This window comes from Astatotilapia calliptera, chromosome 9 (genome assembly GCF_900246225.1).
Source record: "Astatotilapia calliptera chromosome 9, fAstCal1.2, whole genome shotgun sequence".
In the NCBI taxonomy this organism is placed as follows: domain Eukaryota; kingdom Metazoa; phylum Chordata; class Actinopteri; order Cichliformes; family Cichlidae; genus Astatotilapia; species Astatotilapia calliptera.
The window spans coordinates 598,624-740,000 of record NC_039310.1 but is presented as its reverse complement, the minus strand read 5'-3'; the positions used below and the strand labels follow the sequence as shown (position 1 = coordinate 740,000).

The 141,377-nt window shown below is 42.4% G+C and overlaps 2 protein-coding genes, 1 long non-coding RNA gene and 1 pseudogene across 4 annotated transcripts; 2 read left to right on the top strand and 2 right to left on the bottom strand.

The window, feature by feature from the left end:
* The first annotated feature begins 20,511 nt into the window (after positions 1-20,511).
* LOC113028706 (zinc finger protein 665-like) lies at positions 20,512-22,224 on the top strand (annotated as a pseudogene).
* A 49,899-nt stretch (positions 22,225-72,123) lies between these two features.
* On the bottom strand, positions 72,124-126,809 carry plppr4b (phospholipid phosphatase related 4b). The gene is made up of 7 exons (XM_026179590.1): positions 126,473-126,809; positions 97,847-98,032; positions 90,445-90,574; positions 88,605-88,800; positions 78,235-78,292; positions 76,884-77,057; positions 72,124-75,291 (listed from the first exon to the last, which is right to left on the bottom strand). The coding sequence occupies exons 1-7, from the start codon at positions 126,542-126,544 to the stop codon at positions 73,600-73,602; spliced, it is 2,508 nt and encodes an 835-aa protein (XP_026035375.1). The 5' UTR covers positions 126,545-126,809; the 3' UTR covers positions 72,124-73,599.
* A 6,074-nt stretch (positions 126,810-132,883) lies between these two features.
* Positions 132,884-136,002, top strand: LOC113028728 (plancitoxin-1-like). Its single transcript, XM_026179131.1, has 5 exons — positions 132,884-133,376; positions 133,901-133,979; positions 134,171-134,335; positions 134,426-134,608; positions 135,199-136,002. Exons 1-5 carry the CDS (start codon positions 133,152-133,154, stop codon positions 135,624-135,626), a joined length of 1,080 nt encoding a protein of 359 aa, XP_026034916.1. The 5' UTR covers positions 132,884-133,151; the 3' UTR covers positions 135,627-136,002.
* Positions 136,003-136,061: 59 nt separating this feature from the next.
* LOC113028729 (uncharacterized) lies at positions 136,062-139,731 on the bottom strand. Of its 2 annotated transcripts, XR_003273266.1 has the most exons (4): positions 139,715-139,731; positions 139,411-139,467; positions 139,109-139,183; positions 136,062-137,772 (listed from the first exon to the last, which is right to left on the bottom strand). It is a non-coding gene; the product is annotated as an uncharacterized LOC113028729 (long non-coding RNA). The 2 variants fall into 2 exon arrangements; XR_003273264.1 differs by having other exon boundaries at positions 136,062-139,183.
* Positions 139,732-141,377: the final 1,646 nt, after the last annotated feature.

Genomic DNA, 141,377 nt, shown 5'->3' with positions numbered 1-141,377 from the left:
GCGGATCGATGCAGATATTTATCCAGACGTTGGTAGTGGTTTTTGATCGGTACGTTAGTTTGTTTCTCTCCTGTAGATTCACTTCTTTACTCGCTGTGGATGAAAAAGCAGCTCTGTCTGGGTGAACACCTCTTCTTATGCGGCAGACGCACTTTGCTCCGCCCCCTTCTTCCTGCCCTGCTGGGATTTGTTACTGTGCCGTCACGTGACTCAGATGCGCTCAGAAGACGCATTTGGACTGCAGAGAGTGAGAAAGAGGAGCAACATGTGGAGATATTTTATGACTGTAATTGAAAATGCTGGAGAACAGATGGAAGGCGTGTCAAGCCACAGGAGACCACAACAAGCTGTAGAGTTCAGCTTATTTTACCTCAGTTAAATGCTTTGACTGAAGTCTCACTGCACACACTCAAACTTAGTGTTTGTGTACACCTTGGTCATTATAACCTGACACTGATCAGTGCTGCTCTGACGATCACACTCACATCCATGTAATCATTTAACTGGGCTGATCTGGAGTTACTGCACAATGCTGAATGTGTCCTTACAGTACAGGGAATAACTCTCTGTGTTCCTGTAGAGAAACTCTGGGTTTGTGTGCTGACGAGCATCACTCACAGTAAGATACAAAGAGTCACTCATACCTTTCCACACGTGTGACAAATTCAAAAAGCTGCTGAAACCTTTAGAACATCATAAACTACACATTGTTGTCCTCTTTTAGGATGGAACAGCTTTCAGATTTATTTACTCTTAAAAGGATAAAAGATCTTTTTAAGAATTTTGCATTCAAGACGAGAATGTTTAAATAAGTCATGTAAATGAGAATTTCAAAGTTGGTGGCTGCAGTATATACAAATTGGTGTATCTCAAAAATAAAACTATGAAGACACTCAAAATTAATTTGGAAACTGTTTTATGCAACTTTTTTACATTTACAATTTTGAGGGATGAACCTCTGAAATTTCTTTAACTAGAAATTTGTGTAAAAATACTTCTGTAAACATTTGGGATATAATGGTTGTATTGCTGTATAGCAACTTGAAATACTCCCAGAAATGGCACTACAACATGTAAAAATATAACGATAAGCTCAGGCAGACTTGGTTCTGTGGTAGGTCTAAAGGGTTAAACTGCTTCCTCACATCTGCTTCAAGATTATGAAGGGTTGTAGTAGGAGAAGGTGGTGTGAAATCCTCATAGCTGTGGAGTGAGGGGGGAGCTCCTGTGGGTGAAGTCTTTGATGGTGGTGATGGCTTTTCAGTGTTCCAAGTGACTTCTCAGTAAACAGTACATTTGCACACTGACGGAAAACAGCCCACGGAATGAACAATGGGCTGTAAGGTCAGTTTCTTCATCATTAATATGCAAATCATGACCATTGATCAAATTCCACGAGTACCCTTCACAGAGAGTTGGGGAATGGCTGCAATCCCAGCATTGTAAGATGGTGAAAGATGTACCCTTAGGGTTAGGGGCTCCAGATTGGACCCCCTGCCCTGCAATAATACATACAAAACCCAACAATCCCTTTGGTGACAATGGGAAGGAAAATCTCGCTTTTAACAGGAAGAAATCAGAAATCTCCGACAGAACCAGGTTCAGGTTCTTCTTTCACCCCACAGACGGTTGGGGTGAAAGAAGGAAGACAGGATAAAGACATGCTGTGGAAGACAGACAGAGATTAAGTATGATTGAATGCAGAGAGGTCTGTTAATACATAGTGAGTGAGAAAGGTGACTGGAAAGGAAAAACTCAACACATCATGGGAATCCCCCGGCAGCCTACACCTATTGCAGCATAAATAAGGGAGAATTCAGGGTCACCTGGTCCAGCCCTAACTATATGTTTTAGTAAAAGGGAAAGTTTGAAGCCTAATCTTCAAAGTAGAGAAGTGTAGAGTAGAGAGTGTCTGCCTCACCAATCCCAACTGGAAGCTGGTTCCACAGAAGAGGGGCCTGAAAACTCAAGGCTCTGCCTCCCATTCTACTTTTAAATACTCAAGGAACAACAACTAAGCCCTGTCAGTACTGCAGCATTTTGGATTAACTGGAGGCTTCTCGGGGAGCCAAGACCAAAACCCAAACCCAAAGTGGGTTTTGGTCAGTGATTGTTGATCAATGGTCATGAGAATTTGCATAATTATGATTGTCTGTGAAGGTTCTCAGTCATCCAGGTCATCGTAGTCAAAGGAGCTTGCAAAGAAAAGTGTCTGGACTTCACAAGTTAAAGAAGTCCAGACGCTTTTCTTTGCAAGCTCCTTTGACCATAATTAAGATTAAGGAACTGACCTTCCAGCCCATCGTTCCTTCAGTGGGCTGGTTTCAGTCATTATGCAAATGTCCTGTTTATAAGATTGAAACCTGCAGTCAGCTGAGACTGAAGAAGTCACCTGGATGAGTGACGACGTTCTCCCACAAAACGCTACGTCCAGATGAACACAATCAACTTTTGGAGATTTACTTACCTGGATGATTGAGAATGCATCAAGACGATATATTGTGGTGGTTAATGTGCACCTCTTGGTGATTTGGGAGAATCATGTTTTTAATCATGTTGTGGATTGAATGTTGGGTTTTATTTTATTTTGTCTACAGACGTTTTTCTCACCTGTGATCTTTCAGATTGATTTGTTGAGTTGACTTGAATCACGTGAAGGTTTAAAGCTGCTCCTCCCCCAAAAATAATAAAGTATAATCATGAAGAATGTAATAATGTCTTCCTGTGTCAAACACAGCTGCAGTCAAAGCAGGAAGGAAAGCTGGTTCAAACTGTTGAGAGGCCCCATCATTAAAGCACAGGTAGATCTGGCTGAAATGAATGTTTAGCATCGAGGGAATTCAGATGTTCTGTTCAGTTTTCTTTCTATAGGTAAAGTTCACAGCAACAGTCGTCTTAAACTGATGTTGTGATCCACTGTATGGTTTATGATGGAGACACAGTCTGGTTCAGCTGCTTTGTTGGATTCTGTATGTTAAAGAGTCTGTTTACATGGTGGAGGGGGTGGGGGCTGAAGGTGTTGAAGTGGGTGCGGTAGGGCAGATTATTTATCTCCTTGTGGCAGAAGCCAGTTTGTCTCGTTCGCTACAAAGAATCGGCTTTTGGAGCAAACTTGTTCATGAACTTCACATCACCAGCCTGGGGTTTACAACTAGTGTTAATGGAGGACGTTTGAAGGTTCAGTTTGTTCCACGACTGCATTTCACTCACTGCCTGTTTGTATCTCTGTCACTGCAGGACCAACGTGGACTGAGAAGTCAGCGCTCAAAGCTTGGGAAAGTCAGTCTTTTACGCAGACTTCAAACTTAAAAACACACCAGCTCATCCACAGTTAAAGCGTACACTTGTGATCAGTGTGGCAGAGCTTTTACTCACAGTAAGAGCTTACAGAGTCATCTAGTTACCCACTCTGGAATAAAAGCATACAGCTGTGTGGAAAAACTTTCAGCCGGATAGAAAGCCGGTAGTAATATAGCTGTACTTTTTTTTTTTAATTGTTCTCATTTTTCAGAGGGAGACATGCAACATGGGACCTCTCAGACTCGCCAGACTCCCCACCACCATGGTTGCTAATCCAGACCCCCCCCCCCCACAGTTGTGCAGGATCCTACAGGATAAGGTCTGTGTGAGGAAACCATTATCGACATCAAGCTTGCAACCAACCACCTGGTGATGTTGGCGCTAAACGCCTTTCTACAGGAAACATGCTACGGATGTCAAACAGCTCATCCCAGTCAACTGCAACACAGCTGCTTGCTCGAATTGCCCGAGTATTACTTTGACACACACTATGATGATGTGATGCTAAGGCTCAAGACATTCCGATTCATCCCCGCCAGACGCCTGTTTGTACGCTCATACACAGTCAATGGGACTGGAACAATTCAGCAGGACTGCAGAACACACCATGACTGAACTGAGATCATCACAACATATAGTATGCACAATTAACGACAACATTGCGCTGCTGTTAGAAGCAAGTAGTTATGCCCGTCAGGTTAAACCAGGCATGCTTCGCATGATTGGTAACTACTGGGCTGGGAGACCCCTGGTTTAATGTATGTTGTTCAGTATTCATTGTCTGTGTGAATGAAATAAAAAGACATGTTAACACCAACATCTTAGTCATTTGTGGCCAACTTTGCTTCCCACACAGAGCGTTTCTGACACTCGGGCGCTGCTTATACAATAGAGAAAAGCAACAATACAGAGTGTTTCTCTGCTCCAAGACATCAGCGGGCCTTTCACACGGTAAGCGTGTCTGTTATACCCAGCGCATAAATGTCTGTATGTCAGTGCTGATTATTCAAACCCCGTTTAAAATGTGACACACATGTTGTCCGAAAACAATTCCTCTAAATTTGCAAAGTTACTGATTTAAAAACATATTTTTGAATTTTTAGTTGCATGTCAAACATATGATAGACTCTTGAGCATGTTTCTATAGCTACATTCACAATGGTATAACCGTGCTAAATAAAAGATGCCCAAGCACCAATGCACTCTAATGCCAGCCTCTGAACTGTATGTTGATAAGTACATGAAGCGTACCTCTACAGCTGAAAACAGTTTGTATCTGCACTCTGAGGGTCTGCTGAATTGTTTTTACAGTTTTTCTCGATTGCTAAAACACATTTCTTGAAACTACGCCTCATATCCTCACAACAGTAAACACAAATCCATAACATCTCACTCAATTTCCCAAACATCCTATTTCCAGGTCAAAATGAAGCTCTACACCCAAAACTATTCACTCCTGCTGAAAAACCAAACTTTGCCCTCAGACATCAAACACAAGCCCTCAAAAACACACACACTACAACAGAGTTTTGCACACTGGTACAATTAATTCAAAACAATAGTTCCAAAACAATTAGGTTGCCTATGGTTCTCCCCTTCAAAACCCTTGTCACACGATAAACACAAAAGCCTTAACCTGCCTCCACCAGGTGGTCGTCTCTGTGTCCTACAAAAATAGAAGCACTCATTACTGTAACTGTCACACATTCATTTTACAGGAAAATAATGGAAACATACAGCCGCTAGGACACATGTCTCAATACTTAGGTCACTTTTGCAAAACTCTTCACACAATTCTCCTAACTGACCCTCAGCTTGGCAAAGCAGTTCATTTCACATTCAAAATGCACTACAACTACCAAAACACTTTATTCAGGTCTCAAATAAACTCATTCTTCCAGAACACTAGCAAAGATTGACAGCCGACAAACACACTTTGTCACCCACAAAACAATGACCTAAAAAACACTAACAACATGTAGCATTACTGTGTTTTCTTGTGTAAAACAAGGACACATCTGTTTATAATTTCAATATATGTTACTGGAATGAATCAGACATCATGCAGAATTCGTTAATATTTGTTTATGTATTTTTATGTTTTTGCACTAAGTAATCCCAAAATACAAGAATTTGTATACACACCATCCACTGATACACATACAATAGTAATGCTAATCTACTTGGTCTTCTCCATTTGGCCACAGGTTCTCATCCACATCACATCTTATGTCATCCAGGGCAATACACCTAGGAAAGGATCTTCTGGCATGCCTGATCCATCCCTGGCAATCTTCTGCTGATATCTCCAGGCATCCAGCATTCGTTGCATCCAGGAGGGACATTTGATCATGTGGATCAGGGGTGCCCAATCCTGGTCCTCGAGAGCTACCGTCCTGCAGCTTTTAGATGCATCTCTACTGCAACACAGCTGAATCAAATGGTTTGATTACCTCTTCAGCGTGCCATCAAGTTTGGCAAAGGCCTGATAACAAGCCATCATTTGATTCAGGTGTGTCGAAACAAGGACGCATCTTAAAGCTACAGGACAGTAGCTCTCGAGGACCGGGATTGGGCACCCCTGATGTGGATGATTGTCGTAAACCTTCCACCGAGGAAAAGAATTCCTCTATGGGGTTGAGGAATGGAGAGTAAGGTGGGAGGAAAAGAGACTCCATTCTGGGATGGGCTGCAAACCACTCGGTGACTGCACGGGAGTGATGAAATGCCACATTGTCCCATACAGTTCTAAATGTTGGCTCATTCCTTTTCTCCGCATCCCTTTCCTCACCTAGCACAACCCGACCATAGAGATCATGCAGGAGCGCAAGGAGCCGTTCAGTGTTGTATGGCCCAATCAGTGGTCTGTGTAGCAGCAGTCCATCAGTGGATATTGCTGCGCACATTGTGATGTTGGCACCCCTCTGGCCCGGGACATTCACTGTGGCGCTCTTCCCAATCACATTCCTCCCTCGTCGCCGTGCTTTGGCCAAGTTGAAACCTGCCTCATCCACCAAGATGAAAATGTGGTGCGTTTGCCTGCCTTCAATCTCCATGACTCTCTAACATAAATCCACAAGGCAACATGAGCTGTTACAGTAGTAAATTTGTAAAAGTTGTCTTTGTGTGTGTTTGGTTTTGTTCAAAAACAGATCTGTATTTCATTCTGATCTTACCTGGACATACTGGTTCCTGAGTTGCTTGACATGTTCAGAGTTCCTCTCAAAAGGCACAGTGTGCAACTGCTTCATCCTGACCTGATGTTTTTCAGGACTCTAGAAATTGTTGTTACGCTTACACTGTGAATGTTTGCAAAAGTAACGTTGTCTGCCAAGACTCTGTGTCTAATTTCAGTGAGTTTTATCCCATGTTTCTGATGACCAGATCAACAATGGCAGTTTCCTGCACATCAGTGAACATCTGTCCTCTCCCTCCTGTGTGAGGTAACCGTTGAGTCCTAAGCAGAAATGGAACAACAATTACACAAAAGCTTATTTACTTCTGAAATGTGCAAATGCCCTGCAGAATACAAGTTACCTGTTGGTTTGCTGGAAAACTCTAACACTAGATGCCACTGTAGAGCGTTGCAGATTTGGCTGCACTCTCTGACCAGCCTCTCATTGAGTGACCATGATTTACTACATGATCAGTTACAGTAGCTCTGATCTCATCTGAGACTACAGCTCTTGATCTTCCTCTTATTCTTCTTCCACCATGCATATGTATTCCTCACCCCTTCCCAGCCACTCTTCTTCCTCTTTCAGCCACTTCTCCATTTCTGGCTGGGTCCATGTTTACGTCACACAACAAACCTATTCAGCAGTCGTCTCCTTTTGTAATGAAATTGAAGGAGTAACACCTGTGTAGATGTTCATCTACAATGAGAATCAGCTGTGGCTGGTTAAACTGCATTTTTAGATTTAAAATATGTTTCAATAAAATATTGCTGTTGGATTTTGCTGTCTTTTTAAGTTTTGCATTGTTTTGACCATAAGTTTAACAGTTTTGAAAACAGTATGTAAGCACATGCAAAATGTCCTGTACGTACAAAGGTTTTTGGCAGTTGTTGCGTCTGAGTGAGAAAATAATTCATGAAATTTGAGAGATGTAGTCATTGAATGCATTTTGTGCCAAAACAATGATAACTGGTCCTCAGTTTAGCCCACATAGACTTCTGTTGTGCTCACTGTGTGAGGAGTTTTGTGACCTAAGTATTGAGACATGTGTCCTAGCGTCTGTAAAAAACCTGTAATGATCTCTCTCTCTCTCTCTGTGTGTGTGTGTGTGTGTGTGTGTGTGTGTGTGTGTCCTCACAGCAGGAGCTTTTCTCAAATGCATTTCCAATCAGTTTTTTACAAGAAGTGCAGCTCATACAATGGTATAAATGTATTCTTTGGGTTTCTTTATGAATATGAGACTCTAAAGATTTTGAGTTCGTGCATGTTGTGAAACAAGAATCTAAATATTTGTGTCACAATGATTTCTATAAAAGCGTGTTGTTTATGGGGATAATGCAACAAATCTTTTGTGCGTCCTATTAATGATCAATGGTGATTGAAGAGGAACCCATGCTCAGGACATTTTCATGACAAGTGTCAGCGCAGACAACTACTAACGAGAGAACATGTTTTATCATCATAAAGACTGTGATATGAAGCATCGTTAAAGTGTCACTTCAGTAATGTTGACTCATGTTTTTAATAATGACTTTAAAACACTAAACTCTAATTTCTGTGGTTTATTTTAAGTTTACAGAATATAACATGTGGTAAGACGACGAGTTTTACTTCTCACTGTCCGTGTTATGTGTATCTATTTATCATGTATGCTACTTTGCTCTGTGGACTGTAAAATGTTTCATTGTGTTCATGAAATAAACCAGACTTTCACTGTCTGCATCTTTTACTGTTTTTCTGCTTTTGTTCACTCCAAGTTTGACAAACCTGCAGATATCCAGAGTTAACTCACTAACAATGTGGAGCAGTCTCAGTGTATTTAGCTGCTTTTTCCCTGAACACAACCAACTGAGAGAAACGCCTGCAGGCCTCACTTTGGTCATTTGAGCGCTGAAGGAGATTTGTTCCATAGACACCTTATACTAGTGTTTCCTGCATTTAATCCATCACTACTATGTCCTATTTCAATCCAGATTCCTTTTATAGTTTGCAGTGAAATTTGTTAAACCACTGTTTAATGGGACAGAAGTACAAGTCACTCTTTACTAACACATTTGTAGATGAGTTTATTGCTGAACAACACAGCTAGAAGCCTCACACACCGGTTTTTGAAGTTTTGTGTGTAATGGTTGAGTCTATCAAACCCTACCCTTTTCTCCCCAGTATCACAACAGTATGACTCCCAAAGTACACCTTCAGCCCCCACCCCCTCCACCATGTAAACAGACTCTTTAACATACAGAATCCAACAAAGCAGCTGAACCAGACTCAGTGTCTCCATCATAAACCATACAGTGGATCACAACATCAGTTTAAGACGACTGTTGCTGTGAACTTTACCTATAGAAAGAAAACTGAACAGAACATCTGAATTCCCTCGATGCTAAACATTCATTTCAGCCAGATCTACCTGTGCTTTAATGATGGGGCCTCTCAACAGTTTGAACCAGCTTTCCTTCCTGCTTTGACTGCAGCTGTGTTTGACACAGGAAGACATTATTACATTCTTCATGATTATACTTTATTATTTTTGGGGGAGGAGCAGCTTTAAACCTTCACGTGATTCAAGTCAACTCAACAAATCAATCTGAACGATCACAGGTGAGAAAAACGTCTGTAGACAAAATAAAATAAAACCCAACATTCAATCCACAACATGATTAAAAACATGATTCTCCCAAATCACCAAGAGGTGCACATTAACCACCACAATATATCGTCTTGATGCATTCTCAATCATCCAGGTAAGTAAATCTCCAAAAGTTGATTGTGTTCATCTGGACGTAGCGTTTTGTGGGAGAACGTCGTCACTCATCCAGGTGACTTCTTCAGTCTCAGCTGACTGCAGGTTTCAATCTTATAAACAGGACATTTGCATAATGACTGAAACCAGCCCACTGATGGAACAATGGGCTGGAAGGTCAGTTCCTTAATCTTAATTATGGTCAAAGGAGCTTGCAAAGAAAAGCGTCTGGACTTCTTTAACTTGTGAAGTCCAGACGCTTTTCTTTGCAAGCTCCTTTGACTACGATGACCTGGATGACTGAGAACCTTCACAGACAATCATAATTATGCAAATTCTCATGACCATTGATCAACAATCACTGACCAAAACCCACTTTGGGTTTGGGTTTTGGTCTTGGCTCCCCGAGAAGCCTCCAGTTAATCCAAAATGCTGCAGTACTGACAGGGCTTAGTTGTTGTTCCTAGAGTATTTAAAAGTAGAATGGGAGGCAGAGCCTTGAGTTTTCAGTGTCACGGCAGAAGACACTTGAGGCTGGCTGGGTTCTCCTAAACCCCCAGCAGAAGACACTTGAGGCTGGCTGGGTTCTCCTAAACCCCCAGCAGAAGACACTTGAGGCTGGCTGGGTTCTCCCGAACCCCCAGCAGACGAAACATGAGGCTGGACGGGCTCCTCGGGCCCTCCAGCTGAGATTGACGGCTGAATGGGTCCCTCTGGTCCTCCAGCAGAGGACAGGGGTAGAGGGGCGGACTCACTGGAGCTCTCAGCAGGGGATGACGGCTGAGACTGCTCAGTAAAGTCCTCTAATGAAGCCACTGGTGCTGGCATCTCGACCTCTAGGGGTCCAGAGGTGGCTGGTGACTGGCACCCAGCCTCTGGGGAGGCCCTAGAGGGAGCAACTGTCTCTGAGATGGCCAGTTTAACTGAACCAGTTAAAGTCTGTGTGAAGTGTGTTCCCTGCTTGTAATGAGGCTGTGAGGATAAAGGCTGGGTAAGTGAGTGGACAGGCTGCTGAACTGGTGGCAACTGAGCTACAGGTAGCAAAGTAGTAACAGGTGGTGGAGTGGCTGGCTGAACTGATAAGGCTGATGAATCTCTTGCCAACTGAGCTATTGACTGGGCTATGGACTGTAACATGGTGTCTACTGGGTCTGACTGTGACTGTAATGGAGGTGATGAGTGAGTGGCTGACTGAGTTAGCGACTGCTGGGCAGCTAACCGAGCTACCGGCTGAGCAGCTGACTCAACGAACACAGCCCCGGTATAAACAGTCATATGAACTGGTGAAACAGACAGAGCGTCTTTTCCACTCACCACAGCCGGCAGTTCTGAAGTCCTATTCTCCAGCTGTGGGGCGACGCGCCGACGGCGCGATCGTCGCTTCCTCCCGGGCAAAACCTCCGGCGGGCCGGGCAAAACCTCCGGCGGGCCGGGCAAAACCTCCGGCGTCCGGCTGAGTTGGGAAGCGGTAGCGGCTGGTGGGTGTAGGTGAAGTTCGTGAAGGATGAAGTCTTGCACGAGTGGGTGTAGTGAGTCCAATAGCCAGGGATAATCCGTGAGCAGCTGTTGCAGTCTGGCTTCCAGAACGTGGAGGAATGCTTCTCCCTCATGCTCTAGCCACAGGTTGATTATTTTTGAAGCGGAGTTCGTGATGAGGTCCCGAAGCTCCGTGGGTGGGGTGAATGCCGCTGGATCCATATCTGGCTGGTCCGTACTGTCACAGCGAGTGAGGTGAGCCGTGTGGAAAATAAAGGAGGATCCAAATGCAGGCAGTCGTGAAGGTGTGAAGGTGGTTTATTGAACATGAAAGTAAATACAAACGGCAAAAGGAGCTAGAACTAAACTATACTGGGATAAACTAAACTACAGAGCACAAACCTTAAGGAGAACGACCAGAGGAGAATGATGATGGACAGCAGGGAAACACACAGATGAAGCAGGGTGGAAACACAGACGGACCAGCAACAACAATGACGGAAGACATGACTTAAATACACAGAGAATCACAGGGGAATTACACACAGGTGGTGGACACAGCTGGGAATAATCAACAAGACGAGACAAAGGTAAAACTGAACACACTCACATGAGACCCAGACCTTCACAATAAAACAGGAAATGAGAACACCACACCAAGACGCAGACCTGACACTGAGAGACAGACAGGAAATGACATATGAAACTAAACCCACATCGTAAACCCAGATAAACAGAAACATGGAACTCTAATAATAGAAATCATAATCATCACCATAACATGACAAGAGAACAAGAACACAATCCCTGATGCAAACTTAAATCAAAACACAATAAACTCAAAATACTGGGTCCAACGGACCTAGAACCGTGACATTCAGGTCCCTCTTCTGTGGAACCAGCTTCCAGTTGGGATTGGTGAGGCAGACACTCTCTACTCTACACTTCTCTACTTTGAAGATTAGGCTTCAAACTTTCCCTTTTACTAAAGCATATAGTTAGGGCTGGACCAGGTGACCCTGAATCCTCCCTTATTTATGCTGCAATAGGTGTAGGCTGCCGGGGGATTCCCATGATGTGTTGAGTTTTTCCTTTCCAGTCACCTTTCTCACTCACTATGTATTAACAGACCTCTCTGCATTCAATCATACTTAATCTCTGTCTGTCTTCCACAGCATGTCTTTATCCTGTCTTCCTTCTTTCACCCCAACCGTCTGTGGGGTGAAAGAAGAACCTGAACCTGGTTCTGTCGGAGATTTCTGATTTCTTCCTGTTAAAAGCGAGATTTTCCTTCCCATTGTCACCAAAGGGATTGTTGGGTTTTGTATGTATTATTGCAGGGCAGGGGGTCCAATCTGGAGCCCCTAACCCTAAGGGTACATCTTTCACCATCTTACAATGCTGGGATTGCAGCCATTCCCCAACTCTCTGTGAAGGGTACTCGTGGAATTTGATCAATGGTCATGATTTGCATATTAATGATGAAGAAACTGACCTTACAGCCCATTGTTCATTCAGTGGGCTGTTTTCCGTCAGTGTGCAAATGTACTGTTTACTGAGAAGTCACTTGGAACACTGAAAACGCCACGTCCAGATGAACAGAATCAATTATGTTGGTACAAACAATTCACCACAAAAAAGACTCAATATTCAGGAAAATTCAGAAGTGCTTTAAACTGTGCAGTAAATATTTATGACAAACTCAAAACAATGTAACTTAAAACATACTGCAAAACAGTGCTGGCTCTCATTTCAGTGGGAGAAATTTTCATGGACATGTGCAGCTAGAATTTTACTTTGGAGGAAATGGGCTCAATGCAATTCTTAAGCATGTGTGCAAATGTCCGATGGATGGATGGACCTTTATTAATCCCTCGGCTCGGTTCCTCCGGGAAATTCAGTTTCCAGTAGCACAGCACCGACAGAAGTTGCATGTTGCAGATACGCTAAGGGAAATGAGAGTAAGGATATAAGCACAGGGCCCCACTCCACTGACGACCTGCTGCTGGCCAACACCCTCAACGACTTTTACTGCTGGTTTGATGAGACATCAAGCAGCCTTGACACCTCCACCTTCCCCAACAATAGAGACACTTTGGTCCATCATTCCCCCACCTCCCCACTCCCACCAGCACAGAGCCATCACCACCATCAAAGACTTCACCCACAGGAGCTCCCCCCTCACTCCACAGCTATGAGGATTTCACACCACCTTCTCCCACTACAACCCTTCATAATCTTGAAGCAGATGTGAGGAAGCAGTTTAACCCTTTAGACCTACCACAGAACCAAGTCTGCCTGAGCTTATCGTTATATTTTTACATGTTGTAGTGCCATTTCTGGGAGTATTTCAAGTTGCTATACAGCAATACAACCATTATATCCCAAATGTTTACAGAAGTATTTTTACACAAATTTCTAGTTAAAGAAATTTCAGAGGTTCATCCCTCAAAATTGTAAATGTAAAAAAGTTGCATAAAACAGTTTCCAAATTAATTTTGAGTGTCTTCATAGTTTTATTTTTGAGATACACCAATTTGTATATACTGCAGCCACCAACTTTGAAATTCTCATTTACATGACTTATTTAAACATTCTCGTCTTGAATGCAAAATTCTTAAAAAGATCTTTTATCCTTTTAAGAGTAAATAAATCTGAAAGCTTTTCCATCCTAAAAGAGGACAACAATGTGTAGTTTATGATGTTCTAAAGGTTTCAGCAGCTTTTTGAATTTGTCACACGTGTGGAAAGGTATGAGTGAGTCTTTGTATCTTACTGTTAGTGATGCTCGTCAGCACACAAACCCAGAGTTTCTCTACAGGAACACAGAGAGAGTTATTCCCTGTACTGTAAGGACACATTCAGCATTGTGCAGTAACTCCAGATCAGCCCAGTTAAATGATTACATGGATGTGAGTGTGATCGTCAGAGCAGCACTGATCAGTGTCAGGTTATAATGACCAAGGTGTACACAAACACTAAGTTTGAGTGTGTGCAGTGAGACTTCAGTCAAAGCATTTAACTGAGGTAAAATAAGCTGAACTCTACAGCTTGTTGTGGTCCCCTGTGGCTTGACACGCCTTCCATCTGTTCTCCAGCATTTTCAATTACAGTCATAAAATATCTCCACATGTTGCTCCTCTTTCTCACTCTCTGCAGTCCAAATGCGTCTTCTGAGCGCATCTGAGTCACGTGACGGCACAGTAACAAATCCCAGCAGGGCAGGAAGAAGGGGGCGGAGCAAAGTGCATCTGCCGCATAAGAAGAGGTGTTCACCCAGACAGAGCTGCTTTTTCATCCACAGCGAGTAAAGAAGTGAATCTACAGGAGAGAAACAAACTAACGTACCGATCAAAAACCACTACCAACGTCTGGATAAATATCTGCATCGATCCGCCCACCCTTGTCTCCTGGATCGTAGCTGAGAGAAAGAGTTGCAGCTTCATCACGGACTTTCTCTCGGTTTGTGGGCTCATCTAAAGGTAAGCACCGAGCTAACTTCAACACTTGATTTACTAACCCTGCGCAAATTTGCAGAAATCCCCTGAACCCAACACCTACTAGAATTTCTGACTTTTTTATTTTCTGGTGAAAGTCCCGAGGTGTTAATCACCCCTGCTGAGATTTGTACAGGTCATATGCTCGATTCACATCCTGCTTTTGTTGTGCAAAGCACCCATTGTCTTTGAGGCCTGGCACATTTGCTTTTGCACACACATACAAACGCTGCAAATCTGTGTTTATTTGACAGTGTAAGACAAAAGCAGCAAAAATAAAAACTGTTCCAAGAGTACAGTCTTAAAGGCTCACTATACAAACAATCTGGAGACATAAATATGGACACGTGTATTGAAAAATATTGATATATATATATTAGGGCTGCCACGATTAGTCAACTAGTCTCGATTACGTCAACAATCAAATTCGTCAACGACTAATTTAATAGTCCACACGTCGTTTGAAGCTGTATGTGTGTGTGTGTGTGTGTGTGTGTGTGTGTGTATATATATATATATATATATATATATATATATATATATATACATACCGTATTTTCACAACCATAAGGCGCACTTAAAAGTCTTAGATTTTCTTCAAAAAGTGCGGCGCGCATTGCGCCCTGTGTGTTGTAATGAGGACGTAGTAGAGAACACCATGAGAACGCTAAAGGGTGAAGTGTGTGCGTTGACTTTATCGCACATACCTGTATAAATGAACAGGTATGTGCGTTATGCAGGACATCGTTGTTTTAACATCCCTGAAAATGGCAAAGAGACACGCTTACGAAGCACAGTTTAAACTGAAGGCCATCAGCTACGCGGAGGAACATGGAAATCGAGCAGCGGCGAGAGAATTTAAGATTAACGAATCGATGGTTCGCAAATGGAGGAAGCTAGAAAACAAGCTCCGGCAGGTCAAGAAAACGCAGCTGAGTTTCCGCGGACATAAGGCGAGGTGTCCCGAGTTGGAGGAAAGACTCGAGCGGTGGATCATCGAGCAAAGAACGAGCGGGAGAAGCGTTTCGACGGTCACCATTCGGCTAAAAGCACTTTCACTAGCTGAAGAGATGAACATTGAACATTTCCAAGGAGGTCCGTCTTGGTGCTTTCGTTTTATGAAACGGTGTCATTTTTCCATCCGGACCAGGACTACGGTAGTGCAGCAACTTCCAGCGGATTATAAGGAAAAGCTCCTACTGCAGCAAACACATCGGCGACAAACACATCCAGCCCAGCCACATCACAAACATGGACGAGGTCCCGCTCACTTTTGACATCCCGGTGAGTCACACTGTGGAGAAGAAGGGGACCAGCACGGTAGCAATACGCACAACGGGCTATGAAAAGTCTTCTTTTACTGTTGTGCTTGGCTGCCATGCTAATGGACAGAAACTGCCGCCTATGGTGATTTTTAAGCGAAAGACTTTGCCTAAAGAGAAGTTTCCAGCAGGAATCATCATTAAGGCAAATGAAAAGGGCTGGATGGATGAGGAAATGATGAAAGAGTGGCTGAGGGAGGTGTATGTAAGGAGACCAGGTGGTTTTTTCCACGCATCGCTCTTAATCTGTGACTCTATGCGTGCCCATCTCACAGCCGATGTGAAAGAACTAGTGAAACGAATGAACTGTGAGCTTGCTGTCATTCCGGGAGGCCTGACAAAGGAACTCCAACCGCTGGACATCGGTGTGAATCGCCCGTTCAAAGTAAGGCTGCGAGCGGCCTGGGAGCGATGGATGACCGATGGAGACCACAGTTTCACCAAGAGTGGAAGGCAGCGCCGGGCGAGTTATGCCACAATTTGCCAATGGATTGTAGATGCTTGGGCTAACATGTCTGCTGGCACTGTTGTTCGAGCTTTCGCAAAAGCCGACATCATTTCCGAGGAGCCGCACGGCACGGAAAGTGACTCTGACAGTAAAGAAAGTGAACCTGGCATGTTTGATGGAGATTTATGTCCGGTTGGTTAGCCACCACCATTTTGTCAGTCTGTATCTGGAAGTCCCACAGGATCTTAGCTCGGTCATTCTCCACCACCCTTGGGGGCATCTCCCATTTTGACCTCGGGACTTCCAGGTTATACTCGGCACAGATGTTCCTGTACACTATGCCGGCCACCTGGTTATGGCGTTCCATGTATGCCTTGCCTGCTAGCATCTTGCACCCTGCTGTTATGTGCTGGATTGTCTCTGGGGCATCTTTACAGTGGTGCCTGGTCTTGCCTGGTGTGATAGACCCCAGCCTCTATGGATCTTGTACTCAGAGCTTGTTCTTGTGCTGCCATGATTAGTGCCTCTGTGCTGTCTTTCAGTCCAGCTTTGTCCAGCCACTGGTAAGATTTCTGGATATCAGCCACCTCCTCTATCTGCTGGTGGTACATACCGTGCAGGGGCCTGTCCTTCCATGATGGTTCCTCTTCTCCCTCCTCTTTCTTGGGTTTCTGCTGCCTGAGGTATTCACTGAGCACTCGGTCAGTTGGGGCCATCTTTCCAATGTATTCTTGGATGTTCGTTGTCTCATCCTGGACTGTGGTGCTGACACTCACCAGTCCTCGGCCCCCTTCCTTCTGCTTAGCGTACAGCCTCAGGGTGCTGGACTTGGGGTGAAACCCTCCATGCATGGTAAGGAGCTTTCTTGTCTTTATGCCAGTGGCTTCTATCTCCTCCTTTGGCCAGCCTATTACCCCAGCAGGGTACCTGATCACGTGTTGATGGCCCGGATCTTGTTCTTACCATTCAGCTGACTCCTCAGGACTTGCCTGACCCTCTGCAGGTACTTGGTGGTTGCAGCTTTTCTAGCGGCCTCTTCATGGTTCCCATTCGCCTGCGGGATCCCCAGGTACTTGTAACTGTCCTCTGTGTCTGCAATGTTGCCTTCTGGTAGTTCAATCCCCTCAGTTCTGACTACCTTCCCTCTCTTTGTTACCATCCGACTACACTTCTCCAGTCCGAACGACATTCCAATGTCATTGCTGTATAGCCTGGTAGTGTGGATCAGTGAATCGATGTCTCGTTCACTCTTGGCATACAGCTTGATGTCATCCATGTACAGGAGGTGGCTGACAACTGCTCCGTTCCGTAGTCGGTATCCGTAGCCAGTCTTGTTAATGATCTCACTGAGGGGGTTCAGGCCTATGCAGAACAGCAGTGGGGACAGAGCATTTCCTTGATAGATCCCGCACTTGATGGTGACTTGTGCTATGGGCTTGGAGTTGGTGTTGTACGCCACATCCCCATTGAGTTCCTGATGAAGGCTCTTAGGGTCCCATTGATCTTGTACAATTCTAGGCATTCCAGTATCCAGCTGTGGGGCATTGAGTCATAGGCCTTCTTGTAATCAATCCAGGCAGTGCACAGGTTGGTCAGTCTGGTCTTGCAGTCTCGGCTGACTGTTCTGTCTACCAGTAGCTGGTGTTTTGCGCCTCTGGTATTTTTGCCAATTCCTTTCTGTGTCCCACTCATGTATTGACCCATGTGCCTGTTCATCTTAGCCGATATGATGCCTGACAGGAGCTTCCATGTAGTACTGAGGCAGGTTATTAGTCGGTAGTTGGAGGGGACCGGTCCCTTCTTGGGGTCCTTGGGGATCAGGACCATCCGACCTTCGGTTAGCCATTCCGGGTGTCTCTCGTTAACTAGCAGCTGGTTCATTTGTGCTGCCAGACGCTTGTGGAGTGCAGTCAGCTTCTTTAGCCAGTAGGCGTGAACCATGTCGGGCCCTGGTGCTGTCCAACTCTTCATACTGGAGACCCTTTCTTGGATATCTGCCACTGTGATGGTTACTGGACCCTGTTCAGGGAGGTCGCTGTGGTCTGCCCTCAGATCCACTAGCCACTGAGCATTGCCGTTATGGGTTGCGTCCTTCTCCCATATGCTCTTCCAGTATTGCTCCGTCTCCAGCCTTGGTGGTGCTGTTCTCTTATTATTGTTCCCTTGCCACTGAGAGTTCTGTGGAGAACAGCTGGTTTATTCTCCTGCCTTCTATCTCTCTGGTGTACCTCCTCAAGCGGCTGGCCAAGGCTGTGAGTCTTTGCTCGGCAGTTTCCAAGGCCTCAGGTATGGACAGCTGGCTGTATTTCTTATGCACCTTCTTTGTCGCAACTTTCTGCAACTCTGTTAGTTGGCTAACCTCCCTCCGTGCTACTTTGATCTTGCCCTCTAGCCTCCTTCTCCATGGAGGGTACTGCCCCTTGTGGCTGTTCAACTTGTAGCCAAGCATCTCACTGATCACTGCTGCCGTATTGTAGATCAGCTTGTTAGTGTCGGTAATCGTGGTTGTAGGTATTGTCCGTAGTGCTGCATTAACATCATCTAGCAGACCTTCTGAGGTTACTTCATGTAATCTTGGTAACCGGCTACGGGGGATCCAGGTTTCAAGCTCCTATTTTTCAGGTCAGTTCCTCTCGCACTCAACGATCCTTCTCCTATCGCACTTGGGGCTAATCTCGGGTGGGGGTGATGATATCTCCCCCCTGACCTGGCGTCCTGACTCCTCCTTGCCATAGCATGTGTGTTCTGTTGTACCTCATCAATCTCTAGCTGTGATATCAGTCCCTTCTTTCGAATGTTGGAACACTGAGCTACTAGTTGTTTCGCCTTCATTGTGGATGTTGGGTATCGAAGAATCCATAGGTCCGTCATCCTATTCATGTAGCCCCTTCCGCCGGGGTTACTTGCGTAGTAGCATTCCATCAACGCCCTGTTTTCGTCTCTTGCCCACCGATGCCTTCTTGTTCCAGTAGCCCACTTTTCGTCAGGGTGCCCTGGTTCCTCAACACCTGATGCGGACCTTGTTGATCCGGGCGACGTCCGAGCCGGCATGCCTTCATATTTATCTGTCTCACTCATGTCTGCGGTAGGCTTGCTTAGCATAGGGGATCTAGCCTTAGGACCCTTACTGGATACAGACGCCCCAGGCAGGAATGGAACGTGCGATCCTGGGTTCCAAAGGCGTGTAGTCCACTACGCTATACACACACACTCACTCACTCACTCACTCACTCACTCACTCACTCACTCACTCACTCACTCACTCACTCACTCACTCACTCACTCATTCACTCACTCACTCACTCACTCACTCACACTTGGAATTAAGCACATTTATTTAAAATGAAAAGCATGTTGTATGCAACACATCACAGAATAAATAATTATGAGAAAAAAATGTAAACAGTGACAGTGCAACTCAAGTATTGTTTTCAGTTTATTGTAAACTCTGCCGCTTTGGACAACACAAGGGGCATTAATAAACATCTTTGCTATTTAGTGCACAATATTTGAATAAACTAACAACATCCACCGACATAGAACTGTGGCAGTCAGTGCAACTGAGGTAGGTATTAACATCAAGTCTAAGATGACTCACTTAATGGAGAGAAAAAGTGAGTGGCAGGTTTTTTTTTTTTTGGTTTTTTTTATAAGAAAAGTAGCTTTTCTGCATTATCAGCAGTCAGACTGTTTCTGTTTTCATCTATAATGTGTGACACTGAGCTAAAAAGACTTTCACTTTCCACACTGCTACATGGGGATGAGAGGTATTTACTTGTCTGTTTCTCTGTTTAGAAGTCTCACAAGCACAGTCACAGCTGGGATGACATCAGAGGCTAGTGCGTCGTAGCTGCTCACTTTTTTAGTTAGTTCCTCAAAGGGGGCGAGGATGGCAACAGTCGTCTCCGTAAGAGCCCATTGGTGAGCGGTGAGATAGTCAGGGAGTTCGTGCTCAGAAACGCCCAGAACTCGCTTTTGCTCAATGAGGGACTGGAGCATGTAATACGTGCTGTTCCAGCGCGTCTGTACGTCCTGCTGCAGTCTCTTTTTTTGGCTGGTTGACCTGTCCCTGAATGTCCTCGAGGCAGGAGTAGGCTAAGGCGGAATGTTTAAAATGCCCAACTATTTTCCGTTCCACTGCTATAGCATCAGCTATGCTCCTCTGTGCTAATAAGCGTGGGTAAATAAGCGTGGGTAAACTCTTTTACATCATGTGCTAATCTCACTGGGCAGGCGTACAGACACTTTGCAGGCCAAATGTCTCTCACCTTTGCCCTAGAAACAAGTCTAATATTTATCTGTGTCTGTACGTGTGTTTGCATTGACCCTCAAAAGACTGAATGCCAACTCTCATGAGCACATTTGCAATGTGTGTATGAAAAGAAGTATAACTACTTATTCAATAAAAGGTCACAAAATACCACTAATAAAAGGCCGGTTAGAATAATGAATTTCCCACAACTCACTGCCTCTGTTTGTATCTCTGTCACTGCAGGACCAACGTGGATCGAGAAGTCAACGCTCTCAGGAGCCCGACAAATTCGTTGAAGAAAGAAGTGGAAGAAAAAAATACAACTGTGACGAGTTTGGGAAAGATTTTACTGTGAAAGCTTCCCTAAAAATGCATCAGGTCATCCACACTGGAGAGAGACCGTTCAGCTGTGACGAGTGTGGAAAGTCTTTTACCCACTCTGGAAGCTTAAAAACACACCAACTCATCCACACTGGAGAGAGACTGTTCAGCTGTGACGAGTGTGGAAAGTCTTTTACCCACTCTCGAAACTTAAAAACACACCAACTGATCCACACTGGAGAGAGACCGTTCAGCTGTGACGAGTGTGGAAAGTCTTTTACCCACTCTCGAAACTTGAAAGCACACCAACTGATCCACACTGGAGAGAGACCGTTCAGCTGTGACGAGTGTGGAAAGTCTTTTACCCAATCTGGAAACTTGAAAGCACACCAACTCATCCACACTGGAGAGAGACCGTTCAGCTGTGACGAGTGTGGAAAGTCTTTTACCCGCTCTGGAAGCTTAAAAACACACCAACTCATCCACACTGGAGAGAGACTGTTCAGCTGTGAGCAGTGTGGAAAGTCTTTTACCCACGCTGGAAGCTTAAAAACACACCAACTGATCCACACTGGAGAGAGACCGTTCAGCTGTGACGAGTGTGGAAAGTCTTTTACCCACTCTGGAAGCTTAAAAATACACCAACTCATCCACACTGGAGAGAGACCGTTCAGCTGTGATGAGTGTGGAAAGTCTTTTACCCACTCTGGAAACTTAAAAACACACCAACTCATCCACACTGGAGAGAGACCGTTCAGCTGTGACGAGTGTGGAAAGTCTTTTACCCACTCTGGAAGCTTAAAAACACACCAACTCATCCACAGTGGAGTTAAAGCGTACAGCTGTGATCAGTGTGGCAGAGCTTTTACTCGCAGTAGCAGCTTACAGAGCCATCTAGTTACCCACTCTGGAATTAAGGCATACAGCTGTGACATTTGTGGAAAAACCTTCAGCCAGATAGGGAGCCGAAATACACACCTACGCATTCACACCAGACATGATGTGTACTGCTGTGAGCAGTGTGGCAAACAGTTTGCTACAAACACAGAGTTACGATGTCACATGTTTACCCACTCTGAGGAGAGACCTTATAAATGTGACCTGTGTGAGAAGACTTTTAAATCTCCACGTTACCTGAAAGCACACCAACAGATCCACACTAGAAAGACTCTACAAGTGCAGCTACTGTGAGGTATGTATTTTTGTTTTTATGTTGTCAGCCCGACTGTTTGAAACAACTCTGCTCATCAAATTGTGTTAGCATGTTAGCATGTTAGCATGGAAAGGCAGCTCTGAATGATTATTCAGACTCTGATCACAGGTTTTTAGGGATAGTGTTTGAGAATTGTATTACTGTTATTGTAGCATTAAACTATTAATTTAATGTTTTTACTCTTATGGTTTTTATAGCACATTAAATTGAGCTGAGTGTGACAATGTAAACAGTAAAATGTAATTGGACTTTGGCAGAGATGCTCTTTATCTCAGGCGACGTTCAGGATAAAAATGTTGACGGACTGACTTACACTGTCTTTGTGTCTTTGTTTAGAAGCAGAGCAACACAGATGGATCAAGTTCTCAACCCTGTCATCGCTGCGGGAAAGACTTTTGTTGTGACCTTTGTGGAAAAACTTGAAGTCATTGAAGGACTCTGAAAATATATCAACGTAGACACACTGGAGACGAAATGAACTACTGTAAAGAAAGCACTTCAAAGCACTTCAAACAATATGAAGTCATTCACAGTGGCGTTAAAAAGCATGTCTGCGATCAGTGTGGGTCATCCTTCATCAGTGCACGTCAGCTTGAAAAGCATAAACGAGTCCACACATGAGAGAAACCATACAAGTGCAGACACTGTGACAAAACCTTTTCCCAATCATGTGATCATACTAAGCATGAATGCAGACACATGAAAGAGAACTTCATCTGTGAAAGAGTTTGAGTAATCTCAGTTCATACTCCACTCACAAACGATTCCATGTTACAAATAAACTGTTACGTCTTGATTCCCGCTTTTACGTTAATCTTGTAAACAGTACATTTGCATAACGACTGAAACCGGCCCAATGAGTGAACAATGGGCTGTGAGGTCAGTTTCTTCATCATTAATATGCAAATTCTTATGGCCATTGATCAACAACCACTGATCAATGGCCATGAGTACCATTCACAGAGTAAAAATTTGCATAATGATTATGAAGGAACTGTTTTACTGTTACCAATGTTCAAAAACGTTTACTAAATTATCTCCTCTGTGCAAACATCAGCGTGATGCAGGACTGAAATCACTCCCATCTCTGGATCAAAGTGAATCTGCAGAGACAGAAAGATCCTCTTCTGGTTTCAGGGTCAGACTTAAACCCTTGAGATCAGGCTCCACAGAGTTCAGGTGGAGTCTTCTGTAAAGATCTGATGAGGCACCTATGAATGAAAATGTGCCTCTCGTTACATTTTAAGCTTTCTAAACTGTTCTACTGTAGTGTTTGTGTTGAGTGGTTAGCTTTGTTCCAGCAGTTTGATTAAGAAATCTGTTTCCTGTTAAATTTTTATTGAATGCATTGATCCAGGTGTTCTGCAGTTTTTTTTCAGCTTGTTTGTGTAATGAAATCTTGCAACAGTTAAACCAAAATTTTACATGTTAAATAAAGAAATGGTTTACTGACAAAGAGTTTGAGCCGTGATGTCATTTCCTGTATATCAGAGCAACACCTGAAGTGACCAGTGTTTAAAGTCAGTCAAATTTTGTGTCAGCATGACCTTGTGAAAACTGCTTGGCGATGCTTCACTATGTTATCTGCTCACTGTTGGGGCGTAGAAGGACGAAACTCCCAGGGTGACCAGTGCCAGGAGCTTCCTGATGCAGAGAGTTGAGTGTGGGGGATATAAAGGAGAAGCTGAGGCATCCCAAGGTTAAAGCTGGGATAACTGAACTTTAATGTTTGATGTGTGTTTTGGTTCTCCTGCGTACAGTAATTAATAGCTTGAACACAGCAGAGCTTGATATAAAGACCTTACAACTGAATTGAATTAAATTGGTTATTTAGTAGGTCTAAAGGGATAAACTGCGTCCTCACATCTGCTTCATGAATATGAAGGGTTGTAGTGGGAGAAGGTGGTGTGAAGTCCTCATAGGTGTGAAGTGAGAAGGGGGCTCCTGTGGGTGAAGTCTTTGATAGCGTCGATGGCTCTGTTGTGGGGGGAGTGGGGAAGGTGGGAGGATGAGTGACCAAAGTGTCTCGTTTGAGGTGTGAAAGCTGCTCGATGTCTCATCAAACCGGCAGTAAAAGTCATTGAGGGTGTTGGCCAACAGCAAGTCGTCAGTGGAGTGGGGCTGTGTGCTTCCTGAAGTGAAAATCTGGCATTTAAAGATGAATGGGGAAAACTCGCTCACAGCTGACTAATGAACATTTGCATGCATGCTTAAGAACTGCATTGACCACATTTCACCCAAGGTTTAAAATTCTGCCTGCAAATGTCAGAGGTCTGTGTCCATATTTTCTCCAGCATACGGGGGATTCCCATCATAATGAGTCTTTTGGTAAGAGGTGATAAAGAACCTAATCAAAATTTCCATCCAAATTCCCTCCATCTTTGTGAGCTAGTGCATTTCAATTGTTGTTTATGTTATGCACACTCCTCCCTCCTTCTCCCATCTTATTTGTAAAAAATGTATACAAACAGGAAATGTGTTTTTTGTTGACGTCACCACTATATGCCTTTTTGAGCATTGCTATCAAATCTACATTAGTGTCCGACACCACTCTAATTGTCCTCTTTATATAGTGTCTTATTAACAAGTATCGGCATAAATCCTGTCTTTCCAGATTGTATTTTTGTTTCAATGTATCAACACTAATTAAATTTCCATCTTTAATCAAGCTATCAAATGTAGGCAATCCTTTAGCAGACCAACTTTTGAGACATGAGTCCAATTTTTGGGGGGTAATGTCTGAGACATAAGCATACCATTTAAATAATACCAAGTCTTGTTCTAGTTTGAATCCAAATATATATATTGTTAATTAAATGTTAAATAAAAAATATAAAAAGTTGCATTTCCTGCGAAAATGCAGTGTAGTGGAATATGATGAAAACGGCAGGAAAATCTCCCTTTTAACAGGAAAGCAGAACTCTCAAATAACCAGGAAGGGGCGGCCATCTGTCACAACTGGTTGGGGTGAGAGAAGGAAGACAGGAGAAAAGACAGACAGAGATTAATAACAAGTATGATTCAATGCAGAGAGGTCTATTAACAGTGTTGGGAAGGTTACTTTTAAAATGTATTCCACTACAGATTACAGAACTTTGTTGTCTGGGTCAAGTTTGCTAGCCAGAGACAGAGAGAGGCGTTGAAAGGCTCCAACGGAGCTTATTGTTTGGGAGGAAAACACGAACACAGCGTACAGTCGAGTCTTAATAGCGTACTTACAACTGGGCTTTTGGCTGCAGTGATTATTATTGTATTTACATGCTTCCAGCTCGCGTTTCTGCTCTATGACAACTTGTACTTTTCTCCTTTTTCTCCCTCCTCGCTCACAGACACATCACGGGTATGGCAGTCCATTCTCCCTGCAGCACGGACTACACTGCCCATGAGGCTACATTCTTTAGAGCTATGCTTGTAACACTCTCTTATTGCCTTCATATTATTTTTAAAAATATTTCTTCACTTCATATGAGATGCGAGATTGAGACACGGGCATTGTATTTTTTCACAGCCCGGTTAAAGGCTTTGGCTGAATTTACACTTCACACATTTTAATATCAAACTTAGTGTTTGTGTACACCTTGGTCATTATAACCTGACACTGATCAGTGCTGCTCTGACGATCACACTCACATCCATGTAATCATTTAACTGGGCTGATCTGGAGTTACTGCACAATGCTGAATGTGTCCTTACAGTACAGGGAATAACTCTCTCTGTGTTCCTGTAGAGAAACTCTGGGTTTGTGTGCTGACGAGCATCACTCACAGTAAGATACAAAGACTCACTCATACATTTCCACACGTGTGACAAATTCAAAAAGCTGCTGAAACCTTTAGAACATCATAAACTACACATTGTTGTCCTCTTTTAGGATGGAAAAGCTTTCAGATTTATTTAGTCTTAAAAGGTAAACCTTGTTTTGCATTTAGGAGAATGTTTGAATAAGTCACACACACGGGAATTACAAAGTCTGAGGCACACCATTAACCTCAAATTTCACTAAACCTAACACTGAAACAATCTTCTGTATGTTGATGTGTGAATGTTATTGCAGTGTCAACTCCTCACGCTGAGTGTTCAGAGGCGAGTCCTCTCATTGTTCCTCAGTAATACAGTTTTCATCAAACAGAGCAGAAATGAACAGACATGAGCGTCTCTTTTCTCGGCTCTGTGTGCACAGCGAGGGACTTCTCTCTGCTGAATTTGTGACAAAATGTTAGTGTGTTTAGTTTTTCAGTTGGGTTTTATTTCAATCATAACAACAGTCTCCTTCAAGTGCTTTACATGGTAAGGTAGACCCTACAACAGGGATCCCCAATCCCCTGACTCTGGTCCAAATCTGGACCCCAAGAAGGTTTTGTCTGGACAGCCAAACATTTTTTCATTTAGTTTTTTAGTTGGAGATTTTACTTTCACTTCATCACTTAAATCACTTAAATCACTGCTGCTGTTATTGTGTATTGTGTATTTTGTTGTACAGTTATTTTATTTTCAATTTAATTTATATATTTTATCTTATTATTCAGTTGTCCAAGCATTTCACTACATATCGTACTGTGTATGACTGTGTACGTGACAAATAAAAATTTGAATTTGAATTTGAATTTATTCCTTCCTGTAATCTTGTTTTCTAATTCAAACGTGCTTTTACCATTAAAGACTGCCCCCCCTTTTTTTTAAAACCCGTGTGTATATTTATAGCATCCTCCTTATGCATTTCATGCATGTGTTATTTTCAGACATATGGGGGTTATGTCACCCCCCCCTCCTCCTCATCAGTAATGATCTAGTCCGATATTTACTTGGGCGTGAGCCAATTAACCAATACCTACCTATTATATGTCAGCTGACCTATCTATGAAGTTTTGACTGGTTAATTTGGAATCTTTTTTCTGTTTCCTGTCTTGTATTTAAGCAATTTTTACAATGTTTTACTATGACCCTGATGAAGGCCACAAGCCGAAACGCGTTGGTCAATTATTAAAGTTGTTCATCTTCCCTCAAGTGTTGCTGGAGTTCCTGCTTTTTGAATTCTTTCATCCTCTCCATGCACCTTGGAAACAGGTGAAGTTGTGCCAGAAAGGTTTTGCGGAGATTTTATTCCTGCCATCTGTTGTGGGCAACTCTTGAACAGGCGTGACGCAGCCTGTAAAATAAATAAATAAAAATAAACATTTAAAAAAGTGATAAGCAGATTGAAATATACATGAATGCAGGTGATGATCAGTGCATGGGACCGATGCAGTGAACACAGTATAGGTCATGCGTTTGTGGTGGGAACAGTCTTATGGTTATTGTTCATGTGTCCAACAGCAGAGGGGAAGAAACTGTTCTTATGGCGAGAGGTTCTGGTGCGAATGGACCGGAGCCTCCTGCCTGAGGGGAGCAGGTCAAACAGACTGTGTCCAGGGTGAGAAGGGTCAGCTGAGATCTGGAGGTGTACAGGTCCTGCAGAGATGGGAGTCTGCAGCCAATCACCTTCTCAGCAGAGCGCAAAACACGCTGCAGTCTCTGTTTGTCCCTGATAGTGGCTCCAGCGTACCACACGGTGATGGAGGAGGTGAGGATGGCCTCGATGATTGCAGTGTAGAACTGCATCATCGTCCGTGTTGGCAGGTTGAATTTCTTCAGCTGCCTCAGGAAGTACATCCTCTGCTGGGCTTTCTTAATGACGGAGGTGATGGTGGGCTCCCACTTCAGGTCCTGGGTGATGGTGGTATCCAGGAAGTGGAATGAGTCCACAGTGGTGATGAGGGTGTCAGTCAGGATGATGTGGGGGAGTGGGGCTGTGTGCTTCCTGAAGTCCACAATAATTTCCACTGTCATTGTTTAGCACCAGGTTGTTGTGGCTGCACCAGGACACCAGACGTTCAACCTCCATCTTGTAGGCAGACTCATCCCCATCCGAGATGAGTCCAATAACGGTGGTGTCATCTGCAAACTTCACTAGCTTGACAGACTGGTGGTTGGAGGTGCAGCAGTTGGTGTACAGCAGGGGTGGGCAACTCCAGGCCTCGAGGGCTGGTGTCCTGCAGATTGGAGATTTGTCCTTGATCCAACACAGCTGATTCAAATGGCTAAATTCCTTCCTCAATGTATTTTGTATTTCTCCAGAGGCCTGGTAATAAACGATTCAGGTGTTTTGACCCAGGGTGAGATGTAAAACCTGCAGGACACCGGCCCTCGAGGCCTGGAGTTGCCCACCCTGGAGTACAGGGAGAAGAGCAAAGGACAATTAGTGGATGACTATGGTGGAGGACTCATTTTCACAGGAAGTAAAGTTAATTTATTAAGTGCTTTTCATAGACAGGTAGTCACAAAGCGCTGTACACAAAGATTAAATTAAACAGTCCGATAAATAGCAAATTATATACACAATATAGAGGTTAAATGTAAATTAAAAATGTAAAAAGCATTGGTCAACAGAAAGCTTGTTTAAACAGTAAAGTTTTTAACTGCTTTTCAAAGGATTCCACAGAGTCAACCAAACGTAGTTGTGGAGGTAGACTGTTCCACAGTGTTGGTGCCACAGACTGAAAGGCTCTGCCCCCTTTCATCTTCAGTCATGTTCGGGGAGCAACCAACAAACTCTGAGCCTGTGAGCGGAGACAACGAGCAGCAGTGTATTTTGTGAGAAGCTTGGATAAATAATCTGGTGCCTGGCCATGTACTGCTCTGTACGTTAAAACAATAATTTTAAAGGGAATTCTAAAATCTATTGGGAGCCAATGTAAAGAACATAAAATAGGAGTGATGTGAGCTCGCTTGCAAGAGCGAGTTAGTAGTCTGGCTGCTGCATTTTGTACAGAGATGATTTATCCAAGCTGGTAAACAGGGAATTACAATAGTCTAAACGCAATGACACAAATGCATGGACAATTTTTTCCAGTTCAGCTAAGGAGACCATATGTCGCAGTTTAGAAATATTCCTTAAATGAAAGAAACAGGAACGAGACAGAGACTTTACGTGTGAGTCAAGGCCCAAAGAGGAGTCAAATATTACTCCAAGATTTCAAATATTTGGCTCAGCAGAAAAACAGAAAGGGGCAAGAACCTGACTGATTTTAGAATCAGAATCAGAATCAGAATCAGAATCAGAATACTTTATTGATCCCTGGGGGAAATTATTTTTTGTTACAGTGCTCCATTTTAAACCAACATTAAGACAAGACAGACAATACGCTAACTAAGAATAGTACAATATATACATATATATACATACATACATACATAAGTCACTTATAAATAAATATTTGGAAAAGAAACATGTGTAGTTGTAGCAGTAAACAGTGTGTTAAGTGGATGCGTTGTACAGGGAGATGGCCACAGGCAGGAAAGATTTCCTGTGTCGTTCAGTGGTGCTTTTCGGTAATCTCAGTCTCTCACTGAACGAGCTCCTGTGACTGACCAACATGTCATGGAGTGGGTGGGAGGTGTTATCCAACATTGTCTTTATCTTGGACAGCATCCGCCTCTCCGACACCACCTTGAGGGAGTCCAGCTCCATCCCCACAACATTGCTGGCCTTACGGATCAGTTTATTAAGTCTGTTGGCATCTGCGACCCTCAGCCTGCTCCCCCAGCATGCAACAGCATAGAGGATCGCACTGGCCACCACAGACTCATAGAAAATCCTCAGCATTTTCTGGCAGATGTTGAAGGACCTCAGTCGCCTCAAAAAATAGAGACGACTCTGGCCCTTCCTGTAAAGTGCTGTGGTGTTTTTAGCCCAGTCCAGTTTATTGTCAATGTGTACTCCAAGGTATTTATAGTCCTCCACAATGTCAACACTGACCCCCTGGATTGAAACAGGGGTCAAGTGTTTCCTGGTCTTCCTGAAGTCCACGATCAGTTCCTTGGTCTTTGCCACGTTGAGCTGCAGATGATTCTGCTCACACCACGTGACAAAGGAGTCGACCACAGCCCGGTACTCTGTCTCATCATCCAAGATGCACAAGAGTCCAAACACACAAGAAAACAGTCCAAGAACACAGGAAAACAGATCAAAAATCAAAAACAAAACCAAATCGGAGCCCAACAAGAGTCCATGAAAAGTTCAGGGGGCCGACCGTGCACACGGCAACAGCGGCGGAGGCAAAACCAATCAGGAGGCTAACCACTTGGAAGGTAGTGGCGGCCACTGAAGGTCGGCTGCGATGCCAGCGGCGGTGACGGGAAAACAGTTCTGGAGGCCGACCACTTGGAAGGCAGTGGCGGCCACTGAGCAGGTCCGGAGGGTGGCCGCGATGCCAGCGGCGGTGACAGACTCTTTCCGGAGGCCGTCCCCGAAGGTCATGACGCCACCTTAGAAGCCCGGAAAATGGCTGGCAGAGACGAGGCGGAACGGGTCGAGCTGGCTCTGACGGCGGCGTGGCAACCACAGGACCAGACGAGGCAAGACCAGACGAGGCAGGACCAGACGAAGGCGGAGCGGAGGCCGGAACAGGCGTGGATGAAGACACGGCTGCGGAACCTGACGGCAGCGGGACGGCTGCGACTGAGCCATGGATAACTGAACTTGAGGTGAAAGTAGTGGTGGTGGAGTTGGTGACTGGGCTACAGGTGGCTGCTGAGCAGGTGACACTGGAAACTGAGCTGAAGGTGGCTGCTGATCAGGTGACACTGGAAACTGAGCTGAAGGTGGCTGCTGATCAGAAAACTGAGGTGAAGGTGGCTGCTGATCAGAAAACTGAGCTGAAGGTGGCTGCTGTAAAGGTTGTAGTGATGGTGGTTGTGATGGTGACTGAGCTAATCCTCCTGAGCCTTGTGAACACGAGAAAAACTGCTGGAAGGGCTCACCTGAGCCTCCAGCTGACACAGGAACGGGTGCCAGCACCAGCTGAACACCAAACCCTTCCATCCGAGGAACTGAAACGGGTGGAGGGGAACGCTGGGCCCGAGCTACCCTAGGAGCAGAAACAGGAGGAGAGAGAAGCTCAGGAATGGTCTCAAAATGCCCAATATTGTGTTAAGGTTCATAAATATTGGGGATGGAGACAAGAGAAAAACCACAATAACAACACTGGTCTGGTCGGGTTGAGTCAAACAATGATTTTAATGATCACACACGTGGGAGATGGAAACTGTACGCAGACAGCATCAGATCTCAAAATGGTGGAGCATTGCTCAAACTTTTATAGCCTCTGGTGCCTCCACCTTATCATAAAAAGCCTAAACATTCACATGCTTTCTCTCACACAGCGCCTAAGATAAGATAAGATAACCTTTATTAGTCCCACACGTGGGAAATTAGTTTTGTCACAGCAGGAAGTGGACAGTGCAAAAGTTATGAAGCAAAAATTAGAATACGATAAGAATAAATACAGTACACAGCTGTACAGAATAGAATAAAATAATATACTATATACAGTAGAATAAAATAGAATAAAAATATACAATAAGATAAAAATAGAATACAAATGCTATATACAACTGAGTAAAAAAACAACGATGCCAGAAAAGATTATTGCACTTAGTGTTATTGCACATGTGTGGATGTGTGTGTTTGTTCAGTTAAAGTCTTTGTTGTGGAGTCTGACAGCAGTGGGGAGGAAAGACCTGCGAAATCTCTCCGTCCCACACCGTGGGTGCCGCAGTCTCCCACTGAAGGAGCTGCTCAGTGCTGTCACAGTCTGCTGCATGGGGTGGGAGATGTTGTCCATCAGGGATGACAGCTTAGCCGCCGTTCTCCTGTCACTCACCACCTCCACTGGGTCCAGAGGGCATCCTAGAACAGAGCTGGCCCTTCGGATCACCCTGTTCAGTCTCTTCCTGTCCCCAGCAGAGATGCTGCCGCCCCAGCAGACCACACCATAAAAGATAGCAGAAGCCACCACAGAGTCATAGAAGGTCTTCAGGAGTGGGCCCTCCACTCCAAATGACCTGAGTCTCCGCAGCAAGTACAGCCTGCTCTGCCCTTTCCTGTAGAGGGCGTCTGAGTTATGATTCCAGTTAAGTCTATTGTTCAGATGAACACCAAGGTACCTGTAGCTGTCCACAGCCTCAATGTCCATACCTTGGATGTTCAGTGGTTGCAGTGGAGAATGCTTGTGCCTGCGGAAGTCTACCACCAGTTCCTTGGTTTTACTGGCATTGATCTGGAGGTAGTTCAGCTGGCACCAGTCCACAAAGTCTTGAGTCAGTCCTCTGTACTCCTTGTCGTCCCCATCAGTGATGAGGCCGACTATTGCAGAGAACTTCTGCAGGAAGCACTGGGTGGAGTTGTGGGAGAAGTCTGCAGTGTAGATGGTGAAGAGGAACGGAGCCAGAACCGTTCCCTGTGGGGCCCCCGTACTGCAGACGACCCTGTCCGACACACAGCCCTGAGTCCTCACATACTGTGGTCGGTCGGTGAGGTAGTCCAAAATCCAGGTAGTGAGGTGATGGTCCACTCCAGAGTTCTCCAGCTTGTCCTTCAGAACCGAGGGAAGAATGGTGTTGAAGGCACTGGAGAAATCAAAGAACATGATTCTCACAGTGCTTCCAGCGGTCTCCAGGTGAGTGAGGGAACGATGTAGGAGGTGAATGATGGCATCATCCGCTCCAATGCCAGGCTGGTAGGCAAACTGAAGTGGGTCCAGTGATGAGCTTATTAGGCGCCGAAGCTGAGCCAGGACCAACCGCTCCAGGGTCTTCATCAGGTGGGATGTCAGAGCCACCGGCCTATAGCTGTTGAGGTCCTTGGGGCGTGAAGTCTTTGGCACTGGAACAACACAGGAGGTTTTCCAGAGCTGTGGGACTCTTCCCAACCTCAGGCTCAGGTTGAAGAGGTGCTCCATCACCCCACACAGTTGGTCCGCGCAGGACCTGACGACCCTCGAGCTGATGCCATCTGGGCCCGCTGCCTTCTTGCCATTAATCCTCCTCAGTTCCCTCCTAACCTGGGTGGTTGAGAGAGACAGGCTGGAGCCTTGTGTTGAGTGTGTATTGGATGCTGTTGTTGGGGGTGGGGGGGGTGAGCAGGGTGAGTAGAGGAGGTGTGAAGTGTCTGAGGTGGAGCAGCAGCAGTGGGGGTGGGTGAGTCTGCAGCCGATGTTGCAGACTGTCTCATGGTTGAATCAAATCTGTTGAAGAAATGATTCAGTTCATTTGCCCATCTCACATCCCTCCCAGGCAGAGAGTTCTGCTGTTTGTGGCCTGAGATGGTTCTGAGGCCTCTCCAGACTTCACCAACGTTGTTTTGCTGAAGCTGTTTCTCCATCTTCTGCCTGTAGCTCTCCTTCCCATTCCTTATCAGTCCCCTCAGCTCTCTCTGCACCCTTTTCAACTCCTCTTTGTCTTTGGATTTGAAGGCCCTCCTCTTCTGCTTGAGGACAGCTTTAATTTCTGGGGTAATCCAAGGTTTGTTGTTGGAGAAACACCGTACAGTCCTGGTAGGTACGGTGTTATCCACACAGAAATTAATATAGTCAGTAATGCATGTAGTAAGGCCGTCGATGTCCTCTCCGTGGTCGTCACAGATCACCTCCCACACAGTCGACTCAAAACAGTCCTTAAGAGCCTCCTCGCTCTCCTCTGACCATCTCTGCACTGTGCGGGTGGCTGGTGGCTCCCTGCGCACTAAGGGCTCATACACAGGGACAAGGTGCACCGGGTTGTGGTCAGATTTGCCCAGTGGAGGGAGAGGTGATGAACTGTATGCCTCTTCTGCATTGGCATACAGTAAGTCCAGTGTTTTATTGTCTCTGGTTGAGCAAGTAACATACTGGGTAAAGGTGGGCAGTGTGGAGTCCAGTGAGGCATGATTGAAGTCCCCTGATATTATGAGAAGGGCTCTCGGTGATTGTGTTTGCAGTCTGCTGACCACAGAGTGGAGAGAGTCACAGGCTGCATCCGCGTTGGCCGAGGGGGGGACATACGCTGTTATCGCGATAACATGCGAGAATTCCCGGGGCAGATAGTACAGACGCATGCTAACGGCTAACAGCTCAATGTCTCTGCTGCAGAGTTGTTCTTTCACAGTGATGTGCCCAGGGTTACACCATCTGTCGTTCACAAACACTGTCAGTCCCCCTCCTTTCCTCTTACCGCTCTCTCTCGTCCTGTCCGCTCGCAGCATCTGAAATCCCGGTAGTGTCACGCTCGTGTCCGGAGTTAGCGGTGTTAGCCACGACTCCGTAAGCATCATGATGCTACATTGCCGGTATTCCTTCTGTGACCAGGTTAGCGACGTGAGCTCATCCATCTTATTGGGTGAAGATCTTACGTTTCCAATGATTACAGAAGGAAGAGATGGTCGATAACGTCTCCTTCTCGGGCGACGGCGCTCCTTCCCAGCACGACACCCCCGTCTTTGCCTCCTCAGCTCGCTGGGAATGTCGGGTCTGTCCGCCGGCAGTACCGCTGCAGGACGCAGCGCTAACAGCTGATCCTTACTGTAAACAAAGGATCGCTGCTCTGGGTCCCCAGACACGGGTGAAAAAAGTAGAAATAAACTAAGAAAAACGACCAGAACTAGCACAAAACGGTAGAACATGGTTGCAGAGTCTAATTACTGATACGTTAGTTATAAAAAATTACGAGAAGAAAAAGATAAGAAAGAAAGAAACTCAGAATGAGCAGAGCTGCTGTAACAGGCTGCCGCACACGGGGGGCGCCGGAAGCATATAGTCTAAGCTACGACCTTGGCTCCCCGTCTATCTGCTCCTGCTGAGATGGGGCAGAAAACTCCAGCATGTTCTGTTCTCTTCTAATCAAACAAATAAGGCGATGACTTTCTGCAAACAGTATTTCTTATAACTCAGCAGTATAATGCATCATAAAACAATATCATTCATTCACAATAAGTCAGCAGTTTAATGTAATGCAATAGTTATCAGCTTCTTCTAATTCAGGAGAATAATGCAAACTAAAACTACATAATAATTCACAATCTTTAATTAGGGGTATAACATGGCATAAAATAATATTATAATCTAACAATTGCCAACTGGGTCTGGGCATATAGTCTTAGCAGAGTGGGCAACCTCAGAAACATTCAACCGGGACACAGAACAGTCCCTGGGAAGAGCCACGGTCTTAATAGATTGTAGAGAGGTGCAACTAGAGTCCTTAAATGTCCTTGGGGAACAGACAGCCCCTTCCTTCAGAGAGCCTGAGTTACAGCCTGCAATTTCTGTCCCTACCAACTGCCTGCGCCCTTGCTGAAAAGTACATGGCTGAAAGGCTGGCTTAGAAACATTAACCACCTCCCTTTCAGCTGACTTGAAAACAGAACATCAGGCCTAATGAGACATGGGGAACAAAGCTGCACACACCAACATAAGACAAAGACTTTCACAATAAAACAGGAAACATGAATCACAACTCAGAGACATGGACTAGACACAGAGACAGAAAATGACACATGGAACTGAACTATACATGAAACCACAATTCCTAAAACATGGATAACAGAAACATGAAATTCTAATAATAATAATAATAATAATAATAATAATCCCCACAACCACAAGAGAACAAGAAAACAATCCATGATGCAAAATAAAACCAAAACATAATAAACTCAAAATACTGGGTCCAACGGACCCAGAACCGTGACACATTCCCACAAAGGTCAGTCTTCTGTTGTAGTTATTACGTAATTTATCATAACATAATTGTTGATGTCTCACATTCTTCACCCAGCATTTCAGTGGCTCCCCTCTGAGCGACGCCTCCGCTGCATTTCCCGCAGGACTGAGAGGAGGAGAGCCACCTTCGTCCCCAAAGCCACTCTGCTTTTTAACTCATTTCCCACACCATAAACATAAACTACTCTACACTCTTTTATACTGCCGACACTTTATTTTTATTTATTTTTTGCATTGTTGATTTGTTTTTCACCGAAGCAGCTAATAAAGCATGATGGAATACAATTTTGCCTCTTTCTTGTAAGATTCTATAATAGAATGAAACAATAATGCGAGTTATAAATAAAGACAATAAATTGAATGAATTACGAAAAACTTATTTTATTTCTATTAGATCTGAAAATGTTGTGTAACACTACAACCTGAAACGACAAATAGATTGTGTTTATGCCTCTCCCTAGGGCCAGCTCCCCCGCTGACCCCAGTAGGCACCCCCGTCCTCCTGCACCCACCAAGGCAAGGGAGCCCAGGCCCATCCAGACCGGGGCCTACGGCAGCAGCATCGCCCAGCCCCTCAGGACCCGGGGCAGCCCACCCGATGACCCCACCGCAGAGGAAACTGTACCCACCCCGACATTCAATCATCTCCCAGACTACACAAGATAATAGACACCCGGGTTAAGTTTATTCTCCACCTCTCCTATGTCTCTCTTTAATTGTGAATACAAATTGATCAAGCCAAGTTCTCAGAGCGTTTCATTAGTCATCCACTCTGCTCCAGTAGTTGAACCTCAGCTATTGGCCCAACACACAGGTAACCATTTAAATCTGTATCCCAAGTGTTGAAAGGGGTGTTACACACAGCAAGAAGGTCCTGATTTCAATTCCAATATCAGGGTCTTTCTGTGTGGAGTTTGCATGTTCTCCCCGTGTTTGCGTGGGTTCCCTCCGGGCACTCCGGCTTCCTCCCACCGTCCAAAGACATGCAGCTTGTGGGGGTAGGTTAATTGGATAATCCAAATTGTCACTAGGTGTGAATGTGCAAATGAATGTGAGTGCAGTCTTGGCAGCCCCCAGACAACATAGCCCCTAGGATCCCTGGGACACACAAACCCCTCCACCACGATAAGGTAGCGATTCAAGGAGGAATATCTTCTATTAATAATTTATTTTCATTACTCTGCATCCTACTGTCTTTGCACATGCTCATTGTGCTTACTGCAAATACATGGCCTGCAAAGGTGATGACTCCGAGGCTGCTAGGCTGAGTTTAATATGCAGCACACATATTTTAAGGAGACCAGAAGGCTGACAGTTAAAACTCTATGAAGTGATGCCAAAAAACAGTTTCTCCAAATCTTCACAGTTAAAAGTATTTTGCGTATTTTAATGAATAAAGATGGCGGTTTATAAAATTCACAGTATGTTAGAGATGAGTGATGATACAACAAATTTTAGTGTCTGTCCAATACCAAGTAAATACAGGGCCAGTATTGCTGATACCAATGCCAGTGTAGATATGTCAAATCAAATCAAATCAAATCACTTTTATTGTCACATCGCATGTGCAGGCACACTGGCACAGCACATGTGAGTGAAATTCTTGTGTGCGAGCCCCACAAGCAACAGAGATGTGCAAACACAACAACACAAACGAGCAAAATACAAGAATGGCTAATCTGAAACTAATAAATATATGTACAATATATAATAGTGTATGCATTTCTGGATGTGTATACTAAATGTTTTTCTACGTGTGTGTGTGTGTGTGTGTGTGTGGATACACATTTTTACAAATTAAATAGTAAAAAATAATAAATACAGAGTTGAATATGTGCAAAACAGTGGCATTTATATACAGTGTGTGTAGTGCATAATGTTAAGTTTCAGTAGTGAAGCTGAGGTGTCTATGAAGTGTTCAGCAGTCTGATGGCCTGATGGAAGAAGCTGTCTCTCAGTCTGCTGGTACGGGACCGGATGCTGCAGAACCTCCTTCCTGATGGAAGCAGTCTGAACAGTTTATGGCTGGGGTGACTGGAGTCCTTGATGATCCTCCCCGCTTTCCTCAGGCAGCACTTCCTGTAGATGTCTTGGAGGGAGGGAAGCTCACCTCCAATTATCCGTTCAGAGCACCGCACTACTCGCTGGAGAGCTTTGCAGTTGTAGGCGGTGCTGTTGCCATACCAGGTGGTGATGCATCCAGTGAGGATGCTCTCAATGGCACAGTGATAGAAGGTCCTGAGGATGCGGGGGCTCATGCCGAATCTTTTCAGTCTCCTGAGAAAGAAGAGGCGCTGCTGCGCCTTCTTCACTGTTTTGTTTGTGTGTACTGACCACGTAAGATCCTCAGCCAGATGTACTCCGAGGAACCGGAAGCTGCTCACTCTCTCCACAGCAGCGCCGTTGATGGTGATGGGGGTGTGTACTTCTCTGCACCTCCGGAAGTCCACTATCAACTCCTTTGTCTTTGCGACGTTGAGGGTGAGATGGTTGTCTTGACACCAGTGGGTCAGGGCGCTGACCTCCTCCCTGTAAGCCGTCTCATCACCGTTGGTGATAAGACCCACCACTGTAGTGTCGTCCGCAAACTTCACAATGATGTTGGAGTTGTTAGTGGCTGTGCAGTCGTAGGTGTAGAGTGAGTACAGGAGAGGGCTCAGTACACACCCCTGTGGAGCACCAGTGTTCAGTGTGATGGGGGATGAGGTGATGCTGCCCAGTCTGACCACTTGGCGTCTGTCAGACAGGAAGCTAAGGATCCAGCCGCAGAGGGAGCTGCTCAGTCCTAGATCCTGCAGTTTCCTGTCCAGCTTCGAGGGAACGATGGTATTGAATGCTGAGCTGTAATCTACAAACAGCATTCTCACATACGTGTCTCTCTTCTCCAGGTGTGACAGGGCAGTATGTAGTGTCAGGGCTATGGCATCATCAGTGGACCTGTTGTGGCGGTATGCAAACTGTAGAGGGTCCAGTGAGTCGGGTAGTGCAGAGCGGATGAAGTCCCTGACCAGCTTCTCGAAGCATTTGCTCACGATGGGGGTCAGGGCTACAGGTCGCCAGTCGTTCAATGAGGAGATGGTGGAGGATTTGGGTACAGGGACGATGGTGGCCATTTTGAAGCAGGCTGGGACTACAGACAGAGAGAGGGAAAGGTTGAAGATGTGTGTGAACACTCCAGCCAGCTGAGCCGCGCATGACTTGAGGACGCGGCCGGGAATCCCGTCCGGACCAGTAGCTTTGCGCGCGTTCACCTTCCTGAAGCACTTCCGCACATCCTCCTCAGACACAGTGTGCGCACTGACGTCATCCGCGGTGCGCACACTGTCCGGTCTCATGGTGTTCGCTGTGTCGAATCTAGCGTAGAATACGTTTAGATCCTCACACAGAGAGGCCGTGGTCTGCGGTGTGCTGGGTTTCCCTCTAAAGTTTGTGATCGTGTTTAGTCCCTGCCACATACTCCGAGGGTTGTCAAACTGTTGCTCCACCCTGTCCCTGTACTCACGTTTGGCTGCTTTGATCGTCTTCCGGAGTTGGTAATGTGCGTGTTTGTAGTCCGATGTGTTCGCGGAGGCAAAGGCGGTGTTCCGTGCCGCCAGTGCCGCGCGAACATCTCCGTTAATCCAGGGTTTTTGATTTGGGAAGGATTTAACTGTTCTGGATGGGACGACATCTTCCACGCATTTCCTGATAAATCCACAGACTGAGTCTGTGTACTCACTAATGTCTCTAGCAGCCACGTGAAACATTTCCCAGTCCGTGTGATCAAAACAGTCCCGCAGCGCAGACTCCGATTGGTCCGTCCAACAGTGCACCGCCCTCCGGGTTGGAGCTTCCTGTTTCAGCTTCTGCCTGTAGGCGGGCAGGAGCAGGATGGAGCAGTGATTTGATTGGCCGAATGGGGCGCGGGGGAGGGCTTTGTACGCATCCCGGAAAGAGGTGTAGCAGTGGTCGAGTAGCCGTTCTCCACGTGTGTTAAAAGGAATGTGTTGATGGAGTTTTGGTGAGACTTTCTTCAGGTTTCCCTTATTAAAGTCTCCGGCTGTGATAAACGCCGCCTCTGGGTGTGCGGTTTCCTCACTGCTGATCGCGCTGTACAGTTCCCTGAGTGCTCGGTCAGTATCGGCTTGTGGGGGGATGTAAACAGCCGTAATAATCACTGCTGTAAATTCCCTCGGTAGCCAAAATGGCCGGCACTTAATCATCAGGTACTCCAGGTCCGGTGAGCAGAAGGATTTGACCGGGTGCACGTTCGCATAATCACACCAGCTGTTGTTGTTCATGAAACATACACCACCGCCTCTGCTTTTCCCAGTAAGATCCTGTGACCTGTCTGCGCGGTGCACAGAGAACCCCGGTAGTTGTATTGCGGAGTCGGGTACCTTGTCTGATAGCCAGGTTTCATGTTTAACCTATAAAGGCAGATGTGAGTGAAGTTGCCCCCCCCCCCCCCCCCTTCTTCAACTCCAACAAAAGTGGTATCAAACGTTTGTGCTGGTTTGTGCTGCAAAAATGTTCTTTTGTGCTGCTATCATTTTAAAGATATTAATAAAATTTCTAGAGGTCATCAAAGGTCAACCAGCCCCCCCATATTAACGGAATCAAACAAGATCGGTGTCAATCAGTTGTGCTATGTTTGTACTGGTTTGTGCTGCTAAAATTGTCATTTGTGCTGCTTCTGTTTTAAAGATTTTAATGAAAATGTAAAGGTCAAAAGGTCAACCTTTACCCAAATCAAACAAAATTTGATGTTAAACGTTTGTGCAGGTTTGTGCTGCAAAAATTTTCGTGTGTGCCGCTATCATTTTAAAAATATTAATAAAATAATGTCTTGATGCGTGCTTAATCATCCAGGTAAGTAAATCTCTAAAGGTTGATTCTGTTCATCTGTTCGTTTTCAGTGGGAGAAACATTTCAGGGAGTTTGTGTGTTCGCTCAGACACGTGAAAAATTAAAGGGAACATTGGTGGGGGGGCCAACTTCACTCACATTAAAGGCAGCTGTGGAGGAGAGCAGTGTGTAATGATATATGTGTCATGGTCCTGGGTCGGTGACCCAGCGCATTTAGTTTGTTATTATTTTCTAGATGATAAGGATGATTGTTTAGGTTCTATGTGTTATATTCGGTCTGCCTCTGAGTCTGCGTCTGTATCTGTCTGTCTGTGGTGTCACCCCATCTGTTTGTGAATCTGTCTGTTTAGTTCAATGTCTTGTCTGGTTCCATGTGTCTGAGTTTCCTGTTTTATTGTGAAGGTCTGTGTCATATGTGAGTGTGATCAGTTTATGTTTCCCCTGTCCCGTCAGCTCAGATTCCTCCCAGCTGTGTTGCCCTCCTGTCTCTCATCCCCTGATTACTGGTGTGTATTTAAACCCTGTGTGTTCTCCTGCCTGTTGCCGGTTCGTCTGTGGAACGCCGCGTCAGTCTGTGTTACTCTGTGTCCTGCTCGTCTCGCTGCCTCTCATCCCTTTTTGTTTCATCTCAGGTTTGTCATTTAGCTTTCCCAGTTCAGGTCTTTAGTTTTGTCTTCCCTCTTGCCTGTTTTGCCTTCTCACCACTGTGTAAATAAACTCACCAGCATCTCATCCACTGCCTGCATCTTGGGTCCTTCTTCTAACTCCACACGGCTCGCCTCGACAGCCGTGACAGTATGAGATGAATTCTTAACACATTTGAATGACTTTTACTTCCCACAATAATGAGTCAACACAATAAAAACACACATGAAATGTAAATGTACATGTCTCTAAAACTTTGACTCTGCTTCTGCTGTTTAATGTCTCATAGCCGAGGCTATAAATAAAATAGAGATAAAAATCAACATTAAAAGGTTAAGCCATTTTTCATGGAGCGTGTTTGAAGTATACTTTTCTTTTACATTTCCATAAAGAAAAAAATAGACATTTATACGATTCAGTGTTCAAATATCAATCTCGTCACAGTAGCATCGATCTAATAGCACATCCACTCTGTCTTTTTCTCAGCTGCAGCCATTCCCCAACTCTCTGTGAATGGTACTCATGGCCATCAGTGGTCTTTGATCAGTGGGTTTTGGTCAGTGGTTGTTGATCAATGGTCATGAGAATTTGCATAATTATGATTAACCCTCGTATGGTGTTCGGGTCTGTGAGACCCGTTTTCAGCTTTTTTCAAAAGAAAAATTAAACAGTTAATTATTTATTCAATTATTTATTCAACCTGAAATTCATTGGCTTTGGCTTATTTTCTGTGAAGAACATAAATCCGAACTAATTTTCAATGACCTCATACTGATTACATACAAGGTGTTCGGGTCCACTGGACCCAGGTCTAATAAAAGTGTTTAAAGTGCAGGTCCTGTGTTCCCACACTCTGTCTTCCTCCTTTCTGGTGCTGCTGATAGTGTTTTCTTCCCCTCCTGCTGGCACACAAAGTTGCAGCATTGTTGAAAATTAAACTATCAACACCATCTGCTCTGACATTCCCACACATTTTACCCTCTTTATTGAGGGATCCAAATTTTATTTTCTCATACCCTGTCCCACCTGCAAATTAGGGGCATAATACTATAAATAAGACTTTGCCAGTGTGGTTCTTTATCACAACTGATCAAGATGGCAAAAGATTATCTGCTGCGAGGGCCATCTGATTGATTTTGGAAGAGAGAGGAGCTTCGGATGATGATGTTGACAAAGAGGTTTCAGAATATTTCACATTTCTGAAAATTCAGAGTCTGACAGTGACTTTGAAGAAGAGGATGAGGTTGAGCACCATTTAGTAACAAAACGAAGACGAGTACCCCATCTGCAGCCAGCTCAGGACCAGAACAAGCCCACCAGACAGCAAGTGAAGAAATATGGATGTCAATAACTGGTGAAATTGAATGGTCTTCTTGCCCAAGAAATGAGCCACCCTACAGAGCTGCTACTGTGATAAGCCAGGGCCAACACGGCTGACAGTTACTCATGTGCAGGACATCAAGTCTTCATTTGAGCTTTTCATCCCAGATTCCATGCAGAAAATTGTTCTGGATTGCAGTAATCTAGAAGGACAGTGTGTTTTTGGAGAGAGATGGAAGGAGATGGACCAAATTCATCTAAGAACCCCAAAGGCCTACTTTGGGGTTCTTATCCTTGCAGGAGTTTTCAGGTCCAAAGGGGAATCCACAGAATCCCTGTGGGATGCAGAAACCGGCAAGAACCTTTCCGTGCATCAACGTCTCTGGAAAACTTCCACAAAATTTCCAGGATTATCCGTTTTGATAACCGAGACGACAGACCAGCTCGACGGCAGAGAGGCAAGCTAGCTGCCATCAGGACAGTGTGGGATAAGTGTGTGCACCACCTCCCCCTGTTTGACATCCCTGGACTAATGTCACCATTGATGAGCAGCTGATCCCATTTAGTTGTGAAACATATTGCTTCACGAGTAAATGTGTTGTGTCTTTCCACTCACTCCACTTGATTATAACTGATTTATTTTTATAACATTTTATAAAAAAACAAAACAAAAAAAACCGAGAAGCACATTGATTGATTGAGCATGCATCAAGAAGATTTTTCCTGCAGTTACCTGTGAAATAATATGGCATGCTGTATGGTAACTGTTATGATTCAGACATCAGTACTTAACTCTTACCTTCAGGCTCTCATTAATAATGAGATGAACACAAGCATTCATACATCGTTTCCTAGGGGCTTGTTTTGCTGATGACTGTTGCATCTATCCATGTCTAACCTCTAGTTTCTTCTCTCTCTCCATGAGCGCCTCCTTCTGGCTGCTGATGTATTCAGTGAGCATGCCGCTTGTCCTCCAGCACTGTGGACAGCTGATGTTCCTCTGGATAAGTTCTGTCTTAACATTTATTGGTCGGCTCTGAGTCTTTGGGGGGAAGACTTCTATAACATAGCAGAGATAATCCTCCTTAGGACCCGGCCTTTGCGGTCAACGTGGGCCGGGTCAGGGTGCACAATCAGAGTCTTGTCCATACATTCTGACTTTTTAACGGAAAAAATGTCACAATCAGTCAGAAAGTCTATTCTTTCTACTGAATGAATGTCCATAGAACGAACCGCTTTCACCTCACTTCTCTCAGCCGTGAGAGAAAAACAGTCCCCATTACTATTTACAGGTGAAGCAATAGGGGTAAAGTCAACATCACTCACCATTGCCTGCTGTTCTGACGAATGGGCTCGGGCTGTAGTGTGGAATGACGGCGGAGGCGCCGCTTCCTGCTGGATGGCACTGGTGACAATTGAGAAATGACGTCCTCGTCCTCATCTTGCGATGACATCTGGTGGCTTAGCTCACCCGCCAAGCAGGAGGCGGGTGAGCTAAGCGGCAAGTAGTGGAACTCTGTGGCCGCGGTGTGGAAACGCCTCCCGCGGCGATTGCTGCTGTGCAGCGGACGACTCCGCGGCGAGCTTCCTTCCACCATCCAAAGACATGCCCCACTATGTGTAAAACAACATTTGACACACATGTGATGCCATTACATATGTATATAACTAAGTAACACAGAGTTGAGATTGTTAAAATATGTAAACAATACTTAAAATTAGAAGAAATTTCCATCCCAGAACTGATGTAACTAAACAGAGATCCTAGTTTCAAATCCCAGCAGGGATTTTTTTTTGTTTTGCAATCTTTATGTGTTCAGCACGCTGAGGAGTGACAGAAAGGATGAGGAATCATCCTAAAAATCAGTTTTCATATCTGTGTAGGTGGAAATTATTGGAGGACAACTGGGTTATGGAACTACTGTGCTCAAATCTATCCGGTAAAACGTTTATGAGTAAATTTGATCTCTAACCACAAATCACCATCTAGAAGTTGATTAGATTTACTGGAGACCTGTTCAGTCCTTTATCATTAACTAGACATGTTTTGGATAGATTCAAAATTTAGCATTGGTTGAATCTTTAAATGGTCTCTTTTATTTTCAAACTAAGTCAGTTTTCAGTGGGTGACTTTGAGTTTCCAGTTGAGCTGCATGTTTTGGATAGCTGGAAAAGTAACTTTTACTTATAGAGCTCGTGCGAAATAAATAAATCAAGTCCAGTTTTACTCTCATATCGTCCAGCTTTCTGATTAGTTGTCTTCTTTCAATATCATACTTCTGACAATGCAATAAAACATATATTTCCTGTTCCCTACTGCAGTCACACTCCCCTGTACAGTTTTTTCCTATTGAACGTAATGTGCTATTAAAACCAGTGTGTCTGAATCTAAATCGAGATATAACCGTCTAATCTCCTGTTTCTTCCTGTACTTCATGTCTCCCACTTTCCTTTGGATTTTGTAAAACCATCGCCCTTTCCTCTCTTCCCTCCATTGCTTTTGCCACCTTTCCTTCATTTTGTGTTCTATTCTACTCTTAATCTCCGTCCTACTAGCACTAATAATCATATCTATTACTCCTCTTTCTCACTCTCTGCAGCTCTGTGCCTGCAGATGAGTCACGTGACTGCACAGTAACAAGTCACAGCAGGACAAGAAGAAGGGAAAAGTGAGTCTACCGCATAAGAAGAGGTGTTTGCGCAGGCAGAGCTGCTTTTCATCCACAGCGAGTAAAGTAGTGAACTCAGAGGAGCGAAACAAACTATTAGTGATGGCCAAATGAAGCTTTCTGAAGCTTGCATTGAAAAACGCTTTATTACTCGAAGCTTTTCAACACAGTCCTCTCTGGTGACATCTGGTGGCCAAAAATACGAAGAGCAGCTTGAATCCACACAATAAAACCAACTGCTTCATAATGATTGCCCACTCTACAGAGCGGTGTCCTGTCTGATACGGGCCGCCGTTGTGTTGCTTCTAACGTGTTAAAAACGTGTTAAAAAATGTGGTTTATTTGTTTAATAAATAATTTTGACCAGTAAACTCTCCTTGTTCAAACATGCACCATGGCGTGGTCTTTCTTTGCTTTTCACTTCTTGATGTTGGTAAATACAATAATTGGAAAACACCACGTTACATATAATATTCATATAATAATGTACAACACATTATGGAGTATGCTTCTGCTGTGAGGTCCTGCCTCCATGCAGGTATGCAATTAATCGCAAGATGGGTGTATTTATCAATAATATTACATTGGGGAAATTTTCCTATACATATTTCTGACCTGGGGGTAGAATTGATTGTGAAAAGGAAAATGCTTATGAACTTGCAAATTAAATACATGATGCTTTTAAGGTAACCCTTTTTTAATTTTTTTTTTAAGAAGCGAATTTGTTCCACTGTGCGATGGCCGAAACTGTTCCTTTTTGTGGAGATCATTTCTCCTGCATTAAGGGAAATCCCTTCACGTGGCACAGAGGAGGCTGGAGTGCAGACAAACTGGTAGAGATGCAGTTATACAGTCTACCAGGGCCCCACAAACTATCAGCTAAAGAGAATAAATACATTAAATTGCTGCACATTTGGCAGACTAACATTTTAACATTAATTAAACAATAAAATATATATTTTTTTAACATTAAATGTAACGAGTCAAATGGAAGTTTTTCTAAAGTTATTTGATGATATTTATGTTATGAAAAACAGATTTTTGACATTTTGAGTTTTTCCCATTTAATTCATCCTGATCAATCGGGTTTTATCCCCAATAGACTTTCTTTCTCAAATACTAGATGTCTCTTAAATGCAATGTACTCAACAACACTGCCCAATTCTGCTGTGATTTCACTTGATGCCCAGGTGGAGTTATTTGTTTGCTACTCTTGACAAATTTGGATTTGGGCCGAAATTTTTGAATATGGTTAAGTTGCTTTACGCTTGCCCTCGTTCCTCGGTCCTTACCAACCATGAGAGGTCGCTCCCGTTCCTCTTACACCGTGGGACCAAGCAGGGTTGTTGCCTCCCTGCAACGCTTTTTGCTTTAGCTCTTGAGCCATTGGCCATTGCCATATCTCTGGTATAAATTGTGGCACATCAGAGTACACCATAGGTGTTGGGTCTAAACTCAGACCCCGCTGTATCCAGGACTTATTCCCATGAACGAAAAACAAAGCAACAGTGTTCGATCGATTTCTTGCGCAAGGGAGGCCTCTCATCTGTGACCAGCACGTTGAAATGACCACAATGGTGGCCTCCTCTCGCTGCCTTTTATTGACAAACTTCAAACAATAGTTTACAAAACACCTCCCCTTGCAACCCCCCTTTGGTTACAAAGACAAGGCACTGTATATAAATGTATACACTGAGTGTGTGTGTGTGTGTGTGTTATGTGAGAATGTGTGTGTGTGTGTGTGTTATGTGAGAATGTGTGTGTGTGTGTGTGTGTGTGTTATGTGAGAATGTGAGAATGTGTGTGTGAGACCTCCTGCTGACCAAAGGGTCATAAACTCAGGAAGCTTACATCAAAAGAAACAGATCTTTCAGATAGGATGTATCTACAATAAAACCTCCCCCAGCACAGTGGCTGGAGAGGTGGTCAGGATCAAAGGAATGGCTTTGATCCTACTGCTTAAACTAAGACTATACAAATTTAAGAAACACAATGGCAACATTCAACAATTAGACTTAACAATAGGTCTTTATGCAGATGATATAATATTGGCTCTTTCAGACTTAAAGGTCTCCCTTCCACCACTTCTTAAACTGATTGACACCTTTGGCCACTTATCAGGGTTCACCATAAATTGGAAGAAGTTTCCTGTCTAGTTTGCCCTTTAAGGTCTCCCATGATTATATTTCATACCTGGGTATTAACATCCCTAGGAACTCAAAACTCCTCTTCAGGCTTAATTATTCGGTGCTAACTGATGAGCTCAAGTGTATGATAGATAAATGGAAACTTCTCCCACTTTCAGTGATTGGTGGTATCAATATAATTAAAATGATTGTGCACCCTAAATTCACGTACCTATTCCAGAACGTTCCCGTTTTTCTCAGGTATTTCTTTTTCAAAGGGCTGGATGCCATTATCATGCCTTTTATTTGGGCCTACAAGCCCCCCAACATCTCGAAGTCTCACTTGCAAAAGCCCACGGACGAGGGAGGTCTGGGCCTTCCAGTTTATAAACATTATTACTGGGCCTGTAACGCCAGAGCCTGGGTCTTCTGGAATCAGCCTATAGCTGATGATGCTGTGGAAGGCGGGCCCAGCCCTAAATGGCTCGAAATGGAGCCTAGCACCGCTATCGAGCACACTGGAGCATCCTTGCCAACCATCTTATTTTCAAAACCGGTTATTAAAAGTATACCATTATGTGATAACTTTATTCTTTGAAACTCTATAAAAATATTGAATCAAATCAAGAGAATCCTGAACCTCCCGAAAATGGCAACTTTTGTCCTGATCTGCCACAATCCTAGTTTTAAGCCTAGTACAATGGATTCTGCTTTCAAACAATGGCCTGTTAAAGGGTTAACTGCTATAAAGGATCTTTATATTGACAATCATTTTGCCTCTTTTGCTCAACTTCAGACCAAGTACAACCTCCCTACAAGTCATTTTTTTCGATACTTACAAATTAGGAATTATGTCAAGCAAGCATTCTCTAATTTAGGTAACATCCCCGTACAGCATGTCTTTCACAATTTAATGAACAAACCTCCCACCTCAAAGCACTTGATCTCTCGGCTTGTTAATCTTTTTTCTTCAGCAGCCCCCTTTCGCCACATTAAAGAGGCTTGGACAAGGGACACTTGTTTGGTTATCTCTGACCATGCATGGGCAAAAGTGTTAAGCCAGATAAAACTATGCTCTGTTAACGCCCGGCTTCAGTTAATTCAATTTAAGGTAGTCCATAGGCTGCACTATTCCAAAACCAAATTGAACATTGGACATTTCCCTCAAATGTGATAAATGCAAACTTGTGGACGGTACTCTTGGCCACCTTTTTTGGTCCTGCTCTACACTTACAGCCTCATGGACTAGTATTTTTAGTTTCTATAGCATTGTTTACAATCGGCAACTGTATCCTGACTGTCTTATGGTAATCCTGGGCTGCTCCAGCAACTCCTTGGCAGTTCCCTTTGCTGTGCAACAGGCCTTAATGTTTGGTATGGTTATTGCCAAATGTCTAATTCTAAAGGAGTGGAAATCGGCCTCCCCTCCCTGCTTCAAGAGGTGGCACGAGGAGATGGTCTCCTTTTTATACCTGGAAGAAATTTGGTTTTCTACATCTGATTCCATGGAGAAGTTCAGGAAGATATGAGGTCCCTTTATAGATCACATTAAGAAGGGCAGTCCACGCCCTGGGTCCTGACTACGTTGTTTTAACTATTATCATTCTGAGCTGTTGCCCATAACTGTTATGAATCAGCTCCTCCTAGTGATCTCTGGATTCAATCTTCAATGTGGATTGAACTTACTGGATTATTGTGTGACATGTATACCATTTGCTTTTTTCTTTTCCGCTGTTCTTAATAAGTGCTGGCCGCGTATCCTGTTGTTGGGTCTGTTGCCCTTTTTTTTCTTTTTTTGTCCTGTTTTTGGTTTTGATTTTCTTTTTGTTGTCTTTATTGTCTGGGTTCCTCTGTCCCGCTGTTTGTGACTGTGTTAATTTTTTTGTTTTTGGAAACTTAAAAAAATAAAAAAAATAAAAAATTATTCGTAGATGACTGTTAGATTAGTTTGACGCTGCCGACACTTTCATGTGACCCAATTAGGAAACTTTGGGTTAACTCAGAGAGCTGAGGATATCGTGGATATGCTGACCTCGCTCCGTGGTGTACAGTGCTGCTTACCCTCATGCTTAATATTCACAATGAAAATATTAGTCAAACATCGTGAAGTCTGTATGTGTTTCAAATACAGGCCCTTTACCATTTCACAGTGTCGAACAAACCTGGTACAGTTAAACCCAACAGTATGTGACGGAAACACCAACGTTATCTATCTTAATAAAGTTTATGAGTTTATACACAGGTCACGAAGATTATTGAACAAAAACCCAAAGATCAGATGTTAATCGGATTAATTTTCTCTCTCTCCTCCTTAAACATGTTTTTAATGTTAGTAATAATTCAGAATTGGCGACTGAAACACGTATGACACATACGAACATCAGGAAATAAAACCCCGATAAATATAACCTCAGGAAATGAAGTCAGTGACAGCGGGGGTTGTAGCTGTTCAGTACTGCGCTTTGTCAGTGGTAATAACAGGTCGAGCAGTTGCGAGGCGAACGGGTCTATCCTACGCTTTGCCGTGAGACTGGGCTGGACAGACGTCTCCGAACTCATCGAAGCACTTTTGCAAAGAGGCTCCATCTTTACAAACTGACCCGATAGCTGAAGATTAAACCGTTACATTCTTGGTTAAAAAAATATTAAAATTGTATTTGGTGACACACAAACAGGGTTTTTCCAAGTACAGTTCTGTTAGTTTCCACATGCCGGTTGTTAACGCCTTCTAAAAACAATGGCCACCAGGCCAAAGCAACGGTTATGACTCGATCAGCGTTAACCCCGCCCCGAGTTTGATGAGTGAGGCTGACAGATAAAATTATTTCATGTTGAGAGCTGAAGGAGTCAAGTCTGCCAAAATGAATTAGATAAATACACCATTAAATCATTAAAATGAGTCAATAATCAATTAATTAATTAAATGTGTCATAAATATTTAATACATTTATTATTTCTCAATTTAATTAACTATTTCCATATTATTATTTCTTTTTCTTTCTGTTAAACTAATCCTAAAGTAATAATGGTATTTCTATATATGATATTTATATAGAGATCCTCCAGCTTCAAACTATATTACCCTTCCAGGACCTAAAGCACCCCTCCAACAGCCAAACCCATCTCTTCTCTGATTGGATTGTTACATTTGTGATTGACATGACATTGACCAATCAGCTGAAAGGAAGAAAAATCGGGTCAAAATTTGTACTTGTAAGTTGAAATCCCCACACAGGCAGGAAACCTGAGCGCAGAGTTTTACACGAAGTTTTTTGCTCTGTACCTGTAAGCAGACCTTAACAAAAAAAATTGTAACTCATGTAAATATTTTTTGCAAACACACAAATTCTCATCTGTAGATGCACAAACATAAAACTTTAACATATTTTGGTTTACAAGGTTACACAACACGCATTTGATTTACAAGTATAAATTATCTATGATCACAATTTGAGCCCATAGAAGTGGTTCAGCTCCTCCACAAGCGCCACGTTACCCTCAGTCAGGGTTTCTAGTTGGTTAAGTGCTGAACGTCCTGCCATACTGGTCTTGAGTTGTTATTGCTGAAGTAGTCTTCCTCTTGTACGCTGCCTTGGCCTCTCTGATAACTGTTCTCAGCTCAGATCTGGCTGCACTGTACGGCATAACATCACTGGATCTGAAAGTGGGGTCACGCTGCTTCAGCAGGACCTGGACCTCTAGTCATCAAGGGTTTCTGGTTGGAATACACCCGGAGACGTTTGTCTAAGGTCTCCCCCGTGTTGCACATTTAATATGCTGTTTAAATCTGGGGAATACTGACCTTAAATCAGTGTGGTTGAAGTCCCCAGCTATGATGTGCACTGCGTCAGGATGGAGTTCTGCTGACTGCTTATTGTCTTGTGGAGCTCCTCCACGGCTGAGTTAGCATTAGCATCGGGTGGTACATACACGGCTGTTACCATGACAACAGTAAACTTGCGAGGTATGTAGAAGGGTCTGCACTTCACAGTCAAATATCTTTGTGTTTTTGCACCAGCTGTCATTGGTGTAGATGCATAAACCCCTCCTTTGTTCTTACCGGGGTGGCCGTTCCTGTCGTGACAGAGGACCGGAATTGATGGCTGCAGCCAAGTCTCTGTGAGTAGTACAACGCTGCTGTCCCGTACACACTTGTTGACTGCAATCTGTAACCTCAGTTCATCGGTTTTGTTGGTTATGAACCTGACGTTGGAGAGGAAGATATTCGGGAGCGGTGGCTAAATCGTTGTTTCTTTATCCGTGCGGGCGGCCCCGCCCTAAAGCCATGCTTTTGCCTCCTTTGTTTACGTTTCCTCTTTGGCTTGCCGCTGGGAAGGAGTTCTTATTATGTCCTCCGGAAGTGGTGATAGTCCGACGTAATATTCCTTGCACAGCGCAAGCCCAAACTCAGAAGGTCCTGACAACTGTAAGTGGAAAAGGTAAGTGTCCTCCAAAAAAGAAGTCAGCATTGACCATCGACCATTATTAATGATAATGTCGTGCTTGCAGCCCTGTGTTTTTATTCATTGACTCTGTTTCCTAACTGTGGCTTCCATTCTCTACTACTTTGCAAACACAAGATACAACCCCCCCCCCAAAAAAAAAAAACATATAAACTAGGATATCGTGGTTTTTGTGGACCCTGATGTAAACTGATGTTATTACACAGCTGTACTCTCACTACCTCTAAATTCATTCGTTTTGGGAGAATTTGGCAAGCACTCAAATGTCTACAGGAAACTTATAATGACATCTTGGTGTTCATATAACTTAGACCTTTTATTTAGGTCTGGCAGAGAGCGCTTGGAGCATGAAGCCATAGAAAAGCAATGGTGGACAAGAAAGGGGGGGCCGTTATGCATGATGGGCCGTCTCAAAAATTAAATGTTTTGCTTAAAACCATTTGGATATTTGTCTCCGACCCTGTTACCACCCCCTCTGCTAGGCGACAGGTGGGGGAGAAACATACACAAGCCCTCTAACGAAATCAGAGTAAATAAGGGGTTTTATTGCAAACGTTAAACTGAAAACCGACGGGGCTGTTCAACAGACCACCGGGCAAACAATTAATACACAAATACACAAAGAGAAGAACAGGCAAGAATAAAAGCTAAGGGTTAACTAAGGAGAACCAGCAAACACAAGACTCTAATATAACTAAGGTCAGTTGTATATTAGGGGTTACAAACACAGTTCAAATGGTAGGCAGACGAGGAGGACACTGCATGCTCACGTCAGAACAGTAGTTCCCCGTAGTGTGAGGGATCTTCAGCCTTTTATACCCACCAGGCAGCCAATCGTCCGCGTGGTCTGGCACACTTTAATCTGCATAAAAGAAGGCCGGCACAGGTCTCCCAGTAACCAATCACCCACGAGTCACTTGCATTTGCATGAACAAAAAAAGGCAGTCTCACTCCCTCCAAGGCCCAGGGCCGTAACAGACCCCACAGATGTTGCATTGCCACAAAGGCCTGTCTGGTGGTATGCATAACTTAATTTCATCTAGAAGTGACATGCATGTATGGCTTTAATGGGTACGTTATCATTCAAAAATCAGGTATAGGAAGCAAATGGGATAAATAGGGCTGTCCTGGTACCAACAACATTTCAACTGCTGAACAGAAGTCACGCAGCCGAGGCTCTTTGTTATCTTTTCCTCCTAGTCTCAGCAGACCTAATGTAGAAAACAACATATTCTATCTTTAAATTATTACACAGGCATTTTATCCTTTTGAGTGAAGCAGCTTTTGCATATCCTGTGTGTACTTTTAAATTATTGAGTTTACATTTTTTAATTATTCACCATTTACTTGACAGTTTGGTTTGAAACCCTTCTGCAGTACGTTAGATTTTATACAAATGAACTCTTCAAAAGCTTTAGTGCACAAAATGCATCCTTTTTTATCCAGTGAAATAGTAAATGGACTGGTACATTCAAAGTGCTTCTTACTGCAAAATCAGGTTCACCAAATTGCTTATTTATGCTTTCTGGTCTGACTGGTTTTATTCTGCTTTTCTTTCTCTCTTCTTCTACCCTTCTCTATTAATGATTTCTCAGGTGGAACCAGGAAGTATATCAAGAAGAAGTCTGCCAGACTGTATCTGTGAACATGGTGACAACCAGGCCACTTTGGGCTTAGGTCTGTTTAGAACATTTTGCTTACCTGTAATCTCTGTGGCCATGGCCATCTGACAATGCTGTGATTGCAGCCATTCCCCAACTCTCTGTGAATGGTACTCATGGCCATTGATCAGTGGTTGTTGATCAGTGGTTGTTGATCAATGGTCATGAGACAACATCTTCAACCTTTCCCTCTCTCTGTCTGTAGTCCCAGCCTGCTTCAAAATGGCCACCATCGTCCCTGTACCCAAATCCTCCACCATCTCCTCATTGAACGACTGGCGACCTGTAGCCCTGACCCCCATCATGAGCAAATGCTTCGAGAAGCTGGTCAGGGACTTCATCCGCTCTGCACTACCCGACTCACTGGCCCTCTACAGTTTGCATACCGCCACAACAGGTCCACTGATGATGCCATAGCCCTGACACTACATACTGCCCTGTCACACCTGGAGAAGAGAGACACGTATGTGAGAATGCTGTTTGTAGATTACAGCTCAGCATTCAATACCATCGTTCCCTCGAAGCTGGACAGGAAACTGCAGGATCTAGGACTGAGCAGCTCCCTCTGCGGCTGGATCCTTAGCTTCCTGTCTGACAGACGCCAAGTGGTCAGACTGGGCAGCATCACCTCATCCCCCATCACACTGAACACTGGTGCTCCACAGGGGTGTGTACTGAGCCCTCTCCTGTACTCACTCTACACCTACGACTGCACAGCCACTAACAACTCCAACATCATTGTGAAGTTTGCGGACGACACTACAGTGGTGGGTCTTATCACCAACGGTGATGAGACGGCTTACAGGGAGGAGGTCAGCGCCCTGACCCACTGGTGTCAAGACAACCATCTCACCCTCAACGTCGCAAAGACAAAGGAGTTGATAGTGGACTTCCGGAGGTGCAGAGAAGTACACACCCCCATCACCATCAACGGCGCTAGTGGAGAGAGTGAGCAGCTTCCGGTTCCTTGGAGTACATCTGGCTGAGGATCTTACGTGGTCAGTACACACAAACAAAACAGTGAAGAAGGCACAGCAGCGCCTCTTCTTTCTCAGGAGACTGAAAAGATTCGGCATGAGCCCCCGCATCCTCAGGACCTTCTATCACTGTGCCATTGAGAGCATCCTCACTGGATGCATCACCACCTGGTATGGCAACAGCACCGCCTACAACTGCAAAGCTCTCCAGCGAGTAGTGCGGTGCTCTGAACGGATAATTGGAGGTGAGCTTCCCTCCCTCCAAGACATCTACAGGAAGTGCTGCCTGAGGAAAGCGGGGAGGATCATCAAGGACTCCAGTCACCCCAGCCATAAACTGTTCAGACTGCTTCCATCAGGAAGGAGGTTCTGCAGCATCCGGTCCCGTACCAGCAGACTGAGAGACATCTTCTTCCACCAGGCCATCAGACTGCTGAACACGTCATAGACACCTCAGCTTCACTACTGGAACTTAACATTATGCACTACACACACTGTATATAAATGCCACTGTTTTGCACATATTCAACTCTGTATATTTTATATATTTTATTTATTATTTTTTACTATTTAATTTGTAAAAATGTGTATACACACACACACACACACACACACACACACACACGCAGAAAAACACATTTAGTATACACATCCAGAAATGCATATAGTGTATGCATATATATATATTGTACATATATTTATTAGTTTCAGATTTAGCCATTCTTGTATTTTGCTTGTTTTACATTATTGTATTCTGCACAACTCTGTTGCTTGTGAAGCTCGCACACAAGAATTTCACTCACATGTGCTGTACCAATGTACCTGCACATGTGATGTGACAATAAAAGTGATTTGATTTGGTTTGAATTTGCATAATTATGATGAAGGAACTGACCTCCCAGCCCATTGTTCCTTCAGTGGGCTGGTTTCAGACATTATGTAAATGTACTGTTTATAAGATTGGGGAAACCTGCAGTCAGCTGAGACTGAAGTCACCTGGATGAGTGACGAAACGTTTCTCCCACAAAACGCTACGTCCAGATGAACAGAATCAACTTTTGGAGATTTACTTTCCTGGATGATTGAGAATGCATCAAGATGTGGCCATTGTAGTTGTTTACATGGAAGACTTGCATGAAACTTGTCTGTTTAGAAGGTTTGTCACCTGTGCCATGTGGATTCTGGAGCTCAGCTACCCTCTGGCAGCACTGATGCAGCAAAACCACTCGCTTACCTTTTTATCCACCTATCCATCCGTCCGTCTTTATAAAACACTTTAAAACAACCACAGGTGATACGAAGTGCTGTATACTGGAACTAAATACAAATATATAAGACCTAAATAAAAAAACAAATTTTATAAAAAAAAAAGGTCAAATAATTAAAAGAAAAAGTAAAAAAAGTCTAAGCCAAAGAATAAAACTGGGTTTTAAGATGTGTATTAAAAGTGGACAGCAAAGATGCCTCTATAACGTGCAATGGCAAGTTATTCCATAATTTAGGAGCAATTATCTCCTCTGACCATTCTCCTAGATCTCGGCACTTCCAGGAGCAGCTGGCCAGCTAACCTGAGAGGGTGTGTAGGGCTGAAGAACCTCAGGAATTAAGGCGGTGTGATGATTCGGCTGTTCAGCAGGCAGGAAAAGGGACTTGCAGGAATATGACTTTAAATAAATAATAATTAAATATAAATAAATATACCCAGCCTCGGATAAAGCGGATGAAGATGGATGGATGGATGGATAAATATATTCACTTAAATATGATCATAAAACTCTTGGTCCCTTTCATTTTACACTGTTAGGGTAGAGTCAGTGCTTCGTTATCCAATCCGTTCCAGTCGTTCACAGTGATCGGCCACATTACTGAAAATCCACGTTTTCAGTGCTACTTTACGCTCTACTGCATCTACACCGGGGGACGCGCTAGCGTACATGCTGCACACAGAAAGACAAGAAAGTAAGCCTTCATCACTCCTGGTAGTAACAGTTAGTTAGCTCCAGCTAACAGCAGCAAGTCCCATGTAATTAATGAACCAAGTGCTTTATTTTGATAAACCTAGCTAGCACACTAAGTTAAATTGTTAGCATAATGTTGATTTGTGTCACTTGTTTTAGCTTTGAAAAATGGAGCTGAGCTCATTCAGGTATGGTTGTCATCAGTGGACATTATAATAATACACTAATAATAATAACTCGTCCATCCCTATGAACCTGTAGGAGTCAGGACAGAAGAGCACAGAGAGTTAGAGGGGAGAGAGTTAAGTAAGATAGTAATTTAGTCATTTTTTTCAGGGCTTTAAACTTAGAAGTACCTGACTCCGTGGTATAATTCTCAAACACGCACCCTAAAGCAGATGACTCGTAAGCTGGAGAGGAAATGGTGTGTCACAAATTTAGAGGATCATCATTTAGCCTGGAGAAATAGTTTGCTGCTTTATAAGAAAGCCCTCCGCAAAGCCAGAACATCTTACTATTCATCACTGATTGAAGAAAATAAGAACAACCCCAGGTTTCTCTTCAGCTCTGTAGCCAGGCTGACAAACAGTCAGAGCTCTGTTGAGCCAACCATCCCTTTAACCTTAACTAGTAATGACTTCATGAACTTCTTCACAAATAAAAATTTTATCATTAGAGAAAAAATTACCAATAATCATCCCACAGATGTAATATTATCTACAGCTACTCTTAGTACCATTGATGTTAAGTTAGACTCTTTTTCTCCAATTGATCTTTCTGAGTTAACTTCAATAATTACTTCCTCCAAACCATCAACGTGTCTTTTAGACCCCATTCCTACAAAACTGCTCAAAGAAGTCCTGCCATTAATTAATTCTTCAATCTTAAATATGATCGAATATGAATAAATATGAGTAACGTGTTACTTGTAATGCGTTACTGTAATCTGATTACTTTTTCAAGTAACGAGTAAAGTAAGGCTCCTCCTTGAATCGCTACCTTATCGTGGTGGAGGGGTTTGTGTGTCCCAGGGATCCTAGGGGCTATGTTGTCTGGGGGCTTTTGCCCCCTGGTAGGGTCTCCCATGGCAAATTGGTCTTGGGTGAGGGACCAGACAAAGAGCGATTCAGAAGACCCTTATGAAAAGGATATCGAGGGAACAGTTTACCCTGCTCGGGATAGGGTTACCGGGGCTGGAAGGTGCTACACCTGGAGACTCTGTTGTCCTGCTGGGAGACTTCAATGCTCATGTGGGTAACGACAGTGAGACCTGGAGGGGCGTGATTGGGAGGAACGGCCTCCCTGACCTGAACCCGAGCGGTGCTTTGTTATTGGACTTCTGTGCTAATCACAGTTTGGCCATAACGAACACCCTGTTCGAATATAAGAGTGTCCATAAGTGCACGTGGCACCAGGACGCTCTAGGCCGTAGGTCGATGATCGATTTTGTAATCGTATCACCAGACCTGCGACCATATGTTCTGGACACTCGGGTAAAGAGAGGGGCTGAGCTGTCAACTGATCACCACCTGGTGGTGAGTTGGATCAGGTGGCGGGGGAGGACGCTGGACAGACCTGGTGCACCTAAACGCGTAATGAGGGTGTGCTGGGAACGTCTAGCAGAGGCCCCAGTCCGCGAGATCTTCAACGCACACCTCCGGCAGAGCTTCAACAGCATTCCGAGGGAGACTGGGGACATTGAGTCCGAATGGACCACGTTCAGCGTCTCCATTGCCGAAGCTGCTGCATTGAGCTGCGGCCGCAAGGTGGTTGGTGCCTGCCGTGGTGGTAATCCCCGAACCAAATGGTGGACACCAGAGGTGAAGGGAGCCACCAGGCTGAAGAAGGAGTCTTATCGGGGTTGGTTAGCCTGTAGGACTCCGGAGGCAGCCGACAGGTATCGACAGGCCAAGCGGAATGCGGCTCGGGCAGTGGCTGAAGCAAAAACTCGGGTGTGGGAGGAGTTCGGAGAGGCCATGGAAAAAGACTTTCGGACTGCCTCGAAGACATTCTGGCAAACCGTCAGGCGTCTCAGGAGGGGAAAGCGGTGCTCTACCTGCACTGTGTTTAGTGCTGGCGGAGCGCTGCTGACGTCGACTGAGAAAATTGTCGGGCGGTGGAAGGAATACTTCGAGGACCTCCTTTATCCCACTGACACGTCTTCCGAGGAGGAAGCAGAGTCTGGGGATGAGGGGAATGACCCGCCAATTTTCGGGGGTGAGGTCACTGAGGCAGTTAAACAACTCCTTGATGGCAGAGCCCCTGGTGTTGATGAGGTCCGCTCCGAGTTCCTGAAGGCTCTGGACGTTGTAGGGCTGTCCTGGTTGGCTGCAATGTTGCGTGGAGATCAGGGGCAGTACCTGTGGACTGGCAGACCGGGGTGGTGGTCCCCATCTTTAAGAAGGGGGACCGGAGGGTGTGTTCCAACTACAGGGGGATCACACTCCTCAGCCTCCCGGGGAAAGTCTATGCCAGGGTGCTGGAAAGGAGAGTTCGTCCGCTAGTCGAACCTCGGATACAGGAGGAACAATGCGGTTTTCGTCCTGGTCGCGGAACACTAGACCAGCTCTTTATCCTCTTGAGGATACTTGAGGGTGCATGGGAGTTTGCCCAACCAGTCTACATGTGTTTTGTGGACTTGGAGAATGCATTCGACCGTGTCCCTCGGGGTGTCCTGTGGGAGGTGTTGTGGGAGTATGGGGTGTCTGGCCCATTGCTACGGGCCATTCGATCCCTATACAACCGTTGCAAGAGCTTGGTTCGCATTGCCTGCAATAAGTCGGACTCGTTCCCGGTGGGTGATGGGCTCCGCCAGGGCTGCCCTTTGTCGCCGGTTCTGTTCATAATTTTTATGGACAGGATTTCTAGGCGCAGCCAAGTGGCGGAGGGCTTTCGCTTTGGTGGCCTCAGAATCTCATCTCTGATTTTTGCGGATGATGTGGTTCTGTTGGCTTCATCGGGTGAGGGCCTCCAGCTCACACTGGAACGGTTCGCAGCTGAGTGTGAAGCAGCGGGAATGAGGATCAGCACCTCCAAATCTGAGGCCATGGTTCTCAGCCGGAAAAGGGTGGAGTGCCCACTCCGGGTCGGGGATGAGTTCCTGCCCCAAGTGGAGGAGTTCAAGTATCTTGGGGTCTTGTTCACGAGTGATGGGAGAAGGGAGCCGGAGATCGACAGACGGATTGGGGCTGCAGCTGCAGTAATGCGGACGCTGCACCGGTCCGTGGTGGTGAAAAGGGAGCTGAGTGTAAAAGCGAAGCTCTCAATTTACTGGTCAATCTACGTCCCTACCCTCACCTATGGCCACGAGCTGTGGGTAGTGACCGAAAGAACGAGATCGCGGATACAAGCGGCAGAAATGAGCTTCCTCCGAAGGGTGGCTGGCCTCTCCCTTAGAGATAGGGTGAGAAGTTCGGCCATCCGGGAGGGGCTCAGAGTAGAGCAGCTGCTGCTCCACATCGAAAGGAGCCAGCTGAGGTGGTTCGGGCATCTGACAAGGATGCTTCCTGGGCGCCTCCTGGGCGAGGTGTTCCAGGCATGTCCCACCGGGAGGAGGCCCCAGGGCAGACCCAGGACACGCTAGAGAGATTATATCTCTCGGCTGGCCTGGGAACGCCTTGGTATTCCCCCGGATAAGTTGGAGGAGGTGGTTGGGGAGAGGGAGGTCTGGGCCTCTTTGCTTAGGCTGCTGCCCCTGCGACCCGGCCTCGGATAAAGCGGATGAAGATGGATGGATGGAGTAAAGTAAGGGATTACTATTGCAAAAACGGTAATTAGATTACCGTTACTTTCCCGTAGGAACGCAGTTACTGCGTTACTAAAACTGTGATTTTTTGTGAGAATGTCTCATGACAGTGACGTAAGCGAGTGTGACGTTCGTGACAACAGCTGTGTGCAGATCAACAGTGGATCATATATCGAGTGCAGGAGAGAGTATCAGCGTGCAGCGTTTAAAGCGTGGAAGTACTGACCTTACTTTGAGTTTGATTCCATAAAAAGTGACAAAAACATTAGTGTCCATCGTGCGTGGGAAGAAAACTTCTTTTTACAGCAAAAAACCCCCTAAACTTCCAAGCAAGCACCGAGTAGCTACGACGTAATGGGAAATTCACAGAGAAACTCGCGGATTCTTCCACTGACCACTGCGGCACACCTGCACCAGGGTAAACCTCCGCGTACCCCCAGTCCTGCTTTACAGGTGAAAATAGAGCAACAGGACCACTGAGTCTTTGATTTTATTTATTTTCTGCTGTGTTTTACTTGCATCTATTTGAAAGACTGAGTGTAAACACAAAAAATATTTTTATTTTATGTGCTGGAATGTGCAGAAAGGTTCAAGGTTCTTTATTTGTCACATGCAAAATAGGTTTAAATGTTAAACAAATTTCTTCAAGTCAGAGAATGTTGCATAGAATTTCATTTTTGCTTGAGGCATAAAGTTAAAAGATTAAAACTGATAAAACAAGTTTAAAAAAAAGAAACTTTTCCATTTGATTACATTTTGTATGATGGATTATGTAGAAAAAGTAGAATTGGGCTAAAAGATCTATCGCTTTATCACCTATTCAGATTGTAAATCATGTTTTTAAAAAGTAACTAAGTAATTAACCCCAATTTGTCCAAAAAAAATGGTCACACTATTGGTCCTAAGGCCACAAAATGGTCCCGCCCTAAAAAGTGCAATAAAAACAATATATATACATATTTTTCTCCACTTTAAAGATGTCAGTCCTGTAAAACTACTTCTCCCTGAAACATTCATATAAAGTTTTAATTATATTTTCGTTGTTTAAACCCTTTAAATCCCAGTTTAATTACATGAGCGCGCTGTTTTTTTAGCCCTAAAAAACAAAAAAAAATTAATATTTTCAAAAAGAACATTTGAAGTAATATTTGATTGTTATTATAATTAGGCCTTTAGATGGTCCAAAGATTGGCACCAACATTCATTTTGACCTGCCATTATTTTTTTTGCAGGAGCACATTAAAAAAAATGCATCCTAAGGACAATTCCCCAAAAAGTGCTATAAAAACTTTATATATTCATATTTTCTTTCACTTTAAATTGGTCAGTCTTTTAAAACTACTTCTCCCTGAAATATTCATATAAAGTTTTAATTATATTTTCGTTGTTTTAACCCTTTAAATCCCAGTTTAATTACATGAGCGCGCTGTTTTTTTAGCCCTAAAAAACAAAAAAAAATTAATATTTTCAAAAAGAACATTTGAAGTAATATTTGATTGTTATTATAATTAGGCCTTTAGATGGTCCAAAGATTGGCACCAACATTCATTTTGACCTGCCATTATTTTTTTTGCAGGAGCACATTAAAAAAAATGCATCCTAAGGACAATTCCCCAAAAAGTGCTATAAAAACTTTATATATTCATATTTTCTTTCACTTTAAATTGGTCAGTCTTTTAAAACTACTTCTCCCTGAAATATTCATACAAAGTTTTAATTATATTTTCGTTGTTTTAACCCTTTAAATCTCAGTTGTATTACACAAGTGCCCTGTTTTTTTTAGCCCCAAAAGCACACAGCACACACGTCAGATACCACGTGACAACAAATATATAATTTTCTGTTGATTAAAAAAAAAAAGAACCCTCTAAAAGCCCTAAGGGCAGAAAATGGTCCCGCCCGAGCAGCGGGCCAAGCTGCTGCTGCACGCCGGGAATGAGTCTCCCTCTCCTGCGGGTCTGTCTCGAGCAGGCCGCTGGAAAGGGGTATTTCCGAGCAGGCGTCAAATGTGAAACAAGGGCGCCACTTGGTGGACAAATAAAAAATTTACAACTCTAAGGCCCCTAGTCCCAAACGAAACTGAAAGTGGAAACATGATGATTACATTAGCGGTAATTATTTTGCAGTGAAAAATAGCGTTTATAATGGGTTTCAATGGGGCACACATCGACCACTTGGCACAATAGTGTAAGTTTATCTGTAGCTTAGCCACTGAACCTAATTTAAGGAAGTCAGACTGAAATTTTAAAATTAAATGTAACCGAACTTTTTTTTGGAAAATCTGGCTATATTCCATTCAAGACAGTGCAAATGGCTTGGATACGAAGAACACAAAAGCCACAAAAAGGTCCCAAGACAATCTACGGGTTTTAATTACTTTTGAAAATAAGTAATCAGTAAAGTAACTGGATTACCTTTTGGGGGAAGTAATCAGTAATTAGTTACTGATTACTTTTTTCAAGTAACTTGACCAACACTGGTTGTGGGTGGCTGTAGCTCAGGTGGCAGAGCAGGTCAGCCACTATTCAGAAGGTCGGTGGTTTGATCCCAGGCTGCACCCTGGCTGCATGCCAAATATCCTTGGTCAGAGGGCCCGGTGGCGCCTGTGTCCGGCAGCCTCGCCTCTGTCACTGCGCCCCAGGGCAGCTGTGGCTATAATGTAGCTGCCATCGCCAGTGTGTGAATGTGTGTGTGAATGTGTGTGTGAATGGGTGAATGACTGAATGTAGTGTAAAGCGTCCTATATACAAATGCAGGCCATTTACAAATGCAGGCCATCAAACAGCTAACTGATCATCTGCAGAGGAATGGCTTATTTGAAGAGTTTCAGTCAGGTTTCAGAGCTCAGCACAGCACAGAAACAGCTTTAGTGAAGGTTACAAATGATCTTTTTATGGCCTCTGATAGTGGACTCATCTCTGTGCTTGTCCTACTAGACCTTAGTGCAGCATTCGATACTGTTGACCATAATATCCTATTAGAGCGATTAGAACATGCTGTAGGTATTACAGGTACTGCGCTGCAGTGGTTTGTATCATATCTATCTAATAGACTCCAGTTTGTGCATGTAAATGGAGAGTCCTCTTCACACACTGAGGTTAATTATGGAGTTCCACAGGGTTCAGTGCTAGGACCAATTCTGTTTACATTATACATTATACAGGCAGTATCATTAGAAGACATAGCATACATTTTCACTGCTATGCAGATGACACCCAGCTCTGTCTGTCCATGAAGCCAGATAACACACACCAATGAGTTAAACTGCCGGAATGTCTTAAAGACATAAAGACCTGGATGGCCGCTAACTTTCTGCTTCTTAATTCAGATAAAACTGAGGTTATTGTACTCGGCCCTGAAAAGCTTAGAAATATGGTATCTAACCAGATTCTTACTCTGGATGGCATTACCTTGGCCTCCAGTAACGCTGTGAGGAACCTTGGAGTCATTTTTGACCAGGACATGTCCTTCAACGCACATATTAAACAAATATGTAAGACTGCGTTCTTCCATTTGCGCAACATCTCTAAAATGAGAAATATCCTGTCTCAGAGTGACGCTGAAAAACTAGTTCATGCATTTATTACTTCCAGGCTGGACGACTGTAATTCATTATTATCAGGATGTCCAAAAAACTCCCTGAAAAGCCTTCAGCTGATCCAAAATGCTGCAGCAAGAGTCCTGACAGGGACTAGAAAGAGAGAGCAGATTTCTCCTGTTTTGGCTTCCTGTTAAATCCAGAATTCAAAATCCTGCTCCTCACATACAAGGTCTTAAATAATCAGGTCCCATCTTATCTTAATGACCTTGTAGTACCATATCACCCTATTAGAGCGCTCCGCTCTCGCTCTGCAGGCCTACTTGTTGTTCCTAGAGTATTTAAAAGTAGAATGGGAGGCAGAGCCTTCAGTTTTCAGGCCCCTCTTCTGTGGAACCAGCTTCCAGTTTGGATTCAGAAGACAGACACTATCTCTACTTTCAAGATTAGGCTTCAAACTTTGCTTTTTGCTAAAGCATATAGTTAGGTCAAAAACTGACCGTGTGCAACTTTCAAATACTTGCTGGGCATGTCAGTTGTGATCAATTAGTGCAGTTCTTGAGACACTGACTGCCATTTTGGAGTGCCTGCTACCTGCCATAGGATCCCCCATAGCTGTTGGTCTCAGAGCAAAGCTCTACAAGTTCTCAGCAGTCTTTGCACTACTGAGGTTTCACACTTCTGTCTGTAACCGAAGGACTCCACAAGTTCCTGTAGAAAGAGACTTTAGACCTGGCAGAAGCTTTTATCTGCAAACAAGCTGTGTGTGACACACTTAAGGACAAACACTCAGGTGCATTTGCCACAGAGCTGTATGTGAAAACCAAGGCCCTGTGCAACACCCACAGTATCCCTGAACCAGGTGCCAAGACGAGGCAAAAACAGAAGAAAAGGGAGGATTTTGTGCTGGAGGCAACTGTGGGTTCATGCACTGAATGGACAACTCAGTCACATCGGAAAGAGTGTTACTTTTCCCTTGTGTGGATCAGATGGTTTGCAAGCTTCATCAAAGATTTTCCAGTGTAGATGCAGGGCTACTAAAAGGCAACTCTTCTGTTTTCTTTTCATTAAAATTTAAAACATTTAAGGCCAAATAAACTCTAATGTCATCTAACATGCCAAGAGTGGGCATCCTTCTGCCTCAGGGGCAAATAACTTTGGCAGTCATCAGTGTAACGATGACATGAGATTGATGCCTTCTAAGGATGGAACCCAGAGGCAATAAATACTGCAAAAAAAGCAGTGGCCCTAAAATTAAGCCCTGTGGGCCTAAACCAATTAAGTGCAGTGCCACCAATGCCCACTAAATCACTTATCGAAATATTAAAATATTGTGGTCCAGTGTGTCAACGGCAGCAGTTAGGTCAAGCAACACCAGAACAACATGGTTACCAGAATCACATGTTGTTATGGATCTTTAATAATGCAGACTCTGTGCTATGAAGGGTTTTAAAACCTGATTGAAAAACCTCCAGGATGCTGTTATCATCTAGAAAATATTTCAGTTAACAAAATACAATTTTCTCTAAAATGCAGGAAAGAAAAGCAGTTTGGAAATAGCCCTATAATTAGCCAATAGAGTGTGATCGAGGCCAGGTTTCTTAAGCAATGGCTACAACTACTGCATGTTTGAAATTTGCAGGAACCACACAGCTAATAATGGCAAGAACAGAGTGCTCTGTACTAGGACAGGATCACGGTGGGGGGAGCTGGTGAACCACATCCTCTAAAAGGGAGAAAGTCACAAACTCAAACTGAGTAAAAACAGCAGAGTCAGGAGCCATGGTGATGACAATCTTTTCAAGATTACCTAGCGGTAGTCTTTTGTGTTTGAAATTTGAAATGACACCTTTTTCCATCTGCGTTCTGCTCAGCGACGTTCCCTCTTGGTAGAGCATACTGAGTCTACCCCGTCTTTAATACTCGAATCAATGCTGATCTGAAATCACAACAGGAAATATACTGGTTGGTTTCATTAACAAACATTTATTCAAATAGTTGAGACAGTGCACAGTTTGTCTTCTACCCTGATCATCGTCCTCTGGACACACAGAATCCAGTGGTTGATTTTGTGTGTGAGATGCTAGATCCAATGATTTATGCAATCAACACTTTGTAGTATTTGACTGTAGCACAATATCACAACAAGTGAACTATTATAACTCAGCTGACTGTAAATGCATTTTTCTGTGTAGAATTCATACAGCTGATCACATCAGAAAACATTTATTCACCCAGGGACAACACAAGAGTCTACACACGGAGAGAGTATTCATTCACAGTTCTACCCACTGGATTTACATTTCTACCCGTGTGCTACATTTACTTTACTTTGGATTTGACCTTTGGGACAGCTAAATCAGGAAATAAAGTAACTAAATTTTGTGTAAATATTCATGTCATTTTTCTTTATGGCAAACTTTTATTTTAATTCATTTAAGAGAGTGAGGATAGGATTGCTTTGACCTAAGCTTTACTCTAAAGAATATAATGTGTAATTCTCACCATCGCATCTTTTATATAAAATTTTGTAAATGTGGCAATGTTCAGGTGACATCACACAGGCTGGTTTAATAAATGTCATAGGGGGGGGGGGGGGGCAATTCTGATGTTTTCCTTTGAAGGTGTTAAGAGGCTAATGTAAAATTCATTGGTGCACATTCATTGCACAGCTCAGAAAGTGAGAAATGAAATCATTGTGGAAGTGCCACAAAATGTTGTTCTTCTTAAGGCTAATCCTGGCTGACTCAGAATTTAAAGTCCCCACAGACTCCCACATTAAAATGAGTAAGTGACCCACTCACTTCTGGTGCACTCCAAGGTCCAGCACATATATTATGAACAGAAGGTGTATTCTCTTTTCTTGGTACCATTTTCCCTAAATGTAATCTTTACTTTCACTGTTTTCTCAATGACACCCACTTATATGTCTCCTGCAGGCCTCATTCCTCCCCCCACCTTCTCTAATTTTCTTAAGCTCAAAGAGGATAAAACTGAAATCCTTCTCATCTGCACCAAATCCAACCTACTGAAGGCAAATCATTTCATTCTCCCTACTGACAGCTCCGCGATTTCCTGTTCACCTCAGGTAACAAGCCATGGTGTCATCCTAGATAGCTCACTATCCAATAAATCTCACAACAACGATCTCACCCATTCTGCCTACTTCCATCTACACCACATTAACCGATTACTTTCTTCTCTTTCCACCCAGTCTACGTCCATTCTTGTCCAAAGTCTCGCTACCTCCCGCATTGACTATTGTAATTTTCTCTTACATGGTTTCCCCCAAAAATCCCTCCATAAGCTGCAACTGGTTCAACTGCTTGCTTTATTACCAGAACCCCCTCCTACCAGCACATCAACCCCTTCCTTCAGGAACTTCACGGTAGTATTCAAACTTCTGCTCACCTTCAAGGCCCGTCATAACCTCGCTCCTCCTTTCTGACCTGTTAAGCACTACCTCTTCGCTCACTTTGATCTTCCTCTTTCCAAATTCCTGTGCCTTCTTTCCACCTCAGCACGATGGGAAGCAGAGCATTCAGCTGCTCTGCTCCCAGGCTGTGGAACTCTCTACCCCCTGATATAAGAAGCATTGGTTCTCTCCCCCAGTTTCAACTCAAACCTGCTGTCCAAGTCTGCATATTCACTGTGAACTTATTGTTTATTTTATCTTCTTTTTTATTGTTCTTCATTTTGTCATTGTTCTACTATGTGTTTTACCTCTTTTTTAAGCATCCTTGGGTGTCTTGAAAGGTGCTTTTAAATAAAATGTATTATTATCCATCCATCCATCCATCCATTCGCTTCCGCTTATCCTTTTCAGGGTCGCGGGGGGCGCTGGAGCCTATCCCAGCTGTCATAGGGCGAAAGGCGGGGTACACCCTGGACAGGTCGCCAGTCTGTTGCAGGGCCAACACACAGGGACAAACAACCATTCGCACTGACATTCACACTCACATTCACACCTAGTGGCAATTTAGATTATCCAGTTAACCCATCCCCACAAGCTGCATGTCTTTGGACGGTGGGAGGAAGCCGGAGTACCCGGAGAGAACCCACGCAAACACGGGGAGAACATGCAAACTCCACACAGAAAGACCTGATGGTGGAATTGAACTCAGGACCTTCTTGCTGTGCGGCAACAGTGCTACCCACCGTGCTGCCTGTATTATTATTATTATTATTATTATTATTATTATTATTATTATTACAGTCCATTTTTCCAAACTCGCAAAATACTCCTTGAGCAGGAGGAAGTCACAGGTTTTTCAGACCGTGGTTCAATTTTGGGAACTTAATCTTTTCTGTTGTACATGGTTCGGTTTAGGAAAGGTTTGTGTTCTTAAGTGTTGTACTTTACCGTAAATATGGAAAAAGATTTAAATGTCATTTTTATGTGGTGCCAATGGGTTCTGAAGATGTGTTCATGTGTTCATATGGGGTGGCTGTAGCTCAGGTGGTAAAGCAAGTCACCGTTAGGAGGGTTAGGTGGTTAAGTGGTTAGGTGGTTCAATCCTAGTCTGCTCCAGTCTGCATGCCAAATATTCAAGATACTAACCCCAGGTTGCTTTCCGATGCATCCATCAGAGTGTGAATGTTAGTTAGACAGCACTAAAAACGTAGAAAAGTGCTTGTATGAATGGGCGTGATTGGGTGAATGAATGAGTTGTACAATAGTGATGGGTCGTTCGCGAACGAAATGGCTCTTAGAGCCGGCTCTTTGACGTGAACGACGCGAGCCGGCTCCTTATTGCGAGCCGTCACGTGGGTTTTTTTTTTTTTTTTTTCTTTCTCTCAGCCTCTCTCTCGCACTTTTTTTCCGCTTCACTCGCACGCGAGCCTTGTGCTTTACTGGGCAGAGGGGGGAGGGGCGGTAGTTATACTCAGTAGCACAGGAACAGAGCCAGAGAGAGAGAAAGAGAGGCAGGGACAACAACATTAGAAAGGTATAGTAATCATCCACAACTATTTTCGGTTGCAGATGATAAAGGATTGAGAAAGTTTATTCATGCAGGCCCATATGACAGAGAATATGCATGTTCTTTTAGTTTTCATATTATAATTTATATTTAATTGTGTTGTGGTTTGCAGTGTTTTGTGTTCTTTTCACTTTAAATTTGTGAAAGGAAAAAGCTGAAAATTTAAATAGTTAAAACTTGAAATGTGAATAGTTGATTTTTGTATTATATGATTTATTTGTTACATTTTATGTGGAGTGAATAAATAAAAGTATATTTACGGTGGCTCCTAGAAACAAAGCACATACAAACTTGAAATCACGCACGAACTCTGAAGCATGTACAAACTCCAAAACACGTAAAAACACGTACAAACTCCAAAACACGTAAAAACACGTACAAACTCCAAAGCACGTAAAAACTCAGAAGCATATAAAAACTCAGAAGCACATAAAAACTCAAAACACGTACAAAAGACAACAGAAGTGCTCCAGGATGCTGGGCGCAATGTTGAGCCTTTGTTATCTTGTGGCTACACAAGCCAGCAAGTACCAACGACCGGATTTGGTGTGTGGTAATAACAGGTAAATGAACTTTTTTTAAAATTATTTGAATATATATATGAGTGCCTGTGTATAAATACACAAACAATACACACATGCTTTCAATTGTGTAATTTAAGTGATCTAGTAGCTCTGCTTTGGAAGTTCAGTTCATGCTAGAAATGTGTTTTGGAGTTTGTACGTGTTTTGTCTCTAGGGGCCACCGCATATATTTATATATAAACATATATAAATAAAACCACTTGTTTTTATGTTAGTAATTCCTTTTGTGCATAATTTTATATTATTGTTAATAATAAATTAATTAAAGCAACAAAACAACCTGAAGAGCCAGTTCGGAGCCAAAAGAGCCGGCTCTTTTTAGTGAGCCGAACCGAAAGAGCCGGATCTCTAAAAAGAGCCGGAAATCCCATCACTATTGTACAAAGCATTTTGAGTGCTCAGAGTAGAAAAGCGCTCTATAAAACCAGCCCATTTACCATATGTGATGTGCCTGAATGGCAATGGCTGGTGAGAACCAGTGAGGTTGAGGGTTTTGTCTTTTTGCAGGATTTGGTGCTAAGAAACAACAGGAAAAATATTTGCAAAAAGTGGCACTGCAGTTGTGCTTTTCACTGAAACCTTTCACCCTCATCACAGACTTGTAACCTGTCCAGAACGTACCATGGTTGTACAATGGTAACATTCAAACAGTGATAGCAAAGATAGAAATGCCCCTCCATGAACAGCAACCTTACCATGCTATAGGGATTTATTTGTCACAGTGATCCCAGTGTTGCTGGGATTTTTTTTCTGTGGCAAGGGAACAAAATCCCAGGTCCTGGGTGAGGGGCCAGACTAAGAGTGATTCAGCTGACTGCTGTGACAGGAAAAAAAAACAAGGCCAAGACCAACAAAGGCCCCAGTCCGGTAGATCTTCAACTCCACAGACCAGAACAGTATTCGAAGGGAAGCTGGAACACCAAGATTATGCAGACCATGTTCTGCATCTCATTTGCTGATTTGCAAGATAATTGGTGCCTGTCATGGTGATAATCCCTGAAGCAGATGGTAGAATGTCCACCAAAGTGGAAACTTCTAAGCAGATCTCTGTTTGTTTTTAATCAACAGTCACAATAACCGTGATAATGGGAGAGATTTCAGAATCACCATAAAATACAATTATTGAGAGAATGTGCATACACTGGCTTCTACACAGTATAGAGTATTAAAGAAAAGTACCTGGATTAGTTTTGATAGAAATAAATTGCTCAATGGCACAAAATAAATTTGCAGCGAACATGATGCTGCTCTTGCATTCGTGGAAAGATTGGTCCACACATTTTACACGCTTAGTCATGTAAAATCACATTTTTTATTTTCATCGTGATAATTATGCTGAGGTATTACAATTTTCTTTGAAATTTGTTACACATAGCACCTGTAAATGAGGGTTGGTTATATATATATATATATATATATATATATATATATATATATATATATATATATATATATATATATATATATATATATATAGGGCTGTTGGGCAATGCTACAAGTGAATCCTGACATCCTGAATGACATCCTGCTGTGGGGGCTCTATAAATTTGACATTTTATTCAATTTTCTTTGTAGTTTTGTTGTGTGTGTGTGTGTGTGTGTGAGAGTGTGTGTGTGTCTGTGTGTGTGTGTGTGTGTGTGTGTGTATACTGTTGTATATCTAATGTGACTAACTTGAAACGTTCCATGCTTTCATAGTAAATATTCCAGTTGTTGGTCACCAATATTTACAAAAAACCCAAAAATCACTAGTCTGGTACCAGGAAAAAAAAAAACATCTTCAAAAGTGATTGTCATTTAGCAAAACACAGATTGTCACCCATTTTATTCATCTATATCTGCTCTTATGTGGATCGAGCATTCATAACATAAAGTACATACAACTTTTACTTTGTGTGTTTCTTTGTTTCTCCAATATAATCCGGTCTTTTAAGTCTGACGTCATTAACCGTGCCTGGGCTCAAACTCTGCTTCAGGCCCCAACGTCAAACAAACACTGCAGCATCACTGAGAGTTAAAAACTGTTTAAATTCTTTCATCTGTAATAAAATGATCAGTGTTGCTGCTCTACCAGGTGTAACAATTAAGTTTAACATCCAGGCATCCATGAAAACAGAATTTATTAAATTTAACAGAGTTTGAAGTTAGCAGGAAGTTAGCTCGCTAACTTCCACCTAAACATAATATAGCATGTTCTGACTGAGAGATTTCTGAAACAATTCAAACCTGCAGCTCTGTTATCACTTCCAACATAAATGAAGACAGAAAACTAAACAGCAGTGACGTTTGTAGGGTTACTGAAAAATGTTTCCTCTAATGTTTCATGTGTCTGAGCGAACACACAAACTCCCAGAGCGTCCCTTGGACCACTGTGAGCAACAGCAGACGTGTGCACTGTGGTCACGCCAGCATCGAATCCATCCAAGGTTTATTAAAATAATCAAAGCACAGCATTTACATTTATGTTAGACTTTTGTTTTTGTTGTCTTTGCTCACAGGCTTTCGAGCGTTTTCCTTATAAAACGCTGTTTTTAACCTTTTTTCCCGCAGTAAATATAAACAACGACAGTATTCAGGAAGAAACTCTGGTTTTACGCGGCCGATCAACACAATTTAAAAACTGGTATAAAGTCCACACTTTGTCTGTCAGTTGTTCCGTCTGTCCTGCTCACATCTCCAATGGTTGTACACGTTGTCATTAACATGGCTTCACTCCACATCAGCTGCTTTGCTAAAACACCGGCACATAAGGACGCTGTCATAGCCTGTCAACCACGTTGATTAGCTGTGTATATACGAATGTGAATCGCATCATTGGCTGGACTGTGGGATAAGGCGGCATCGTTCTAATCCCATACGGGAGCAGCCAGTCACTGACTCACACTGCAAAACAGAATTGTTAAAGTATTAATTTTAATTTCAATTCAGGTTAGATTTTTTTTGTGTGCAACGCAGATTTTCTGTGCGCAGAGACATGCCAGCAGTGCGCAATTGCGCATGTGCGCAGCTTAGAGGAAACATTGTTATTGAAGTTGGGCTAGCTGGTATATAATGATGTGCTACATGATCACTAGCGACACAGCTACGTTAGCATAGCATAAACACAGTGAAGCTGGAGGATGAACGCTAACTTTTTTCCACTCGATAAAAGTTAACGTGTGTGTTCCTGATGGTTAGGAACAAATGTAATCACATGGCAGGATGCTGTAAACGGACCAAACTTCAGCCAGGAGAACAACTGAGATAATCCATCCACAATACGAGGTTAGTCATTAATATACTGCTGCATGGGCTGGGCTGTAGCTACATTGTAAGGTTTTAAAAACTGAGCTTTAAAAGGATTAGCAGTAATAAAAATTGAGAGAGGCCAACAGTGATCACTGACTGTTTTTAAGGGCTTGTTGAGATTAAATAGAACAAGATAGAAAGCATTAAAACATGTTAAAAACACAAGAGCCTTAATAAATTCAGAGTAGTTTGGGCCCAGAAGCAGGATTCATCACGTCATCACCTAAAGACCAGATTTGTAAGGTGTCTCTATCAGTTAACGAGACTGTAATTAAAATTACTTTTAGATGTGTTAAATGCAAAATAACCTCAGAAGTTATAATTCAAATTTTAACAAAGGGTACGTGACATTAAAATTATGGTGCAACACATGCTTTTACACTGCTATAGATCTGTGCCTGAAAATGCATAGGTTTTTTTCCCCTTGTTTTGCTAGGACATTATGGAGAAAGTGGACAGGAAAGCAAGTCGAGAGAAGGGACACGACATGCAGGGACCTGGAGCAGATTCAAACCCAGGCCTGTGCTGTAGCCTTTTAACATGTGGGCCACCTGCTGAAATGGGTGAGCAATTTAGGGACTGTAGACATGGTTTTTATATCCAAACTCTAGGTGCTGAATATTCTGTTACTTTATTGTGAACAAAAAGTTAAAAGTGTTTCACTAAAAGCTACAAAGACAATTTAAATCAACCTGCCACGTAGGGAAGGAGACTTGAGGTTAATTGCACTGCCTTTTTAAAAATTTACTAATTACCTCTCAGTATAAAGAAGAAGATTTCACCACTTTGCTGCCTTGTTGTGCTTAGATCTGGGACCCACGTGGAGGTCCAAATATAGGTAGAGGATATAAAGACAAAATTGGGGTTAACGATATACGTTGTACAGTAAACACTTATTTCAGTGCAAGTCACAGCATATTTGACGTCATAGCTACAGAAGGAATGCTAAGCACACTTATGGTTTAAACAGTGTTTTGTTGAATATGTGGAATTTGTACAGAAAAGAGACAGAATATAAAAGTTCTCTCTTTCACATGTCATTCTTTAACGCTTTATGAAATATTACATTTTGCATCTATTGGGATTTTACATTATGTCATGTAGTACGTGAACTGTTTTGGGGGGTGTAGCACCATACACAGTATTTACAGTTCAGAGAACGAAACATTGGTTTTACGGCTATGATACAAGTATTTTTAGTAGTCTGCTACACTTTCATTGTTTCTGCGCTACTTTTTTGTGGATGTTTTTATCCAAAACACTATAAAAAAGGTTCCACTGGCAGAGCATCTACATTACAATAGGGAGTGATCACAAAAGTACACAGTGATTTCTACAACACTTAAAAGGTTGTGCTTTAGTGTAAACACTTACAAAAATCATGCTGACTAAAACCCTTTCTTTTATTTTATTATCATATTTGGGGATTCCTTAAAAATATTGTTGCATCTCATCAGTGCTGAGTTTTTTATTATTTTAGTCCTTGTAAACAGGAGTAATAGATGTTCCCTTGTAGAAAATATTCCGAGCATTATCTGGGCTGTTGGCTCTCTCTGGAATCAGGATGATGTTATTGACTTTTCTTTGTAGTGTGGACTCTCGACTTGAGGTGACTGAAGGGGTTTCTGAAGCACTCTCTCCACCTTCGCCACCACCTCCTCCAGACCCAGAAGTGCTTCCATCACCTGGAGTTACCCTTATAGTAGAGAGGCCCTGTGGTTGAACCCTCTGCTCTGACTGCCCAGTTTTCTGCGTGTGAACTGTAATTATGGGTGGGGTGCTAATGGTGGCGGTGGTAGTAACAATGTGATTGGCACGCTTTCTGTCAATAGATCCTTCACGTATTGAGTCAGAGCTTTCTGAGTCTCTGTTCAGATCATTGAGCTCAAAAGACTGCCTCAAACACCCACTTGATGCTCCCCCTACACCAATCGTCTCTGTACCTCCACCAGCTCCAGTGCCGTGATCCAGGGATCGCCACCTCCATGTTCCGCTTCCATCTGTAGATGGAGCTTGGATCACTGGTCTGCTGTTTTCGGGGTGTGCCTCTACTCTGACAATTGCACCAGTGCTCCCTGAAATACTGCCTGATGTGCTGCCCAATGAGCTGGGCCCTGTGGTGTTGGTGGGGTCTTGATCAGTAAGTGCCCTGTAGTGAGCAGTGCCTTGGAAACTCCCTGTGTTGTTGCACGCCATGCTGCTTTCATCTAAGCTTTTGGAATGGGTCTGTAGAAGTCCTTGCTGTTTAGACATAGCAATCACTTGCATGATTCGAGGTTGGAGATTCTGCCCATTTTCATTAGTCCTGCAGGTTGCAGTCTTCTCTGCAGCTCTTTGCCAGGTAGCCTGGATAGTGCTGTTTGTTGTTGACATCCCCTCTTTTCCTCCTCTGCCTCCCACTGTCCTGTCAGAGATGGCATAACTTTCATGACCTTCCTCTGGTATGTGGACCAGTTGAGAAGACCCAGGTCGTGGCTGCATGTTTATCCTAGCTCCTCCAGTGATACCACTACAGTTAGTGGGTAAAGTGGTACTAGCACCTGTGGCCAGTTTGGCCATATATGCATGGGCATCAAAACCACCATTCAGACCCATTGCAGATGGCTCAGAGCTTGATCGGAGCTCCATGCTGCCATGATGGTGTGGATGCTGGGAGGGTGGCCCTGATGACGAGTCTACAGACGAGGAGAATGAATCTGGGACCTGAAGAGAACACTTATGAGTGTTGTTCTTACTTTTCCATTGAGACAAAAGCTGCTTTGAGCGGCTAGAGTCCATGGAGGCATGGTGGAGGGTGGCAGCATGGCGCCTAGCTGCCTCTTCATATGCTGCCATAGCCTGTGGGGTGTGGACCCGAGGGAGAGTGTGACTAAAGGTCATCATGGCATCTTTGCTGTGGGGGCTGTGTGGGGATATCACTTCCACATCTGCACTAGAGCGCTTCAGGCTTCCATCGGGCCTCTGCTGCTGAAGACCTCGGTGAAGCAGACCCTCAGAATGGGAGATGGGGATGGTAGGCTCCCCAGATATGCTAGCTTTCATTTGCAGGTGGTTGAGGACAGCTTCCTGGCTAATATGTGGCAAGGAGCAAGGTGGGCAGTGCACAAGTGCAGGAGGACTGCTGCTGGTCTCCTCACTAGACTGAAAATTTCCAACTGCATACAATCCCTGGCAACAGAGAAACAGAGAAACACTTCTAGGTTCTTTTACTTAAAACCTAATATGATATTAATATGATTTCATGCTTGATACCTGGATTCTGATTTTGGATAGGCTAGTGTAAATTAGGGCTGCCATTATTAGTCGACTAGTCACGATTACGTCGACTATCAAAATCGTCGACGACTGATTTGATAGTCGACGCGTCATTTGAAGCTTTGTAAGATCACAAAAGACGCAGGAATAAGTAGCAGGATTTAAGAGTGTAATAACGGACTGAAACAGAAGATGGCAGCACTGCATGTACAAGGATGCCAGCTGCCGTTAAACCCCGAAAAAGAAGAAGCTGTGTCCCAGAATTCATAGCGCAGCCCTGCTCAGTTTCCAACAATGGCGGCAGCTACTTAGTTTTAATATTACTCTTATTATTCTTTCTGGGTCACAAAATAAACGTTTAACATATTTTCAGGCGAGAATGTAGCTGTGTAAACCTCAAATATCTGCTCAGTTTATCAAGACACCACATATTTTCAAAAGCGCTCCGACGTTTTCGGAGACGTCTGTTACCCACTAGCTCGATAGCGAGCCGGGGGCGAGGCTAGCTAGAGCCGTGAGAACACCAGACTCCCGGCAAATCATTTTCAAACCCACCGCCGTCTTTCGCTACTCAGGTTAAATATATATGAGTCACTTAGATAACTTAAAAATGTTATTGTTTGGCTTTTTTCAGTATTTTATTTGTTCCTGAGTAAATCGGTTTGGCTGAGATTAAAGTTATAGTTTTTACACAGCTGAATAAACGTCAAGCAGACAGCTGATTAGCAGAAGTGTGAGATGCTGAGAATTTACTCCGGTGTCCTGTTATATTTTAGATAGCAAGAGTTTATTAAACTTCACCGAAACAATCTGCAGATTTCATTAAAATTGAATAAACTATCATCTTGTCTTTATTTTTAGTTAGCACAGACCTTAAACACTTAAAGCTGTAAGCTAATGATAGTTATATAAGAGCAGATGCTGCTGGTGCAATAAGCTGTACTTTTACGTTCAATGGATGATGATCTGATTAGTCGACTAATCGCAAAAATAATCGGTGACTAGTCGACTATCAAAATAATCGTTTGTGGCAGCCCTAGTGTAATTTGGGCAGGGCCTTGTAACTACAGTAATACTACCCTTTTTATTACAAGCGATTTCAAGTGTGTGTATAAATTAAGGAAAAACAGAAAATACTTCTCATGGGCCTTCAGGATGGGTCTATTGTTGAACTGGATGGATTCAGGTCCCTTAATCCCACCCATAACACTGTGAACAATTTAGTCGGTTCAATGCTTTATACTACATTGAAAGCCCCAGTCTTTCATGAGACTATTTGATCGAGTGCTTTGATGTGAGAAAAAATCCCACTGGCTTTGGTGATTGTCTAACTCAATTTGAATCCAATTAAATCTCATACATACCTGATAAAATATCTAACCTTGATTTAAATTAAGTTGGTTGAAAACTTAAAAGCAGCCAACACATGTGTCTCCAAACATAAACTTTTATTATGATGAGAACATCTGTACCCATAGTGGCAAAAACCACATCTAATTCCATACCAGATAGACAGCAACAGCACCTCCAAGTAGAAAGCCCAGGTAGACGTCCATTGCATGGTTCTTGTATTGAATAATCCTGGTCAAGCCACAAATGATGGCACTCATAATAAAAGAAAAGACGAGCAGGGGCTTAAGTAGCTTGGATGAGTCCGTCAGAGTGCTGTTGAAATACATCTGCAACATACAGCAAATACAATACTGGTTTTATTTATAGCCTTAAGCTTATTGGTTTTTGTCATATACGCTTAGGGAGGTAGCATACTGTGGGTCTGTCTCAAAATACTACCATTTCCCCCAAACAATAAAAACAAATTTATGGACTGCACAGCTAAGGAATGAGCTGAAGCTATGCTCAGCTGAAGCTGATACAATTGATTTTGAACAATTTCAGCACTTTGTACAATATGTCTCATTCACCAATATAAGTGCATTCTTCCTATGTCTAAATACAACAATTTTCACTTTTGCTGCTCAAAGCATCTTCCATGAGGAGTCTAAGGAGCTCGGAAAGAAAAGTGTCTGGACTTCTTTAAGTTTCCTTGAAGTTGTTTCATCCGAGAAGCTTCTTCAGTTCTAAGAGCAACTGGTGTAAAGGGTCCCAGATTTAAGGTCCATGGGAGTGTCCCCCCATGAACGTCATGGACCCCCTAATGATCCTCTCCCTAATCACATGAACCAAGGTGTGAAAACGGGTGTAGGTCACAATCAGCCAGGGTTTTGGGTGAGCTCATTGTGAAACCTAGCCCCACCCCATCTTGTGATTTCCTGAGGTCAAATGCTCTAGGATGTGTGCGGAGGGAAGGATCTCAAAACGGGATTATAGATGGCAGACAGTTGGTGTCGTAAGCCCCGCCTCTGTTCAAAGATGGTCGCTCACAGAGGACATAGATGGCTTCTTTCACCCTTCTTTCAAACCATTGGTCTTCTCTGTCCAAAATGTGAACAATGGCGTCCTCAAAAGAGTGACCTTTGTCCTTTAGATGGACAGCTGAGTCTTGTCCCGTCGAGATGGACTTGACTGTCCATCTGCATCTAAAGGACCAAGGTCACTCTTTGTCCAGATCCTTTTCTTTTCAAGCTCCTTAAACTACGATAACCTGGATGACTGAGAACCTTCACAGACATATTCCATAAGGAGAAAAACTCATTTTACATTTTAACTGAAAAGAAAGCCTGTTTGGTTCACAGAGGGTTGAGTTGTTTGTTATGTAACTGATAAAAAAATAAGAAGATAAGTTGAATTGAAGTTTTTTTGTTAAGTCAAATAAACAACGGTATCCTAAGAAGATGTGAGGGACTTCTGCTGTAACACTGGGGATCACCATTTGCACGAGCTCAAAACATCACTCACCGAAACATAGACGGCAGCAAAGGATGCCAGAGTAGCATGCTGTGATGGGAAGGATTTCCTGCAAGAGACAAAAGAACAAAAACAAATTCATCCAAGATTCACCTCAGCAGGAGAGCAGGAGGTAAAAAGAAACACAACTGGCCTGAGATATCAAAAACAAAATCCTACACACTATCTTAGGGACTAAATGACTGAACCAAAACTGAACCTCATTTCATGTGCTCTGCAGTGTTGGGAAGGTTACTTTTAAAATGTATTCCATTACAGATTACAGAATACATGCTCCAAAATGTATTCTGTAACGTATTCCGTTACGTTACTCAATGACAGTAACGTATTCTGAATACTTAGGATTACTTAATATATTATCATGCTTTTTACAACAACGTGAATGTACTATTGCTGTGTGATTTATTACTATTACTGAAGGTCCGCGACTCCGAACTGTAGTAAAGGGACCTCTTGTCATGGTTGGCTGTGTGGTAGTGATGTGACGTTCTGTATCGAGGCTTCGGAGCGTGTGTCGAGTAATGGAGGGGGCGTTTCCGCGAAGCGCGTATCGAGGCTTGCTTCATTTATGGGAGGAGCTGAAAATGATGACGTCCGAAGCCTCGCTGCCCGGCTGTACCACGTGACTGGTTCATGAAGTGGTTCGAACTTTGCCGCGAGCTATGACAGCGATATAAACCCCTCAGACTTCATTCAAAATGTGGGTGTTTGATGGAGAGTTGCGGTTAGTGAGAGTTTGGAGACCGTTTGGAGGTTTATGAGAGTGAGGAGAGAAAGTCAGGAGAGAATGGAGCCAGCTAAGAAGAGGAGGATGTCCTCCCCTGTGTGGGAACATTTTGATCTTATTCCTCCCAACAAGGTATGTAAATTTCTACAGAAGATGTATTTTCATAATACTGATGGTGCAATACAATTTATGTTGAGCTGTCTGTACTTTTGTACAAGGTGAAGTGTTTGCTATGTGCCAGGGAGCTGGGATATAACAACAACACCTCATCCATGCTTAGGCACTACAGAGCTTTGCATGAGAATAAGGGGAACACCGATTGTGGAGCAAGACCAGGTGAGCCATCAAATGCAATGATAATATAGCATGCTGTAATGTTACTAAATTATATAACAATATTATACAACTGTTATAAGTTACGTGTGTGATATTTATATTTGTGCTTTATCTTTATTGTCTTTCCTCAGGAGAACAATCTCAAATAGATGAAGACCTGGTCAGCATGGTGATTGAGGACTCACAGCTATTTAGCATTGTGGAGGACAAAGGATTCAAAAGATTTGTTAAATCATTAAATCCCAGCTATGTTCTCCCCACTAAAGGTTATAAAAGCAGTGAAAATTTAGTTTTTACAGAATAAAATGTGAACAGGCAGGACTGAGGCTCAAAGCCTCAGTGTGTAGCTGTCCATACCTCAACGTTACAAAAGCACAACTACTGTCCACACCCCAACCACACCTCACAGTAAATGATCATTTCCATTTCAAGCATTTCCAAATAATCATTTTCCATACTGCCACTATAAATATACACAGTATACTGCATCACTACAATATACATGTTTTACACACTCCTTTTGTTGTTGACATTTACAGGCTGTGTGCAAAATGCCACACTCTTCAAATTCATGCCAGCTATTATTTTTACGTCCAGTAGGTGTCCTGCTAGAGCAAATGAAGCTTCATGAAGCTTCGCATTGGGGTGAACCAATTGGATGAAAAGCTTCAGTGCTTCATGGGGCTTCATCTGCCCATCACTACTGTGTGGCAGGTGGGTAAGCAGGAGTGGTGGATCCAAAATGCAGGACTCAGACACAGAAGTTCAACTTAAAGTGCAGCGTTATTGCTGTAAAACCTCTTACTAACTAAACTCACCAAAAGACAAACAAAAACGCTGGTGGACTAAAACACTGAAGCAGAAATACTGAGCTGGAAACAAAACCACTGGTAACACGGAGGGAAAACACACACAGCTTGTTGAGGGTGCGACGCAACACTGACTCAGAGAAACACAGGGACTAAATACACTGGGAAGTAACGAGGAGAATGAGACACAGAAGGAGAGCACAGCTGGGGGAAATTAGAACTGACGAGACAAGCAAAGCAGGACACATTCACATAAGACACGGACCTTCAAAGTAAAACAGGAAGTATCACACAGAGACGCGAACTTGACACAGTGGAGACAGCAACTAAGAAATACAGAGACATAAACCACAAGGCAGAGGACTAAGAACCGAGAGACACAGAGGGGAACCCAAACATGCAGACACAGACTTACACAGAACAGAGGGGACATAGAGAAACATGAAGGGCAAGGGATCGAAACAAGAAACCATAGAAACTCACACCAAGTACAATAATACAAAAATCACAAAGAACTAAGACGCTGGGTCAGGAGACCCAGGACCGTGACACCTCTGACTAATACGGCGGGGTCCCTGTTGGCTCGTAGCCGAAAACTAGCTTTACTTTGTTGTGTGGGTCAACTTTTCTTGACAGAGAGACGCGTTGAAAGGCTGCTCCAACGGAACTTATTGTTTCGGAGGAAAACACGAACACGGTGTACAGTCGAGTCTTAATAGCTTACTTACAGCTGGGCTCGTCAGGCACTCTTCTTGGCTGCAGTGGTTATTATTATATTTACATGCTTCCAGCTCCCGTTTTTCCTCGATGACAGCTCGTACCTTTCCACTCCCCTTTTTCTCCCTCCTCGCGCTCACAGACCCATAACGTGTATGGCAGTCCATTCTCCCTGCAACACGGACTACACTGCCCATGATGCTACATTCTTTAGAGCTATGCTTGTAGCATTCTGCCTGTTAGCTTAGCACAACAACAACAACAACAACGACGAAAAGGCGCTCTCTCACCCAGGAAACACACAGTCACAGAGAGAGAGAGAGAGAGTGTCGCCCTGTAACCATGGCAACCGTAACGCTGCCTAGAACAACAGAACAACAGTCAAACAAACCCAAACAGTCCTGACCCGCGACAAAATGAAACAGGAAAGTACCGCAGTGTAATCCATTTATTTCAACAAAGTAACTGTATTCTGAATACCACCTTTTTAAACGGTAACTGTAACGGAATACAGTTACTCATATTTTGTCTCATATTTTGTATTTTAAATACGTAACAGCGGTACATGTATTCCGTTACTCCCCAACACTGGTGCTCTGCAACATTGCAGTCATATGTTTACTAATGAAACACATACAAGCATAGAGACAAGGCTTGCCTAAGGCTACTATTGTTGTAAACTGGCCTATATAAACAAAGCAGAACCAAATTAAGCTAGCGTTATAAACTGCAGAGTGCTACAGAAGGAAAGTGAATCTGTAGCTTTGTTTCTCACTCTGCTCCATCCATGACCTACTTATGACAGCTCCTGATATTAAAGCCTCATGCTAACTCCTGACTCTGCATATGTGCACATTGGTAAGTGTTGGTGCATTTATGGAAACATAGTTGCACAGTTGCAACATCTGTGGTGTCATGCAAATTGCATTAAGGGTTTGAAAACAGATAGCACAGCTTATGTCAGCACTAGAAGTGGGTCAACTCTAGTGCTGACATAACCATTATAATTATACCTGCAATAATCTCATTGTAACACAAGTGTTACAATGTATGTCAGTTTAAAACTGAGGTTTCAATACAAAACGTAATAAATAATACAAAAGACATGCATAATATTTAAAGCTGGAGTGCAATAATCATTTGAAGCCTCCTTTAAACCAGTCGTAGTAGTAGCGTCCAAAAAGCACCTCTTTGGCTCTTGGAACACATGCAGGAAGGAACAGACCACTGTCTCTCTCAGAGGGGGAGGAAGTCCAGTTGTAAACTTAGAACAACACATACAGCACATACACACAGTTGTGCTGCTTTAAAAGAAATTCTGTCAGATACAATCAGAATCAGAAAGGGTTTTATTGCCAAATGTTGAGCAGGTTTACAACATTAGGAAATTGCTGCGGTGCTTCAGTGCAAACATACTGTCATACAAATATAAAAATAAGAATAAGAATTAAAAGTGCTAAGTGGATAGATATATACATGATATATACATGAGTGCAGGTGGTGATCAATATTAGAGAGGTTAAATGTTTGTAATGTTCATTCTGTAAAATCTGTCTATTCACCATCTCTTCAGAGAAACTTGTCTCTTCTGCTTCAGCTTTTGTATTTTCTTTCTAATTAACAATCAGAAAATGATACTTCAGCCTTAGGGGACATATACGAAGAAAACCATGGCATCTGAAAATAAAGTACCCGTTGAAAACACATAACATCCTAGAAATTGTGTGGTTGTTTTTTTTGTACATCTTTTGTACAAACAAGTATTTGTTCAAGTTACTTGATTACTGGTAATTGTAATCATGTTGATGACAAATTGATTTTTCCAGTTGGTTTTCCAATTTAAATTGTTTTTTTTCCCTTCTTGTATAATGACTAGGATATCATTTTTCTTGTCATTACTGCTCAGGGCAGTTCTCATGACATAAATGCTGCATTTTGGGGGGAGTTATTCTCTTCTATACCAACTGGTCAGTAAGAAGTAGTGAGCCTGTTTTGAAAATGTAAGGAGTAGAAAATATATATTTATGTAAAATGTAGGGAGCAAAAGGAAAAACGTTTGTGTTTATTGTTCAGTTCTACAAAGCAGATGTGACGAGACTGTGCACCCTTGTAATGTGAGGCCTCCCACTGCTATGTGGTGTCTATAGCTCAGGAGGCAAAGCAGGTCGTCTGCCTTATTAGAAGGTTAGTGGTTGGTAGTTCAATCCCTGCATGCTCCAGTCTGCATACCAAATGTATTTGGCCAAGAAAATAACTACAAGTTGTTCTCTGGTGCTTGCATGAATGGGTGAATGAGGCAAAAAGTACTCAGGTGGAGTAGAAAAGCACTTTATAAGAACCAATCCATTTATGCAGTGATACCCCTCCTAACATCTAAAATACTTCTATTTTTTTATAGCTGCATCTTAAAGGACTATGGTTGTCACTAGAGATGGCACGATACCACTTTTTTATGTCCGATACCGATATCATAAATTTGGATATCTGCCGATACCGATATGAATCCGATATAGTGTTTTTTAATCAACAAAACTTTTTTTTTTAAATATCTTGCTGCATTTTGTATAACTTCATACTCAAGTTTAAAACAACAACTACACTAAAGCTATTCTGTTATACCTGTATGCAAAAAAAATAAATTTCATAGTTCAGCAATACTGATCAATCTAATAAACTTAGACCTACACCATCCTCCCTATTCTGGTATTTTAAAGAGTACTTAGCGTAAATATTAAGCAACCTAACTAATAGGGTTCCAACTCCCAGCAACAACAAAAATAAATAAATAAAAAATAGGGAACCACCCCTCACGCTCCACCTCATGATGCTTAATCGACGTAATCAACCTTAATTTGATGCAGTGTGACAAAAAAATGCACAGAAATCAATTATTTTTCAAGAAATATTAAATAGATTCAACATCTTTCTTCAACAAAATTGCAGACTGCACAGATGGTACCTTCCCAAAGGAAAAAGTACTATAGCTTACTAGGGTATATATATTAGACTTAATAGTCACTATATACAGTAATTGACTTCTATTCCTTTTACATCAAATTAAAACTTTGGGTGTCAGATAATTATTTATTAAAAGCTCGACATTTTAAATGAGAATAAGAAAGAAAAGTATGTCTTTGTGCCCCCTTTTCCCAGTTAATGCCCTATCGGCCCCCCTGGCTAAACTTTGCTAGATCCGCCCCTGCACAGTTACCAGCCGTCAGCTACGTAGAAAAAGATCCTCGAGTAGAAAGTAATAATAAATACATTCTAACAACAGCTGATCAAGCTTAAACGTGCTGCTGTTGTTCAGCCGCTGGTTTCCTCTTTCTGGTGCAAAGTGGACCAAAAACAAACAAGAGAGACGGACTCGCGACAGAAAAGCCGATCAGCTGATCATTGATCAGTTTCATGATTGAAGTAGCAGCCGGAGAGCGAGAGGCAGTCGCTCGTTAAGCTTAACGTGGGAATGCTTTACAAACATTCAGAGATGGACTTACACACTTGCTTTACTTCTCTCGGGGATAACTTTGTCGGAGATGAAATGCCAGGTTGCTAGCGAAGCTCCACATGCTATCCAGACCACCGACAGGTCCCGCATGCCACAGCCGCTCTATCACGTGATGCACACTGCTCCGACGTGCTAACGTTCTGAGGTGAGTTACGGCGTGTTGCAAGTTTTGCGAGGTGCTTTCGTGATATTTAATGGATCGGATTACATTTTTTATTTTTCTCCAATATCCGATCCAGTAATTTAGGTCAGTATCGGACCGATACCGATACGTAATATCGGATCGGTCCATCTCTAGTTGTCACATTACTAGATATTTAAACTTCATGCCAATGTCTAGGAAAATACTTGATACAGAATACCATTTTTGATACCACAGGGAAGATTATTACCACATCCTGCAACAACAGAAGTTATTATTAATTAGATTGAATTAAAAAGTATTTAATAAAAAAATATGTCAACAATTTCATTGCAGGTTGTGAAGGTGAAATATATTCTAGAACAAGTTGAAATTATTTATTGCAGAAGAAGCACATTATGCAAATGGTAATAATGAATTTGTGTGGTATTACTTATGTTACAGTAAAGAGTGCATTGTGCATTCTTAAAGTCGTACATGTTGAATTGAACTGAGTATGTCGTCTGTTCAAAGCCTCTCCCAGTCAGTGCTGTTCTCCATGCTTGTCTCACTGTACATGATGTTATTAGCACTTTAAAGGTGATCATTTAGGACTCTAACAAGTTGATTTGTTTACATTTGGCTATCTTAATTTTTAAGTGAGATGTGCGTTTTGACTTTATATACTTTATGCATATAAGGCAACTGTTTCCTTTTGCAATATTTTTGTGTGACGTGTTTTTCTGTGTTTTAATAAAAGGGGAACAAAGCACATTTAAGTCAGCCTAAGATGATATTTGTTCATTTTCACATCGCCTTACTGAGGTAATGCGAAGTGAAACATGCTTCTTTTACTCCAAAGCACCGGAGCACTCAAAGCTTTACAGAACTTGCCTCATTCACCTATTAACACAAGCACTTTTTCTATGGGTATGGATAAGTATGGTATCGGAAATCATGACCAGAAAAGTCCAGGTTCCATCCATTTTAAGCATGTGAATTACAATGTCTTGTCTTACTTATATTGGAATAAGCATGTACAGATTCCAAAAAGAGGAGGTTGTATCTAATCTAATTTTTTGTCTTGTAATGATTAAACACCGAGTCAATACAGTACAAGTGTAGACAGGGCAGTCACTTGAGACTGTGAGACCAGACTGGCCAACCTGCGCGCTGCATGAATAGACTACAACAAAGCCTATGACTCAGTGCCTCACACATGGATCCTGTAATGCCTTGAACTGTACAAGATCAACAGGAAGGGCCTTCATCAGGAGGATTGGGAAGTGGCGAACAAACTCAGCCAGATCATTACCAAGACTGGCTACGGATACCAAGTATGGAATGGTGGATTCTGTTGTAGCAAATGCACTTAGCCAAGAAAATGGACAGGAACAATAGTCATCATATGAGACTTCAAAAAAAGGGTGTACAACACAAAAACCTGACATCAGAGCAAGATATATAATGGCTTCCCAAAAACTTTTCATTTTCTAGCTAAACCTGAGTACATTCCATCTCTACTGCAAAGGATTCTGGGGAATGCAGTTTTCACAACCTTTCACTACCTCACTGACCGCTCACAGTATGTGAGAACTCAGGGCTGTGTGTCGGACAGGGTCGTCTGCAGTACGGGGCCCCACAGGGAACGGTTCTGGCTCCGTTCCTCTTCACCATCTACACTGCAGACTTCTCTCACAACTCCACCCAGTGCTTCCTGCAGAAGTTCTCTGATGACTCTGCAATAGTTGGCCTCATCACTGATGAAAACTGACCCATGGCCTTGTGGACTGGTGTCAGCAGAACTACCTCCAGATCAACACTAGAAAAACCAAGGAGCTGGTGGTAGACTTCCACAGGCACAAACATCCTCCACTGCAACCACTGAACATACAAGGTACATTGAGACTGTGGACAGCTACAGGTACCTTGGTGTTGATCTCACCTAAACTTACAAATTATCATACCATTTTTAAACAAAACAAAATTTTTTTTATTATTTTATCATCACTCATTCTTACAGACAAATATCGTCCAAAGCAACAATATTTTAAGGTCCATATCAGGTTAAAACTTTAATATTTCGGCATTACGTTCAGCCATCTTGGATGGACTTCCTCTATTTTTCTTTTTCCAAAGCACTTAAAACAATATTACACATCAGCCACAAGAGGGAGCTCTAGTGCAGTGTGCAAAACTGTATAATCCAGCGTAACTTCTAAAAGGCAGAACATGGTACATTGTTAAAAAAAAAGAATGCACCGGCCAACTCAGCAACACCAAAAGACCATGATGACCACACAACATGACCTACTCAGTCAAGAAAAATCTTTGGGTAGGGGAAATCAAGATTAACTTGTACTAGAAGGATGGTAAGAGAAAGGTATAGAGATGGAAAAGAACACTCATGATCTGAAGTATATCACAGCATTATTGCATGGGCATGTATGGTACAAGGTGGAACTGTTTCAGTAATGTTTCTTGCTGATGTGACTGCTGATAGAAGTAGCAGAATGAGTTGTGAAGTGTACAGGCTCGTACTTTCTTCTCAGTTTCAGTCTTATTCATATTGCAAAAACAGCTCAAGAGTTTCTTAAGGCAAAGAAAGTCATTCACCTGATCATAATTCAAACGAGCATGAAGATAAATCACAGGAAACACAGTATCGTGTGATATTTGTAGCTGGTCATTTAAGGTGGTCATTGGTGGGGCGATCGTGGCTCAAGTGTTGGGAGGTCGCCTTGTAATCGGAAGGTTGCCGGTTCGAGCCCCGGCTTGGACAGTCTCGGTCGTTGTGTCCTTGGGCAAGACACTTCACCCGGTGCCTACTGGTGGTGGTCAGCTACTACAATGTAGCTGCCATCACTGATGGGTGGATGACTGGATGTGTAAAGTGCCATGGGGTCCTTAGGGCTAGTAAAAGTGCTACACAAATACAGGCCATTGACTCTAAAGGTGTTTTATCCAGATCTAAAAAACAATCCATATTTAAAAGCTTTACTTTGAACATTTGATTTTGGAATATGTGACATGTATTGAAATGGCGATACATCTAAACAATTTGTGCAAAACTTGTGTTAAATCCTTTGATTTAAATCACAAGTCCACATTGTTGATGTAAAAGAGCAAAATGACAAAAGTCTTTCAGAGTGGTGACTTTGCCTGTGTTGCTATTAGCGCAGCAGAAATGAAATCCAAACTGAATTTTCATTTGACTTATCTGTGTTTTCCCCTTTGTTCTTTTTTCCTGTTTTCATTAATGTCATGTGTTTGAATTCACTTGTTTCATACACTCTCTCCCTCCCTGGTGTGTAATTAGGCTGTTTTCCTTCCCTCATTCTCTTTAACGAGAGAATGTCTCTTTCTGGCTCTTTCTGGCTCCCTGATCATCTTCCTCTCTCCAGTAGTTTGTTTCTTCTTCTAATGACCTACTTAGTTGCTTCGTGCTTTTCCTGGCATCATTGTCCAGCTTCTGAAGAAGCGTCATCATCCTTCCAGCATACTTTTGCAGAATTGATGATGCATGCAATTGAGTTATTCCCTATAATTTTCTTATAACGGTATTATTGTTGTAATTTGTTGTCATTATCTGTCTTGATGCATGCTCAGTCATCCAGGTAAGTAAGTCATTTTGGGATTGACACTGTTATTATTGTCATTGTTGGTCGTAGTTATTGATTGGGATTATTGGTGGTGATGTTTGGCTTGAACTATAATTATTATTATTGTCATAATTCTCTCCTAATTTGCATTAAACCTGGACTGAATAAAATTAACACCCTCACATTCACTGCACACATTCACAGTCCTGCTGGTATTATTTTTCTTACCAACTCTGTCTTGTCTGTAAGTTTTCCAATCTATCCCTGCTCTGTTCTTTATGTGATATACTTCATAATAATATTAAAAAGAAAAAGCCTTTTTTTCTCTGTTTTATAAGACAATTGTCTTATATTCCCCTCTAAGAGTGCTAATGTACTTTATAGCTAGTGATATAAAGCATCACAAAGAATCACGTTAAATGATTTTTCTTGACTACAAAACTGATCCACTCTTAATTTGTGTGTCGTTTGCGTGAAAGTGTTCAGAATCCAAGTCTTTCAGTGTAAAGTGGAGCATATCGAGTGTTTTTTCTTTCCTTACCTGCCCTGGTTGATTGCTGCAGGGTCACTCCCTGAGCAAATATCTTCCATTATGTATGGGTTCTGTTCACAGCTGACATTTAGGGTGGTGTAATTGGGTTTACACACAGTTAGGAAATATGGTGTTGGGTATCCAGTCATCAGTTGGAGGACGTCTGTGATGAGGGCCGTGGCACAAAGACCGAACGCATGAACTCCTGAGGATAGATGGTGAGATATGTGCTTACCAAGAGGAAAAAGAGTGAGAATATCAGATTTTACAATGTTTAGTTTAAATTGTATGGTTGTATTATTTAGACAAAATAATGTATCGCGGTATAGTCTGACGCTGGATCACTTCACAATCCAGTCCAGTTTAACTCAGCTCAGTTTTTCAATGGTTGCTCTCAACGCCGCACGAATTGTCCAACAATTAATAATAGCAAAAATGAAGGAGGGTAAAATGACGATGAATAATAAATTAACTACACAATTGAGGCTGCAGTCGACAAACAACTTTGCCATAAAATTACCGTGAAGTGTTGTATTATGTATTATATTTTCTTTGTGTGAGTGAGAGAGTATTTATGTGGCCGTGTCATGGATCGCTGTGTGGCAGGCACGAGGAGGACCCAAAATGCAAAACTCACAGACACGGGGATGAACTCAAAAATTACAGCTTTAATGCTGGAGAGGCAGAACGTAGGAAATACAAAACTAAACTGGGAAAACTAAATACAAAGCTCGCCAAGAAACACAGGGAAGAACACACACAACATGAGGGAAAACGCGACACAGAACTGAGGGAGACGCAGACATAAATACACAGAGGGTTAACGAGGGAAGTGGGAGCACACGGGGAACACAGGTGACACTGATAATAATCACGGGACATGGCAGGAGTGAACACAACACTGACGGTAGAGGTGAAACAGGAAGTACAGAGGTTCAGACAGGAGGAGAGAGAGCACGGGGAGAACACCAACATAACGGGCAGGGGAGACACGGAATAAACACGAAAGGGGACGAGGGCTCATGAATACACAGAGGGGCACACAGGGGGTGAGAGTCACAAAGGGAAAGCACTCAGGGAACAACACAACAGGGCAACTCAGGAAACAGAACCTAAACAGGGAACAAAATACAAACATACAAGAAAACTAAGAACACTGGGCCAACATGGCCCAGGACCATGACAGGCCGGATTTATTAAGTGAAGCAAATAGTGTGACACTGCAATGTGGATGATGTGCTAATTTATAAAGTGGATGCATTTGGATGATTTACCATTTGGATGATTTACCATGTAGTAATGACCAAACCAAAAATGGTTTAAAAACAAAGTTTGTGTTTGTTACTTTTGGGTAATGCTGGAATTATATGATTTTGGTTTAGCACTGTGGATGAATGCATCGTCTTTAGAGACTGAATCAGTTTTAATATCCAATGCTAATAAAGCAAAACCAAAACGAAAAGCATGAATCCATTGAGATAATAGTAATTTTACTGTTAGCAGATAAAATGCACACATAGAGGTGGCTGTGGCTCAGAGAGGGTAGAGCAGGTCTGCTAATCAGAGGTTTGATGGTTTGATTCCTTGCTGCTCCACTCGGAATGCCCAAGTACCCTTGGGCACCTCCCAATGTATCGAGAGTGTGCGTAAAATAATTATAAAGCACTTGATGGCATAGAATAAAAAAACGGCATGTATATGAATAAATTGGGGAGTCTTGTAAAATTCCCATTTTGAGCTCCCATAAGGAAAAAAGTGTCACCACAAAGGTACTAGAATTCTTAACTGGCTACCATGGACTGCCTTTATGTGACATGAGTAAGTGTGCAGTTTAAAAAAATCAACCTACCAACAAATCGGACGGCTCTGCGTATGAAGGAATTGAAGTTGCAGCCAGCTGCGTTGATGTTAGCCTCACCGCCACCGCCGAGCTTTCTCCGAGACAGACAGCAAAACAGGATGGCCTCTCCAATCATTATCTGTCAACACAACAACTCACCTGTTACGTCTGCTCACAGAGGAGGAGACACTCAGAAAATTCAGACTATAAATCTCTGCCAAAGTGGTTCTGACATAATCAGCCAGTTTGAGAACATGAACAGGAACTGGCTGCTTTATGTGAGCAATGTGCCACAGCTTGTTCTTTGGATTCCACTCAAAGCTCTCGGATAAACCCAGCCACGTAGCTAACACACAAATGCACTCTGCATGGGATTACACATCTTTGCAGAACCAGAAGGATGGAAAAAATAAATATTTAGAGATTATTTAGCATTGGACAGGTGCAAAAGGGAGAGGGAGAGGGGGGCTCCAGTGATGTGCATATTATCAAAACTGACCCTGGACACATGACCCACTCTAAACCAGAGAGAAATGTACACCACATTTTTCTCTTGCAAATTTTTCATACGGGAATTTATGTTTGCAAAGTTTAATTACTTTCCAAGGTGTTTTAAGTTTTATGCTTTTTACAGTGATGATATCTAAAAGTCTATAAAACTTACTGTGAAAGTAACCAACACGTCCAAAGACTCAGAGATGCATAGAAGTAAATTATCCAAATAGGGCTGGGCAAAATGATTATTTTCCTAATCGATGAATCTAGCGATTAATTTTTCGATGCATCGATTAATCTAACGATTCATTTTTCAATCCGATTCGATTTCGATTCGATTAACGATTTTTTCCCCCATTATTTGACTTGTATAGCAATTTCACATTTACTAATTTATGTATATAAATGAAAAACACAAATTTATTCATTTGAAGACCTTTTAATAAAAAAAAATTCAAAATAAAGTTGTAGAGGTCGTACAATCAATACAATAGAGATAGCATTTAACAAGAAATGAAATGTGCAAACATATATAAAATTAAGGAAAAGTTAACAAAACATTTCAAATAAATAGCAACAATGGTGTCTTTAAACAAACAAAATGTAACATTCACTTTGCTTTCTGCCAAAAAGTGCTCTTCATTCACAAAACAAAATCCACAATAACATTGTACTACAATCTTCTGTTTTAAACAAAAAATTAAATGTTTTGCAAAACAAATATAACAAAGGAAATCATAGCAAAAAATTAATAATATACAAACAGCAGAAATGGCGTCTTTGAACAAATAATGAAATTACCCCTAAGTAGGACTCTGTGACCAGACTTGTCCAAGCATCAGTGGTAAGGGAGATTTTGGATGTTTTGGAGGCTTTTTTTTTTAGTTCATTCCTTAGTTTCTCCACTGAAGTTTCATACTTTCTCTCCATCATGCTTGTAAAATGACGCTTAGACGGCAGAGTGTAACCTGGCTGGAAAGTGGTCAGCATTTCTTTCAATCCCTCACCCACAGCAAGTGGTCTCTTGTCTTTTAAAATCATAGCTAAGACGCTCTCAGTAAGTACAGCCACCCCCTGGGGGGTGCATGGTATACTTCTTCTCTGACAGTAGTCCTCCAGACTTTTCTGTTTATTCCTGAAATCATAAATCACACACAGCACACAGATGAATTCGAATAATTACAAAATAATCATATGGAAAGCATAATATCAAAATAATTTGATAAGGATCTGGTTGAGATAGATATATACACACATACTGTTATGCCATGTGCTTTCATAGCATAACAGTAAGAGGTTAATGATAATCCCCAATGTTGAACATATGATATGCAGTAATCATGATGGCTGGAAAAGATAACGTTTAAACACCCAGGGCTGATGGCACCTTTACTGGTGCACTGCTTTCTAGTCATTAGATGGCATAACTTTGACCTATAAGATCAAGCTGGAGAAGCATTATGTATAAAAACAGCGTTCAAATAGGATGAAACACATTAAATTTGACAAATCAAGAGTTCATTGTCATTTTGCTTTTGCAAGCACTTTAACAATGTTGTAACAGTGTCCACGACGGCTACGTTTAGCAGGTGGTGCATTATCCTTGTTAACATTTCTCCTGCAGCCAATTCGCTGTCTCACATTTTTGTCTTTCGCCGATTCTGATAATCAGCCTGCGTGCATTCAGACTCATTTCGCCAGCATGGGCCACAAACCAAAAAAACAATAACAACAGCAACTGCTATATGTTACTGCTCAGCAGCTTAAATGAGTTTTGCATTTACGGAGGTTGGGTGTTTATCTCTGTGTCTATGAGTGAGTGTACGTCTACGTGGGGGGGTCTGGATGAATTAACGGGTAAAAACTAGCGTTAGTAAAAAAGTTGAAAACTTACGGTGGTTTGTCCTTTGCAGAAGCTGCTCCTGGATGCAGTCGTTTGAGGTGCTGGTGCATAGCCGTCGTGCTTTTATGATAGGCTATTTCCACCTTACAAAGTCGGCAAATGACTGAATCACTTCCTTTTCTGTTAAAATATCCCCATACTGTAGAACTGCGTGTTCGGGTGGAGTGATTTAAGTTGACTGCAACTGCCTCACTCATGATTCCGCTACTCGCTGCCGCCATGTCTTTTTTTGAAAGTGACGACGCATCGACGCAGATTTTTTTACGTCGACGTATTTTTTGCGTCGACGTAATTGATTACGTCGACGCGTTGTCCCAGCCCTATATCCAAACCAGGTTTCTACATCAGATTTACACGACTGTGTCTAAATATTATGGCACTGATATTTATATACGGAACTTTTCTACACTTACTGGCAATTCAGTCATTTTACACTATAAGCTGCACTCACCCATTCAAACACATTCATTCAATACTTTATATTACACACTTTACACCACTTATTGTACCAATATTTATGTAAAAAAAGCATGTTGTATTTTTTTCACTCGATATGACAGCAGTTATTAGTGTCGAGTGTGAAGCAGCGGGAATGAGTATCAGCACCTCCAAATCTGAGGCCATGGTTCTCAGCCGGAAAAAGGTGGAGTGCCCACTCCGGGTTGGGGATGAGTTCCTGCCCCAAGTGGAGGAGTTCAAGTATCTTGGGGTCTTGTTCGCGAGTGATAGGAGAAGTGAGCTGGAGATCGACAGACGAACTGGTGCTGCGGCTGCAGTGATGTGGACGCTGCACCGGTCTGTCATGGTGAAGAAAGAGCTGAGTGTAAAAGCGAAGCTCTCAATTTACCGGTCGATCTACGTCCCTACCCTCACCTATGGCCACGAGCTGTGGGTAATGACGAGAACGAGATCGCGGAAACAAGCGGTGTAAATGAGCTTTCTTCGAAGGGTGGCTGGCCTCTCCCTTAGAGATAGGGTGAGAAGTTCAGCCATCCGGGAGGGGCTCAGAGTAGAGCCGCTGCTCCTCTACATCGAAAGGAGCCAGCTGAGGTGGTTCAGGCATCTGACAAGGATGCCTCCTGGGCGCCTCCTGGGTGAGGTGTTCCGGGCATGTCCCACTGGGAGGAGGCCCCAGGGCAGACCCAGGACACGCTGGAAAGCTTATATCTCTTGGCTGGCCTGGGAACGCCTTGGTGTTCCCCCGGATAAGCTGGAGGAGGTGGCTGGGAAGAGGGAAGTCTGGGCTTCCCTGCTAGGCTGCTGCCCCCGTGACCCGGCCCCGGATAAAGCGGAAGAAGATGGATGGATAGATGGATGGATGGATGGAGAAACTTTGAAGCCACTTTGAAGCCAAGGATTTTCTGGTAGTGGACAGAATTCAGAACAATGCTGACTCTGCATTCACTAATGCTATCTACCGCCTGACTACCGAGGACAGTGACGTCATCAGCGAGAGACCGGTGACCAGCATCGCGGAGCATGACGTCCGAGCGGCATTGAGGAGAGTGAACACAAGGAAAGCGGCGGGGCCAGACGGCATCACCGGCCGTCTGCTGCGCTGCTGTGCTGACCAGCTAGCAGGTGTGTTCACTTACATCTTCAACGAGTCCCTGGCGAAGTCTGTGGTCCCCACATGCTTCAAAAGATCCACCATCATCCCTGTGCCCAAGAACAGCAAACCCTCATCCCTGAACGATTACCGGCCAGTTGCACTGACCTCGGTAGTAATGAAGGTGTTTGAGAGGCTGCTGAAGAACATCATCTCCTCCTCCATCCCAGACACCACAGATCCGCTGCAGTTCGCCTACAGATCCAACAGATCCACAGAGGATGCCATCGCCCACGTCCTACACACCACTCTCAGCCACGTGGACAAGAAACAGGGTAACTATGTGAGAATGCTATTTGTTGATTACAGTTCAGCGTTTAACACAATAGTGCTCTGCAGACTGTTCACAAAGCTGAGGGATCTGGGACTTAACAGCCGTCTGTGTGCATGGGTGTTGGACTTCCTCACTGGCAGAACTCAGGTGGTGAGGGTGGATAGATGCGTCTCTAACAGCATCACCATCAACACAGGAGCACCTCAGGGATGTGTCCTCTCGCCACTGCTCTACTCCCTCTACACTTCAGACTGTGTGGCCACCCACGGCTCCAACACCCTTGTGAAGTTTGCTGACGACACAGTGGTGTTGGGTGCCATCTCCAACAACGATGAGGCGGCCTACATGGATGAAGTGAAGAATCTGGCATCATGGTGCCAGGACAACCACCTCCAGCTGAACGTCAGCAAGACCAAGGAGCTGGTGGTGGACTTCAGAAGGAGTCAGCACAGAGACTACAAGCCCATTATCATCAATGGAGCTCCAGTGGAGAGGGTGCAGTCCTTCAAGTATCTTGGTGTCCACATCTCCTCAGACCTGACATGGGCTGCCCACATTCAGGTCCAGACCAAAAAGGCTAGGCAGCGCCTGTATCACCTACGACAACTGAGGAAGTTCAGGGTCTCTCCAAAGATCCTCAGGATTTTCTATACAGGCGCTGTGGAGAGCATCCTCACACAGAACATGACATCGTGGTTTGGGAACAGCTGTGTGAAGGACCAAAAAGCTCTCCAGAGAGTGATCCGTACAGCAGAACGCTGCTGCAGGATTGCCCCCCGCTTCAGGACACCTACACCAGGAGATGCCGGACTAGAGCAGCGCAGATACTGAAGGACCCGTCCCATCCAGGCAACAAACTGTTCCAACTTCTGCAATCTGGTAGAAGGTTCAGCATCATCCGGGTAAGGACAGAGAGACTCAAGAGGAGCTTCTATCCCCAAGCCATCCGTGCCCTAAACACACACACCCGCCCTCTCACATCATCTATAATTGACTGAGACAGGACTCTTCCAGACACTAAACCAAGGAACAATGTACATTTCAAATTCCTTTAATTTTAAATATGTTTATATTGTCTATCCTGTAAAATAGTCAGATTGTCTATTCTTATTTAATTCACTTAATGCACAGAATTCACCTGCTTGCTGCTACTACTGCACATTCACCTAATGTATATACTATATATATAATGTTCTTCCTCTACCCCCCCCCCCCCCCTTTTTGCAAATGCCGAGGAGCGTGTCAGGCTACATTTCACTGTGTGTTATACTTGTTTAACTATGCATGTGACAAATAAAGAACCTTGAGCCTTGAACCTTGAACTCCAATGAACTCAGTGAAGATCTAAGAAGAAAACTTGTAGAATCAAAGTTGGTAAGGTTTCCTGGACCATTTCCAAATAATGTAATTTCAGCTGTTCACAGGCACCCACTAGAGTACGCTGGGCCCTCAGGCCCCCCTCATGAAGTCAGTTTCTGATTCCTTGATCAGAGACAATTTAACATTGTCCTGGGGGTTGTCTCATTGTTGCCACTCTAGCACACATGTTAATTCATGCCTGTTAATTTCATCAACACTTCTGCTACTTAACTGAGGTTTAACTGACATGATCCTTCCTTAAATCTGTTTGAGCATTTTATTATTAGCAGCTTTTACAGCTCTTTATTGATATATTATGTGTTCGAGTTCTGTATTATTTTTTTTTCTGTTAATAATTTTATTCTGCATTTCCCTGAACTTCTTGTTGTCTTAAGATGATTTTTTATTGTATTGTTATTTGTGACTTTAGTTCTTAGTTTTCTGTGACTTCAGCTTTGTTAGATGTCCTCACCCTGTTTTTGGTCATGGTCCCTCATGACATTCTCTTTTTCCTTGTGTCCTTGTTCTTGTTTGTATGTGTTTGTGGGCGGGACTCATCACAGGTTCCCGTCTGTGGCCGAACACACCTGCTCCAATCACCCACCTAATGATCTAATTAAGAAGCCACTACTTAAAGTAGCTGCTGAGACTTTGTATTCACTGGATCATCGAGCTAATCGGTTAGTTAAAACCGTGCTCCTGCTACTCCAGAGCCTCCGGGCTAGAACCAGCAGACTGAGAGACAGCTTCGTCCATCAGGCTGTCAGGAAGCTGAAGTCTCGCCCTGCTCCGTCCCTCTCGACTCTCACACACATGAACTCCAGACCTGTATCCAGCTCCTCCCTCCGAATCCAACACCGCCCTTTCACTGACTGCCCCACCCCCACTTCCACATGAACTCTGACACTAGTTGGTGTTTTTATCAGGTAGTATTCATTGCATTTTCCAATCGCACCTGTATGCAATCTTAACTTATATTATTGCATTACTGGAATAATCTTCCAGTTGATATTCCCGTGTCTGAATTCATTCAATCTTTTAAATTACGATCAATAACTTATTTATTTAACTTAGCACTGCCGAGTAATTAGCGCTCTGTTTCATCTGGTAGTGTATTTTGCACTTCCTTAAGTGATTTCAATTTTATGTAATTTTAATTTAGTTTCCTACTATTGTATTATTGAGAAGCACTTTGATGTACCTCTGGTCTTTGTGCTACATAAATAAAGTTGTATTGTATTGTAACTGTCGTACATACAGTGGCTTGCAAAAGTATTTCGCCCCCTTGAACTTTCCCACATTTTGTCACATTACAGCCACAAACATGAATCAATTTTATTGGAATTCCACGTGAAAGACCAACACAAAGTGGTGCACACGTGAGAAGTGGAACGAAAATCATACGATTCCAAGCATGTTTTACAAATAAATAACTGCAAAGGTAACTGTAAATAACTTCACTGTAAATAAATGCACTGAGCTGTAATCTCCCGAGTCCTGCACTTGAGTTGTCCAGGTCTGGAGTCTCACTGCCTGTTAGCTTTGACAGTTTTCTCAGAGCTTTTCTGGTAATTTGATTTGTGATAAAGATGACGGACACCCAGAGGAAAAAATGCAGATCTCTTCCCCTTCTTTCTAATTTACATTTTACAATGGTTGTGTGTTTATACTATAAAATCTAAGACTAGAGCACCTCCATAATGACTGCTAAAGGCTATTTTGCACTGTTTCAAGACTTAAAATAAGGCTGTTGTCAAGTGTGAAGCCTTACTGTGATGGCAGGTCCAGCAAAGGCCAGGCTGAGCAACATCAGGAAGGGGATGACCTCGTGGTTAGGGTCAATGTAGGGCAGGCTTAGGCTGCGGTCATGACAGTTGAAGCCAGACTTCACTGGCTTGAACACATCCGTCCACTCCAGGAAGTACAGACTCACCACAGATGAGACCAGGATGGGCAGCTACACACAGACACAACATCAGCAGACAGAGAAAATGAGGCGTTAGTTCAAAGTCATAAACAGCAAGAGCTTCAGCAGATTGCCACTGAATAGCTAAACAGCCAGTCAAAGCTGCAAATGCCCATATGAACCCGTGGGTCAATGAGCACATTAACATTTCATTTCATAATAAGAACAACAACATAGAAAGGTCAGGATGGATGGACGGTTATGCAAGATGGCACGTGGACTTAATTCCTCTTATTAATTACATCCCAACAAACAAAATGACAACCAGGTCTTAAGACAACATTAATTATAACATGTTCAGTTCAATCCCAACTATAAAATAAGGTCAGAGTTATAAATGTGGTATTTACTTTTTCAATTCAGCAAATGGAAGTACTCGCTGTACTGATGTGTAAGCAAAATACTCAACTAGTTACATAAATATCTGCTTTATACAGTGAGCTAGGGACATTGTTTTTAGCAGAACTGTGAAGCTGAGAGGAGGTTTATGTGTGCAAACGGGAGCATACTCGGTTTTCCTTTTGACATTCTTCACCAGAGTTCAACTGCCAGTGCCCAGTACCATAACATCTCCTAGGTGCCCAGCATGGCCCATCTAACCACACTCTGCTTGCCAGATGAGCAGTGGGTTTTACCAAGAAGAAAAACTATAATATGGGAAAAATATGAAGTACCATATTTGATATTGCTTTAGTGTTTTTTGTTTTCTTTCAGTGCATCTGTTTTATGAAACGCCACCGAGTCAGTCTGAGTGCATTTAGCTGGATTTGAGCAAATAGTGTGAATCAATCTGTGGTGGGGCGTGGTCTGCGTGGTCTTTTAGTGCCCCTCCCGAAAATCTCCCGGAGCCACCATTCTCCCGAATTTCTCCCAAATTTCCACCCAGACAACAAAATTCAAAAAACCATATCGCAGAATTCATAGCGCGGCCCAGCCAATTCCAGTCTCTAACAATGGCAGCAGCAACTTAGTTTTAATATTACTCTTATTTCTCTTTCTGGGTCGCAAAAAAACTTTTAACATATTTTCAGGAGTGAATGTAGCTGTGTAAACTTCAAATATCTGAGCCGACTGACACATCGTCTTCAAACCCTGCGGTCTTTCGCTACTCGGGTTAAGCATGATATATAAGTCACTTTGATAACTTAAAAATGTTATTGTTTGACTTTTTCAGTGTTTTATTTGTTCGTGAGTAAATCGGTTTGGCTGAGATTAAAGTTATTAGATTAGATTAAATTAAATTTAACTTTATTATTCCCTCGGGAGTAGGGATGGGTATCGTTTAGGTTTTATCCGATACCGGTGCCAAACCGGTACTTTTGAAACGGTGCCGGTGCTTAAAGAATGGAGAACACCAACTTTGTCCAAAAACCTCTCATGTTCAGCTGTTTTTTTGTAAAAAGATAACAATGTTAGCCTTTTCTGCAGCTATGGGGCATATATGGTATCACTCTTGGCTGGAAGCAGTGCTTAAACAATGGAAAAAACACAAACTTTGTCCAAAAACCTCTCATGTTTAACTGTTTTCCACTTTTTCTTTGGTCATTTTAGCCTTTTTGGCCAGGGTGAAGGGAGTATCTGCCATCAAACAAGAAGACAGCTGCATGTAGCTATGATGATGTTTGCTAGTTCACCTTACATGCATTAATGTAATAACGTGGTTAGCCTACTCAACGTGAATTACACATGAACAACATTAAGCTACTCACGCAGAGAAGAACGGCTGCTGCTGCATCATCATCCTCATCATTTCTGCTACACTGGCAGGGCTAGGGGCCAGGACTCTGCTCTTCATCAAAGGAGCTTGCAAAGAAAAGCGTCTGGACTTCGTTAAGTTACTTGAAGACGTTTCACCTCTCATCCACGGGACCCACACCCAGTTTCACACCTTGGCTCAGGCAATTAGAGGATCATCAGGGGGTCCTTTTGTCCCTCTGTGGGGGGAAACTCCCACTAGGTTTATATCTGGGACTCTCCACCATTTGACCTTAGAACTGAAGAAGCTTCTCGGATGAGAGGTGAAACGTCTTCAAGTAACTTAAAGAAGTCCAGACGCTTTTCTTTGCAAGCTCCTTTGACTACGATGACCTGGATGACTGAGAACCTTCACAGACGACTCTCCTCTTCGTGTTTTTGGGGGATGTTGCTAACTCCGGGTCCGATAACAGGCACCACACCCGCAGTAGATGTGCACGGTGTGAGGTCTCGCAGCAAGCTATCAAATACGGCGCATTTCTCGGCTCTTAAAAAAATGCTATGCGTCGCCAGGTGTTTCATCAGATTCGAGGTGTTACCTCCTTTGACAGTATCACAGTATCAGCTTAAAGCACTTGTTGCTGCTGAGTTTGCATATTTTGCTGTGAAGTACAGCCAGACTTTTGACCGCTTCGCCTTGGGCATTTTTAATCTGTAGCTCTGCTCTAAAAGAACGTACGTACCTGGGCCCGCCTACTATCCTTGGAAAGGTAAAATGATTGGCTAGAATCTAAAGTGTATGACATCTCAGGAAAAAAAGCACCGAAATAAAGCACCGAAATGTGCGCTGCTTTTCGGTCTGGTTACTACCGTTTATGTCAGAACCGGTACCCATCCCTACTTGGGAGGGTTCCTCTGGGGTTTTCACACAGCTGAATAAACGTCAAACAGAAAATAATTAAACAGAAGAGTTTACGTCAGCGCCCGGTTATATTTTAGATAGCAAGGAGCAGACGGCAGTTTTACTCCACCGAGGGAGCTCGTGACGTACTACCCGGCTTTCTTTAGACCGTGAAGGCCGGGTCCTCAGGTGGAAGCATCCTCTGAATTTGGACAGTTTCTGGGCCGGCCAATAATAACGGTGACATTTAACGTAGTTTATCCGATAAATAAACTCTGTAAAATGTTTTTACCCCCCCATCCCCCCCAACAGCCCTTATGAATGTCTCCCTAGTATGGCCACAACACCTCACTCTTGGAGCACTTTTTTGCCACATGTATCGCAAACCACGTCTCAGCTGTTTGTGGAGGTAAAATAAGTCCGCACGTGACTACGATTACGCTCAGCCATTGTTGTGAGTGCGCACGCCAAGGGGCTGCGAGGCATTTATACAGCCCTATTTTGCACATGACTGTGAAAGGCGGAAGAGGAAGTAGTTCCTTTGAATGTAGACAATCCGAATGTTATAGTTTCTTTTCCACTGTGTTCCTGTTAATGATAAACTACAAATTTACTCTAAATTACTAAAATATCGATATTTTATGATGAATGAGCCATTACAAGTCATTAAATTGCTTGTCTTATTACTTGGCCCGGAAATTTGAGCATCTAATGTTGCTCTGCTGAGATTTTTGTAATCAAGACATAATAAGAAAGAAATGAAAATCCCAACATTAAACACACAAACTCACAAACAACACTCTGAAGGTATGCTGTGTTAGCAAAACTGAACACACTAACACTAGAACAGGAAGTAAATACAATAGGAAACAAGAGATAAAAAGAGAGACGCAGAGCTGACGCTGGAACGAGGATGTAACTCGATGAGACGTGACACATGAAACGCAGAAGAAATCACAAAATACAAAAGAACTGCAAGAGACTAAACCATGGAAACATTCATCAAAGAATATTAATCATCAAAAACATAAACACTGGGTCGACAGAGCAGGACCAGGACAACCCTTACATGCTCTTTACATGCCTTTCCAGCATTTTTGGTTCAATTTTGACCAAGTACTTACGTGCCTACACACTTCTATTGAGAATGTATAAATGGATGATTAATACCTAATTAATGTTTCAGAGACCTGGAAGAATGTATTGTTTAGCTTTAACAACACTGATTTTTGGATACAAACATCTATTATCAGACAATATTATGTTCTCAATTTATATTGTTTTCAAAGGGTAAGTTGCATAAACATTCTAGAACCATGTATAGCAGCTACAATCATTAAACACTGTCCTCTCTTATGTCCAGAGGCTCAGAGACACGGTGACCAACTGGCTGCAGCCGGAGAGAGAAATGTGACTGTGAGTGTGTGAGAGCAGTTTGTGGACGGGCTGCCTGTGAAGAAGCAGGATTCATTGCTTCTCCTGGACCATCATCATTATCATGGGCCACCACAACCTAGCACATGCAGTAACACCTTCGTGTCTGCTCTCTCTCTTCAGGTCCCAGAGCAGCTATGGACACTGGTTTCCACTCATAGGCAGGAGTGCTGGAAGTGCTGGAACCTCCTAAAAAATGGAAGGACGAAGAATCCACAGTTTGGTGGACAGAAATGAGCCGGGGCCTGAGGCACCAAACTCATCATTCCTGCCTCACCCTGTTGTGAAAAACCTTCCCACACCAGCCTCGACAGTAGATTTTTCAACAGATGACCCCCTGCCCAGCCCTACAGATTACCTGGACATGAAAGATAAATACTTCAGAAGGACTTAGCTGCCATGCTGGAGATGAGAATGATGGAAGAGTCACACAGTGCATAGTGAAGATGGGTCTATATGCTTCTTTAGAAGAAGAAGGTGTACTTTATTGGTCCCCGTGGGGAAAATCCCTCTCTGCATTTAACCCATTCACTCAGTGAAGCAGTGGGCAGCCACTGGGCGCCCGGGGAGCAGTGTGTGGGGACGGTACCTTGCTCAGGGGTACCTCAGGGTAGCTGTTCAGGGGAATCGAACCCCCGACCTTCCGATCATGGGGCCACCACTCTACCTACTGAGCTATCCCTGCCCCCGTGTGCACTACTGCGAGGTGAATGAGGTTGTTGAGCCCTGCTAGTTTTACACCGGTCTGCACAGAGTGCATTCAAACAAGCTGTGATTAGTGTTTGCTGATAAAAAATAAAAAGACTAATCAGAGCTGTGAAAGCGTCCATCTTCCTTTGATGATGCCTATTAAATATAACATGCTGGGTGAATGAATAAAGGAAGCACGATGGATGCAGGAGTCATCCATGTTTGACAGTGAACCACCTCCACACACTGAGCTCATCCCTACGTTCCTCCCGACTCCCATTTTCTCGTCTGTTTTTTCCCGGCCGCTGCCAGCTTCCCTCAGCTTGTGAATATGACAAATATAGGTCAGTGACTCACGTTGCTAACACTGCAGACGAAGCTGCTCCAGGAGAAATACTGTACCCTTCATTCTTCAAAGCCGATTTTAGCGGAATAATTTATGTCACATGGTCTCATTTTGAGAGTGCAGTATGATTTGCACAGGTCAATAGCAGCTAACTGCATTTGAAACATTTCATAGTGTCATGATTCCTTTCAGCTGTGAGGTAACACACATCAATGCTTTTTTTTTGGCTCACCTCCATTATTTAAAAGTCTCACAAAGGCGGAATGAATCGTAGAGTTTATTGTAACCAACCCCTGAAATAAGTAAAGTTCACTGTCCTCTATGTAATTAACAAACATTTAATTGAATTTCTCTGTTAATTGCCTAACAAAGTAATTACATGTTTTTCAGATGCTGTGAAACATCGTGAGTTAGATGTATGCCACAAAGGAGGTTAGAAGGGATGGTGCTGTTGTTCTGGGTTCTTGCTAAAGCCACGTTGAATTTATTTCATTGTACAGAAATGATCCTCAGTGAATATCAGTAAATGAAGCTGAAAAGGTAAACCAATAGATCACTGAAGAGATTTTCAAACTGAGATAAAAACACTTGGATTAACTGAAGGCTTTTCATGGAGTTTTTAGGACATCCTGATAATAATGAATTACAGTCGTCCAGCCCGGAAGTAATGAGTGCATGTTTTTCCAACATCACTCTGAGACAGGATGTTTCTTATTTTAGAAATATTTCACAAATGGAAGAAAGCAGTACTATGTAGTAAGTAAGTAAGTAAAGTTTATTTATTAAGCGCTTTTCATAGACAGGCCGTCACAGGGCTGTACACAAAGATGAAAACAAACAGAAAGTTAAGTAACAAATTAGACAATATACACAATAAAAAATGTTAAATGTAAATGAAAAATTTAAAATTTAAAAAGCGTTGATCAACAAAAGGCTGATTTAAACAGAAAAGTTTTTAACTGCTTTTTAAAGGATTCCACAGAGTCAACCAAACGTAGTTGTTGACTGTTGACTGGTTGACTGTTCCACGGCCTTGGTGCCACAGACTGAAAGACTGAAGGCTATATGTGTTTAATATGTGCGTTGAAGGACATGTCCTGGTAAAAAATGACTCCAAGGTTCCTCACAGTGTTACTGGAGGCCGAGGTAATGCCATCCAGAGTAAGAATCTGCTTAGATACCATATTTCTAAGATTTTCAGGGCCGAGTACAATAACCTCAGTTTTATTTGAATTAAGAAGCAGAAAGTTAGCAGCCATCCAGGTCTTTATGTCTTTAAGACATTCCTGCAGTTTAACTCATTGGTGTGTGTTATCTGGCTTCATGGACAGATAGAGCTGGGTGTCATCTGCATAGCAGTGTAAATGTATGCTATGTCTTCTGATGCATGAGACGGCTGTCAAATTCATTTTACACTGTGGGCCACATACAGTCCACTCTGACCTTAAGTGGGCTGCACCAGTGACATTCTCCTTTCTGTCAGAGGAAAGAACTTACATATTGTTTTTCTACATGATTACAAAAAAGATGCTGTGACAGAGAGAGAAATTTGTCAGTGCGACTCTTTGGAGTTAGATTGGAAGAAATGTGTAAACAGTTCATTGTCCAGTTTTGTTTTGTTTTTTAACTGTAGCTATAAAGAAACTGAAATTTCTATAGTAGAGAACCTCTGGTACCGAGGGCATTGGAGTTAAACAGGTTAATTTGTAATTGCTTAATTGCTTTGTGTAGTATGAGTGGCCATAAGGGAAGTTTTTATCTGTAGGAAAAGCAGTAAAACTGAAGAAAATACAGTTAAAAGTCCAAAATTTCAGCTTCTGTTTGTGTTTGGTGAGCAGTTAATAATTAAAAATGGCTTCAAGCGCACATTCAGGCCTGTGAGACTCAATTAGATAGACACTGAGCCATGGCTCTGTGGTACATGCAGACATCTCTGCATCTCTGCTAATCAAAGACACCTTGTATCTACTTTATTTTATGTAACACTCAATACTGAACTGTAGATTTTAGACTTTTTCAAGGAAATTTTTTGTTCAGTGTTTTCATAAAAACCTTGTTTCTATGCATTTACGAGGGTAAACAAACATGAAGTTTAAGGCCTGGACAGGTTTGGAATTTTCTGTCTTCCACAATGGAAAATGGGTAAAAATAAAAATGGGTGTCAGCTCCTAATTTTATAAATTCTGCCCTCAGCTTTGCCGTCTCCAATATCATTGAAATGCACCCAGATGCTGCTCACTTTATGCTTTCCCTTATTTCTTCACTTTTCCCCAGCATGCTTGCACTTAAATCCGGCTCCTCCATCTCTCAGTATACCTGGAACGTACCACTACACTTGCTGTCTTCGGGATGGGAATTGACAAGAATTTAGCTATTCCGATTCCATTATTGTTATTACTTATTGATTCTCATTGGGTTCTCACTAGCTCCACTTTAAGAGTCAACACCATTAGTAAGCAGCATATCAAAGACATTACATTTGTGGAAATTAATTGCATGTTGTGTGGTCAAATGTTTGTCACTTGGGGTCCTTGGCTAGTTTAGCGTTAGCATGCTATCTGTGCAGATGCTTGCAAAGAGCGAGAGTGTTAGAAGCAGTATGCAGATGTTCCTGTCCTGCATGCAGTTTGCACTTTACTTTTATTTTTATTGCACTAAAGGACAAATGCAAGAACCTATGAGCAGAATCAATAGGCAAGCAGACTAATGATTCCAAGGACTCTCCATGGATTTTCAGCAGGGATTCAGCTCCCACATACAAACATACCATATCCCGGATATAGTTGTGTCATGGGCCACATGTATGTTTGACACCCCTGGCCTAAGGGAAACCTATATAATGTAATGTAACCGTCTCTAAAGCTGTTCAAATAAACCATTCCTCAGATGATCAGTTAGCTGTTTGACAACTACTGTAGGAAGGTTAATGGAGATTGGCCTATAATTAGCTAAGACTGCTGGGTCTAGAGATGCTTTTTGAGTAAAGGTTTAACTACAGCCAGCTTGAAGGCCTGTGGTACATAGCTGATCATTAGAGATAGGTTGATCATATTTAAGATTGAAGAATTAATTAATGGCAGGACTTCTTTGAGCAGTTTTGTAGGAATGGGGTCTAAAAGACAAGTTGATGGTTTGGAGGAAGTAATTATTGAAGTTAACTCAGAAAGATCAATTGGAGAAAAAGAGTCTAACTTAACATCAATGGTACTAAGAGTAGCTGTAGATAATATTACATCTGTGGGATGTTTATGAATAATTTTTTCTCCAATGGTTAAAGTTTTTCTTTAATGCCTCGGCACCCATATCAGTGAGAATCTCACCTGGACCCATAACACATGGCAGATCATCATGAAGGCTCAACAATAAAATTGTGAATTAACCTCCAAACTTCTCAGCAACTTCTACAGATGCACAGTGGAGCATATCCTGACAAACTCCATCACAGTGTGGTAAATGGCCTGCATTTGTATAGCGCTTTTCTAGTTCATAGGACCCCAAAGCGCTTTGCACTACATTCAGTCATTCACCCATTCACACACACATTCACACACAGGCGATAGCAAGCCACCAGGCCCTCTGACCACCACCAGTAGGCAAACATGGGGTTAGTATCTTGCCCAAGGATATTTGGCATGCAGCCAGGATGCAGCCTGGGATCGAACCACCAACCTTCTGATTAGTGGCTGACCTGCTCTGCCATCTGAGCTACAGCCACCCCAGGGAACAGCACCACTCAGGACATTTACAGTACTCGGGTCAGGAAAAGGGCACACAATATCATCAAGGACCGCACCCACCCACAGCACACACTGTTCACACTCCTGCCGGAGTGTAAAAGCAGGGACAGGCATTGGCATGAACACACAGTACTTACAGAGTTTGAACAGTAATTTACTCACATTTGAAAATAAATATTATAATCATTTAAGGTACAGGATTCCATGAGCTGTAACCCATAATGATCAGAATTTTGGACTTGAAGCATATAAAATCCCTTAAAGTTCTTCTGACACAATCCTTCTACTGGCTCGTATGTGTTCCTGGCAGCTCCTTAGTGATTACAGAGATGAGAGCACAGCGTAGAGACAGTGCATTTTGAATAATAGATGTGTAAAAATGGAAAGCAGGCTCCAGTGGGCTTTTCCTGGCAGTTATTTTTGGTGGGTCCTGGGCCAATGGCACCAACAGTCATAGAGCTTTTTGAGTGACTCACTGGTAGTAATTCCAGTATATCAGCAGAAAGTTAAAAATGTCATAAAGTGAATTCTGTCACACAAAAGTAGAATGGACACAAAGCCCTTTGGAACCAGCCTCCAGGTTAGAGGGTTAGTGCTGCAGCTGTGATTACATCCTGCTGGGGGCAGATACCCTCTGTAGCACCACCGTCCACATGTGTCAGTGTAGTTACATAAAGGAGGAGGCACTGATTTAGCCTGAAGCTGCTGAGTGATGCATTTACAGTTTGAAGGAATACCAAACTCGCTATAAGAGGATTCAGCATCAAATGTATAACCAAGCTACAGCGCTATGACAAAGTCTTTACCTCCTTCCTGATTTCTCAGCTTTTTGTCAAACTTAAATGTTTAAGAATGTTTAAAGAAAGGTTGAGCCATTTCTTTCCAAGCGTGACTTGGAAAGTGTTATTCACGCCTTTATTACTTCACGTTTGGATTATCGGAATTCTGTTAATAGGGGTTGGGCAGGGCACTTTGTCACGCTTGCAACTAGTGCAAAATGCTGCGGTACGATCTTTAACTGGCAAAAGGAAATTCGTCTGATTTGTTGAAGCCCCACGTCCCCATTCTTTCACTTCGGTCAGCTGAGCAGCTGTTGCTTTCGGTCCCAAAGTCACGGCTAAAACTTAGAGGAGACCGAGCATTTCCTGTTGCAGCGCCAATGCTTTGGAATAGCCTTCCTCTCCATATTAGACAGACTACATCAGTGCCAGTTGTAAAGTTCAGATTAAAAACCTATTTTTATTCCCTGGCTTTTAACTCTGTGGGTAACTGACACTTTTATTAATTTTATTGCTATGTCTGCTTTTTGCTATTTTATTACTATATTTATATTTGTATTGTACAGCACTTTGGTCTCCCAGGTGTGTTTTTACAGTGCTATATAAATAAACGCTGATGATGAGGATGACGATGATGTTTCAGATCATCAAACTAATTTTAATGTTAGACAAAGATAATTCCATAATTGCTCCTGAATTCCTCCTACATGACCGGTTTAATCTAGATGAAACTTCCTAGAGAACCAAAATTCATAACATCTATAAGGTGACTGATTCAAAATTAAAATGTTTACTATAAAATTTTCTTTTTCCATGTATTGGTATATAAAAACTATACTCTCTTGTTAGGCTGTGGCCTATCGATCCTGCCAGGGAAGTCAAACGTACATGTGACCCATGATACAATTATATCCGGCCCGCAGGATAATTTCATATCTCAGTGATTAATGGCCTGCTGGCATGTGAGAGCTGAATCTTCAACCCTGCTGAGAATCTGGACCTGATTTGGGAACAGCACCAAGCAGGACAGACGAGATCTGCAAAGAGTGGTGCGCTCAGCCGAACGCATCATTCAATCAGAGCTCCCTGACCTGCTGTCCATCTACACCAAGCGGTGCAAGTCCAAAGCTAGGAAGATTATGATGGATCTCTCCCATCCCAACAATGGACTCTTCTCACTGTTGAGGTCTGGGAAGCGCTTCCGCTCCCTTAAGGCCAAAACAGAGAGAATGAGGAGGAGCTTCTTCCCCCAGGCTATTCGGGGCCTGAACCAGGTGTAGGACTGGACTCTCCCAAACATGTCACTATAAGACTGGACTCTCACACACGTCACCACACGCACCACCACACATTTCCTATAATCCTATAATTCCTATAATTTATAATCCTTATCTTTATAATCTCTTCTGCTATTTGCACATTCTTTACTGTAAATTCCTAAGTTAATTTGTAAATTTTTGTAGTAAACTGTAAATTGTAAATATTGTAAAACTTTTCTTCTGTCATTTAATGGTCGGGCATTGTACAGCTACAAGCATTTCACCCCCATCTCATACTGTGTATGGTTGTGTGTGTGTGACAAATAAAATTTGAATTTGAATTTGAATTTGAATCCAGGGAGAATCTTTGGAATAGTTGGGCACTTATAGGGCGGATTTGGACATTACTTGTATTTTTAAGGACGAGAGCTAATGGTAAAGTGCAAACTGCATCCAGGACAGAAACAACTGTATTATGCTGCTAACACAACTTAGGCTCTTTGCAAGCACCTGCACAGACAGCATGCTAACGCTAAGCTAGCTAAAAACCAAGAGTTACGCTATGAGCAATATAATGAATTATTGTCTCCTTGGAGTGATTAACTAACGTACTTTGAATAAAAGCATTCTGTGTGATGTGTGTAATACATTTCTTTTTTGAGTAACAACCCAACACTGATAACAACAAAGAGGGGAAATACATCCAACATGCACAAACATTTGACAATACAACATGCAGATATTTGCAGAAATGTCTTTGAGAGTTACCACCATCACTAAGCGGCACTAGTGAGAACCCAGTGACAATCGATAAGTAATATCGATAATGAATCAGACTCACCAAATTCTTATCAATTCCCATCCCTAGTCAATACATCCTTCAGACGAGGAAGAAACCTGTGTGTTCCTTCCCCAGACTTGTACTTATCTTCATTCTCTGGTGTAAAAGTAAACTCTGTAAATCTTAGTCTTTGTCGCTCTGCTTTTGGGTGCATTTTTCCATAATGGCCTCACCACCCTGACAGAAACTACGTGATCAAGACGAATTCAATTCAATTCAATTTTATTTATATAGCGCCAAATCACAACAAAAGTTGCCTCAAGGCGCTTCATAGATACAGAGAAAAACCCAACAATCAGCATGTACATGAGTACATGCTGATTTTATTCACATAAATTGAATATCACATTTTTATGTTGATATGCACGTTCCACGTATATTTTAACCCATCATTACAGGGTCTAAGTTTTAAGAATTGGCAATGTTTAATTTCCTATAATTCTACACCATTGAAAGACGCCACAACAGATGGCAGAGACAGGGGAGTAATCTTTCTGTAAGTTTGCTTATTATATCCCCTATGAGCAACTGCTTTGGCAACAGTGGGAAGCAAAAACTGCCTTTGAACAGGAAGATACCTCCGGCAGAACCAGGCTCAGGGGCGGCCATCTGCCGTAACTGGGTGGGGTGAGGGGAGGAAGACGAGACGAAGACACGCTGTGGAAGAGAGCCAGAGATTAATAATAACTAATGATCACATGCAGAGTTGTATATAAACACATAGTGACTAAAAAAGAAACACTTCAGGCGGACTTCCGGTGATGCCGGTGAAGCAGCAAAACAACAAAGCGCCGCCACACAACACACGAAATAAGGGATGACTGAAGTCAACAGGCTGTTAAACAGCCAGGTGAACAGAAAACCTATATGAAATGACTATGAACAAAAAACAAAGCCGGATCTAATGCTACTAGAAGAACTGAAAAAGCTACGTAAAGAGAATCAAGAGGGACACAATCACACAAAGGTGACGCTCGAAAGACTGGAACAAGAGGTCACAGATATTAGAGACCAACTCGAAGAGCGAATTGGACCAATAGATGAAAGAACTAGCAGAAGACACAGTTATGCGACACCAGACGGCGCTGTGATTCCTGCTACAAAACAGACTGACACGCAACAACGTGGATTTTTCAGATTCCAGAGGGAAGTGAAGGAAATGATATGATCAAAATTAACCGGAAGCTGGATCACTGAAACTCCCAATGGAGATGGGTATCATCATTGAGAGGGTGCATCCTTCATGTGGTCCTCGACCTAAAGACCCCACGACGCCTCCTAGATCTATCATAGTGAGATGACCATACAGACAGCATGGAGCCAGAGACAAGTCTTTTTCAAAGATACACAAATCTTTTGTGACCACGACTACTCGTCCGACCTACAGAAGAAGAGAACCAGAACATATGAGGTTATCAAGCAACAAGGTGCAGGCGAAATGTCTATACCCAGCAAACCTGAGAATAAAACTGGATGCAGGAGAGAAGACCGCAGCTGAAAGAGCTCAGAGTCAGAACATGGTGCGACATCGAAGACGAGCGGAAGGAAGGTTGGACATGCAACAGGAAGACCCAAAGAGACACAGCGTTGTCAACATCAGACCTAAGAGCCCTCATGCAGGAAGAACTTTAAATGAGTTAAATGCTAGAGTGACTTAAAGGTACGCTGATTGACATGTAGAAAAGGAAAAAAGAAAGAAGACAGAGTATATCTGGATATTTGTTCCTGCCAAAATATAAATGGTAAATGGCCTGTATTTATAATACTAGTCTTTACTTTACTAGTCCCTAAGGACCCCAAAGCGCTTTATATATCCAGTCATCCACCCATTCACACACACATTGGTGATGGCAGCTACATTGTAGCCACAGTCACCCTGGGGCGCACTGACAGACGCGAGGCTGTCGGACACTGGCGCCACCGGGCCCTCTGACCACCACCAGTAGGCAACGGGTGAAGTGTCTCGCCCAAGGACACAACGACCGAGACTGTCCAAGCCGGGGCTTGAACTGGCAACCTTCCAATTCCAAGGCGAACTCCCAACTCTTGAGCCACAATCGCCCCAAAATATAGATGTAAACTGTCACATATTTACAAACATTATGCTTCATAAAGTCCAGGCGGTGGATGTGTAGGATTAATATGAGTGGACCACACTCATTTTTACACAACAGTGGGATATTGGTTATTTGTGCATTAAGCATTTTTTCCCACAGAGAAGGAGGGTCACACTTCTCTGCCCCAGTATAAATGGGGTTGTCCACAATGTGGACGACTGGAAGCGTGGAAGCCCTGTTCTTTTTCCTTCTCTCTGACATGTTACAGACATAGTTTACATTTTCACTTACAGACTAAGCATGTATACATTATACACATGTTAGAACACAAAGGGGAATATGCCATCATGTGGCGAATATGACAGATATGAACTTCGTTAGTTATAACGTAAAAAGAATTAATAACCTAATTAAGGGAAAAAAATCCTCGGACAATTAAAGAGACTGAGGTGCTCTGTAGCTCTCATTCAATAAACTCGCGCATCTGAGACAGAACATCAACCAAGAATATGATGCATCCTGCAGGAGCAGGACGAACAGAGGGGTTGCTGTCCTGTTTAACAAATGTGCTTATTACAGTAATGGAAAGGTTTTTCAGGATGATGAAGGCCGTTATATGATGGTAACTGGAACAACTGGAGGCTTATATGCTCCAAATGAAGATGAAAAAGGTGAAGGACTCTTACTTATGGCGGGGACTCCAACACTTTACCTTTCATTAATGCAAAATCTGACAAAAACCTAAAAATAGAAAAGGATTGGACAAAACATACTCTGGAGGTGTGGACAACAATAAGTAAAAAATTGGGGGGCTCTTTATCTGTCTCAAGTGCCATGCCAGTGAGAGGCAATGTAGAACTGTCCCTGTGTGGACAGTGGATTTAGTAGGTAGCCAATGCAGGCCTTAATACAATAAATCAACTCATTAATGGAACAAGTCATTTAACCAGCTTCAGGAACAATTCCAACTCCCCTCTAAACACGCATATAGATATCTTCAAATAAGACACTACATCCTGAACCACAAAGAAAGAGCTTTGATTGATCCTAACAGCATAGAAGAAAAACATCTCCCAACTAAGGAACATGTTTCTCATAAATACAAAAGCCTTATATGAGTCCTGCCAAAATACAGGACATATTTAGGAGAAATGGGAACTATTGAGTGTTATTATCACTGATAATGTATCAGAAGATCATTATCTGTGCGACTGTTCCTCTGCGTTTAAAACACATCGTAAAGGTTTCCCTCTTTGCTTTCCTCATATTTAACGTCACATCAGCAGCAACATCAGAGGCAACTTTATGTATCTGAAAGCTGTTCCTAAATAGTGCCAAAACTGGCATTTCCAACGTACGTCCCCCAAAATCAAATTAAGCCCGATATCGGCTACGGATGTTAAATTCACGTTATATTTTGGTACCATTGACGGATATTTTCCGTTTATGTTAACATTTAGAGGGACTTCTTTTTACTGTAACTCATTAAATGTACGTCTTTATATCCTTAAACACATATTTCCACACAATTACAACCTAATGCACCATTTGCTCACAAATTCTTAAATGTAAACTTCTTAAAATAATCTGTGCTTTGTAAACAGCAACATTTGTACAATTAATGTTAAATATCCTTATATAGTTCTTGTGCAACCCCTGTCACAAGGGAATAAATGGTAAATGGCCTGTATTTGTATAGCGCTTTACTAGTCCCTAAGGACCCCAAAGCGCGTTACACAACCAGTCATCCACACACACATTCACACACTGGTGATGGCAGCTACATTGTAGCCACAGCCACCCTGGGGCGCACTGACAGAGGCGAATAAGCAGTCAACTAGTCAACTGTGGAGAGAATCTGATTGGAAATTTAAAATCTGATTTTTAATACACCTCTTGTTATCTCCCCATGTTATAAAAAAACCTAAAATATAGAAATATGTCCGAATCCAAGGATTCTGGATAAGAATCAAAGAAGAAACAGAGAAAATCCTTCTAGTTAATTCTCCACTAAATGAGCTATACCTCGAGAGACATACAGTCCAGTCAAAAACTGTATTCTACAGATACTAATGGAAAGAAACAAGCCCACCGTCCATAACAATGGAAACATACTGAAAAGAGTTCACACAAAGGAGTGAATGACAACTGAAAATGACCAGATACCTGGGTGAATGAACAAGAATCCTGGAATGCTGTATTATAAGGTTGTAAATTCCCTTTATGATATCTTATTTTATTGATCTTGGTCTGGGATATGTTTGTTTTTTATGCTCCTTTGTCAGAGAATGTTAACGTTGTGTTTCTGTTGGATTATCACAAAAATGAATGAATAAAAACAAAACAAAGTAACACTTCCAGTGACATCACAGAAGCTAATTTAGCAAAACAGTGGTGCTCCACCAAACAGTGAGAAAAATAAGTGACATTATACATAATAGCAGCAAAAAATAAATACACTCCTACAAAATGACTACAACCATGAGACAATAACTCTGTGTACAGATACTTGGAAAGAAAAGGAAGATAAACAGAGAGCACCAAGCCAGCCTGACCTAATGCTACTCAAAGAGTTGAAAACGCTGCATAAAGTATATCAAGATGGGCATAATTACACAAAAATGTCTTGAGCGGATACAGATATTAAAGACCAAATTGCTAAACACAAAGGAAGAACTGGACAAATAGAGGAAAGAGCTTGCACAGTCAAAGACAGCGATTTTGCACCATACCAGATTCACCATGATATGGACCTCTCCACAAGCTGCAAGGATCTCCAAATCAGACTGAGATGCAACAACATTAGCATCTTTCAGAGTGAAGATCCTAATGTTTGATGTGAAGACTTTTCCAAGCTCCTTATTCCAGAGTGAAGATATGATCGGATTTGTGAAGCTGCTTCGGTAGAAAGTGACACAACTACCAGAAAAGGACATCAAAATCCAAGGTTTACAAAATGATCAGACAACTCAAAAGAAAAGATGTACAAGTAAAATGTCTGTATCCAGCAAAAGTGCAAATGAAACTGGACACCATCTTTGCAGCACTAACAGAGGCCTCGCTGCAGCTGAAGCAGCTCTGAGCTGAGACGCACTGAGCAGAAAGAGCTGAAGGAAGGCTGGAGGAGCAACGTTAGGACTAGAGGGATACAGTATTAAGGCCCGTTCCAAGAAGAAATATAGAGGTATGCTGAGTGAACTGAAAAAATTAAAAAAAAAAAGTATAGGTTGAAAGACACAACAGCAATTGAACCAGTCACTATTTCTGACTATACCCAGCTGTCATCAACATTAATACAGGACTACGGGACCATTTTAGGCTAAATGTTTCATTACTAACAGATACTTGGATTAAACAAGAACTACAAGCTGCTTTACTCGAATACTTTGTTCGATGAAGGTAATGTTTTCTCTTGATGTGGGATGCAAGTAAGGCCACAGTAAGGGGGAAGCTTTTCTCAAAAAAGGCTCAAAAACCAGCAACAACTGGAAAATGAAATTAAAAAGAGAGAGGGAGCATAAGCAATATGGAAAGAAGCTACATTGGGGCGACCGTGGCTCAGGGGGTTGGGAAGCGCATCTGTAACCGGAAGGTCCCGGTTCGATTCCCGGGCTCTCTGTCGTTGTGTCCTTGGGCAAGACACCTTACCCTACTGGTGTTGGCCAGAGGGGCCGATGGCACGATATGGCAGCCTTGCTTCTGTCAGTCTGCCCCAGGGCAGCTGTGGCTACAACTGTAGCTGCCTCCACCAGTGTGTGAATGAATAGTGGCATTGTAAAGCACTTTGGGTGCCTTGAAAAGTGCTATATGAATCCAATCGATTATTTTTATTTAAATAGTTATAAGAAACTACACAATAATTAGATGAGTCCCTAACATATAAGGCAGACGGGGTATTGTAACTGAATAGTAAGGAAGGGTTCCTTTCTGAAATTTACTGTTTTGTGGAAAAAAACCAAACAAACTGACAGGGGATTTCTTTAAATCACCCTGTAATTCTTCAGCTAAGACACCTGAGTTAGAAAACACAGAGACTGCAGTCGTTTTTACACATGTGGGCAGCAGCAAACGCACCCTACAACTGCGCCCTGCTGCCTGCGTACTTTTATTTTTATACATGTCTGTGTGTGTGTAAAAGTAACAACGTCACTCTGACTCTGCACAAACCCAAAGCAACGGGTTATTTCCCCTTTCTACATTTGTTCTCAGAAAAAACAGGAAGTGGATTTAGTAGCTGAATAAGTTCATCAGAAAGTTATTAGGTGAAAGATCACATAGACATTTAGATTGCTTAAACAACAGAAAAACACATTTCATAAAGCTGATCAAATTATATAAAAACAAAAATCTCTTGACACAAACACAATAAGTGGCTTAAAAAATACACTTAGTGCATCACGGGCTGCTCCACGGTGTGGGACGGAGAGATTTCGCAGGTCTTTCCTCCCCACTGCTGTCAGACTCCATAATAAAGACTTTAACTGATCAAGCACACACATCCATACATATGCAATAATACTAAGTGCAATAATCCTTTCTGTCATCGTTGTATTTTTACTCAGTTGTATATAGTATTTGTATTTGTATTCTATTTTTATCTTATTGTATATTTATTTTATTTTATTCTACTGTATATAGTATTTTATTTTATTCTATTCTGTACAGCTGTGTACTGTATTTATTCTTATTGTATTCTAATTTTTTGCCTCATAACTTTTGCACTGTCCACTTCCTGCTGTGACAAAACAAATTTCCCACGTGTGGGACTAATAAAGGTTATCTTATCTTATCTTATCTTATCTTATCTTATCTTATCTTAAATAGTTGCTTCAAACAGCGTATGTATCCATTCAGTTGTTTGAGGTAAAGTATTGCCAGTCATCTCTGTCAGGTTTCTGTATATACGATTAAAAACCCCTGTTATTCATTGTAATGTGTGGGTTAAGTGTCTGACTTGTAGCAAAATGTTGAAAGTCATGTCTGTGACCTTCAGGATTATCTGATAGAGAGCAGAATTCATGGTTCCATCAGTAGAGGCGAAGCATTCAAGCACTGAAGCAGCAAAGCAGCCCCAAACCATCATGCTACCACCGCCATGTTTGATGCTTCCAGCAAATGTGTTAGTTTTAAGACACTAATGTAATGGGATGTAAGTTCCAAAGTTGAACTTTTTGGAAGTTGTACATTCAAAAAGTTTCACTTTTGTCAATCCACAGAATATTGGCCCAAAAGAGACGAGTCTTTGTGTTCTTTTTGTCAGCAGTGGTTTTCTCCTTTGAACACTGCCATCAATGCCACTTGTCCAGTCTCTTTCTTGTTGTTGAACAAAGAACTTTGACCTTAACTGAGACAAATAGCCTGCAGGTTAATGATGTTTGGATGGTTTTCTTGCCTTCGGATTAGTTGCACTCTTGCAGTAATTTTGGTAGGCTGGCTATATTTTCTCCTTTTATGGATTCTGACTGCCGCTGTGGTTCACGCCTTAGAGATGGCTTTGTAACCCTTTCCAGACGGATAGATGTCAATTACTTATTTTAACAACACATTTGTACATAGATGGAGAGTTCTACCACTGGGCAAACTGGTACTATGGATATTTCTGTCATATTAATTCCCCGTTTCTCAGAGAATAAATAGAAAAGAAAAAACAACATTTTCTAAAGCATCTGAAGCATCTGAAGCACCCAACTTGACACATATTTCAAAAACAGGCTTGGCTGTTGTACAGCATCCAGAGGCAAAGGCTTTTCACACTCAGCTAGAAGACAAACAGAATGAGGGTTACTGGACCATTTTAGTGATAGGCTAGTTTACCCAAGTAATGACTATTTGACTGAATACCTAATGAACACAGTTATTTTACAGACAGTGATTAGTGAGTCAACTGAAGGCTCGCAAAGCGACCAGTGCTGTCAGAATGGAAGATTAGCAGAGTGATCGGAGCCAAGACTGTCTTGCATTGCTTATGCTGCCTTTCTCTGAAAAGCCTCGTCTCCTGTGGGATAGCTCAGCCCAGCAGAGATCCTCCATTGGCCTACATATGCAAACACTCGCTGCCAGCCTACTTTGTGTCTCATTGCCCTTTTCTTTTTGTCATATCATAAGTTTTATTTCAAAACTGCAAATAAAATTGATTGTGCCTTGCATTTTTACTCAAAGTCTTATTTAGGAGCCCAGCAAACTCATGACTGAACTACTGCAGAAGCAGTGGTTTCTGGCACAACTTCACCTACTTCCAAGATGCATTAAAAAAAAGCCTGTCACCATGACCCTGGTGAAGGGCACGAGATGAAATGTGTCAGTCGAACAACAGAGTTGTTCTTTATCCTACAAGTGTTGCTGAAGCTTTGCTGTGGCTGTCAGCTGTGTTTGTTCTGGCTTAGCTGCAGAAGGAAGAAGTGTGGTTGTGATTTAGCTGAGAATCTCCTCTCCTTAGATAACACATGTAGGCCCACGACATGCACATGGAGGCGGAGCAGTGCACACAGTTCAGTTCAATTCATTTTTAATTACGCAGTGCCAAATCACGGTGCTCTTTATATTGTAAGGTTAGGACCTTACAATAATACAGAGAAAAGCCCAACAATCAAATGATCCCCTCTGAGAAAGCACTTCATGACAGTGAGAAGGAAAAACCGTCTTTAATAAGAAGAAACCTCTGACAGAGGCTCAGGGGCCAGTTTGGGGTAACAGGAGGAGGAGAACATGCTGTCGAAGAGAGAGATTAGCTCTGTAGCTAGAGATGAATAATAACTAATGAGTAGGTAGCTGTGAGAATCTCTAAAGAAAGACTGCTCCTTGGCTGGGTCATAGTATGCACCCAGCAGTATTAGGTATGCATGCAAAAAGTAACTGAACTGTACAAAACAGTGAAGTGCTCTCACTCTTATTGAGGACGACCCACAGTAGCTGGATAGTTGCTACAGTATCCAATCACCAAACTGTGCAGGCAGCATGATTACATTAGTTGCAGCTTCCTTAAACTTTGAGACTCATAGACTAAAAATACCTTCATATATACTTACTTATACTTATATATATACTTTTTCATTTTTGTCTGTGTTCCCGTAAATATTGCTTGGCAATCGCAGTATTACAGGAATCAAACATTAATCTTTTAAAATCCACGAGGCTTAGTGAAACTTCCTGCTAATAATGACTCACGTCACCAGGAGAACATTCGAAACAGGTTGAATCTATTTAGGTTCACAACCCACTTTCAGTTTACTGTCAAATAACATTTGGAATAGAAGTCCACCTGCTGTCAGCTGATGCTAAATAATATCTGAAGCAGAAGAGGAAAAGCAAATCAGATGTGACTGCCAACAACAGTAAACAAAGGAGGTGGAGCTGTTCTTATCGTGACAAGAAAAAGAATATTGCAGCAACTTCAATCAACGAAACTTTGTTCCTCGTCTCCAAGTCTTTTGTCTGTTTTTTGTCTTAACAATAATATTAAGTTCATATGTAGCTTGTACTGATGTCTGTGTCATCTTTGCTTGCACAAACTTCCAGGCCTGTGCTGTTCTCTAACTTTGAGGCTAACAAATGTTAGCTTGAAAAATACCCATAAAAAGGCAACAGTGCTCATAAACTAAAGGCTTGGAAGCTTGAACTGTCCCACTACAGTGTAACATGTTGAGTTACGGACTGTGCAGTCACACCAGTGAGCTGAACCAAACCTCAGCGATATTTACATCTATATAAACGTGTTAATATTCAGTAATCCTCACTGAAATTCTGTAGGAAATATTTAATAAGCACTGTGTCTGTTTGAGCTCAGTGACCTGCCCAGGCTGTTCTCTGCGTCTAGTCCCCACACTGGCCCAAGCTGGATAAGCAGTTAAGATGAATGGATGAAGGGCTAAATAGACTGTTTCCACCTCATTCTGCTCTGTGTGTTCCTATTATTAGACCAACAGATGAAGCAAGCTGTTTGAAAGCACGGGGGTGTCAGGTGTGACTGGGTGGCAATGCCAACTGTTTCCATGGCTGATGTACAAGAGCCTCTTGGCAGAATTTGAGGCTGCAGTAAGTCAGGACTAGCTGTGTGAAGTGCACACTTTTAATGGCACATAAAATAAATGTTGGCAGCTTTGCTTCACACATACGCTCAGGACATCTGTCTCAAACAACAAGTTCTGTTTTTAGCCACCGAACCACAGAACCTTGAAAAACATTGTCAGTTTTTAGCATTCTGAAAAACCTTTGGGGCAAACTTAAAAGACCGTGTTAAGCACATGTTAGACTAAAGCCGTGATAAAGCTGACTATGTATTATTATTATCATATATCATTTTTATTGAATGAATATTGAGGGAAATACTTGATAGCATCAAAGCTTAATGAATCCAGATAGTTTGCTGTTTGACATGCAGCCACATAATAGCTTGCTTTGCAGTTTGCAGGCTGAGAAAACAGCGGACGAGGCGCACAGAGTCAGGCTCAGTTTGTCACACAGTGGAAGACAACAGATTCTCTGTTCCTCACATTAAACAAGCTGTAAGACGAATACATGCATGAAGAGCTTCTCCAGCGTTACACAACCAGAATAAACACCACACTGTTCCTCCAAAGCAGGCAACCTCTCCTCTCAGGTGTCCTGGCACACACATCAGGTTCCTGGGGAGCCTGACGAGTGTGATCCATGCTCTAGTTGGAAATAGAGCTGCAACGATTCATCGAGTATTTCGAATAATTTGATAATAAAAAATTCTCGACACAAATTCTTTTCTTCGATGCTTCACTGAAGGCACGGCTCTGTGACGCGCCGGTTTTAAATAGAAACACTGATAACACAACAGCAGCAGATGTGATGACACTTTCACAGTTTAACATGGAGTCGGCGTTTGTTTACGCACCGTGAAGAACGAAGAGGCGGAGCCATTACTGAGACCGTGATCTCAAGCAGAGTGAAGAAAACATGTTTCTAGCCTCCAAAGCAGTCGCGCTGTTACTGTGCTCACCATTAAAACCTTGACTAACGCTAACAGGACTCCTTCATCAGAGCACCTGATCCACCACCGTTTGTTTTACACAGAGAAAATCTGCAGCAAAGCCTCCAGAGCTGCATTAAAACACGCAGATGAACTGTGATTCTCTTATAATTGCACAAAACTGACTCACTCGATTAGCAGTAATGCCCTGCTTACTGTCTGCCCCTCAAATGTTTTTTCCTGGGGTAGAATGATTGTACAATATTCATGTTCAAAAAGAAAGTGGGTGAACAAGGTTCACTTTATTTTAGATTTATTCTAATCCAGCGGTCCCCAACCCCCAGGCCACGGACCGGTCCTGGTCCGTGAGCCATTTAGTACCGGGCCGCGAGAGCTGAGGCTTCGGTGTGAAATATGGTTTTCAGGGCTTTTATCATTAACTCGGTGTCCCTGGGTCTTTTCCCGTCTGTTATGAATAAATCTTCTTCTTTTTTTTGGTTTTATTTTGTTGTACTTATCTGCGACACCTTAAAGGGCGGTGCGTGAAAATATTGTCAGACATAAACCGGTCTGTGGTGCAAAAAAGGTTGGGGACTACTGATCTAATCCACACAGGGTCAGAAGTATACATACAAATATATACATGCATTCAAGCCTTTCAGTAAGTGGTGCTAAAGGATCTACGGTGTCTTCTAACTTGACCAAAGTCTATTAACTGCTCATTATTTACCACAACTACTCGTTTCTCTTTGCAGCGTAGCAAGGATTTAACAACAGTCATTGGACTGACTGGTATTCACAACAAAAGTCAAGTCAAAGAAGCAGAATTACAAATTTACACTAGTTGGTAGGTCTCTTGAAACTCTTCCTAAACAACTGCAGATTCCAACATAATGAGATCAGACAAATGTACATAAGCACACCTTTTCCAGGGTCAAACTGCAAACTGCTCCAAAATCCACTCCTCCAAAGCTCAACTGAACATTTGCCGTTCTAACGATGAGACGAGAATTGAGCTACGTGGCCACAACGGCGAGAGGAGTAAAAGCGAGGCTTTGAAACCTAAGAAAACTGTTCCAGCTGCCGAGCATGCTCTGGCTGTCTCAGAAATTTGAGTGTTATATTTGACAGTTCAATGTCGCTTGACAAACACTCCAAACAACTGTTTTTTTCATCCAAGAAACATTTCTAAACTCAGACTGCTGGTGTCAAAGGCAGAACCTGCTTTTATTTCTTCTCGTTTGGATTATTGTAGTGGTCTTTTTACTTGTTTCAAATCAGCTTTGGATCGCCTTCAGACTGTACAGAACGCTCCAGAATCCAGTTTTGGCTTCTCTTCATTGGTTGTCAGTAAATTTTAGGTTTCATTTTAAAATTGTAGTTTTATCTTTTAGAGCTCTGCACGGTGAGGCTCCCCAGTTTATCTCTGACCTGATGAAACTTCATCCTGAGCACTTAGGTCGTCAGGTCAGAGGTCACTGTTGGTCCCGGGCACCAAGGCTGTGGAGCTCTGTTGTCTTTAGGCTGTACAGACTCCATCGACTCTTTAAAAAGCAGCTGAAGACATTTCTATACAAACAAGCTTTTAATTAATGTTTTATATTATTATTTATATTTCTGGTTGTATTGTAACTTTAATGACATATAAATACGTTTAACTCACTTACTGTTTTGCTCCCAGTAGGATCATGCTCTGGGGCTGTTTTGCTCCCAGTGGTACTGGTACATTGCACAAAGTAAACAGGAGGAGGAGGACTGCCTCCAAATTCTTCAACTTCACCTCACATCAACAGCTAGATGTTTTAAGCTTTTGAGCATATGTGAATTAGAGAAACTCCAACATTAACTAAAACGTGTGCTTTCAATTGTTGTTGTTTTAAGTATTAAAGGTGAATGCTGTACAATCAGTCCACCCTGCAAAGACAAGACTTCAAAGAAATCATGTGAAGCTCACATTAACATGACATGCATGCCCATGATCGGTGTACACATCATTCTCACCACAACAATAAGTACGAGGGACTTTGTTCTTTGGGCACAGTAAACTTTCAGCACTGACCTACTTTAAGCCTCCTGCTGTTTGCAAAAATAGAAAAGCAAAAATCCTTCAGTGAGCTGCTTCAGTGATTCTAAAAAGCTCGAGGCTGACTTTCACTGTTCTGCCACATTAACTGCAGTGAGGTCGCACTGCTGTGTGAATGAAAGATTCCCAAAACAAAATCCAGGGAATCCCCTGACAATGTCACTGCTGAGAGAGACGTTCATGGAAATGTTGCAGTCATTCCAGAAATACCTATCACACAGTATTAAATGGAGTCATATATTATACATAATGCTGTATAACTGTAGAGCCAAAGGCCAGCAATGAATTAGGGCATGCATAAAGATAGCAGTGGGGGAATGAGCAACGGCCAACAGAAGCTGCATGCAGCGCTTCAGTGTTTGAAATCATCAGTTCATTTTCATTATCTTGTAACCGACCTTTTAACCTGATTTTCCTGATATAAATGTGTGTGAAAATAAAAATGCACCGCTACACTGTTGGCCTTCATCTGCTTCTGTCATGGCTGCACTAAATGCACTAATTTGTCACCTAAAAATGGTAAAAAAGAAAGTGCACCCCCTTTGAGTTCTAAGGTTTTACTATCAGGACATAACAAGAAATTACAAAATTTGATAGATTAGGTAAATACAACCTGAGAACAACAACACAAGTGAAATTACACTGTGTCATTTTAACAAAAACTAAGACACAATGCAGGGGACTGTGTGAACAACTCAATACACCATAATCCAGCAGCTTGCAGAACTCTTCCTTTCAAGTAGTTGTTTTCTATTCAGTTCATTTTAATTTTATATATACAGTGCCAAATTATAACAACAGTCGCCTTATATTGTAAGGCAAAGACCCTCCAATAATACAAAGAGAACAGAGAAAGCCCAACAATCATATGAACCCCTATGAGCAGCACTTTGGCAACAGTGGGAAGGAAAAACTCCCTTTTAACAGGAAGAAACCTCCAGCAGAACCAGGCTCAGGGAGGGGCGGGGCCACCTGCTGTGATTGGTTGGGGTGAGAGAAGGAAGACAGGATAAAGACCTGCTGTGGAAGAGAGACAGAGGTTAATAGTAACTAATAATTAATTAAACTAATAATTAAATGCAGAGAGGAGTATAAACACATAGTGAGCAACACTCATTTTGATCCACTGTTCTTTAAAACATTGCTTCGGTTCATTGAGGTCTCTAGTTTATCCACAGCTTTCTTGACTCCTCACCACAGCGTTTGAGGCCTGAACTAACCTCGTAATATTTTGATTCTTTCCATTATCTGATGCCAGTGTGCTTCAGATCGTGGTATTATTCCTGAGAAGAAAAGACTTACAATTGGCAGGTGTACTTTCTTTTTACTGACTAAACTTTACAGCTTCCTAACATGCACTTATATACTTTTTCCATAATATTCTGCTTAAAGCATTTTTGTGTAGACCCTGCAACTTGAAATTTTGACTCTGATCTCCTTTTGTTACAGTAGGCAGGAGACTAATTCCAGGTCCTTAGACAAAGGTCTTTTTGGTTTAGGGTATATTATACGTCTAATGATTCCCTTAGATGTATACTCACAGCCTAAAAACTATCCAGCAACTAAAATGTTTTAAATTGAGAAGGAGTTAAAACCAGCGTGTTTTCATTTTGTAGTTTGGGGGTTGGCTGGAAAAACGAATAGCAGATGGACGATTCTAAGTTGGGCTAAAAACAGCAGCTGAATGTGAGACTGTGCAATGATTTCTGCAAAATCTGATGATTATGATATGTGATTTTTGCTTTTTGAATGATACATATTTCAGAAATGTTGAGGTCTCATAACTGATGCTCATGAACCCAAACACTTAAAGGGGAGACCGGGGATAGTTGTAACATTTTTGACATTTCTGTCTGTAAATTGGAGCTCGTTTAAGCTAGTGGATTCAAAATGTAATGCAAAGTATTTACATGTCTCTGCTATTAAATAGTGCAGCTATTTTCTCTGCAGCACAATTACCCATTGCATGGTATGGCCTCAAACACGAAGAGTGAAATGTTACAATTAACCCCATAGTCTGGGTTAGTTGTAACATATCCTGGGGTGAAATGTAACACAATGAAATAAGGGTACTAACAAAACATTAACATGTAATCTTTGTTTATTCAACACATGAATGCACTTAGAGCCATTTATGTAGCTGTGTGTGTGTGTGTGTGTGTGTGTGTGTGTGTGTGTGTGTGTGTGTGTGTGTGTGTGTGACAGAATGCAGAAATCTAGCTTTTGAACATATTCCAACCCCCCAAAAAAGACAAATTATAGAATTTTCTGCAACTGAATATTTCATTAACTTTGGTTGGTCTTCCTTGAGTTTGGCCTCATTGGCTCAGTGGGCATTATAACCTACAACTCTTGCACCAATTTTGAACATAACAATGAAGCTGAAAAAATGTAGTTGTTCACCAGCATCGCAATTCCATTACTTTTTATCATGGCTTACCTTGGTGAGGTTTGCAAAGTGCTTCAGAAAGATGAGGAAATCTGTTTCTTGCACCCATCCTGATTTATTTCCACTACCAGTACTTCCTACTGGTCCATCTCTGACACAGAGGTCTGCATAATGTATGTGTGGGAACACAAACAGTGGAGGAATTGTGTTGCCAATGGCATTAACCGCATATACAAAAGCGACCAGTGAACCTCTCTCTGCTGATGTCGTTGCCCCAACTTGTTTAATATAAGTTAAAGTAATAGTGTGGTAACATCTGCATTATTGTTACAACTAACCCAGACTGTTGCTGTTACAACTGACCCAGACTCCTATAGCCATGAACTAGCTAACATTACAGCCAACGGCTAAAACATTAGCACTAAAGACCTACACAGAATATATCCCCATAGACATACAAATAACATAATTTAAGTTTGATGAGTTTAACTGCAAAGCAGATAATGCTATTAGAAATTGAAATAAAGTAGAAAAACGTACTTTTTGGCATACAAATTACTTTTTTTCATGTTAAATTGTCTGTGTTTGACAAAATGTGCTGATTTTTCACATGTAATAGCAGAACTGAATTGGGCATGCACAGGATGAGTCACATCATTTGAAACTTAGCCCTGATTGGAGAAATTGGAAGTGTTACAACTATCCCCGGTCTCCCCTAATTTAAAAACATTTGTTTTCGTGGTTTGCATTTTGCTTTCTATTGGATCCAACAGAAAGCAGAAAAAATTAAAAATAAATTAAGAAATGATGCTACGTTGTGATATTATTACCACGGATGATTGTTGAGATGTCAGCGTTTTACTGTGTGAGCAGCTAATATCATACATATTAGAAATATAAAATTCAATAGCTGCAGCTGCACAGCTACTTAAAAAATAGAAAAAAGCAGCAGCCCATTGGCTTTTACTTGACCTATTTTGATAATGAGAACAGGTGGCTGTGCTGAGCACATGCAGAGGGGGTAAAGGGGGGATGCTGTGCTTTATCACATACTTTAAGTGGATGAAAATCTCGATGAAAACGTGCGCGCCATTTGCTCATCACAGGCTATTGCATTTTAATGCTGACCAATTAGAATTACCTATTTTTATATAGCTTCATATAACGCACCTACTAATAGAGGCTCGTGTATAATAATGCAGCTCTGATATAAATACGATCAAATCAAATGACATCCTCGCTGTAGCAGGCGTTTGATGGAGGTACAAAGCAAAGCCTGACTCACCTCTACGAAATAGAAGCAGGGCAGCAGGCTAACACTGTCTTTAGTCTGGATCCTCTTCTCTCGTACAGACATGGTCGGCCTCTGAACGTCCAAACAGATCCGAGATGTAACGAGGAAAGAATGGCTGCGCTCCTCCAGGCGTCCTGCTGGAATCAGGAGCGCTCCATACCGCTGTGTATAGCAGTATGCAACAACCGCTCAGTGTTCAGCACGGGGACCCGATGCTCCCTCCAGCGCGACCCTTTATACCTGCTGGTGAGCTGCTGGTGAGCTGCTGGGAGCGCGGTTCTGTGTGTTTCTCTCCGCTTGCTGTCAGGTAGAGAACAGCGCCTGAGCAACAGAGCGAGAGGAGGAAAGAATGGGGGGGGGGGGGGGGGGGGCGCAGACGCACTGAGGAGGGCTGACGGTGGACCACCAAAGTGGATGTGCATGCAAAAACGTCTGTTTCACATATTCTTAAACGTAATATGAATGCTGCTTTGCCACACGCTGCTCACGCTTAGGTGTTATGGCATCATTTGTGGTGATTATGGCGCATAAGCAGCCGTTATCTGTGCGACTGTTCCTCTGCGTTTAAAACACATCGTAAAGGTTTCCCTCTTTGCTTTCCTCATATTTAACGTCACATCAGCAGCGACAACAGAGGCAACTTTATGTATCTGAAAGCTGTTCCTAAATAGTGCCAAAACTGGCATTTCCAACGTACGTCCCCCAAAATCAAATTAAGCCCGATATCGGCTACGGATGTTAAATTCACGTTATATTTTGGTACCATTTTTGACGGATATTTTCCGTTTATGTTAACATTTAGAGTTTTACTGTAACTCATTAAATGTACGTCTTTATATCCTTAAACACATATTTCCACACAATTACAACCTAATGCACCATTTGCTCACAAATTCTTAAATGTAAACTTCTTAAAATAATCTGTGCTTTGTAAACAGCAACATTTGTACAATTAATGTTAAATATCCTTATATAGTTCTTGAGTTGCAGATATCAGATTTCAGTGTTGATTCAACAGAATTGCCTGATACTGATTTAACTTTGTTTCAATCAGTATTTGATATCTGGGATACTAACGACAACATCCACCTCGTCATAAAACGAGTAAACAGCTAACACGTGAACAAAATAAGTCATCTTTAAAATTTGAGCATTTTTATGTTCCTTGAAATAAATGTTTCTTTATGTGAATACGTTGATATACATTCATTTAAGTGGCTGCGACGTGTTTTCTTCAAACAGGATACCTGACAATCCCAACATTTACCAATATAATAAAAATAATATACTATAGACATAATAACATCCAGAGTGGCTTTAAGGTAGGATCGCTGCCTTGTGGTTGCTGAGCTGATGATACAGTATATGTAGTCAGTTATGGTCAAAGTTTTTTTTTTAAACTCACCTTTTATTCCCAAATGAAATCAGACTGAGCATGTGTGCTAGGGTCTTTACCTTCAGACAACATTTGTTGACTGCTAAGTGGTGCTAAACTGAACAGCTCCAAAGGTGTTCCTGAAATTTGGGTTTATTAGAACAGAACAGATCTCAGCAGAAGGCTGACAGGACTTTTACCAATAAAATAAACATAAAGTACAGAGAAAAAAAACATTTAAATAAAAAGAGATGAGGACAGATTACTACACCAAACCATAAAAACACGTTTACTGGATTTGTTGTGTCAGGGGTGGAACACTTCAAAGAGACCCTGAATCAGTGTCCCCCTAGATTCTCTTCCCTTATTTAAGTCACAGCTCAAAACATACTTGTATGGCTTACTCACTTTAATACAGATGTTGTCAAATCTTGTTTATTGTTTATTGTTTTGCTATTTTAATTTATTTTAATCTATTTTTAATCTACTGCTATATTGATACATTTTTCTCTTTGTAAGGTGAACTTGGGTTTCAGAAAGGCACCCTCAAATATAATGTATTATTATTATTATTATTATTATTATTATTATTATTATTATTATTATTATTATTATTATCATGCGGACTGTCATGTATGGAACGCCAGGACTGCCATAATGAATTAATTAAATACACCATTAAATAATTAATTAAATGTGGCAATAATTAATTAAAATTGGAATTAATTAATTAAATAAATAGTTATGACACATGTAATTAATTAATTATTGACACATTTAATTAATTATTTATGTATTTCACATTTTAATTAATTATTGACACATTTAATTAATTAATTATTGACACATTTAATTAATTAATTATTGACACATTTAATTAATTATTTATGTATTTCACATTTTAATTAATTATTGACACATTTAATTAATTATTTATGTATTTCACATTTTAATTAATTATTGACACATTTAATTAATTAATTATTGACACATTTAATTAATTAATTATTGACACATTTAATTAATTATTTATGTATTTCACATTTTAATTAATTATTGACACATTTAATGAATTAATTATTGACACATTTAATTAATTATTTAATGGTGTATTTAATTAATTCATTTTGGCAGTCCTGGTGCCTGGCTCTCATCATGAAATAATTTTATCTGTCAGCCTCACCCATCAAACTCAGGAGGCGGGGTTAACGCTGCCCATGCAGCTTCTCTAACATTTGATTGGTTGCCGTGCAAAGTAAGTCAAAACAGGTCGATCCTAGATAATCGATTGCTTGTGTAGACTTGGGGCAGCCAGTTATCCCAGAATGCAGATCAAATCACAAGCAGCAATGGTGGTGGTGTAGTTTTAAAATACCCCGTTTTTCTGTCACCAGCTACACTTTTAACAGTGTTTTAGCCGCGAATGTCGCGCATACGGCGCGACATTCGCGCCGTATGCGCGACATACGCGACATTCTGGTCAGGTTGTCAACATAGAACATGTTTGCAAAAGTGCTCAGATGTTTTCAGAGATTTCACTAGCTCTGCTAACAATTAGCATGCAGAGCGCACCGAGGGGGTTACGTTAACCGGTTTGTTTACATATTCCACTCTCCGTGTGGGAATCACTGGTGGCTGGAGCGGCGTCTAATAACCAACCAAAGTAAAACAAAAATAAAAACAAACCAACAAACACGAAAACACCAGACATCATGATACAGACTTATAATTTGCACCGATGTTTTTTAGAAATTCTGTACGCGAAAAGTGAGCGCGAGAGCCCTCGGTGCGCCTGCTCGCTGCTGAAGTCAAAGTAAACTTTATTGTCATCTCCGCTACAGACAGTCCAGCATATAGAGACGAGACGACGAGGCTCCAGTTACAGCAGTGCAAGTAAACAAACAATAAATATAAGAAGAGTAAGAAAATAAATATACACTTTAGGACTCGGGGTAAAGGATCAATAACAATTTAAAATTTACAGTTTGATGATTTAAAGTCTCACACACAACCCGTCGAAAGGGGCGGGGCTGGCTGCTTCCAAATAGAGCACATTTCATTCATAATGATGTAAAACCAAGCCCATCATGTATTCATGATTTGAATCCTGGGTTGTGTGAAATCCCAGAAATAAACCCTAGACAAAGTGAATCTGTGAACTAAGGTGTAGGTTGTAGGGGATGGGTGTTCATACTGGAGTGCAAAATTAAAACCAGTGGAAGATGGACAAGAAAAGTCATCAGGTGCTCAGTTTAGAAAAAAGAGAAAAGAAGAGGAGGAGAAACGAGCAAAAGATGCACTCAAAAAAATGAAATTGGATGGTTGTTACATGCATAAGATCCAAACTTGTAATTTGAACTAAATAATTCCATGTTTCTATGGTGAACGTAATTAAATTATGTAGCATCTGCATGAAATTCAGCAACTTAATTTGTCCTTGTTGAGATGACATCATACAATCTAGTAAGAGTGGCTGGATCCAGGCAACTAACCACTCTTACTAGATTGTATGATGTCATCTCAACTGTCCCCTCCCTCCTTTTCCTCCCCATCCCCGGCTACCTCCCTCTTCCCGCTCCACCACACTCACCCACACAGGTAGGGCCTTGGGGTGCGGGTGTGTCACAAGGGTGCAGGGGAGACCCTTCCCCCCCTGTCCCCTTCTGGCCACCTGTGCCTCAATTTTATCTCACAACTTAGACATCCACAATACTCACACTCTCATAACACACACATATATATAGGGCCTTGAGGGTGGGCACGTTAATGGCGTCCAGTGGACGGTCTGTGTACTCAAACCTACCTCTGGCGCTGGTGCCCACCTCTCAATTTTAAATCCATGTAGACACTGAGGGTTCTCGGGAGGGGCCGTGCTAACACCTGCTGCTCTCTGGCAGCAGCACCATGCTCTCCCTTGTTTTAAATGCACTTTAGAACAACACCCGGGGTAAAGAGTATGTTTGGGGAGTGTGATTGTGTGTACATGTCCATTTATGTCAATCCTTACGTTGGGTGAGTGCTGAGTGTTTGTATATGTGTGCATGAGGGTGGGAATGCATGTTTGTGTCTGTGTCTATATGTCAGGTCTCTCCCCTATCTCCCCTCACCACACTCCCTGCCGGTGACTGATGCCCTCAGGGGTCGGTGCATTGGTGGTTCTTGGTGTCCGGGGCTGGGCACTCAGGTATGTACCGGCTCACTCCCGGTGACTACTTGGCGGGGCCTGGCGCCTGTTGCTCGGTCAGGCCTCCTCCGGGGTGCGGGGGGCCCTCGGGCCTCCGGCCTCTGGGCCTGCGGCTCGGTTCACTCTGGCACAGCTGGCTGCCGGCAGAGCCAGCGGGCACGCCGGTGCAGCCCCCTCTAGCTTCTGCTCGGTGGCTACTGGGTGACGCCTCATCTGGGGATCCTCAGCCCTTCCCATGAGGGTGGCACGATGCCCCTCCAGTGGTCCTCCTTGGGCTCTTATACTCTGGGGCCTCTGGATGTCTTGGGCCTGGATCTCCTCCATGCCTGCTTCATGCCCTGGGGGACGGGGCTATGGCACATTATACACAGTTCAGATTTCCCCTCCTGACCTCTGTCATTGAAAACAAATGGTATATAACCAAGTTTTGTGATTAACTTTTCTTACTGATCAAATACTTATTTTCCACCATAATTAGCAAAAAATTCTTTAGTAATTGGTGTGGCACGGACTCCACACACACACACACACACACACACACACACACACACACACACACACACACACACACACACACACACACACACACAGGATTTCTGTGCTCACAACTCTTTGCGACTTTCAGCTGTTTCACTTTTCAACGTGACAGCACAGGTAACTCCAGGATAGGGATGGGTATCGTTTAGGTTTTATCCGATACCGGTGCCAAACCGGTACTTCTGAAACAGTGCCGGTGCTTAAACGGTGCTCAAACCGGTGCTTAAAGAATGGAGAACACCAACTTTGTCCAAAAACCTCTCATGTTCAGCTGTTTTTTTGTAAAAAGATAACAATGTTAGCCTTTTCTGCAGCTATGGGGCATATATGGTATCACTCTAGGCTGGAAGCAGTGCTTAAACAATGGAAAAAACACAAACTTTGTCCAAAAACCTCTCATGTTTAACTGTTTCCCACTTTTTCTTTGGTCATTTTAGCCTTTTTGGCCAGGGTGAAGGGAGCATCTGGCATCAAACAAGAAGACAGCCGCATGTAGATATGATGATGTTTGCTAGTTCACCTTACATGCATTAATGTAATAATGTGGTTAGCCTACTCAACGTAAATTACACACGAACAACATTAAGCTACTCACGCAGAGAAGAACGGCTGCTGCTGCATCATCATCCTCATCATTTCTGCTACACTGGCAGGGCTAGGGGCCAGGACTCTCTTCTTCGGGTTCTTGGGGGATGCTATGCGTCACCAGGTGTTTCATCAGATTCGAGGTGCTACCTCCTTTGACAGTATCACAGTATCACCTTAAAGCACTTGTTGCTGCTGAGTTTGCATCTTTTGCTGTGAAGTACAGCCAGACTTTTGACCGCTTCGTCTTGGGCATTTTTAATCTGTAGCTCTGCTCTAAAAGAACGTACGTACCTGGACCCGCCTACTATCCTCGGAAACGTAAAATGATTGGCTAGAATCTAAAGTGTATCACAGCTCAGGAAAATAAAGCACCGAAATGTGCGCTGCTTTTCGGTCTGGTTACTACTGTTTATGTCAGAACCAGTGCCATCATGGCACCGGATACCGGTACCCATCCCTACTCCAGGAGCATCCCCTGCTCTCACGACTCCTCACACTCTTCTCCTCACCTCCTTCATCACTGTACATAAATAGAGCAGAAAGAGCATGATTAATTTTAGTCCACACCTAATTCCTCTGCCACCTCAACGCTGCCCTGAGAGCTCACCATACTGCAGCAGGCCAGAGACCACACCCCCACCTCAATCAGACAATGTGATTTTTTTTGGATTTTCTTTTCTCATTTTGTCTCTCATACCCAAGATGAAAATTACAGGCCTCTCTCATCTTTTTAAGTGGGAGAACTTGCACATCTGGTGGCTGACTAAATGCTTTTTTGCCCGACTGTATGTGGCTTAATTTTTTACCTCCCAATAAGAAGTTTTCATTCTTCCTCATGTTGGAAAATGCCACTAAGAGTGTACGGAGAGCATCAAAATATGATACGAAGGGGTTTTTGATCAAACCTCTGCGTAGGCTGATGTTGGGTGAACAGGTGCATCTAACAGGTTAACATTTTCACTTTGGAGTTTGTTTCTTTTCATGTCATGTTTTGTTTGTTTCTCATCAGGTTCATCATTTACAAAGCACCTGGAGAGATTATCCCTAGATCTAACCCTAGAAGATATAACAACAAGATGAACTACTTGTACATTGATTCAGCAAACAGCAAGTCCTACATGCACAATAGACCCGACTACAAGAACCTCAAAGATCCATCTGGTGCCTTGGCCCACACCCTGAGACCAATCTTGAAGAAAATTAGAAACATGGTGAGACCATTAGTTTGGTCCAGTAATGGTCCTCTACCAAAACACATCATTTAATGCATATGCTGGAAACACTCAATACAGGTACACGTGCAGATTTAAAGTGTGAATGCTGTTTTATCATGATTTTTCATTTTAGCTCCATGAAATGGAGAGAAATAATGATTTGCTTAAATTGTAGGTGCTTAACAGTAGTTCTGACATATCCAGTTGAAACTATTACAAGCGCATGCAAGGGATTGAAGAAAAACAATGGCTGGGTAGTGCTGTCAGTGGACAAGTGAAAAAAACAACATGCCCACTTTAGTCGAAGAGGCAAAAGCGCATCACATGAGACAGCTTCAGGCAACTGAGGAATTTTTATTACCAGGAGAAAAAAATCCACATCCAGAAGCAGGAATTAGATTAGATTCAGTGTTTTCACCATTTCACAAACGTCTATGAGACTGTGCTGTCATGTAGGCCGAGGATGTCTCTTGAAAGTGTTAATGCAGATTTTTTCTTTTTTTTTTTTGTATGATTTACAGCTGCCAAACTTTGGATTCATCAGCTACAGTGATCAACCTCCAGGATGTTCCTCACATACCACATTTGGCCACAGTAAAGGTAAAGAAAGCTTCTTTTTACAGACAACACATTGTCAAACATATAAAACAAACACTGGAAAAAGTTTGTTAGACTATTGATCTTATAAAATGACTGAATCATTATTATGAAGGCAGGATTAAAGTGCTTTGAATAAAATGCATCCTATTCCTTATTTTATGACCAGCACTGTAACTGTTTACTGTCCACAGGGGTGATCATGGTGGAAAGAGAGAGAGCTGGGGTCTGGCTCTTGCACAGCACACCTCAATTCCCCTTCAGAAGAGACCAAAACAATTTCTGGCCTGAATCTGGATTACAACTTGCTCAGACGTTCATCTGTGTAACTTTCAACTATAACCAGTTCATACAGATCGGTAAAAAGTTCGAACTCTGGACATTTCACAATTTAAAGCCCAGAGGCTGATCTAAACCTCACAGTAAAGAGCTTGTTTAACTTTTTCCAGGTAAACATCTGCAGTACATCAGAGCTTTTCCATTTGAACATGATATTCCAGATGATTTCCATCAAGAGCTCATAGATGCAACAAAATGGGTTGAAGTTCCCCCATCGAGTGATTACCAAACACTCACATCAAGAGGAGGTCTGAGGTTTTATAGCATTGCTAAACAACAGTTGCAAGAGCCAGGTGAGATGTCTGCATGTTTAAAGGTTAAAGTAATAATCATCCTTTAAATTACACTGTGGAGGTATGGCACAGACGACACAGGAACTCCAGCTTTTCACTCCGACTTTATCCGTCTCCACATAACTTTGCGCCACACACTTGACAACAAACCTCCCAGCAACCTGGGTGTGAGTGGAGCCCCCTAGTTGGCTGCCATAACACCCGTTTTTGTTGGTTAAGCTTTTAATGGTTACAGTGATATTTGTCTGGTCTTAAACCAGACAAATATCATTGGGGATGAGAATGGATGACTTGGAATCTTTAAAGAGAGGACAGGTTTTAGGATCAGCCTAGCTCAATGCCAGTTGACATATATGTATTTACATCCAAATAGAAATTTAGGCGATGATATTTATGCTGCCTATAGCTGCCGACAGCTGCTGCATATCTGAAATCCACGTACTGTTATTCACTTTGTTACTGACGTTATGTCTTCATCAATGGCTGAAATGCAGTGTCTGAGAAGAGAGTGTGAGTGTAAACGGGTTTTAAAAGGTTCAATGTTTCAAAAAGACAGGAAATGCTTTAAATGCTCCTTGATCCTTTTGCAGATGGAGACCTGTACCACACTATTGCCCAGGCAGTTCAGAGTCATGTGTATGTGCAGACGTGGGGCTGCCAGAAAGATCGGGCCGATTCTGACTGCTCAGGCCCCAATCATGTGTACAACATTAAAACTATAAAAAAGGTTCTGGGTCCTGCTAGTACATGGAGTCCTACAAAGGACCATTCAAAGTGGTGTGTGACCAACAGTGAATCCAACAGTGAATTGACCTGTACAGCTGATGTCAACAGGGCTCAAACCCAGTATCAGAGACGAGGCGGGGCGCTGTGCATTGAGAACAGAGACGTAAGAGACAAGTTCTGGGAGTTTGCTAGAGAGTTTGATGAATGTAGTACGACCCCAACCACCATGGACACCAGTGACTGTGAGCCTGACTCAAAAATAATCCACTTGGATCCGTCAGTGATAGGCTGAAAACAGCTCAACTTTACTTCACTGTGGACTTTACCAATCCTGCCGTTAAATATTAAAAACATAAGGAAAAGGAAAGATTCGTAAGTGTTAGTTTAATTATCATTCTGAAAAGATGTGTGACAATATGACAAACAATAAAATAATAAATCTGGATAAAATACATCTGGTTTATGTTATGTTTGTTATGCTTTCACTCATTGTCATTTATTCTGCAGTTGTTGACCCTTTCTGCAGTGCCTCCTGGTGTTTGAATTTCTGCTTCTTTAATTTTCTTTCATACCTAAGAAGATGAATTAATTGCTTAATTAAAAGGATACAAATACAGCTTCAATTAAGTTTATAAGAATAACTTGTGTTTTTGAACAATAACACAGTACTCACTTTGAAACATGCAAAGTCAAAATAAATTAAACACTACATGCACACAAAATAGTGTAATTTATATTTCCCTTTTATTGTTTTTTTCATTTAAAAATTAAGGTTTTCCTAGAAGAAGTTCGTTAACATTTTGCTGATAAGTGAAGATTCTCAGGAGAAACAGAAAAACAGGAGACCACACAGGACTGTGTGAACTTTGTGTGTACATTTGTTTGAAATATTAACGAAATACTGTGTCAACACAAATTTGATTTTCCCAGAAAAAACAGGATAAAAAGGAAAAACTGAAGATCTCTCAGATATTGTATCCCTTACTATTTGCTCCCCATTTTATTGCTTAATAAGCTCAAGGTTTAGTGTACTTGAACTGTAAGAAATAGAATCAATTTCAATTACAATTCCATACAATTGTATTTTATCTTCAATAGAACACAGAAAAACATCAAATGTTTGAACTGAGTAATCATGCCATTTTACATTCGCCTGCTATGAAGCCATGCTGCTGGGATAAATGCAGTATGTGGTTTAGCATCATCATGCTGACACATGAAGGCCTTCCCTAAAAAGGATGTCTGGATCAGAGCATTTCCTGCTCTATAACCTGTACATACTGTTTAACATGTACGCCTTTTCAGATGTGAAAGCTGCTATGGCATTAGGCACTAATGCAGCACCATACCATCAGAGATGCTGTTTTTAGACTGAATCATCTTACTAACCTGTTATCAACTAATCATGTGTAAAATGTTCCAACAGTTCTTTCTTTCTTAGTATTACTTTCTGTTCCAGGGTTCTGTTGCCCCCATCGCAACATTTTTGAGATGTTACGGCAAAAAAGAAAAGAAAAGAAGAAGTTCCAGACATAGTATGCAAAATATAATGTGATTCTCAGACATGTTTTAAAAATACATGAGAATCCTACAAACTGTGGGCCGGTATGCTACTGGAGCACCTGCAGGAAATCCATTTAACATCTGAAAAGTCAGATGTCCTGAGATATGCATAACAACAAATTACCTCTGAGGCAATAACAGAGTGACCAAATTACTGAGAAGAGAGAAAACAGCTGTTTAGGTCAGTTCTGTTTATGTCATGTATTTTTAAGGGACAAAGTCCACGCAAACATTGACTGGTCTGAAAGTTTGAGGATGATAAGCTGTAAACAGAGACCTGTTCCTGTAAATGTCTAATCAAATAAAGAACACGCCAGGTGAACGCTGTTTTCTATTTTTCATGCTATGAGGAGTGTTAAAAAGATGAATCAGACAGAAATGCATTTGCAAGTAGAAGTTTGAGAACACATCGTCTAAATAAAAATTATGTAAACAGAATGTGACTGAAAAAAAAAATCAAATCAAAAGAGTTCTACTGTCTAATGTTTTCATTAGAACCATACATCACTTTTTCTTAACCACCACAGAAGAGAAGAGCTCCTTTCTACACTCAAGCTAAAGCTTTAATAACAACGAGCACCACAATTCGGATAATTTTCTTCGACTTCTCTGGCCCCGATAACATGATCCAGTCCAGGATGCTGAGGGAGAAGCTGGAAGACATGCAGGTGGAGGATACACAGGTCCAGTGGATCAGTGACTTCCTGACAGGCAGACCACTGTTTGTGAGACTGCAGCAACTGAGCACCCTGTTCTGTCCCCTTTCCTCTTCACCATCTGTGACTGTCTCCTCCAGAAATTCTCTGATGACATGGCCAACTCGAGACCGCTTCCTCTCATCTCATGGTACAGAGTGTACACAGTCCTTATCAGACCTAATAAGGTTAAGATATTTTATCAACATATAAATGATTATATATCTCCAAGCATAAATAATTATATGTTTCTAAGCACAAATGACAACCTAAAAAATATCAATTCTAACAATTACAAGTGCTTTTCTGATGAAGACTTTTTTAAACTGTGTCCAAAAGTCCTCAGCAGTGGAAACACCACAGTTCAAAATCCCAAGTGCAAACCTTTTTCTCTGCAGTCCTCAAGATGCTCTCAGCTGTTTAACTTTAGGTAGAGTAGAAAAGCTTTACATATTTCAATACCACTGAGTGTTACATAAGACCCTGAAAACAAGGTGACAGTTGCTTCCCAAGCAAAAACCTCTGCATGTGCTCAGAAATCACAACAAATAAGACAATAATAAGACCAAACATATAAGTGACATAAGAGGCTAGGGAAAGAGCAAGCATGAAGTGAGATGCTGTTTGTGTGTGTACGTGTGTGCACGCTTGTTCAAGGTCCCTCTCGTTATGTACCAGTGTGATAAAGTCCTGAATGCAGCCTTCAGTTCTGAGCCTTAAAGAACATACACTCAGCAGCAGAATAGAATCACGTATAACTACATTTATACATTTTCTAAATTACCAATTATTACATGCACATTCCTGCAACAATGTGATACAAAATGTGAACTACAGTTGGTGGTTTTAGCATGGAATGGCATAACAAGCAGGCTAGTTTCCAGATTAGGGCATAAGTTAAGTCCTGATTTAACTCAGTAAAAAGTGAATCACATTTGAAGCAGAAAACCCGGGGTTAACCCTGAAGTTACCTGGATATGACAAAATCTCCTCTTATACTAGAGGCCTCTGTTGTCAGGGGGGGAACACTTCAAAAAGACTCTGAATGACTTGGACATTAGGACAGACGCCATAACCACTGAAGAAACTGCAGCCGTGATCAAACTCCTTGAGAATGGCAATGCATTGGGCATGTACATGGTGTCTGCAGAAATGCTGAAGCACATCAGTGCCCCGTCAGCTTATGTTGGTCATCGGCACAAGTGCAAGAAGATTGGCTAAGAGGAGTTACAGTAAAGCTCCCCAAGAAAGGCAACCTGGCGGACTGCAACAACTGAGGAATCACACTATAGCCGAAGACTTCATAAGGCCCTGGACCAGAAATTCCGGGAAGAACAAGCCGGATTCTGCAGTGGCTGGTTGTGCACAGAGCAGAATTTAATCCTGTTCACAATCACCGAACAGACTTTGGAATACCAGCAGCATCTCTCGATTAATTTTGTCGATTTCACATAGGCATTTGATAGCGTCATATGGCATCCCTGAACAGTTCATCAAAATATTCTGAACCCTCTACCTTCGATCCAGTTGCTGCGTCCTCACAGAGGATCGCTACATCACCACTGAGACCGATATGAGGAAAGGGTGCATTCTATAAAATAAAATAAAAATATTACTGCATTGTGGTTTAGGTATAAAAAAAAGAGAAATTAATTCACTTAAATGCGCATTCATGTGAAAATAAATACACTTCCAGACCAAAGCCAAAATTTCCTTTCATGTACAATAGTAAATGGAACAATGCTGCCATCTACTGGGCAAAACTTAATAAGCAGTACTTCTTAAACAGAATTAGCCTGCAGCACAAAATACACATACCTGCAATAACATGGGACATGAGTAACCATGGGTTTCCAGCAACAGGATCCCGCCCAACTATCAAGAGAAATTTCAAATTATTAGACACGACAGTCTCCTCTAGCTGTTAGCTGCTAGCTCAGCGTGTCCATTTTTCCTACCGTCTAACCCATTAATTGCGAAATAAGATCATAAAACTGAAATCTACTCAGATGCTACTGTATGGGCAGTTCATGCTGTTAATGCTGTCATGTTAACCTCAATGGGGATCTTCAAATATGTTTTAAACTCATGTTCAGTCAGGGCGGACTGAGGAAGAACTTACCACAGCAAAAGCTTCATTGCTACTAAAGGGATAAGCTTAGGGAAAGCCCGTTTACCAGTAGCAGACTTCCACTGCGGATTTTCAAAATAAAAGTTTTAAAATCAAATCTTTCAAAATAAACCCATGGTTGCGATCCCAAGTTTAACAGGAATTTAACCACAACAAAACCATGTTCATTATTTTACATCGTTACACATACTTTCACTTACCTAACATTAACCGACTTCGTCCCTTCCTTACTCCCCCTGCTGCTGCCATCCTTGTCTATAGTCTTATTACTTCCCAGATCAATTATTGCAACTCCCTCTTATTTGGTCTCCCCAATAAGTCCCTCCATAAACTTCAACTTCTTCTTTCTGCAGCTCAGGTCATAACTCATACTCCATTAAGAGACCATATTACCCCAATTCTTCAACAGCTTCACTGGTTGCCCATAGAAGCTCAGATAAACTTTAAATATTAAATTGTCACGTTTAAGTGCATCCATAACCTTGCCCCTCCTTATCTGTGTGATCTGCTTCAAATAACCTCTGTTTCCTGCTCTCTCAGATCTTCATCTGCCACTCATCGTGTTGTTCCTTCTGCTCATCTTGTCTTTCAGTTGCTCTGCTCCTCGGCTCAGGAACTCACTTCCTCCAGTTATAAGAAATATAGATTCCGTTCCCTTATTTAAGTCACAGCTCAAAATTATTATTACTATTTATTATTACTCATTATTATTACTATTACTATCATCATCATCATTATTATTATTATTATTATTATTATTATTATTATGCAGACTTCTATGGACCAAGATGGCTTTGGGATACCTTGGCGTCCATCAACACGCCAGACGGACCTCAACTTCGCAGATGGCATTGTTTTGTTGGCTGACGTCTGGAAAAACATGAAGACCATGACATGAAAACTTGGAGCAAGAGGCAGCCAAAGTGGGCTTCCGGATTAGCGGGAACCAGGCCAAGGTCATGAGAATTGGTTACGTGACGGCACAGTATCCCACAGGTAGGACAGCAATGTCTGGTGGAGGTGAACCAATTCACCACCCTGGGCAGCATCCTTGCAGGCGACAGAGATGCTGATCATTAGTCGTGTGTCAGATTGTGAAAGCGGGTGCGGTTTTCCAGTGACTCTGGCTGATCTGGTTGATCCCGAAGATCGACCGGGCTACAAAGATCCATCTGCTCAACTCCATCATTATACCTACCGCGATCTGCACTTGTGATACATGGAAAACATCAGCCAAAATCGCCAAAGACTCAATGTGGCTCAACACTCATGTCTAAGACGGATCCTCCCTGCTTCTTACTCGGACCATGTCACCAATGAAGAAGTCCACCGCCGGACTGCCACATGTCCCCTCAATGACATTGTGACTGACCGGCCTTTTGGGGGACAAACACTGTGCCAACTCCCGCACCAACTGCCCAAGATCACCATCCCATGGAACCCACCCCTTGGAAGACACAATCCAGGCCGCCCCCGTACAACATGGCGGAGGACTTTCATCGGTGAGTTACACACCTTAGACAGCCGAAGCTGATCGATTGTGCTGGCGGAGATCTGCCGCCCAATGCAAACAGCAGGACCTAAGTCTAAGTAAGTCTCTGTTGTTAGACTAACAGAACACAAACCATGTGAAACCTCTGGGGACACTAAACAG

What these genes read in the sequence shown, in the direction of transcription:
- LOC113028728 (XM_026179131.1), top strand. Translation starts at nt 133,152, where the DNA reads ATGTTTTGTTTGTTTCTCATCAGGTTCATCATTTACAAAGCACCTGGA. An exon ending in TAACCAGTTCATACAGATCG is followed by an intron (nt 134,336 to 134,425) that starts GTAAAAAGTTCG and finishes AACTTTTTCCAG; the next exon opens with GTAAACATCTGCAGTACATC. An exon ending in ACAACAGTTGCAAGAGCCAG is followed by an intron (nt 134,609 to 135,198) that starts GTGAGATGTCTG and finishes ATCCTTTTGCAG; the next exon opens with ATGGAGACCTGTACCACACT.
- plppr4b (XM_026179590.1), bottom strand. Translation starts at nt 126,544, where the DNA reads ATGTCTGTACGAGAGAAGAGGATCCAGACTAAAGACAGTGTTAGCCTG. An exon ending in CCTGCTTCTATTTCGTAGAG is followed by an intron (nt 98,033 to 126,472) that starts GTGAGTCAGGCT and finishes GTCTGTGTGTAG; the next exon opens with CTGCCCATCCTGGTCTCATC. An exon ending in TTGCTGCCGTCTATGTTTCG is followed by an intron (nt 77,058 to 78,234) that starts GTGAGTGATGTT and finishes TGTATGTTGCAG; the next exon opens with ATGTATTTCAACAGCACTCT.